We start from the raw sequence: 120,609 nt of genomic DNA, 5'->3' as shown, positions 1-120,609 counted from the left end.
TTCTAATCACTATTAGTAATTAATCACGTTATAGTAACGCCACCCTTAACGCCACCGCCTATATCACGTGATCTAGTATAGACTAGTAGCGTTAACTAGTCACGTGATAAGACGCTAGGCCTAATTAGGCCATACGCCTAAATGGCGATATTCCACAATAAGTATTAAGTAATGCCCTTCGGACTGACTAACGCACTAACTACCTTCTAAGAACTTATTAATAACACCCTAAGAGAGTACTTAGACGAGTTTATCGTCGCCTATTTAGACGATATCCTTATATTTTCTAAAATATATAATAAGTATATCTAATACGTACGGAAAGTCCTATAAGCGCTAAAAGAGAAGGACCTACTGATTAAATTAAGTAAATACGAATTTTATATATATATAATAGTATTTCTAGACTATATCGTATTATTATAAGGACTAACGCTAAACCCTAATAAAGTTTAGGCTATTAATAACTAGCCTATATTAATAAGTATAAAAGAAGTATAATAGTTCTTAGGTCTTATTAACTACTATAGGAGATTTATTAGAAGATTTTTAGGAATTATAGTACCTCTAATGAATTTAATAAAGAAAGACTATACCTTTAACTAGGATGAAAAATGTGAATACGCCTTTAAGGGACTAAAGGAGTAGATAACCTCTATACCTATCCTTATATTATTTAACCTAGAAAAAGAGTTAATACTCGAAACTAATACGTTAGACAAGACTATAGGAGTATATCTTATATAGAAAGATAAGAATGGCTAATCACGACTTATAGTCTACTACTTAAGATAAATAACTTAACTAGAATTAAACTATAATATCTATAATAAAGAATTACTTATTATTATAGAAGTATTATAATAATAGAGAGTATATCTAGAAGGGATAAAATACCTAGTATAGATATTCACTAACTATAAAAACCTTACTTACTAGATAATAATAAAGGACCTAAATAGACGATAAGTAAGATAGGTAGAAACTTTAGTAAGATATAACTTTAGAATCTACTATATTAAAGGAACTAAAAATAATTAAGTAGACGCATTAAGTAGAAGACTAGACTATATAGGGGTAGTAGGACCCGAACCTAATACGCTACTTAAGACTAATGGATAGATACTATAATATAGAGGATACGACTATAATCTAGTAATTATAGATATTAAGCTAACTAAAGAGTAAAAACGGAATATTATAAAAGAGAGATACGATAGCTAACTTATAGAGTACCCTAGAATTATAAAAATAATTAAGTTAATTATAAGAGACTTTATATAGAAAGGACTTAGAAAAGATATCGAAGAATATATCGGAAAATGCGATACCTATAAGAAAATAAAGAAAGAACGATATAGACTATACGGATTACTTATAGTACTATAAATACTGAATAGACTATAGGACTCTATTATAATTAACTTTATTATAAAACTACTAATATCTTAAGAACCCCTTATGAATAAAGAGTATAATAGTATTATAGTAATTATCGAAAGACTAACGAAATACGTATATATACTACTATTTACCGAAAAGGTAATAGTAAAGGATTTAGCCTACTTATTCGTTAGAATAGTTATATTATAATACGGAATACTAAATGAAATAATCTTAGATAGAGATAAACTATTTACATTATAATTTTAGTAATCCTTAATAGACCTCTTAGGAATAGATATAAAGTTATTAACGGTATACTACTTATAGATAGATAGATAAATAGAAAGAATAAACTAAATACTAGAATAATATTTACGATACTACGTTAACTACTAGTAAGATAATTAGGTATAACTACTACTAACGGTATAAATAGTATTTAATAATAGTACCGTAGTAATAGTGTTCGGAGGACATGGAGTAGATTGGCTCATAGGATCGTACCCTTTTAGGTAATGTATGTGACTGTTAGGAAGCTTAGTTAAGTTAACTATCTGAGAGGAGAGAACGCTCTTATATAGCCAAAGGAAACACTACTAGATAGTGATAGAAGTACCTCGAAGGTAGATTTCTAATCACTATTAGTAATCAATCACGTTATAGTAACGCCACCCTTAATGCCACCGCCTATATCACGTGATCTAGTATAGACTAGTAGCGTTAACTAGTCACGTGATAAGACGCTAGGCCTAATTAGGCCATACGCCTAAATGGCGATATTCTACAAATAGGAATATCATTATTTTACATAATATATAGACACTATCTAAATATATTTAAGATACTAAAATTTAAGAAACTAATATTAGAAAAAGTAAGGATTAAGGTCGATAAAATAAAAGAGCTATATAATATAATATAAAAAGAATTATAAAAAATATTAGAAAAAACAGTAGAAAGAGAAAATAAAAAAAGATCTAAGAGACTAGACCTTAAAGAGGGAGGGATAGTCTATATAAGAAGAAAAAATATCAAAATAAAATAACTAAGCGATAAACTAGATTATACTAAAATTAGACTATATTATATTAAAAAGAAACTAGGACTAGTTACGTATGAACTAGATCTCCTAAAGATACTAGAAATATACCTAGTATTCTATAAATCTCTATTAGAACTATATAGGGATCTAAATACGAAACTAGAACTAGTAGAGATTAATAAGGAAATAGGAGAACTAAAGTATAAGATTAAGAGGTTAGTTAACTTTAGCCCTAGATTAGAAGCTATTAAATATATTAATATATATCTAGTTAAGTAGTTAGGATATAACGATTTAGAAAATATCTAGGAGTATAGTAACGACTTACTATCTAGAGTAAAGAGAGAATACTATCGAAGAATAGATATATAATCTATTATTCCTAAAGAACTAGAAGATAAGACTAATACTAGATATTAGCGAAGAATAACTAACGTAGGACTATATAGGATATAAGAAACGAAGCTAGAAAAGATATTAGTCTATCGAGGGTTCCTAATACTAATATAATATCTAGTATACTAGTTAATAACTAAACCTAATACCTAGGAACTAAGAGAGGACGTACCTAAGATACTTATTATTAAATACTACTAGTACTATATTAGATTATCTAGAATTAAGCTTAGGGATCGGAATAAAGAATAATAGTACTAAAGAATTATTAATTAGATAATTTAGAAGACTACCCTATATCCCTAAACTTAGGAAAAGGGAGGGATAGATTAGAAAAAATAACCGCATTAAAAGCTAGATTATCCTAAATAAAGGGATCTATATCTATTATCGCTATATCCGTACTATTACTATTATTAAGTAGGCCTAAGGCCGCTACCTTACGATCCGTTATGTCCTCCTAACGCTTCATTAGGATATCTACTCTTTTATTTATATTAATAATACGCTACTAAGTTTCTAATAATTATTTAGTTAAGACTAATATTAAATTTTAGGCCTCTTAACCTTACTAAATTAATTCCTACTTCTTATTCTCGAGTTAATTAAACTCGGCTTTTAAAAAGTGACTATAATAGGTTATGTTCTTTTTAGTATAGGGACCGTACTTCGAATAGCTATAATGAATAATGTAGATAGAGTACGATTTAGTATACTCTAGGTAGGGATTAGAAGCGCGAGAGCTAAGCTTTATAATAGCGTTACCTAAATTACGGTATCGTTAGGATCGAGGGGGTTTTAGAACCTTTAGTATAATTAGCTATAAGGAGGAAGTAAAAGGTAGAAGGGAAGGGATATACTTACCTTAAGTACGTTAAGGGTAACGCATACGTTAAAGGAGGGGGAGGTATTACGAACTGACTATATAGGAGACTAAGGGAGAAAGATAGGAAGGAAGGTTAACTAAGGAGAATATATTAGATACTAGTATCTTAGTAAATATATTAACGTAACTAGGTGGGGTAATAAAGTAATATACCTAAGTTAGCTTAGAAATATATTAATATGTTTAATATATTTAATAGAGTAATATATTAGATATATATCCTAAGTAGTATATAGCTATACTTAGCTATATAGTTCTCCTTATAGTTAATAATAGTTACGGAGAATTAAGTTCCTTACGATTATCTACTATACGTATAGGTCTATATACTATACACTTAGTTTCTAGTCTTAGCTATAGCGTCCCTCCCTACTATATCACTAAGCGAACTACCGCGGGTTTGCCTATGGACACCTCACGTGTCATATAGTAGCTCGTAACACCCCTCCCGAATTCTAGTAAGACGGGTAATTATCTTATATAACGCGTTTTATAATAGAAGAAGGGGTAGTATATTATACTATATAGGGTATTTCTAGGCGAATTAATATTAATCTAAAAGGGTCGTTATATCTCCTCCATAGGGAATAATTAACTTATTAAAGAAGGCTTTAGAGGTCTATATAGGGAGCTTTAAGAATCCGCCCTTTAGTATAGGGATACCCTTCTCTTTATATTTATAATTAAAGAGGCTTATATTATTTACTCTACTATATTCCGAAAGTAGTTTATTACGTACCTCTATCTAATAATTATGCCTTATATTAAACTCCTTCTTTCCTTTTGATAGACTAACGCACTTCTTAAAGGCTTTATAAGCGTTAGGAAGGTCTTTAGTGAGGTTGAAGATACGTTAGGCTATAAAGTTACGAATATCTTCTATCTATCGATATTTCACTTTAAGAGAGCCGTAAAAGTCCCTAACTTAATTAATATTATCCTAATTTATAGCGACTATTACGTCTTTAAGGGAGACTTCTTAGAGGTTATTAGGATATTTAACGGTAAGAATAGGCTAATTATTAACGGTTTTAGTATTAAGTACTTAATATTAAGCGCTCTTACCGACTATAGATATTAAAGTAGAGTTTGGATGGATTATTAGAGGTTTTAGTAGTAGTACCCTTAGATTCCTAGATATCTTACTAATAAGCTTATAGATATATAGAGAGAGGAGTTTAGAAGGAAGGTTCTAATGGAAATATTAAGTTAAGAGCATATTAAGTTATCTAAACGATAAACTTAAAGATAAACTTACATTAAGATCCCTAATCTATATCTTTTAGGGGTTTACTTAAAAGATAATATTAAGAGTAGATTAAGATAAGAGAACCCTAAATAACTCGTAAGGGCGTAGGAGATAGAAGATTAAGTTATAAGACTATAGTAGGAAGGAAGGAGGGTTAGTTAAAAGGTAAGAGATAGATACTTATACCTAATCGTTTAGGCGTATATACTCCCCGGCATTTCTACGGTAGAACCTTCCTATTTTACATTTTAGATTATTACTCTTTAAACTAATCCTATACTAGACTCTAACTCCTAGTAATAGAGTTATTATTAGTACTATTACTAGTATATAATAACCCTACTATTACCTAACGATAACGCTTAAGATCGTTAAGTTATTATATCTATAACTAGTCTTTCTCCTTTCCTCCGCATATAAATCTTTAGCGTATTCACCTAGTCCGTTAAGGTATTCTTTAGAGTCTCGTATTAGCCTTATCATTAATAGTACTAGGCGCGGATAGCTATTTTTACTATCTTAGGCTTTAACTAATTAACGTACTTTCTTTTTCTCTATATAGTATATAGGTAAATTCTGACTAATTAGAGTCCGCGCTAATTTCCTTAGCGTTAACCTTAAACTTTCTTCTCTAGTATACCTTTTATCTTTATCTTTTAGTTCTTTCTTAGTCTAGTAAACTATACTATTCTCTCTCTTCTTCTTTTTAATAGCGGAGTTCCGTAGTTATTGAGATTATAGAGCTAAGAGTATCGTAGTTTACTCTCTTTTAGGAGTCTATTAGAGAGGAAAAGGCATTTCTAAGAAGTCTAGACTTAGCGACTTTTACGTTAGAGCGTTACCTCCCCTACCGCTTTATAATAGCTAAGCGTAGAGATAGTAAAGAAACCTAAGCGGTTTATATTTTAAGAGATTCTCCGAAGATAGTTAGACCGCTATATTCCCTCCGTATTTATTTAGTTATTAGAGGAATTTCAACTACTATTATTAAGGATAGTAGTATTATTATTCTATTTTAAAGTCTATAACTACGATAGAGGTGAGTCTCGTCTAGGTCTAGGGAGTGAGAGTCCTAGTCTATAGTATCTCCTATCCTTATAAGGTATAGTAGATCTTATATTACGGTTCTTTATAAGTTTTTATTATTAATAACCTCTCCTAGCGCTAAATCTTCCCTAGTTAGGAAGTCTACCGGCCTAGAATAGAATCTCTTTAAGCGATTAGTAGTATAGGTACTTATTAGATAAGTACTATTGAGTTTCACTAATGTATATATACTCTTCTCTTAATTAGCTTCTATAATTCTAAACGGTCTAAACTATCGAAAGGCTAACTTCTTTTCTATAGATATATCTATTAATCCTATAGTATCGTAACTAAGTATAAGTATACTTACCTTAAATAGTTTAGGATATAAGCTATATTATTTATTAAACTATTCCTTCCTAAGTCTTTATATCCTATTTAGGTAAGCTATTGCCTTTTCTAAGTCTTTATTCCACCTTTCGAGAGCTTAGGCTCTTATAGTAATCAAATCCATAGTATTAATAACTTTATCCTAGTTTATAATATTCTAAGTTATAATCTTAAGTTTAATTAGTAAAATTAGTTAGTCTAAGAATTTAATCTTATATAGTATTATTCTAGTTTTAACTTTAATAGTTATCTAGTCTACCTAAAGGACGATATAAAGGTAATTTATCTATATATCTCCTCCGTTAGTTTAATATATTTTTAAAAGGGTATTTATAATACCTTTATATCTTACCTTTACTTACTTATTAGCCTAAGGGTAGTAGGTAGAGGTAATAATGCGTTTAATTCCGTATCTTTCGGTGAGTTCTTTCACCTATCCCTTATTTTCTAGCCTACCGTTATATACTAATTTCCTAAATAGTCTATAGCGATAGATAATCTCTTTATATAGGAACTTCGCTACTATCGCGCTATTAGTAGAGGTAATATCTCTAGACTTAATCTAGCCGCTTATATTACTCTAGGCTTCTATAAGATACCTTTTTCCTTATAATAATAGTATTAGGGTATAGTTAATACTAATTTATTCCTATTATATATTAACTAACGTAGGAAATATCTTATTATATAGCCTCCTACTTTCTTGGAACTAGTATTTAGGATAAGTCTTTATAAATACCTAGATATCTTAATACTAACCTTTCTAGAAATAGTAATTAGATACTCTCTAATATATCGCCTTACGCCTAAAGTATCTAGAGTTATTATATATTAACTTAAGGATTCTCTTCCTTTTAGTATTACTATTAACGACTTATTAACTCGACTTATTTACTATCGGTTTTCTAAATAGATAATCTTCTTAGATAAAAAAGTATATAGAATTCTTCTATAAGCGTTTAAACTCTTTATTACTTATCCTCTATAGATATTACTAATCCTAGAGGTATTTCGTAAGTTACTTTGAACGTTCTAAGTATTCGTCTTTAAAGAGCTAGACTATATATAGTTCTTATAGGTCTATAGTCCGATCTCTTGCGCGAATTACTATCGGCCTTACTATTATAAAGTCTCTTCTAGTAGTAGTCTATTTAATAGGCTAAAGGCTTCTATATATAAAAAGTATTTAGACTTTAATCTAATCGTTAATATCCTCCTCCTCCTTAGCTTCCTTTAGATCTTCTTTAGTTAGAGGACGTTAGGATAGTACGTTAGTAACCGTATTCTTATTGCTAAGTATATATCGTACTTTAAAGTTGAATTTTCGGATCTATACTAACTACTAATTCATCACTACCCCTAGGAGATCTATAGACTACTAGTTAAGCTACGCTACGAGAGTCATTACGTCCGTCTCTATCACAAAGTAGACGGCGTATAACTACCGTTTAAACTTCTTTAAGGTCTTTAGAAGCTCTTAAGCTTCTTATTTTAGGGCATCGTATTCTAGTTTAGCTTTAATCTAGATACCGCTCTCGTACTAAGTAGCTCTCCGTTTTTACGTCGCCGGATTAATCTATATAATCACTATACCCTATCTACGTCTACTAACGTTAACCGCTAGGATAATGAGACTAGCCCATTCCCTATAGTTAAGGCTTACTAAGGCTAGAGGAGAAGATAGTGTAAGTTCAAGGGCTTTTATACTCTAGTCTTAAACCTTAGTCTATTTCTAGAGTATATTTTTCCTAAGTAATATATATAGGGGCTCGACTAATATTATAAAGTATAGAATCTAGATATAGTAATAGATATAAATCCTAAGGAACCTATAGAGTTCCGGCTAATTAGTTAGGATTAGTTAGGTTAGGATTTTATAAGTCTTTAATTCTTAAGGATATTATCTATCTCTATTATAGACGTACCTAACTACCTCTATTCTATTTATATAGAGCTATAATTTCTAGTCTATAACTATAGCTCTAACTTTTTTAAGATTAAGTATTACCTTATTAAGGTTAATTAAGTACTCTAATACGAAGAGATATATTCCTAGCGCTACTTCCTATTATCGATAATCTATCTTCGAGCCCTTTACTATAATATTATCTAGAAATAGATAAGTACGCTTTAGGATTTATTCCTATAGAATATAGTTCGTAATCCTTACGAACTATACTACTAAATTTATAGCTTCTTAAGATAAGATTACGTATCGAACTAACCTAATTAGAGTCTAGATAGCCGTAAGGTCGCGACTCTCCTTTATAAGTTCTATTTAGTCATAATTAGAGAGCTAATCTAGTAAAGAAGTTATATATATCTCCGAGAACTCTTCTACGAAGTTATCTAATAAAGGAGATAGATTCGTATCTCTTATAGTAACTTAGTTAATATTTTAAGTAGTAATAACTAGCTAATACTCCTCTAGTTTCTTCTTCTTAATTAGGAAGAACGAGTTTCTATATAAACTATAGCTAAACTTAAAGAGACGCTACTAGATCTTATCCTTAACTAGTTTAATTATAACTAGTTTAAGTACCTTAGGAACTAGAAAACTCTTTATCTATTACGGAGTATAAGAAACGGTCTAAATAATCTACGGTAGTATAACTTCGTATTAGACTTAACTAATTTTATTAACTTCCTATACTAATACTCCTTCTTAATTATATAGGATTTCTAGAAGAACTTCCCTCTTAGAGAGTATTAAATCGGACTTAATTACTAGCTTTTCTAGACGTTCTAACGTTAAACGTTCTCTACGGGGGAAAGATACGAGTCTTAGCTTTATCTATTATAAAAATAGATATAGTCGTCTATCGGAGGTAACTTATTCCCTTAAGATTACCCGTACTCTCTAGTCTAAAAGACTACTAGGCGTTAAACTATCTTACTAGTCTATATCTATAGGCTTCACTTTATCTACCTTTTTCTTATAGAGAGTATTAATTTAAGTCTTAAAAGGTCTTTCCGCTTAATAACGTTCATAACGTTACTCGTTCTCTAGATCCTATCTTAACGCCTTAGTATTTACTAGCCTTAATAACCTTATAAACTAGTTATTATCTTATATATTAAAAGACTTAGTCTTAAATTATAAGTCCTAGAGATCTTCGTCGTCTAATTCAAAAGGCTCGCCTACGGAGATTAGTTCGTTATTTTAGTCTACTTAGAAGTTAATAGTTAAGGTCCTAGGTTTCCTCTAAGCCCTTATAGATACGAGTATAGACTTCTTTATTATTCTATACTCACTTAGTCTTTTAAAGATATTAAGTATATAAGTTTAAATATTATAAATATATCTCGATCTTTAGTAAGGTTAAGAGTAGTCTAAGTAACTATCTATACTCTCTTACTAACGTAGCTATCTATTAATCTAATAATATAAGTATCTTTATCCTTTTCCTAGACTAACCCTTACGTTACCTTCTAGAATAGTCTCCCTAAGATAAAACGGTAAGTTAGATCTATAGTATTCGTCATATAGACGTTTATTAGGACCTTAACTCTAGCGATACTAATAATAAAGTCTTTAATTATACCTACGAACTTTTCTTAGTCTCTATTAAACCCTATAGCGTTATGAATAAACTTAGCCTTCTATAGATACTAAGATAGACCTATCTCTTCTACTAGAGTAAGGGTTATTAGGTTGATCTTTACTCTAGTATCTAGTAAGGAATCTTTATATCTCCCTCTTATTTTGACCGATAGGTAGGGATATCTACTATGATATAATCGCGGTTAAATCAGATAGTCTACTAATGGATTTATTTATATAGTCCCGATCCTAGTAGTAGGCTCGCCTTCCGCCTATATAGGCCGTACGCCAATACCTCTTAAGGTATAACCTTAATAGATTAACTCCTACTTATTTTCGTTATAATACTAATATTTACGAGAGAACTACTCGTCTCGAACTTCCTTTATTAATAGTAAATCCCCTATTTAAATAGAGACTTCTTAGTTTAGTAAGTAGTTTATAATTCTACTAACGCTATTTAGATCTTATAATAAAGCCTTTTAGAGAGGTCTAAGTCTAAATAATCTATATATAATCTCTTTTATAGCCTAAGGGCGTAATAATACCTAGTGAAGCTAGGAAGGCTCTAATAGATCTTCTATTACGGTATCCTAGGAGAGTAGGTTACGTAATTAGTTATCCTATACATTATATAGGGAAATTCCTAGTCTCTAATTAGTTAAGTTAATTAGTCCTAATAAATTATCTACGATCCCGTTATATATAATCTCCCTAGTTAGTCTCGCTCTCCGTATTATATATTATCTTAGTCCCTCTATAGGTGATTTATAAGCTCTAATCTAAGGGTATTTTACCTACGTATATCCGCCTTATTAAGGAGCTAAGCGCTTTCCTAGGGTATTAATATAAACTTCGCTCTAAGGCTAATCAATATAAATCCCCTTTAAGCTTACCGTATTTAGGGCTTAGGAATTATCCTTAGAGTCGTCTAGGGTAGTATAATTAGGTTTCGATCCGGCTACGCGGACGGCGTTTATCCTTATGCCTAGTAGTACTAGATTAGCGTCTCTCGTACCGTACGGCTATCCAGACGTAATACCGGAATTCAGATTAATTTCCCTTATAATCTATTCTAGCCTTTTAACCTTTATCTCTTTAATAGGGATTAATAAAGTGAGTAAAGGACGGTCTTAGCCTCTAAACTTCCTAAGGGCGATTTTATAGTTAGGATTAAGATATAACGCTCTAGTAGCTTTCTAATATACTTACTAAGGGTCTTCTCGTAATATATATCCTAACTACCTATAAAGGAAGTAGTTAGCTCTAGAGTTACTTAAGTTTAAGCTTCGCCTACTTAACTACCCGTTATAATACTACGGTTTCTCTCTAAACCGAACTAAACGATCTTAAGCTAACTAACTACGTAAGGGCTAGATTACTTCTTAAGGCACCCCTTTTAGTACTTTAATTAGCTAACTTATAAATTCTAGAGTAATAGCGTCTTATACCTAAACTAGTAGTATTAACGCTCTTATTAGATAAGTTAATTCTTCTACTAATTAGTCACTATTTTTTAGGATAGATAGTCGATTTACTAAAGATAACGAAGTATTCCTATCTATCTTTATTATATCCATATAGTTATCCTAGCGACGTTACTCCCTAGAGTCTTCCTTTTAAGCGATTAAAGGTTAAGTCTCCCTCTTATATATTAGCTCTTAAAATTCCTTATTAAGTACCCCTTATATAAATTTCTTCGTCTTATTATTAGTATCCTATAGTTCCTTTACTTATTCCTAGTATTTCTAGAAGTTCGAATTCTCTAGTTTTCGATCTATTAAGTTTTATTTCTTCTAAATCTTATCTATATAGACCTTTAGTAATCCGGATAGAAGGAGCTAATAGTACGTATGATTTATCTTAGCTTTAGTCTAAATTAAGTAAGTTATAGTCTTATAGAATTAATAGAGATATAGTTCTAGACTCTAGGACTTTTCTTACTAATACTTCGCGAGTACCTAAAGGTATTAAATACTTAATATTCGCTATATTTTATTCCGGTCTTTATATTTATCTAAGACCTTCTCTTTAAACTTCTCCTAATCTATTATATTAAACTTAATAAGCTCTTTATAATACTCCTTCTTCACCTTTAATATAAAGCGAATAGATCTACGGATACATTCTCCGCTTACTATTACTTAGTTATATTTATATAGCTCTTTAAACTTCTTAAAGAAAGAAGTTATGTTCTTTCTATTAAAATATAAAAGATTATCACTTCTATCCGAACTCTAGGGTATTTATCTTATCGATATTATAGAAGGAGGGACATATAGTGTAATGGGAAAGGTTTAGAGAGGACCTGAGATGCAAGGTGGGCGAGTAAGGTGATTAGTCAACTTTTGGCTATATATTGTACAGGTAAACGTTACCACTCTCTAATTGGTCAGTTCGAGAGTACCACTTTAGCTTAGTAGTCTTTTCTTTTGTTATTCGCCTAGGTAGATAGAAAAATAACAAGATAATCAATCAACTACTTGACAAGATATGAACGCGCCTATTACCTACCGCCGTACGAGTTAGCGCCTATAGCTAGAAGCCTCGCCCTAGTTCATTAGTGCCTCTAATAAGAACTCAATGCTTAATAGGAAAAATACTTACGCATAGGCGTCTCTTTACGAGCGGTAGGAGAAGATCAAAACTAAAGAAGAAGAAACGATAACATAACTACGATAAACGACTAGACTAACGGAACTGAAGAATTACTTACTTACCTACCTACCTAACTGAATCTGGAGAACGCTGACTATACATGTAGAACCGCTACGTAAGGTATACCTTAGGGATTACTAGCTAAGTAAGTCTATCCCGCTATATAGGATAGGTTACGTTAGCTATTTATGAAGACCGCTACTTAGGGTACCCTTTAGAACTACTAGCTATATATATTTACTACTACTATATAGGGTGGAAAACTAACGACTTTATAACTATTTAGATTACATAGAAGAACTAAGGAAGAGATATATCCCTCGAGGGATAGGGAAAGCGTTTGACCCTAAAAACCCCTAGCTAAGGAGCTTAGGGGAAGCTAATAAAACGTAGAACTATTTAAGGAATAGCGATAATGGATAGGAAGGCTGAGCTTACGGAGGTGGGTAAAGTTAGAGCGCTATTATCGGGAAGTAGAGCTATAGTATCAATAGAAATTACTAGTAGAGATAAGGAACGAGAAGGGTAAGGGACTTAATAAAGGAGAGGAGAGAAGTTACGAAGATATAACTAATAAAACCGATAAAAACACTGAAAAACGTATATAAAAACATAAAAATAACGAAATGTCGTCCGCGGGAGGCTTAAATAGTAAAGGAAAGCTAGGACTACTAATAATGTCAAGCGTTAGCTTATAAGATCTATTAACGCTAGATTCTATAGTGTAGCCGCTATACGTCTCTCCTTCTATAATATCGATAAGATAAATACCCTAGAGTTCGGATAGAAGTGATAATCTTCTATATTTTAATAGAAAGAACGTAACTTCTTTCTTTAAGGAGTTTAAAGAGCTATATAAATATAACTAAGTAATAGTAAGCGGAGAACGTATCTATAGGTCTATTCGCTTTATATTAAAGGTAAAGAAGGAGTATTATAAAGAGCTTACTAAGTTCGATATAATAGATTAGGAGAAGTTTAAAGAGAAGGTCTTAGATAAATATAAAGACTAGGATAAAACGTAGCGGATATTAAGTATTTAATACCTTTAGGTACTTATAAAGTACTAGTAAGAAAAGTCCTAGAGTCTAGAACTATATCTCTATTAATTCCGTAAGGCTATAACTTACTTAATTTAGACCGGGGCTAAGATAAATCATACGTACTATCGGCTCCTTCTATCCGGATTACTAAAGGCCTATATAGATAAGATTCGGAAGAAATAAAACTTAATAGACTAAAAACTAGAGAATTTGAACTTCTAGAAATACTAGGAATAAGTAAAGGAGCTATAGGATATTAATAATAAGACGAAGAAATTTATATAAGGGGTACTTAACGAGGAATTCTAAGAGCTAATATACGAGAGGGAGACTCGACCTTCAACCGCTCGAAAGGAAGACCCTAGGGAGTAACGCTATCGGGATAACTATATAGATATAATAAAGATAGATAGGAATGCTTCGTTATCTTTAGTAAATTAACTACTTACCCCGAAAAATAGTGACTAATTAGTGAAAGAATTAACTCGTCTAATAGGAGCGTTAATACTATTAGTCTAGGTATAAGACGTTATTACTCTAGAATTCATAAGTCGGCTGATTAAAGTACTAAAAGAGGTACCTTAAGAAGTAATCTAGCCCTTACGTAGTTAGTTAGCTTAAGATTATTTAGTTTAGTTCGGAGAGAAACCGTAGTATTATAGCGGGTAGTTAAGTAGGCGAAGCTCGAACTTAAGTAACTCTAGAGCTAACTACTTCCTTTATAGATAGTTAGGATATATATTACGAGAAGACCCTTAGTAAGTACATTAGAAAGCTACTAGAGTGTTATACCTTAATCCTAACTATAAAATCGCCCTTAGGAAGTTTAGAGGCTAAGACCGTCCTTCGCCTACTCTATCGATCCCTATTAAAGAGATAAAGGTCGAAAGGCTAAAATAGATTATAAGGGAAATTAATCTAAATTCCGGTATTATATCTAGATAGCCGTATAGTATAAGAGACGCTAACCTAGCACCGCTAGGCATAAGGATAAACGCTGTCCGCGTAGTTAGATCGAAACCTGATTATGCTACCCTAGACGACTCTAAGGATGATTCCTAAGCCCTAAATGCGGTAGGCTTAAAGGGGATTCGCATTAATTAGCCTTAGAGCGAAGTCTATATTAATACCCTAGGAAAGCGCCTAGTCCCTTAATAAGGCGGATATACGTAGATAAAATACCCTTAGATTAGAGCTTATAAACCGCCTATAGAGGGACCGAGATAATATATAACGTAGAGAGCGAGACTAACTAGGGAGATTATATATAATGAGATCGTAGATAATTCGCTAAGACTAATTAACTTAACTAATTAGAGACTAGGAATTTCCCTATATAATGTATAGGATAACCGATTATATAACCTACTCTCCTAGGATACTGTAATAGAAGATCTATTAGAGCCTTCCTAGCCTCGCTAGGTATTATTACGCCCTTAGGCTATAAAAGAGGTTACGTACGGACCACCTAGACCTAGACCTCTCCGAAAGGCTTTATTATAAGATCTAAACGGCGTTAGTAGAATTATAAACTACCTACTGAACTAAGAAGTCTCTATTTAAATAAGGGATTTACTATTAATAAAGGAAGTTTAAGACAAGTAGTTCTCTCGTAAACATTAGTATTATAACGAAAATAAGTAGGAGTCGATCTATTAAGGTTATACCTTAAGAGGTATTAGCGTACGGCCTACGTAGGCGGAAGGCGAGCCTACTACTAGAATTAGGACCGTATAAATAAATCCATTAGTAGACCATCTAATTTGACCGCGATTATATCATAGTAGATATCCCTACCTATCGGTCAAAATAAGAGGGAGATACGAAGATTCCTTACTAGATACTAGAGTAGAGATCAACCTAATAACCCTTACCCTAATAGAAGAGATAGGTCTATCTCAGTATCTACGGAAGGCTAAGTTTATCTATAACGCCGTAGGGTTCAATAGAGACTAAGAAAAGTTCATAGGTATAATTGAAGACTTCGTTATTAATATTACCGGAGTTAAGGTCCTAATAAACGTCTACATGATAAATACTATAAATCTAACCTACCGTTTTATCTTAGGGAGACTATTCTAGAAGATAGTGTAAGGGTTAGTCTAGGAAAAGGATAAAGATACTTATATTATTAGGTTAATAAATAGCTACATCGGTAAGAGAGTGCAGATAGTTACCTAGACTACTCCTAACCTCGCTAAAGATCGAGATATATCTACGATATTTAAACTCATATACTTAATATCTTTAAAAGGCTAAGTAAGTATAGAACGATAAAGAAGTCTATACTCGTATCCGTAAGGGCTCGGAGGAAACTTAGGACCCTAGCTATTGACTTCTAAGTAGACTAAAATAATGAACTAATCTCTATAGGTAAGCCTTTCGAATTAGACGATAAAGACCTTTAGGACTTATAATTCAAAACTAAGCCTTTTAATATATAAGATAACGGCTAGTTTATGAGGTCGTTAAGGCTAGTAGATACTAAGGTATTAAGATAGGATCTGGAGAATAAGTAACGTTATGAACGTTATTAAGTAGAAAGACCTTTTAAGGCTTAAATCAATACCCTCTATAAGAAAAAGGTAGATAAAGTGAAGTCTATAGATATAGACTAGTAAGATAGTTCAACGCCTAGTAGTCTTTTAGACTAGAGAGTACGGGCGATCTTAAGGGAATAAGCTACCTCTAATAGACGACTATATCTATTTTCGTAATAGATAAAGCCGAGACTCGTATCTTTCCCCTATAGAGAACGTTTAACGTCGAAATATCTAGAAAAGCTAGTGATCGGGCTTAATTTAATACTCTCTAAGAAGGAAGTCCTTCTAGAAATCCTATATAATCGAGAAGGAGTATTAGTATAGGAAGTTAATGAAATTAGTTAAGTCCGATATGAAGTTATACTATCGTAGGTTATTCGGACCGTTCCTTATACCCTATAGTAGGCGAAGAGTTTTCTAGTTCCTAAGGTACTCGAACCGGTTATAATTAAACTAGTTAAGGATAAGATCTAGTAGCGTCTCTTCGAGTTTAGCTATAGTTTATATAGAAACCCGTTCTTCCTAGTTAAGAAGAAGAAGCTAGGGAAGTATCGGCTAGTTATCGCCGCTTAAAATATTAACTAAGTTACTATAAGGGATGCGAATCTACCCCCTTTATTAGACGACTTCGCAGAAGAGTTCTCGGGGATATATATAACTTCTCTACTAGATTAGCTCTCTAGTTATGACTAAATAGAACTCGTAAAGGAGAGTTACGACCTTATAGCTATCTAGACTCTAATTAGGTTAGTTCGATACATAACCTTACCTTAAGAGACTATGAATTTAGTAGCATAGTTTATAAGGATTATAAACTATATTCTATAGGAATAAATCCTAAAGCGTACTTATCCGTTTCTAGATAATATTACGGTAAAGGGCCTAAAGATAGATTATCGATAATAGGAAGTGACGCTAGGAATACGTCTCTTTATATTAGAGTACTTAATCAACCTTAACGAGGTAATACTTAATCTTAAAAGAGCCGGAGCTATAGTTATAGGCTAGAAATTATAGCTCTATATAAATAGAATAGAGGTAGTTAGGTATATCTATAATAGAGATAGATAATATCCTTAAGAATCGAAGACTTATAAAATCCTAACCTAGCCAGTCCTAACTAATCAGTTAGAACTCTATAGGTTCCTTAGGATTTATGTCTATTACTATATCTAGATTCTATACTTTATAATACTAGCTAAGCCCCTATACGTATTACTTAGGAAAAACGTACCCTAGAAATAGACTAAGGTTTAAGACTAGAGTATAAAAGCCCTTAAACTTACGCTATCTTCTCCTCTAGCCTTAGTAAGCCTTAACTATGGGGAATAGGCTAGTCTTATCATCCTAGCGGTTAACGCTAGTAGACGTGGATAGAGTGCGGTGATTATATAGATCGATCCGGCAACGTAAAAACGGAGAGCTACTTAGTACGAGAGTAGTATCTAGGTTAAAGCTAAACTAGAATACGATACCTTAAAACGAGAAGCTCGAGGGCTTCTAAAGGCCTTAAAGAAGTTTAAACGGTAGTTATATACCGTCCACTTCGTAGTAAAGACGGACGTAATAACTCTCGCGGCGTAGCTTAACTAGTAGTCTATAGATCTCCTAGAGATAGTAGTAAATTAGTAGTTAGTATAGATCCGAAAATTCAACTTTAAAGTACGATATATACCTAGTAATAAGAATATAGTCACTAACGCACTATCCTAACGTCCTCCGACTAAAGAAGATCTAAAGGAAGCTAAGGAGGAGGAGGATATTGATAATTAGATTAAAGTCTAAATGCTTTTTATACGTAGGAGCCTTTAGCCTATTAAATAGACTACTACTAGAAGAGACTTCGTAATAGTAAGGCCGGTAGTGATTCGCGCGAGAGATTGGACTATAGACCTACGAGAACCGCGCGTAGTCTAGCTCTTTAAAGACGAATACTTAGAACGTTCGAAGTAGCTTACGAAATACTTCTAGGATTAGTAATATCTATAGAGGATAAGTAATAAAGAGTTTAAACGCTTATAGAAGAATTCTATATACTTTTTCGTCTAAGAAGGTTATCTATTTAGAAAACTAATAGTAAATAAGTCGAGTTAACGAGTCGTCGATAGTAGTACTAAAAGAAAGAGGATCCTTAAGTTAATATATAATAACTCTAGATACTTTAGGCGTAAGGCGATATATTAGAGAGTATCCGATCGCTATTTCTAGAAAGGTTAGTATCGAGATATCTAGGTATTCGTAAAGACTTACCCTAAATACTAGTTCCGGGAAAGTAGGAGGCTATATAATAAGATATTTCCTACGTTAGTCGATATACGATAGGAATAAATTAGCGTTAACTACACCCCGATACCATTATTATAAGAAAAAAGGTACCTTATGGAAGCCCGGAGTAACATAAGCGACTAGGTCGAGTCTAGAGGTATTACCTCCGCTAATAGCGCGATAGTAGCGAAGTTCCTATATAAAGAGATTATCTATCGCTATGGACTATTTAGGAAATTAGTATACGACGGTAAGCTAGAAAATAAGAGATAAGTAAAAGAACTTACTGAAAGATACGGGATTAAATGCGTTATTACCTCTACCTACTACCCTTAGGCTAATGGGTAAGTAGAGGTAGGATATAAAGGTATTATAAATGCCCTTTTAAAAATGTATTAAACTAACGGAGGAGGCATATAGATAAATCACCTTTATACCGTCCTTTAGGCGGACCGGATAACTATTAAAGCTAGAACTAGGATAATACTATACGAGATTAAATTCTTAGACTAACTAATTTTACCGATTAAACTTAAGATTACGACTTAGAATATTATAAACTAGGATAAAGTTATTAATACTATGGATTTAATTACTATAAGGGCCTAAGCCCTCGAAAGGTAGAATAAAGACTTAGAAGAGGCGGTAGCTTACCTAAATAGGATGTAAAGACTTAGGAAGGAATAGTTCGATAAACGATATAGCTTACATCCTAAACTATTTAAGGTGAGTATACTTATACTTAGCTACGATACCGTAGGATTAATGGACATATCTATAGAAAAGAAGTTAGTCTTTTGATAGTTCGGACCGTTTAGAATTATGGAAGCTAATTAAGAGAAGGGTACGTATACGTTAGCGGAACTTAACGGTACTTATCTAATAGATACTTACGCTACTAATCGCTTAAAGAGATTCTATTCTAGGCTAGTAGACTTCCTAATCGGGGAAGATTCAGCGCTAGGAGAGGTTACTAACGACGAAAACTCGTAAAGAACCGCGACATAAGATCTACTATATCTTACGAAGATAGGAGATGCTATAGACTAGGACTCTTACCCCCTAGACCTAGACGAGACTCACCCCCGCCGCAGCTATAGACTCTAAAATAGAATAATAATACCGTCACCCTTAACGATAGTAGTTGAAATTCCTCTAGTAACCGAATAAATACGGAGGGAATATAGCGGTCTAACTGTCTTCGGAGAATCTCTTAAAATATAAACTACTTAGGTTTCTTTACTACCCCTACGCTTAGCTATCGTAAAGCGGTAGGAGAGGTAACGCTCTAACGTAAAAGCCGCTAAGTCTAGACTTCTTAGAAATGCCTTTTCCTCTCTAATAGACTCCTAAAAGAGGGCGAACTATAATACTCTTAGCTCTATAATCTCGATAGCTACGGAACTCCGCTATTAAAAAGAAGGAGGGAGGGAATAGCGTAGTTCGCTAGACTAAGAAAGAACTAAAAGATAAAGATAAAAGGTATACTAGAGAAGAAAGTTTAAGGTTAACGCTAAGGAAATTAGCGCGGACTCTTATTAGTTAGAATTTACCTATATACTATATAAGGAAAAAGGAAGTACGCTGATTAGTTAAAGCCTAAGATAGTAAAAATAGCTATCCGCGCCTAGTACTATTAACGGTAAGGCTAATGCGAGACTCTAAAGAATACCTTAATAGACTAGGTAAATATGCTAAAGATTCATACGTAGAGGAAAGGAGAAAGACTAGTTATAGATGTAATAACTTAATAGTCTTAAGCGTCACCGCTAGACGATAGCGGAGTCGTCATATACTAGTGATAGTACTAATAATAACCCTATTACTAGGAGTTAGAGTCTAGTATGGGATTAGTTCGAAGGGTGATAATCTAAAACGTAAAATAGGAAGGTTCTACTATAGAAACGCCAGGGAGTATATACGCCTAAACGATTAGGTATAAGTATCTATCTCTCACCTTTCAACTAACCTTCCTTCCTACTATAGTCTTACGACCTAATCTCCTATCTCCTACGCCCTCGCGAGTTATTTAGGGTTCTCTCATCTTAATCTACTCTTAATATTATCTTTTAAGTAAAACTCTAGAAGATATAGGTTAGGGATCTTAATATAAGTTTACCTTTAAGTTTACCGTTTAGATAACTTAACGCGCTCTTAACTTAACGTTTCTATTAGAACCTTCCTTCTAAACTCCTCTCTCTATACGTTTATAAGCTCATTAGTAAGATATCCAGGAATCTAAGGGCACTACTATTAAAACCTCTAATAATCTATCTAAACCCTACTTTAATATCTACGGTTAGTAAGAGCGCTCAATACTAAGTACTTAATGCCGGAACCGTTAATAATCAGTCTATTCTTACCGTTAAACATCCCGATAACCTCTAAGAAGTCTCCCTCGAAGACGTAATAGTCGCCGTAAACTAGGACGACATTAATCGAGTTAGGGACTTTTACGACTCTCTCGAAGTGAAATATCGATAGATAGGAGATATTCGCGACTTTATAGCCTAACGTATCTTCGACCTTACTAAAGACCTTCCTAACGCCTATAAAGCCTTTAAGAAGTACGCTAGTCTATCGAAAGGAAAGAAGAAGTTCGACACGAGGCGTAATCGTTAGATAGAGGTGCGTAATAAACTACTTTTAGAATACGGTAGGGTAAATAATATAAGTCTCTTTAATCATAAATGTAAAGAGAAGGGTATCCCTATACTAAAGGGTGGATTCTTAAAGCTCCCTACGTAGACCTCTAAAGTCTTCTTCGATAAGTTAATTATTCCCTACGGGGGAGATATAACGACCCTTTTAGATTAATATTAATTCGCCCGGAAACACCCTATATAGTATAACGTATCACCCCTTCTTCTATTATAAAACGCGTTATACGAGATAATCGCCTATCTTACTAGAATTCGGGAGAGGAGATACTTTAACGCTACGGCCTACTTAATTATAGGTGATATCTAAACTCTCCTTAACGGAAACCTACCTAATCTAGATACTCGGAGCGCAGAACGTGACCTCCTAATATAGAGGGAGATACTTATCTAATATAGTTTTATAGAAAGGAATAACTTATACTAGACGGGAGTTCTTCTAGCGAACTATACTAACCTCCTTACGTTAGAAGGGAAGCTAAGACCTATAGCCTCTCTTAATACGTAAGTATAGAATACTAGAAACACTTTAATACCGGTAATCTACTAACTAGTCACTTATTCTAAAACCGGGAACTTACTATAGCTATAGATTAAAAGTCTCGTAGGACTTATAGGCCCCTCTAGTACTTCCTTAAGACGCTAGAATACACGCATCGCTTAATAAGATTAAACTCCCCCTCCGGTCCTTCTAGCTACTCCTCCGCTAGTCGCCCCCGTTCCTATACGGCCTTAGTAAGGATCTCTTCTAATACGGTCTAGCTCGGTAGATATAATATGAGGAAGTTTAATATAACTTATAAAACCGGGAGAAGAATACTCTATTATTAGGAGCATAGAATAAGTAGACTAAATGAAAGCTAACCTAATTAATATCTCGAGCGTAGCGAAGCGGCTACGGTCGTAGATAACGACTCCTAGACCTAAGTCACTAACTTCGACGATCTCCCTTAACCTAAGTGTAAAGAAGCTAAAGATTTTAGGACTTTTCTATAGGATTAAGGTAGGATAGTAGCTTATGAGTTAGGGAATGCGTATTACTAGCCCTTCTAATACCGTCTCTCTACTAAAATCTCTTAGAAGCGATACGTCTAAGAACTTACTAAATCCGATTCTAAACCCTAGAAGTCCTATTATATTTATATAGGAGCTAATTTAAAAATATATTAAGTAAACGAATTACGGCTAGAATAAGCTATTAGTTAATCGCGAAGACATTCAGAAATACTATAAATACGGCGTCGAAAAGATAGTCGATACGTTAAGTCTTCTCGCTAGGTATATGCCCGGGAGGTACGCGTCCGCCTATCTATATATAGCTAAAAAAGGAGTCGTTATGCACCTAGAGGGACTAGAAAGAATCGCGGCCTAATACGAGGATCTAATGAAGAGCCTAACATAACTAATCAAGCGATAGGAGGAAGAACTTAAGACTTAGAGCTACTAAATCTTACCTAGGCATCCTAACTATAAGACCGCTAACGTCTCGAATAGAGCTCTTCGGAGTACGCTCTAAAGTCCTAACTATAACGGATAGGTTAGTAGTTCCTTTATCGATACCGAGATTACCGCCTCTCGAAAAGAATCTTATATAAAGTGCTCTATTATCTCGAGTTTAGCATTTCTTTTTTAGATCAATTAATACCGATAAGTAAATAATCTAGTAGATTTTAAGGCTTAGGGAGACGTTAATAATCTCTCTAGGCGACTCATTATCGTCAATAATGACTTAGTAGGCGCTAGAAACCACTAGCTTATCTTCATAGCGGATAGGATAATATAGTCGTACTCTGTCATCGACTCTCGATTCGGTTAGTCGAGCGGTAGTAAGCTGGCGTTAGATATTTTCGTTTAGTGATTAAAGGAGCGTATTTTCAGTATCCCGCCGCGAAATATTAAGTTAATATCCAACTACTAATAAGATAAAAGCAGCTATGGGCTTTAGGTGGTTAAGAACGCTCTTACGGTTATTAACGCTAACACCTATGAGAAGGTGCGTTTACAGGCTACGTTATCTACCGTTTAGGTCGACATCAAAGATCGCTTCCTAATCTCTTTGAAGATCTACTAGATGGTTAAGCGCTACCCAAAGTAAAGTGGGTAGGCGTTAGCTCTCGCGAATATAAGCTCGAAGGAATTAGATTCGAGACAGCTAGATAATTTTGCGGAGGCTTTAAAGGGTATAAAGAAGAATTAATAATTCCGGGAGGGCTAGTAAAGCTAGTTAGGAGACTTAAGCGAGGTTATTAAGAAAGCGAGTGACAATAGGAGGGATGTAATGGGAAAGGTTTAGAGAGGACCTAAGATGTAAGGTAGGCGAGTAAGGTGATTAGTCAACTTTTGGCTATATATTGTATAGGTAAACGTTATCACTCTCTGATTAGTTAGTTCGAGGGTACCACTTTAGCTTAGTAGTCTTTTCTTTTGTTATTCGCCTGGGTAGACAGAAAAATAACAAGATAATCAATCAACTGCTTGACAAGATGTGAACGCGCCTATTACCTACTGCCGTACGAGTTGGCGCCTATGGCTAGAAGCCTCGCCCCAGTTCAATAGTGACTATACTATAGAATCCGGCGTTAATAGATCTTATGAGCTAACGCTTAACATTATTAGTAGTCCTAACTTTCCTTTACTATTCGAGCCTCCTACAGACGATATTTCGTTATTTTTATGTTTTTATATACGTTTTTTAGTGTTTTTATTAGTTTTATTAGTTATATCTTCGTAACTTCTCTTCTCTCCTTTATTAAGTCCCTTACTCTTCTCGTTCCTTATCTCTATTAGTAATTTCTATCGATACTATAGCTTTACTTTCTAGCGATAGCGCTCTAACTTTACCCGCCTCTATAAGCTTAGCCTTTCTATCTATCGTCGCTATTCCTTAAATAGTTCTATGTTTTATTAGCTTCCCCTAAGCTCCTTAGCTAGGGGTTTTTAGGGTCAAACGCTTTCCCTATCCCTCGAGGGATATATCTCTTTCTTAGTTCTTCTATGTAATTTAAATAGTCGTAAAGTCGTTAGTTTTCTACCCTATATAGTAGTAGTAAATATATATAGTTAGTAGTTCTAAAGGGCACCCCGAGTAGCTATCTTCATAAATAGCTAACGTAACCCATCCTATATAGCGGGATAGACTTACTTAGCTAGTAATCCCTAAGGTATACCCTACGTAGCGGTTCTATATGTATAGCTAGCGTTCTCCAGATTTAGTTAGGTAGGTAGGTAAGTAAGTAATTCTTCAGTTCCGTTAGTCTAGTCGTTTATTATAGTTATGTTATCGTTTCTTCTTCTTTAGTTTTGATCTTCTCCTACCGCTCGTAAAGAGACGCCTATGCGTAAGTATTTTTCCCATTGAGCATTAGGTTCTTGTCGGAGGCACTAATGAACTAGGGCGAGGCTTCTAGCTATAGGCGCTAACTCGTACGGCGGTAGGTAATAGGCGCGTTCACATCTTGTTAAGCAGTTAATTGATTGTCTTGTTGTTGTCCTCTCTATCTGCCTAGGCGAATAACAAAAGAAAAGACTACTAAGCTAAAGTGGTACCCTTGAACTGACTAACTAGAGAGTGGCAACGTTTGCCTGTACAATGTACAGCCAAAAGCTGACTAATCACCTCGCTCGCCCGCCTTGTATCTCAGGTCCTCTCCAAACCTTTCCCATTACAATAGTAGACTTATCTATTATATATTACTATTTATAGTATATAAATAAAGTCTTAGCGGGTTTTAGGTTAGGTCGGGTCAGGTTAGCCTTAGAGCCGACCCGTTTCTTAGCGGGTCGGGCCGGATAATCCTATAACCCGACCCGACCCAAAAACCCGACCCGACCCATGACCCGCCGGGCCGACCCGACCTATGTCAGAGCCTACTTATAGTAGAGCGTACGATATAAAGAGAGAGAGAGAGAGTATTCTTCCTTCTTTCTTTCCCTCCTTAGATTTATCCTCCTTATTACTAGGTTAGCTAGCTAGTTACAGAACTCTTTCTAAACCCTCACATAGAGTCTTTATAGGTCTATAATGAGCGCTAGAAGGGAGCCTATCACTTAGATTCACCTTCGTAATGAACTGGGGCGAGGCTTCTAGCCATAGGCGCCAACTCGTACGGCGGTAGGTAACAGGCGCGTTCACATCTTGTAAAGCAGTTGATTGATTGTGTTATTGTCTGTCTATTGTTACGAGCTGCTATCTGACACGTGAGGTGTCCACAGGCAAACCCGAGGTGGTTCGCTTGGTGATATAGTAGGGAGGGGCGATGTCACTGAGACAGGAAACCAAGTGTATAGTACGCAGACCTATACGTATAGCAGATGATCGTGAGGAACTCGATTCTGTGTAACTGTTATTGACTACGAGGAGAACTATGTAGCTGAGTGCGGCTATATACCACTCGGGATATATGTTTGACATGTTGCTCTGTTGAACATGTCAAACATGTCAACATGTTTCTGAGCCTATTTGGGCATGTTGCTCTGTTGCCCCGCTTGGTCATGCCAATATGTTTGCCAAGACATTGGCGTCTGACACGTTCTCCTCGGTCGACCTTCCTCCTTGTCTTTCCTCCTTGGCCTCCCATATGGTCGGTTCGTAACATCTATCTGCTCAGGCGAATGACAAAAGAAAAGACCACCAAGCTAGAGTGGTACCCTCGAACTGGCCAATCAGAGAGTGGCAACGTTTGCCTGTACAATGTATAGCCAAAAGTCGACCAATCACCTTGCTCGTCCGCCTTGCACCTCAGGTCCTCTCCAAACCTTTCCCATTACAGTAAGGTGATATACGGAGATTTACCGATACCGAAATCTATATCCTTAGGACCCTAGTTGAGGTGTGGATAACGGGTGGAGTTAGCCTAGCCTATACGACGTACGGCTAGCGACCTTAAATTTACTATCGAGGGATTAGGCGTATAAGAGGCCAAAACAGATCCTCCTCGGAAAGTGTAGAAGGAGCCGCGAAGATCGAGGGTTAAGAGGCTAATCGAGGCGCACTTGAAGAGGCGAGGTAGGTTTTGAAGAAGCCGGAAAGGAGAATCGAGGGGAGCCTAATACGGTAGGGGAAGAATCCGGGTAACGAGGCTAATTTTAGAGAAGCCAGGAGAAGAATTGACGATAGGGGGCCTAATGCGGTAAGGGGGAGAATTCAGGCGGTGTCGAAGTGAAGTACGATAGGGTGCGTTAGGGTCGATGGAAAGTAAGAGAAGGGAAAAAAAATAAGTTAGAAGAGAGTGGGAGAGAGATGGGATAGGAGACAAGGTTCTTATAGCCGTCAAAAGCGGCGGCCCGCCTAGCCTACGACTATACTCGAAACGGCTAGACCGCCTAACCCAAGGGCGGGTTTCCCGGCCACGACTTTACAAGTGGAAAAGTGGAAGCCTGAGGCATTAGCTTAGAACCGAGCCCCACTTCGAAACACATCCAAGAACGTCAAATACTGGTGCGACCAATCATTATAAGGGTACCATACAAAGCAAGAGAGAGATATCCAGAAGTCTCGTCGAGGACCTTGAACCAGGTTGGGACGCAAGCAAGAAGACGAAGAACCTAGATCGAGAGGGTCGGGTTTCTGCTATAAAATCTCGTCCCATCTTCACAACGGGAACCACTCCCTCAACCTTCGCACACTGAATTTCATTCCTTTTTTGCAACAATCGCCCACGCTGCTCCCCTCTGATATTTTCCGGCCCATACTCCTAGGATCATCGCTCCATGACCGAAATTTCACCAGTCTCGGTTTATCAGCTAATATTTTTAATATCCCTGGACAAGAAGCAATGGCTTCAAGATGGGTTAGCTTGCCTCAAGAAGTCCGGACCCAAATTCTACAAACTCTGGTACAAGACGGTTGCACACTGAGTCGCTTGGCCACCGTGTCTCGAGAATGGCAGGCAGAGCTCGAGAGACATAATTTCGCACGAATCAAAGTGACGCCATCACGCCTCGTCGATTTTGGTTCGATGATTCATCGCAATCGAGCTCTCGTCCACCACGTCTGGTTCTGCTTGGAACTCGATGACTATGGGTGCAGCACCTGTGCGCCTGTCCATGGAATGCTCACAGACGAGGAGATGGAAGAGGCATTCGGTATCTACGATGCAGATGGCTGTCCCATCACCACGGCATTCCAGAATCTGTTCTCGATTCTAAGCACATGGGACCCTCACGGCGACTTGGTCCTCGATATTAGTATCCACTCGCCTAGTGACTCCAAACATTGGTTCCCGTATCTGACCTTTATGCCCGATATCGCTTCAAATATGCTGGGTGGTGGTGGTGGTGGTGGTATAGAGCCACCGATCTCAAACAAAGCCTACAATGATCCTCAACACGGCTGGGTCGCTGGTTTTCGACAGTCCGCGCCGCCTCGCTATGCTATCTACAAAGTTTTTAATTCCATCATGGAGGGGGGACCGTTTGATAGCGAGCAGTTGGAGCTCCAATGGTGGGATCAGCTTCCATCGGTCCCGGCCGTGACCAGTTTACTCCTCCGGCAACAGAACCGCCGGAGATGGAAGCCATACTCGCTTGCCCATATGTTCGCCCGTTTCCCCAGACTCCAGGAAGTCCACTACGAGCCTTGGAGGGAATGGGATTCGCTCCAGAGGTTTACAGATAGACGTGAGTATTGTTGCATACCTGCCCAATGTGATGCTCGCTCTCATTTTATATAGGTACTTCATTGCTAATAATCCGCATTCGTTATCTAGATTTCCAATACCTTTTCGAGTCTATCCCCCGATTCAACGAGAATCTCAAGAGACTGGTGGTCTTCGAGAACTTCAATCAACAGTATCCCGCGATCATGCAGCGATTCCAATTCGGGGTTGACTTGACCGAATGTGACATTCATCGCAACCCAACACCGGCTGTTAGTCGGATGGTTGCACTCGCCAGCCTCAAACTTGAGCATCTCGCAGCATCTTTCATCGTAGATGCCAGCCATTTCTTTGAGATCGAACCCTCGTGGGAGTGGTCAAATCTAAGCTCGATCGTGCTTACTTCAAACCTGCTTACGCCCGACGAGGATCCGACTAAGATTGGAGTTATGCTTCAGGCAGCGGCGGCAGCGGCTATCAAGATGCCGCGACTGGAAACAATGGAGATTTGGAACGGAAGACAGGGGTTGGCGGCGCTCTTCAGGTATCGGGTGTTCCACGGCCGACAGGAAGCTACAATCACCTGGAGAGGGACATGGCAATTGACCATGGAATCATCTTTAATCCAGGCTTGGGAAGCCGTTATAGATCAGTGTGACGGTTACAGACTCAATTTGGTTCATGAACGTCTGGATGAAGCTGCCATCAAGTCTCACGGCGATGCAATTCACCATCTAATGCTGTCAAGCCCGGTCATCCGGCCTATCTCGTTACAGCAGATTCAGATGGAACAGAAATTTCTAGAGGGCGCGACGACCTGACCCTCAAAGTAGAAGAAGTCTTGCTGGAGGTGACACTTTTGATTTCATCAATCTAGACTGCGTTGGCTGTATTGACAGACGTCCTCGACCCGCCGGGCGCTGTTTTCGCCCATGAAGCCGAAAAGGGGTCGAAGCAGGCGCGGTCTTTACCGTGGATCCCGATGCGCAGGAGCGGAGCAGCCCTCCCCTGTGATACCTGTTCAACTCGAGAGTCACTGCAACAGATGTCCCCCTACCTTGACTTTTCGCAACTAATGGATGCTGAGGACGCAGCATCGAGGTTAAAGACGGGGCTCCTACTCTGAGCAAGACGAGGCGAGTGGAAACTAGAGCTATAAAACGTAGAGAAAATGATGAAAGAGCGGGTCGCATCTTGGGAAAACCCTTCGAGGCTTGACGTGGCCGTGGTTATCCATGGTGTTTTCATGAAGGCTTTGACAGATGATAGCAGTATTGATTGACCTACCTAGATCTGGTTGGGCTGCGTCCCCTAGTTGAAAAGGTGACCACAGGAATGTTGTCCTTATTGCCGCCGAATTGGGTGAGCGCGCTGCAGACTTACTATTAGATATTGGCAGGAAAAAATCATTCTGGCAACCGCTGCTGAGACGGGGGAAAATGCCGGTAATTTACAACATGCTTTTATGATTGCGACCTCCTAAACAGAATAGGAGCCATCATACCGCCCAGTGCAGAGAACCATGTCAAGGTCACACGTGACATTCAGGTTCGTGAACACAACAGCCTTCTCCGGTCAAATATCCATGTCGGTGACCCCAGAGGACTCTGAACTTGTACAGCGGGCATTGTCAAAAGGGACGGAATCGGATGTACGCAGGGTATCCGTTGGTATCCTTGGTGAGAAAGGAAGCCAGAAGGGCTTTCGAGATTGCCGTATCTGTTGGCACGTCTTCAACTCTTGGGTTCCGAGTTGAGCTCCTTCTCATCTTGCCTAGGGACGCATTAACCCCTTCCCAAGATTTCCGGATATCAGCTCATCCCCGCCTCTGAAAACCTTCATGTCGCTCGTCGAACGGGGGGGTCTAGTCGACCCTATCCAGCAGGTCGTAGGGCATCCTCGTATGGATCCCACCTTTCGCCAGGGCTCGAAACGGACTATCAGAGATGCTTATCTGGCAAAGTTACCACAAGGCTGGTTGTAAGCAAAGGGGGCTTTGTGTGAGACTGGAGTCAAAACCGCAGGCGGATTTCCTGGCAACGACTTTACGTATTCAAGACTCATTGAGATTCGTGTACTCAATTTCCGAACAAACATGACCATCATATGCAAAATTACAACACCTTGATAGAATAGCCTCCGACCGCCGAGAATGACCTTAGCTCCTCCGGTTTGATCCTTCTCCTCGTGCTGATCACGGTGCTCGTCTGTGGCACCACCAAAGGTGAGTTTCGCCGGCCATGGCGACGACGACGATAATGCTCATGAAGATGATGATGCGCATTCACATTGTCGTAGTCAGTGTCGGAATCAGCACCTAGGTCGGAACTAGAATCGGAGTCGGAAGAAGAGGCGGATCCCGACTCGGAGGAAGATTCACCATCACCTTCGATCAAGTGTCGGTAGTGTTGTCGCGTCCTTTGATATGAAATATCGGGCTCAGTATCTAGCCTAGAGGCTAGTTCTTCCGCGTCCCTCATGGCGGATTTGATTTCAGCTTGCTCAGTGTTCTCGTTGGCGATCATTCGGTTCAGTTTCTCTAACGTGCCTTTGAGCTCAGTTAAATGGACTTGCCGTTTGATTCGTCGCAAGTCCTCCTTGGTGGATGCCAACTGCTCGCTGATTTTCTCGTCTTGAAGCTGTTCTCTTGTCTTCTCTCGAGACCCTTGATTTCTCTGGGCCTCTTCGTTCTCCTGATGTCTCTCTGCTTCGATGATTCGCTTTGTCAGGGCGTCAAAAACCACTTCATCTTTCTTGAGCCGCCCATCATTGAGTGGGTTGCGCCACCCTTGGCAGGCATTCGCAATATCCTCCACAAGCCGCAGGGCACCTTCAACATGTTGCCCATGGTTTGCGAGATCGTTCGCCTCGAGTTCTTTAATTGTGCTGTCGGCTTTCTCATGCAACTCCTTCAAGGCAGAGCGGGCTTGAGTGGCAACCGACGTTGTCTTTGCGAGCAGTTGTTTAGCTCTTTCGGTGGTGGCATGGAGGATTTGCGCGAGAAGTTTATCCAAGGGGTTAATTTGCACGATGGCGGTGGACCGCGCTGACAGGATGCGCAGTTTCCAGAAACGTTTTCTCTCCCGGACATGAGCTTCGAGCCGCAGCACTTGGATCTGGAAACCGGCCTTCGCTCTCACCCCTGCGACGAGCCTGAGGCTCTGCGGCACGCCGCTCTTGGAAGCAGAGTCTTCTCGAATGCGCCAGCACGCCGTGTCTTTACCGTTCTTGATTACCCCATGGATGGTAACGACACCGTCAAATTTAGTGAGCTCTCGAGCAGTGTTTTCCGCCCCAATACTCGCTCCTGCAAAAGTGGTGGCATTCGCGGACAGTAACAAGCTCTTCCGCGCCTCGACACTGATTTCTCGCTCGGACACGTTCCAAAGCTGGATTTCGGGTGAAACGACCACAATCTGAGGGTCCTGATCCGGCGTCGTTGGCTTTTGTTCTTGTGGAGTTTGTTCACCGTGCTCGGGGAGCGGTGAGATCTTGATATCGAAATCTGCTGCCTGTATCCTCTTCCGCTGCGCAACAGAACTCATCAAATCCACTTTGAACTGGACTAAGTAAATGTCTTCATGGCCGTATTCTGTGGGTTGGACCTGCTCAAGCTGAGCTATAAGCTTGACACCTTCAGAGTCGAATTGAGCGAGGCCACAGTATCCATCTTCAGGCTTAAGCTCCACGACGGTAGGCCTGGTGATCTGGTCTTCTGTTGGAACCCCACGCATTTTAGTTTTGGCTTGCTGGGCGTGCATACCGCTTGCTGCTTCCGGAGTACTGAATAGTGGCAGGGCTCCCTCATTCATCTGGTCTCTCCTAATTTGTATAAAACCTTCGCTGGTTTGTAGACTTGAGGAGAGATTTAGAAGCTCTAACTAACAGGGAGGACAACATACATTTATAGAATTGTGTTCACAACACTACTGAACTGAAGACTCGTTCTGTTTTGCCCTCTCCTGATCGGCTCCTCGCCATCTCGTACTTCTCGGGCAAAAGTGACTACTTGTACTCTCTCAGGATTAGTAGAATAACTCGAGCGTGCTTTTGTGGCCTCCTGAAGATCACCTTGGACTTGGGAGCTGAGCATGCATAGCCATCACCTGAGGTGTTATGATTCTGGAGGCGGGGACCGACGTCCCTACAGAGTTTCCTTAAGGCGCGGGGTTTTTCTGAATCAAGCTCAGAAGCACGCGCGTGGGAATGATCCGTGAATCATTCTGATTTAATACCGGACTTCTGCGAAGAGTCATACGGTGTTGGCAATACCAGACGAACGGGTGATTCATTGTTGAGGTGGTTCTACGATTGCAGATCCGGGCGAGCGTGATCCACTGATATCCTTGGCTTCGACTTGGAGTAGTGTCCGCGAGGTACGCAGGTTTCGAGATGATCTGTAGTGTGATTCAAGATAGAGGGCTCCTGAGCCCGAACTGGCTCCGACGACGCTCTCCTGGGCCGGGCCTCCTCGATGGCTTCGTCACGTGCCCGATTAAAGCGGCCTCGCTCCCTTTCCTGAACGAAAATGCTAGGGATAAAGCACAGTTCGGGGTATATAGAGTATATACAAGTTTCACTCGCTCGACAAAGGCTATCGAACAATGCTAATTGAGGGGAGTAGTGGCAGAGACGCCTGGAATGAATCAAAACTGCTCGGCAAGCACCTTCTTCAACTTCCCGCTCTGTGCCTCGTACTTCATGATCTTCTCCTGGCTGGCCATCGCCTTGCCCAGACACCATTTGATCCGGGGCTTCAACTCGCTGGGCATGCCAGGCAGCTCGCCCAGCGTCTTCAACTCCGCCTCGTATTTCTCCACGTTCTTGTTCTCCAGGCTGATCAGTTGGGTCATAATTGCCAAATCCAGCCTCGCTCGGAGCACGTCGTCCTCGGTCAGATACTCGAACGCGGATTGGTACACCGGTTTCCCAGGCTTGATGCTGTAGGGCCGTCCATTCTTAGATGCGATCGTAATCAATTCTGCCTGCTCGAGAGCTTGGAGCACGGTTTCGCCATCTTTGAACAGATCGTTCAGAAGCAACTCATTGTATCGGAGTGTTTCATTTGCCGCAAGCTCCTTGATCAATAGCCATGCTTGCTGAGGCGTCCATTTGCGGCTCGAAACATCGACGTCAAGAAGATACATTTTGAGGATCTCCGATGCGGACTGCTCAATGATCTGGCGTACTGCTTCTGTTTTCCACCTGTCAGTAATCATCGAAAATGGAACGGAGGTCAGTCACGTACTTCCGGGGGATTCGCCTGTCTTGATCCTCCGCGCCAGGAACTCGAGGTCGGTCAGTCGACCTCCAAGCACCTGGATCACTCCGTCCAGCTCGTCAAGATCACTTCTCATTTGGGACGGACTAATCTTCCCCTCGGCCGATGCACCGTCTTCTGCGATGTCAGCGTCAAGGTGCTTGATTACAAGCTTCTTTGCCACTTCGGGAGTACAGTCACTCAATGTAATTTGCCGGAAAACTCGGTCGGGCAATGCTTTGCTGAGTGACTTGGAGAAGGACACGTCTGTAGTCAGGAAAATGACATGGGCAATGTTCTGCGTCGTCAGAACAGCAGCCCATTCTCCCAGTTTGTCATAGACCATACTCGCGGAACCCTCATTGTTTTTGTGCAAGAAGTTGTCAATCACCACCACTGGCCGATACTCTGGATGAGCTTCCAGCCACTCGTCATCCGCCATTTGCGCGTCTTTGTCATCCTTTTTGCGCGGCGCTAATGCAATCTGCTTCAATGCAGTCGTTGTGTTGCCCCAAATCTTGGCCAATTGGTTGTCCAATGTCTCGGAGAACCCTGCCTTCGTGCCAATGGTGGCTGTTGCCGCAAGATCGACCATGCTGCTGATGCTGTTCATCCACGAAAACACTGGACGATAGCCTACTTCGGCCGCCGCCGCAGCAATGGTGTTGCTGTCTCCGCGAGCTTCCTGAATCTTCTTGCAATCAATCACGAGTTTGTGGGGTCGATCTTTCAAGGCTTGGTCGACGACCAGTTCCTTCTTTCCAGCGCCGCGCGGTCCTTGCACCACTATGAATGTGTCTGCAGTCTCGATCAACCACGTTTTCAACTGGTTGATGGCATCTTGGCGATCCTCCCAGACAATCCTCAGGCTGTCCTCGTCACGATTCTGTTTCCGGAATCTGATGATGTCGTAGCCTCGCAGAAGCTGGCTTCTGACCCACTTGAAGATTCGATTGTCTTCCAGGTGAAGGCCGTGCGTGATGTGCATCCTGATGAAGAAAGTTCGGATGGGGTCGAACACGGCGACGGAAGCTGCTGTTAATAGAGCTACTATCAAGGGGATAACAATCCTGGGGTGGTTCGTCATCCAGTCCCATATCCAGTAGGTTTTGCGTTTGGACTCATAACTCAATTTGAGGAGCGTCCCAGTCTTTCCTCCGCCATCTGCGGCCGGGACGACGTAACCATGCATACAATTCTTGGCCATGGTTGCGAATCTAACCCGCGTGTAGTCGACATAGGCGTATCTCGGGACGACCTTTGAGTCGGATGGTTGCGATAGGATCTCTGTGAGCTTTCCATACCGGCGGAACAACGAATAAAGCGTCTCTTGGGTCAATTCGGCCGCAGAGTTCTCAGGAGCAGTGGGCAAGAATTCAACCTTGATCCTGGGAGTAGGGACGCGATACAGATCTTCGATCCACGGCTTCCCTTGCACCAAGAAGGCCCGAACCCTCCGAAAAGGATTGAACCATGGTGTAATGGGCTTTTCCTCCAGATATTGTTTCAGCGTGCTTTCCAGCTCTGTGGCAGTGATTCCTTCTTCGTGGGAGAACTTGACAAAAGCTCCGCCTTCGCGCAGTCTCGGTAAAATGGTTTTGACATGGAGGGGTAGGTTTTCAGGAAGTGCTCGCTTGATGATACTGGAGGTGTCGGCCAGCGCAAGATTGGGTTGGTTCACCTTGCTGAGGGATGTCGCCAGCAACTTGTCAGGGTTTAAGTAGGGGATGCGATTGAGCCATTGAAGTTTCAAGGGAAAGACATCTGCCTTGAGGTTAGTAGATTGCGTAGAGAGAGATATCGATAGGTGGCGCTCACTGTCGAAAAACAAGATCCCTTCATTTTTCTGGGTCAGAATGTGGCCTGACTCATTATCGCCAGCTTCAGTAGAAGTCCACCTCTTTCCTGAGGGCACCACGGAGAGTCTAGTCGTCGAAGAAGGAATCTTGAAAGTGGAAGCCTGCTTTTGCCTCCAGTGGTTCGTTAGGAGACCTGTAGGTCTCCCGCAACAGCTTCGTGCAATCCTCAAGGGAATCATGCTGCCGATGGCCCAAGCATCGTTCAGAGAACTTTGTGGTCTATCTCCTCATCTTGCCATGGACATATAGCATAGCTCGAAACATAATCCCCTTTTCCTTATCAATGCGCAAGATCTCCTCGTCAAAGTATCTTTAATCGGCTCCTATTACCATGGGCGCAGCTTGATCAAGCCAGCATCATCGTTGCGGATGGGGCAATGACGTCGGAAAAGTAAATTTGTGGCTGATCTGTGGCTACTGGTCAATTCGTGGCTTGGACTAGCAATTATTTTTGCTCCTCCGACACGACTGATCTACCCGCGTTGTTCATCTTTCCAACGAGAGCCAATCGAGCCAGGATGAGCTGGTGGTGGAAGCAGAAGCCTGCCTCGAGCAGTGATGGTGGCAGAGGAGATGCTGAGTCCACTCCCCGTACCCAGGACGAGCCCACCACTGTCTCTGCTGTTCCCGTTCCTGAACCCGTCAAGCGCACCCTGACCCGGGATGAGCAGAGTGAGCAGGAATTGATGGAGTTCCTGAAGGAGCTTCAGGCACAAGCAGATGTGGAACAAGCTCAGAGAACCAAATCCAAGCCACCTGCAGCACCGTCGCAGCAAGCAATCGGTCAAACAGACATCTCTCCCGACTCACTCTACCCTGCCGAGATATCTTGCAGATCTGCCTTCGATTATGCCATGTTCTGCCAGAGCTTTGGAGGCCAATTTGTCAACGTCTATCGCTATGGTTCCTTTCGGTCGTGCTCAAACCACTGGGATGACTTTTGGCTTTGCATGAAGACACGGAACTGGAAAAAGGAGGATCGTGAGAGAGCCATACAGGAGCATTATCGGAAGAAAGCTGTAAAATGGAAGACTGGACCCAGCAGTGAAGATGTCTGGGAGGTCCGACGAGAGCCGGTCAAGGATCCTTTCTCTGGGAATTTGGCAGAGCTTGAAGCTCAAATGGCCGAGTACAAGAAGAACAATCTAGCAGTACCAGAACTTTGGACGCCGACAAAATGATCCGGATAGGCATTTACACATAGGCTCTGCAGCCTACAGTGTCGAGCAAGGCCAGTCCGCCGGAAAGGTGAGACAGGTAGCAGGTGCGGCAGTTTGTTGACACTGTGTCAACAAACACACATCAATCACCCGGCCGTCGCGCTGTTCAATTCATCCGACTCGACTCTCTCCAAATGAAATCTCAAAGCACATTCGTCTTCATACAACGGCCATGGATCCGGCACTCCCACGGTTTATGACGCGTATGATTCTATCTACCACTCCGCAGCAAGCCTTCGAACAAGTAGACGAACTTATCCTGCAGGCTTCAGGTCTGCGGGAACAGGCCAAAGAGCTCCAAGAACAGATCGACTTTCTCAACGATCGAGCCGACTGCCTGACCGCAACCGCCGAAGGGCTTCAGGAAATCGCAGAGCAAGACCGCGACGCAATACAGACCATGTTTGAGAGGTCACTCTGCGTTTACAAGCACATGTACGCGGTTTACGTTTCCGCTCCCCGAAAAGAAGCACGTTTCAATGACATCAGAACACGCTCGGAGGACGGTATGGTGACTATGGAAGAGATGGAGGCGTTCCTTGAAGATGTATACCAGCACTTTCTCATTGCGTCGGAACGAGTACAGAGATCAGCCGCGCCCGAGCCCGAAAGTCCACCAAGTACTTTGGATACACAGTCTTCCGTAGGACAAGCTCAAAACCAGTCGGAACCGGAGTTGGCAACCAACCGAGGTCAGAAACGAAAGTTGTCCGCCTTTCAAGAGGAAGATGAGAGTGTCGCAGATGCGGACTCGGAAGGATCCAACAATGTCGTTGACAATATGGTGTCGGATGACGAGGCTTCCTCCTCGGACGAAGACGACGAAGACGAATCGGACAACAATGCTGAAACAAATGGAAAAACCAGAGCTGGGGCCACAATACACGTGGAAGAGAGCTCAGATGAAGGAACGGAGTCGGCAAGTGACGACGATTCCGACGACGAAAATGCCGATTCCGAGGCGACCGGATCATCTGTTGAAGAGACAGAATCAGTCGCATCTACGGGCTCTCACACGGCCGTCAACGAAACCGAACCAACTACTAAGAACTATTCTGGTCGATGCTCAACCAACAGCATCCAATCTCTTTCGTCCTCCACCTCGAGCAGCCTCACGCTGCCTCATTCGGCTTCGGCAGACATGAAGACGGGTCGTTCGTTCCAAGGAGAACATCATCAAAAGAATATGACCATGGATGGAGGCAAGAACAAAGTCGCAAAGAAAGTCCTCCCCAGATAGAGAACGAACAAGAAACATGTCGATAATGAGCAGCTGGAAGCGGGGTTCTTCTGGAACGAATCTCTATCTTAATGGAAAGGCTCAGGGAATACTGCCTGATTGGTGATGCCATCGGCTTTAGATTTTGAGCTCAAGTTTGTCTCAAAACGCCGCTGTAATCGAACTTCCGAGAACTATTCAACCAGGGCAGAAGGGGCTGCTCAGAAGATGAGAGATGTGTCGCCGCTGTCTTCACTCGGACTGAACGGAAGTGAATATTTGGAGAGAATGTCACTTATGTGTTGGCTTGCGAGAAAGACCGAATCCAAACTTCTCTCACTCTTGAATCATTTCCTTCTTCATGCAAGTTCTCTTTTCTGTTATTTGACGTCTTTGAGATCGCCTTTGCCCTTTTCCGTTTCCCTTGTTCATCTCCTCATTCTCCCTTTTGATTTTCTCGTCGCTTTGCATGCACATCTCACCATGGCACCAGCTATGTCTCGCCCAGACCTCCTTCTCCTCGAGGCGGACTTCTTACAAGCTCAATCCGAAATCGTCCAGCGTCTCAGCAGCGACATTCACTTTGCCGCCAAGATCCTCGACTTCAAGGTCTACGACATCGAGAGTCGAATTGCCGGTCTGAGAAAGGCGGCGTGGGAGAAGAGGTCGAAGCACAGTTGTGAGGGAGATGCGCTTGTCGATGGCCAGAAGAATCAAGTCGGATATAGACACAAGGGCATCTTGGAGAACGCGACCACGTTGATCGAGACTGCGCAGCAAGTCAAGACCGAGTTGAAGGCCTTGACGGAGGTGGTTTGCGGGATCCAAGAGGTGGTTCAAGCCGGCACCGCGAGCCAGGAATGGACGGAGGAAGGAAATGCTGGCATCGAGGCGGCGAACGTCAAGGGCCCGAACGTGCATCTGCCTCCCCTCGAAGCGACGCTGACGGAGGAACTGCACGGCGCCAGACAGGTCTTTGTGGAATCGAGCACATTCATCCCAGTCAATTTTCGCGCCGTGGCATCCAAATTCTCAAGCACGGAAACTGCCGAGTCCCTCAAGATCTATCGACCGAAACATGTCAAAGGGGCACCGTTTGCGGGCGAGGACACGATGGTAGCCGGAGGGTTCGTCTCCGCTGCAAATCATGCCCATCGCCGCCCTCATGATCGCGCCGAACCACGAGGACGCAGGGCCATGCGCTTCTCTCACGTGGAATTGCCGGGAAGATCTGACCGCGACCACCGTTCCAGATCCCCAGCGGGGTGTCGCAAGGCAGGAAAGCAAGAGGAAGGGGGAGATTTGCTTGGTTGGATTCCGAAGAAGGTTGGGATCGCCCGTCTACCTATGGACGACGGGTTGCGAGCATTGATGATGCAAGATATGAAGAAAGGGCGGCGTGATCGGGCTTGCTAGCAAACGACAGACAGACTATGCCACCACGGAGACAGGACAACCAGCAGCCTTCTTGAGGGTGGGAATGGTCATGCATGCATGGTCCGACTCAAAGGGGAAAGATTTTGATCGAGTTTATCTATCCGTTGCATTTGGAAAAGGGGGTTGCCAACCAGACTTGGGACAGTCGAGATATGAGAGCCGTGGTCGTTTTGGCATGGACATGATATGATGATGTGTCCTCCTCTGAAGAGATCTCCATGCATGACACGAAGAAGATAGGACTGGATATGAGCACGATTACCAAATGCCATGAGGATATCTATTGCTTCTCTCTCTCTCCCTCGTCCGATGTTTCGTCCAGCCCCTTTCCCGGCACAGCCTTCTCGCGGGACCACTTTGGGCGAGATTGCCAGCCCGTGCTCCTGTTTTCCACCTATATGTACCCTGTACATCTCTACACAAGAGTCCCAGCTTGGTCAGCGGCTTGCAGGGATCCCAGTCCTCGAAAGTTCGTCCTTGACACGAAGGAGTTCAAGCGATAATCCGCTCTAGTCGACAATCAATGCATGCCCGGTCAATGCTGACATAAACCGGGGTTGAATATGCAGCTGCACAAACCCGATTCGGCATCAAGCAAGAGAAGTCGCTGAGTTCTGTCTTCGCTCCCTCGCCTTCTGCGCACGTACATCTCACCTCTATTTCTAACCGGGCCTCGCATATCTCAACACTAAGACCATTACTGTTCGACCGCGATCTAGCGCCTTCCTCATGGACAAAATGCGCGGCGCTGTCGCCATCATGTCATGAAACGCTAACATCGAATCCGCGATAGCGATGACCGGTAAGTCTCCATTTTCCGCCCTAGGGCTGCTGCCAATGAGGAGGAGCTGGACACGTCAACAAACGCTACTTCTTCTCGTGCAGAAAGGATGGAGACTGCCCCAAGGAGAGGCCTATATATTGCGGCGTTGATAAAAGGACCCGTTCCTCGATCGACATGTGTCAAAGGGTGGTGCCAGTGCCAGCTCTAGAGCCAGGAAGTAACAATCTCTGCACGCGATTCTATACCATCAGCTTGAGGGTGGACATCCTCCATCGGTGATACTGGTCTGAGAGAACATGTCCGATCCTATCAAGAAGGTCGTTGTCCTCGGGGTACGAAACCACCCTGCTTCGAGAGAGAAAAAGACACGAGAGAATCTCCATCGTGACTAACACGGTCCACACCCATCTAGGCGACAGGCAACGTCGGGAAGCCCATCAGCACCGCACTCGCTGAAGCCGGGTTCACCGTGACGGCGGCCTCGCGCACCCCGGGGAAGAAGTTCCCCGACGAGACGAACATCATCTCCGCCGTCATCGAAGACTACAGCTCCCTCTCAGCCCTCACGGCACTCTTCACGGGCCAGGATGCCGTGGTGGAAGCCATTCCCCCCAACGCCCTGCACCTGCAGTCCACCATCGTGGAAGCCTGCGTCGCCGCGGGCACGGTCAAGCACATCATCACGCCGGATTTTGCGGGCGACACGTTCAATGAGCACATCAGCGAGCTGCCGCTGTATGTGCCCAAGGTGGAGGCGCAGAAGGTGCTGGAGGAGAAACTGAAGGGCACAAAGGTGAACTGGAGCGCCATTATCACGGGAGGTTGGTATGACTGGGGTGAGTATTGCCACGCCCCTTTTTTCCCCTTCAGCTGTGATCTCTCTCTGTCCAAGGAGGAGAAGAGAAAGGGTTGGGGATGAAATCCGTTTCTGTTGCGTGCTGAGAGAACTGACACTGTTTTTCCCGCCTCGTCTGGCTTTCCACAGCCATCCCGCTGGGTTACTACTGGATCAACCCGCGCACAAACACCCTCGTGGTCTACGGCAGCGGCGACCAGCGCAACAGTATGTGCCGCGTCTCCACCGCCGCACAGGCCGTCTGCGACGTGTTCCGCCAGCCCGACAAGTACGCCAACCGGCCCGTCTACGTCGCCGACCACACCGTGAGCATGAACCAGCTGATCCCGATCCTCGAGGAGGTCAAGCCGGGCTGGGAGATCCAAAGGGTCGACCTGGACGAGTTCCTGGCCACCGCGAAGAGGATGTGGGATGAGGATTCGAAGGAAGGGGTCGAAGTGCGCCTGTTGACTCCTGGTGAGTGTGACCCTCCACGCAACCTGCCCGAGCAAGCGGCGACGAAAATGGATCGTCCAACGTTTCGAACACCTTCATTCCTAGCTGAACTTTTCTTTTCCCTTGCTTTTCTCCTTGATTCAACCCCCCCATTTTCTCTCTCCTCTGGCTTCTCGCAAAACATTTAGGGCACTTGTAACTTACGCCGCCGGTAAAGCGTACAATATGCTAGGAACCTACGGCATCTTCGAAGAGCACAACCGCTACAACGCCGACTTCGAACGCTTGATCGAACCCGGGTCCGGCTATCAGAAGACCCTGGAGGACCTGAAAGAGGAGCTCAGGACGCTGGTCGCGTGAGCAGATGGACCAAAACCCAGAGACGTGGTTACGGGGCCAGCTGGGTGTCTTCTAGCTAGACTAGAGGGATGAACGGGAAAGAGGATGGAAGGGCGAGAAGTGGAGAAGTGGAAGATCAGGCTCACTCGTCCTCCCACCTTGTCATGATAGATTTCGTCCTCATCTCCCTTGATTGATCCAACCAGGTTTGGAAGAGGACGCTAAAGAATCAGACAAACAAGATAGCTCGCCACTCACGCAGCTCCACCGCAATAAATGCCATCACTTCGAGTTTCAGGTCACTTTCGGTCCCAATGACTAAACTTAACGTTCAATCATCATTGACGTACTTGTCAAACACATCCGTGTACCACCTCGCGCCTACATCCCTGTGACTCCGTATCTTGGTCCTGAGCTGCGCCTCGCCCCAGGTATCATACCGGCCTCTGAGGAAGGGGCTGTCGATGCCCCGGCCCTCCGCTGACTCTCGACCGGTCGTCCACCTCTCGGCGGCGGCGAAGTGGTCCCAGAGAGACCGGAGGTCCGGCTTGGTCAGGTCGGGCCGCACGCCCTGGAAGAAGGGCACGCTGTAGCGGTCGTAGTCGCCCGGCGGGAGCAGCACGCGGTGCGTGGTGGCCTTGCAGATGCCGTTGGTGGCCGCCTCGAAGGCCTGGCCCATGTTCACCACCAGCGTGCCGGGCACGGGCGGTGCGTCCAGCCACAGCCCGTCCTTGGACAGCACCTGCAGGCCCGGGATCGACGGGTCCGACGCCTGCAGCAGGAACGTCATCCATCCGGAACTGTCCTTGTGGGGGCCCACGCCCTGTGTAGAAGAGGGAGGGTCTGCCGGGGAAGAGGACGACGGCGTAGTAGGACTTGGTCGGTAGTGCACGAGTTTGATCCGGTCTTGCGGCCCCGTGAACCGCTCGAGGCTGTGCGCAGGCAGGTCGAGAGCCTCGGTGACCAGCTCGAGGAACCGCATCGCGAGATCCTGCAGCGCCGCCACGTACGCCTCGACGATCTCGCGGAACCGGGGCACCGCGGCCTCCTCCGATTGACCGAACCACTGATTCGGGCCCTGGAGTCGAGTATACAGCGGCAAGGCCGGGGGTGGTGGTGATGATGATGATGACACACTCGCCCCCAGCTGGGAAACAGCCAGACCATACCTGTCGGGCAACTCGTTGGCGAACTCGAACTGCTCGCGCTGGTCCCGGACGCGCGCCGTGATCTCGGACCCGAATTTGCTGTAGCCCAGGAAATGCGGCGAGTTGACGAGGGCGACGGACTCCTTGACGTGGTCCGGGAGGGCGAAGAGACGGGGCAGCGCCTCCACCAGGTCCTGGACAGTGGACTCCCGGATGCCGTGGTTGGAGAGGTACAGGAAGCCGACTTCGAACAGCGCGTGGCGGAGGTCGTGGAGGAGCTGAGCCCGTGTCGTCGGGTCGCCGTCGTCGGCCATGCGGAGATCAATAGTTGGGATGGACATCGCTGGCGAAACTGCCGTCAAGATTGTGTTCACGATATGTCAATATCGGATATGGGAAGACTGAAGAGGGTATGTCTTTTCCCACCGCGGATCCTACCGTTGATCAAGAGAGAAGGGGAGCGATTCTCGACTTTGAAGGTGACTTTATCAGTGTCATAGCCACGACATGCAAGGAGGGGAGGGTGATGGATGCATGCAAAATCATACGCCGGGTGGAATGATTGAAGCACGCAATCGACGGGATGTGAGCAGAGCGAAAAGGAGTTGGCGTTATGTAAGCGGATCAGCCTCGCGCGACAGCCACGGTCCCTATTACCCCCCAAGATTGACATGAAGAGGAGTCTACGGGCACATGATGGTAGAGATTGAAAATCACCAGGCACAGTCACTAGATCAAGGCTGAGGTCGAAATGAGAGCCTGTCAACCGGTTGGATTCGGCTTCACGTAGCAGCTATGCCTTATATCAATCCCTTTCCCAAGACTCTTCCTCTTTTTAAGCCATTGAGCCATCTCAAGCACCGAATCTGACGACTCGTATCTCAGTTTACATCGCGATCCATCACCTTGTACCTGTCCAACCACAAATTCCCATTTGACCCCCGTGCTGTAAACAGTAGAGTACCGTCGATTCTATCGAGCACGCCTCAGCCCATCGCCCACGAAACGATTCGCCTCCGCAAGTTCCGTGGTCTGTTGCGCCCTTTGTCTCTCCAATTCCGCCATCTCCTCTTCTCCTCCGCTTGCCTCCGCCTCGTCGTCTTCATCGCTGCTGCGACCTCCATCTCCCTCATCGTCAGGTCCAACGTTCTCATCTTCCGGCGGCTTTCTGCGTCTCTCGAAGTCTTGCGCGTGGGCAGTTCCAATGATGGTTCCCACACGTTGCAGGGCCCGCATGGCGGGGGTCCGCGGCGTGGCAGGAGGGCGTCGTTGACGAAGCGACGCATCTAGCGAGGGTAGGCTCTCTAGGTCCACGCCAGTGGCAACATGTTCTTCGGGTTCTGTGGGAGGTGGAGTGGTTGGCGTCTGGCGCTTCTGAACAGGAGACACCATACGTGAGTCCGGTATGTCGTAGGGTAAAGGAATATCTCGGGAAGCACGGAATTTCCCGACATTGTTGCAATGTTCGTTTTCGACCCGGAAAAGGGACCACATACCCCTTCGGATGACCTCGGCCAGACTGACGAAGAAGGACATAAACGCGGAATGCTGTACGTCGGATGTAAAGATCGCATAAAACACCCACTGCTGTCGAAGCAATACATCTGCCACTATCGCACAGTAATAGATCCAGACTTGCTTGTAGGCGAGCCGCTCCCGGAGAAAAGGGTACTTCTGAACGAAAAAATCGCCCAAGCTCCAGTCCATGAACACATCCCAGAAGGAGCAATATACTCCATTCACGAGCGCGAATGTGACAAAGATGGCCCAATTTGTGTGAGTCATGTCGATCCGGTAGATGGACAGCGTAGCGTAATAAGCGATGTTGCCGCAGTATTTGAGACAATTGGCGAGATGAGGGAACCAGTTCCGGGAGTCATAGTAACGACGCAGACATTGCAGTGCTCGCCAAACCGCAGGAAGAGCGGCGAAGAAACCCAGTAAGCGTGAGTGATTGGAGTTGCATTGTGGAGGGTTGTTCCAATCGTTGACGTAGAGACAGAAAAAGAGTTCTATCTGCCCCATGGCGTAGGTTTGTGAACAGTACATATCGCCCAGGTAGAAGTCTCGGAACTCGACTGGGTAGAATGGTGCGCAGGCAAGCCTCAGGTTTGTGACGGCCCACCATTTCCTTGCGTGTGGATATAAAATGGGAAAGGGTAAGAAGATGATGACCACGGTCAGGATGACTAGGATCAGCGGCCAATAGATGTAGAACCAGTCATAAGAGTTCTGCCGGAAGTTGAGGTAGATGAATAGACCATTCAGGAAGAGGAAAAAGCAGGGCAATTCCGCCAGTTGTCGCCAGTCCAGCACGTGTCTGGTGTCGTACTCGAAAATGAAGACGTAGTTGATGTGGTTTTTGTTCCACATCCTGCAGTCCAGAACAAACATCAAGAATAGAATAACAATGAGAAAGTATCCAGCATACAACTGCAGGAGGTAACTCGTCTGCACCTTCATCCTCGGAACATTCAGTCGAAACGCGGCGTCGACAAGACCGGCCACTCCAAAACAGCAGCCGGCTGCCACATAAAGGCCATTGCGGAAAGCCACTGCCGATTGATCTCCCGTGCCGACCTTGGATCGCAGTTTCTTAACGGCGACCTTGTGGTTCCCGCGCTCAAAGTACCGAGCGTATAGATCTTCGATAGCGATCAGGTGATTGTCAACGACGTCGCTCGTGACGAAATAGGCGTTGTTGACCTTTTCGGTCATATATCGCAGAGGAGGCCTTGCTTGGACCGCCTTGTCGTACTTTTTGTTGATCTTACGGAAGCCCGTTTTGTTCAAGAGGGCATAAGATTTGAGCAATTCCAGTCCACGGTAGAATTCCTGCAACGCGAGCTTCAGCCTTTTCTTCGCGACCGGATACTTGATTTCGCTACCGTGGTCGCGGCGCACGTAATCTTTCTTTGCCTCGTTGATCCTCTTTTGTGCTTGGGGCCCGGGAGGGGAACTCATTTGTGCCATGGCTTGACTGGTTTTACCAATTGTAGAGCGGCGTCCCATGACATCTCCTATTGGTTTCGGAAGTAGGTGGCTGCCACTTCCATTGGGCTTGACATTCTCCTTGAGAGCACCGGCAGATTTCTGTCGTATATCGTCTAGATGCGGCTGTTGGGCGCCACCCGGTAAACGCTTCGCGGTCAAGATTTCCGCTATCCTTCTATCTCTCATCTCGTGGAGTTGCGCCCGAAGCACCTGTAGACGTTCGGTGGCCTCGTCTTCCTTTGTCTTGTAGAACTCCTCGATCTTCATCAGTTCCTTGTCCAAGAATGTGAAGAAGTCGGCCTGCTTCTCATCGAGCTCTTGATACGCCGAGAGCTGCATGTCGTTCACGGTGGCCTCGGTTAGATCGCGAGGAGCGAACATCTTGCGGAATCTTTGCGACGCCGACAGGGAGTTCATCCTAGACGGTGGTCCGGGGATGGACTGACTTTTAACGGCCTGTCGGCCTTTGAACATGGCCTTTGCCAGGCTTCCCGCAAAGCTGTGTCTAGCGAGGGGCGGGTGATGTGTCTGACCAACATGATACGGGTCCGGCGCAGGTGGCACTTGGGCTGGCGGAGGAAGTCGCAGGGTCGTGTTCTGGGATTTCGGTTCCATCTCTGCAGCCGGACGCGACCGCGCAGGCGTCAATGCGGGGTCTGGGAGTTCAAGAGCAGCCATCATGCCTGGTGTCTCATCTGGAGGTGTGCCTACAATGGAGCCATAGTTCATCACCCGCGTCGACTGACCAGGATAGAGCGGCGTACTCTCTGGCGGTGTCTCTGCATTCTCCTCGTGGGCCCCGGGAATGTATATGGGCGGAGACGCTGCGAACAGGGTATGGCTTTCGCGCTGAGGTATCGGGGGTCTGTATCCCGGCTCTTCATCTTCGTCTGGGGCGACCTCTTCTATCTCCGGCAATGATTGGGTCGACCTTGCAGTGGGAGGCCGGTGAAGGTTGAAGTCATAGTGCGTGAACGGGGTGCGTTGGTCGGAGAAAGCGTCAAGAGTGGCAGAACGAGGTTCAGTGCCGGGAGTTTTCTGCAGGTTCTTGAGTGCCTTCGAGATGGCTTTGATCTTCTTCTTTCCCAGCTGCAAGCAGTCAGCATTGAGCGAACGTACGTGTCCGCGCCGAGAGCAACCTGCCTTGTAATTCAAGTATTTGGCTTTCCATTCCGGCACAGCTTCTTCCTCCAATTCCCTGCCCACGGTTAGTTTTCCGGGTTAAGGAAAGAGTGCTTGCGGTACAGGCCAGGGACGTACTTTGCGAACTTCATGGCGCGATTTCAGGCCTTGCAACAGCGCATCCTGCCACCTAGCCGTAGTCATCTACTACAACGTTCGAGCGACTCGACAATTGACTTGGGAATGAGCATCGATGGTGTGGGGAGGGAGCCATGGGAAAATCGCCAGGGCGGAGAAGTCGAGAGAAAGTACGTGAGAAAGTTGCATGCGCGAGCGTCATAGGCGACACTTTTTGCTTGATAGGTCGAGATCCGCATCTTCGCTTCCCACGTGCGTCGTCCATACGACCACCTTCCTTTCTGTTGCTTCCGGCTGGCGAAGCCGCTCAAACTCTATCAAAGCGAAGCCAGGGATTCAACATTGCCTCGATAGACACGTACGAGCATCTCAGAGCCACTCAAGAGGCAAGTTGATGCGAGGGAAAGTGTTTGGAGTGAAGCCACACAGATCCTTGCCCGCCTATCCCATCCACCCTGCCCTGACTTCATGCACTCTCAATCAGGCAATCAGTCAGGCGCGGGGTTGGTTGAAATGAGGAAAGTATTGACGACGTCGAGGTATGAAAAAGCTCCCTCCATAGAGATTCTCCTCTGTCTTTGAGTATCTGCGCTGCTACTACCTCAAAGACCTTGTACACAATATCTAGGCTTCCTCCTTGAGCTTCGCTGGCAAAAAATGGTCTACACGATCACCGTCCACCTTCGTGCTAAATCCTCCGACCCAGCCATAATCCAAAAGCTCAAGAACAAGCTCATCGAAGCTTCCCGGGTATACTCCAAAGACAAGGAAACTCTGTCATGGTTCGTCATGCAGTCTGTCCACGACGAGCGAGATTTCACCATTGTCGAGAGGTACGAAAAGGAAAGCAGCCAGAAGTATCACTTGGAAAACCCCTACTGGAAGACCTTTGACCCGTATGTCAAGCCGCTCCTAGAAGGGGAAATGGATTTGAGAAGGTTTGAGGAATTGGACACGAGCAAGGATGTGGTCGTGGAATGATCCCTTTTGGTCCTGCGGCACATGAATTCGCTCGGTAAAGAAGGTCTCCGCGAACAACCCTAAGCACATTGTTGCGCGGCTCAGATTATGAAATGACTTCTGCGAGGAGACTGTTCGCTCTTCCACGCTCAAAGGCGGTTGCTCGAGAAATCTTAGTATTGATTTAATCTCCTTCTGATATGTACATATCGAATGATTCTTGGTCAGAATCAACAACGCCATTTTCAATGCCTATACAGTCCTTGAACAGAAGCCATATCGTGAAGTCAGGTTGTTAGTAGAATCAACCTCTGGCTTCATGTCTGCTCGCGAAGGATTTTCAAGCTCCTTTTGAAGCCAGCTTTCTGTGCGAAATCTGTCTTCGTCGTCGGAGCCACTCACAGACTGTCTTTCTCTCCTCTGCCATGTAGTTCGCCCACATTCGTCTTCCTGGCATCGCTCGTCGATCTTGTCGCCAAACCACTTCTCAAAATGCCCAGGTAGTCACCATGGACTTTCCCTCCAAAGGTAATATCAGGGGCCGTGTATCAAGTTTATGTTTAACCGTACGAAATCTGCGCGTGTGGCTCACCTGGGGCCATGAAATTGGTCTCAGGGTTACCAGTCTCCTTTGCCGCACTGCAGCGAGCCATTGTCGGCGAGCTAGAACATCGTTAGTATCTTCAGACGTAAATAAGATAGAGATAGGGGTGTGGATGAGCGTGATGTGACATACCTTCTCGATATCACATCAGTCTGGTAGAAATCTTTGATGGGCAACTCCAGCTTTTGTCCCGTGGCTTTTGAACCCTTGTTCGCATCCACAAGTTGCACCTTACTTAAGCCTGTCAAAGTCTGTGGCTCGAGAGTATCGTATCTTCTGAGCGCCGGCGAAATCTCTTCAAGACGATCTCTCAGCACCTCCAAATCGTCATAGGGTAACGGGGCGCCCAGGAATTCGGAAGCTGCTCGAATGATCTTCCAGTCCGTCCGTGCCGCTCCAGGAATAGTAACTGCAGAGCGGGTGATTTGTACACGGCCCTCAGTGTTGACATAAGTGCCGGATTTCTCGGTGTATGCACAACCAGGAAGAATGACGTCCGCCAGCTGTGCACCAGTCTCGCCGTGGTGACCCTGGTAAACCACAAAGGCGTCCTTAGGAATGTCATCCTCGGAGATCTCGTCTGCGCCCAACAACCAGACCATCTTGGGCTTTGTCTCTGCAACTTTCTGAGATGGAACGGTAAAGCCGACCTCATAAGCTCCTGCTCTTGAAGCCGCTCGCTGGAGGACATTGTAGCCTTGCCATGAGGGGGTGTTAAAGTTGGCTTGGTGCTTGTCTACGAAGGAACCCACTGCCTCGAAAATCGCTGCTGCATCCGGGTGCTCGGCGACGGCGCTGCCTACTATGATCATAGGTCTCTTAGCTTCGGCCAATTTCTTTCCAAAGTCACCGGAAAGAACCTTCTTGACCGCTGCAGCGTCGGTGCCCAAATGCTCGAATTCGAATGTGCTCTCGAAGGGTTCACCAATGTATCCGATATCTAGTGGTGAACGCAGCCATTGTTTGCGAATGCGGGCGTTAAGCACAGCCGCCTCCCAACGAGGATTGCTTCCGATGATCAGCATGCTGGTGGCTTCTTCAATACCCCAGATCTTGGAATTGAAGAGGTAGTTTCCTCGGATGTCGACACCGTGGGCAATTGGTGAGCCGCCTCCTGGCTGGTCAAGAGCAAGGTTCTCCGAGTTCAGTTTATTTGCCAGATCTTTCATCGCGACCAAAGATTCTGTCTCAATCAAGTGGCCAGCGATGGCTTTGAATTCGTTTTCGCCAGGCTTAATCCGCATATATGCGTTGCCGATCTCCGTTAGAGCTTGCTCCCATGTGGCTGGAAGGAATTTATCATCCCTTCGAATCAGCGGGGTCGTCAATCTCTGCGTCTTCAGGCCATCAAGAGCAAAGCGTGTCTTGTCATCGATCCACTCTTCGTTGACATCGTCGTTCAGTCTGGGCAGGATTCTCTTGACTTCCAAACCTCTGGCGTCCACTCGGATGTTTGAGCCCAGGGCATTCAGAACGTCAATCGACTCAAATTTGGTAAGTTCCCAAGGTCGATAGCTGAAAGCCCCCGGCTTGGGGAGGAGAGCACCAACGGGACACAGGTCAGCCACGTTGGCCGAGAGTTCCGAGTCAAGATTCCTTTCCAGATACGTGCCGATTTCCAGGCTATTTCCTCTCCCGGTAGATCCCAGCTCCGGTGCACCGGCAATCTCATTGGCAAACCGAATACACCTCGTGCAGTGGATGCATCTGTTCATCGAAGTCTTGATCAAAGGTCCAATGTTCTTGTCCTCGACTGCACGCTTGCCGGTAACCTCGTGGAAACGGCCCCGATCGGCACCGTATCTCATCGACTGATCTTGTAAATCGCATTGGCCACCCTGGTCGCAGATAGGGCAATCTAGAGGGTGGTTGGCCAGCAGGAACTCCATGATACCTTCTCTTGCTTTGTGGGTCATTGGTGAATCGGTCTTGACAACCATGCCCGGTTGGACAGGCCATGCGCAGGATGCAACAGGTTTAGGGACTCGTTCGACTTCGACCAGGCACATACGACAGTTTCCGGCAATGAGCAGTTTTCTAGTCATCAAGAGTTAACACAAAACAGCCGTAGTGTGCTGTACCGAGCCAACGAGGACGTACTCATGGTAGCAATATCGCGGAATTGTCACGCCCGCCTTTTCACAAGCTTGGATCAAGGCCGAGCCAGCCTCTATCGACACTTTCTTGCCGTCGATGGTGAGTTCGACTTCGGCGTTTCGTCTGGCCGAGGAGGTGAACGTCCTGGTCGTCGCTTGTCTCGTGGTTGAGGTCAGCGAAGGTCTTGAGCGCCCCGCGGCGCGGAGAAGCTGAGACCGCATTCTGTCACGACCCGTCGAGCAGGTCCCAGCTCTAAAACTCGAAAGGCAATGTGGTTGAGATGAATGTGGTGGCGTTGGCAAGAAGCTCTTGAAGTTTCGCGGGTTGCAGCTTTCATTGACGACAGCATGGTGCCCACCAATCACATCACGAGTATTACTGGCTCTCTGGTACGGCGGGGCAGACGACCGGAATACGCAATCCGGATGCTATCACGGCTATCAAGTAGTGAGCACATACACCATACTCCACATGACCATCATCTAAGTATAGTCTAAGGTCTTTCGAAAGCTATATACATCCTGAAATTAACCGAGCTGGGTATCTGTAGTGGCGAAAAGACGCTGTCCTTGACCTGCGAGGCGGACCATATATGTTGTGTCGTTCCATCCTCATTCCCTCCGAAACCAATCTCCCGCCCTCCTTTTCCAAGCTCCAAAAGTCTGTACAGATACCACATAGGTGTACATTATCGTCTTGAACGGGACCCAAGCTAACCATCCCTTGGTGAGATCCTTGCCCATTTCCTCAGCAGCCCCATCAATCATGCCGACCAGAAACTTCACAGGTCCTTCCGTGCTGAACATGCCCTGCTTGTTCGTCATCGTCTTTCTTTGAATTCTCTTTGCCCGCGGGAACATGTTCTCTTCGTACTGGCGTACTGCTTCATCCACGTTGCTCTGCTCCTTCAAGGCTTTCTCGAGGGCTTCAGCCAGCTCCAGCGAATCTTTCATCGCCTTGTTCACCCCTTCGCCAGCAAACGGCGTCATCAGGCTTGCAGCGTCTCCAATCAGGGTATACCCCTTCTTGTGTTCCCAGGTATGTCCAACGGGCAACTCGTAGAGCGGCGAAGCACGGAATGTGGTGCTAACACGGAGCAGTTCCTTCTGTTGGCGTGTCCAGTCTTGGTAGTTTTCCAGAATCTTGTCCTTCAATTTCTCCTCGTTGTCACCATAAGCAGCCAGCATATCCGTTGCCCAGTTCTCGTCGTCTTCCTTTTTTACCCAGGTGCCGATCTTGATTGACTTATCGCCCATCCTCTGCGCTGTTAGAGACTTTCCGTCGGAGTATGAAAAGTAACTGCCGTTGCCAACCATCTTCGACAGCTTCGGGTGTTGCTCATTTGGCTGCGAGATGCGGCTTTCAAAGCCACAGATACCCGCATAGTGCGGCCTCACGTCTGTCAAGACGTGTCGTACCTTCGACCACGCTCCATCTGCGCCGACAACCAAATCAAATGGCCCGGCGCTCGTCCCGTCGCGAAAGGTCAGGATACCGGCCTCAGGTTCAATCGACTGCAGTGTCTTTCCCCACTTCACGCACTCCCCGCCAACACTCTCTAGTAGCATATCCTTCAGGACCTCTCGATCTATCTCCGGTCTCTCATAGTCCAAATGCGACTCTCTGCTTTTGAGTTTGGGCTGATCCTTGAGGTGGATGATGACCGTGTCGTTCTTGTCGGCGATGAAGAGTTCCTCACCTTCATAACGGAGGTGTTTGAGCGCTTCTTCCCATAGCCCGGCTTTTTTGAGAGCAGCGAGCCCCGTGTCTGTGTGTAAGTCGAGTGAGCCGCCCTGGAAGAATCGAGACGTGGGACTGGCGTCCTTTTCGAATATGGTGATGGAGATGTCGACAGAGGCAACCTGGAGGAGGCGGGCAAGCGTGAGGCCCGCGGGGCCTGCACCAATGATGGCGAGACTGAATGGCATCGGTGTGCAGATTCCTTGACCGGGCTTGATATGACAGATGGTGTTGTTCTGCGTCGGTATGGGCGCTTAACCAAAATGCTAATGGAATGATATCGATGTAAAGAAGCTTGATGTGTTCCGTCTGAACGAGCCCAGGTATTCTTCCTGCTCTTACCAGTCGCGTAGACGGTGTTGTGCCGGAAAGGTTTGTCACTGCTGCCTGGCCTCTCCTACATCTTATAGTTGAGACTTACTGTTGTTTCACTGCTCAATGCATGACACCAGAGATGAAAAGCAACGTGGTGCATACTACAGGCCATTGGGCCCGACAGCCTCATGACGAAGCGAAAATTGTTAGTTCCTAGCCCTGGGAATACAAAGTTCGGGCCCATGCATGTTGTGTATGTCACCCTTCCCAGCTGCGGCAGCTCACAAGGTACCGCCCGAGACCAAGTGGTGTGTGCAGTGGCCAAATCGTCGCCCTCGGGCCCGCGCCACCACTTTAACGGCCGAAACCAGGTCGCAAGCGTCCCACATCTCGGCGACGCGCGAGGATCGCATCCAATCCGACAGGGCCTGGTCACCAGTCTGTTTCTACCAGCCCTTGGGCTCGTATCGCTCAAGATACTGAAATGGGTCTATTGTGCGAATTTGCGTCAAAAGGGAAAAGCCCGTATCGCGCCTCATCATGTGGCATTTTGTTTGCGTGATAGTTTTCATCCAAGTTGGTTGGATACAGATACTTTGATCTAGGAGCTCTACCGAGTAGCGATCGGTTCTATGAATACTCGATACGGAAGAAGGTCTACACCATCAATGCCCCGAAGCCAAACATGGCGGCAAAGCCCAGCTTGCCATCCACACCACTTCGTTTTTGTGTCGAGGCACCCGCGCTGGAACTGGTCGGCGAAGAGCCCGACGGGCTTGAGCTGCGCGATCCATTACTATAAGTGCTAGCCGTTGGGCATCCTGAGCCATTGCACTTTGCTGCGAGTTGTGCGCTGGGGACGAATGTCTTGATCGGCCTCGTGCTGTTCCTTAATGGGTTGCCGTTCACATCAAGGCTTTCGACCAAACTCCAAGGATGGTATTTGGGCGCAGTGAACATGGTTTCAAATCCACTTTTATGGACAGTGCCGACAACATTCCAAGGCCCGTTGCGCGAGGTACTCGAGTAAATGCGCCACTGCGCGACCTTCGTGGCGCCATTCCAGCTCATCCAGTACGATGTCGGCGCACTGGTATTGTGTGCATATGTGTACAGAGCTGGCGCATCGGTGGGATTGGAGGTAAAGTTGTACTTGAAAGCGCGATAGTGCATTGACCCTTCTGTCGCGAAGTGTCCTTGCTGGACCATGCGCCCGTCAGGCGCGTACTCGGAGATATAAGCATTCTTACCCCATCCCATGAAAACGTTGGAAGTCGACCAATCTTGATCACTGCCAAGGACCTGCACATTACCTTGCGATTGGGAGAGGAATTGATATGGCGCAATGAACCTTTTGAGAAGCGTGACCGAGTTCGTGGTATGATCGAGCTTCAAAACCAGACCGGAAGAGTAGCGGGAGGTCTGGTTGTAACCGTTCGACGCATTGTCGAACAACGAGATTATGGTGGTGGTCTCGTTCTCTTCGCGGAATCTCGCATCATGCTGAAAACTGAAATTGAGGCCCGCGGGGAAGCTGAAGTCGGAGGCTATACCGCCTAGTCGCCAAATGATGTGGCCATCTTGTCCGGACACCTTGTAGACGGTACAAGTGTGGCGTGAAGAGACCAAGTAGTCCCCGTCTGCATTCTGATCGACGCTGTTGATATGGAAATAGTCCCAGGGGCTCGTCGGTCCAAACCCATCTCCCGAAACCTCGGTCGTGTCTGGCAGCACGAATGTTTCGTTGGGCAGGACGTGGTCCAAGGCAGACCATTCAAAGAGCAATCGACTGGTCCCAATCTCGATACGTTGGAAGAAGTTGTTCATGATCCAGCCCTGCCCTGACGTGATGTTGTAAGCTGACAGGTCATAGTGCTCGGGGTTGTAGAGTGTGAAAAGAGAGGAGCCGTCGGGGAGGACGTTGAATTCATGCTCGTCAAAATTGGCCACCCCTGCTTGCGAATGGATCGAGGTTTTGGCCGTGAAAGTGTCGTCCAGGACTACCGCGTAGCCTCGAACGTAACCGACATTCTGACCACCGGTGATGTAGCAGAGGTTGTCTGTCCCATTGATTGAGCAAAGGTGGAAATTGTGGCTAGGGCCACCGCCTGTCGCGCCATATCCCGAATACACCAAGTTCTGGCACAAATCAGTTTTTCTCCCTCTTGGATTTGTGGAATGCAGCACTGACCCCTCTGTTGTCGTAGATGTAGATAGCCTCTTGAAATGTCTGGTATGGGCCCAGGAAAATATATCCAGGGGTTACCGCATCTTCGTCGAATAGAGAGATGTTCAGGAACGGTGCGTAAATGTCGGGTCTCTGCCTCTGTCGTTAGTTGAAGCTGAGTGAGACACCAGGAGGTCTTACAGATTTGTATTGGGACAATGGCCCCGTTCCGTTCGTCGCTATTGATACTTGACCTTGGGCTTGTGCGCCAGGCAAGGTACATAATGCCGCAAGCGCAGTCAGAGCAAGCCGGAGTGCAGATGTCATGGCGGAGAAGCGAGGCGTCAAAGTCCGTCGAGGCGCCCACTCACATCAATGCGACCAAATCGAGCTCACTCTGGACACGAGAAGTCCTGGCTGGTAGGAGGCAAGTCAACTTTCTCATGGCCTGGCGAGAGACGAACAAAAGCGAAGACATCTTTGCTGCCTCCCCCCGTCCATCGTTTTCGGTCAAGCACACGGGGGAGTTCCTCTGAAGGATTCTCCACCAATGACGCAGAGTTGCATTTGAGTCTGTTTTAGCAGGGCACCGGGGGAGAGCTGCCAGCTGCAAAGGACGAGAAGTTCAGGTAGACCAAATATGAATTAAGCATTGACCAGTGAGGTGCCAGATGAAGACAATGCTTGCCGCCAGTCACCAATGTCACCGCAGCCACCACCGTACAGAAGATGAGTCTACCATGCTTGAATGCTCTCGTTGGGTTACACAGCCGGCCTCACACAACGCCATTCGGTCTCCAGAAGCAGAACATCCATTCCAGCTCGATTTTGAAACCACACTGTTGCCACCTATTTTCCAGCCAGCCACCTCTGAGCGATTCCAATATCGACCAGACCCTACTAGCCACAACCGGCCTGAATGCGATACAATGACGAACTTTTGGGTGGCCTCGCAGTTGCCCCGCCTTTGCCCTCTGCACATCCTGATGTCCACTGTTGCAGCACCGAACAGTTGAGCGTCCAGAACGTGGGCCTACGCGGGAGCTTCTGCCTCGACAGGTTTCTGCCCAAGTATAACAAATCTAGGATATTGTCAGTGGACAGGAGAAACAGCCAAAGGACAAAGTTCCAGGTCACTTACAACGGCCAGTAGCTGTGGACAGCGCGGTCTCTCGCCTCTCGACGGCAGTCTGCCAATAGGTTCTCGAGTTCGTCGAGCGAGTACCCCAAAAGCTCCGTAAATATCTTCAGACTCAGTCCCTGAATGCCGTCGAGGATATTGACGAGGCCGAACATCCCAGCTTGTCGGAGTTGAGGATCCCTGGGCCAAGGACCTATGGGGATTTTGAACTTACGGCAGGTGACATTGACAAAGCCTGCGTTCCGCATCTGCTCCATGACGAGCTCGGGTTTGCAGAATCCGCCCATACCGATCATCTCCATCCCTCTCGTCCATTCGCGTTCCCAGAAGCTGAGCCGGCTGTTTGCGGGGATAGTGTTGTCGTCGCTTCGACGATTGTAGTCAAATTCCTGGCATTCCACCCAGCCTCCGGGATTGAGGTATTGAAACGCCTGCTCGAAGAAATGAGGCCAACTCCTCAAGGTGAAGTCATTCATGATTCTGCTGTGAACCAGATCGAATCTGTGGGGGAATGCCCACTCTTCGTCGGCGTCTGCAATCTCGAAGGTCAAATTGGTTGTCACGTAGTTCGGCTGGATCGGACTCAGATCAGTGCCAACGACGTTTGCCTCGGGATGTGTTTCAGCGGCCTCCAGCGCCCATGTGCCCGTTCCAGTTCCTATGTCGAGAATCCCCCGTGGGTTGAGAACGGGGGCAAAGAACAAATTGTCCCTCATCGACAGACGGGCGGCATGGTAGGTGATGTCGATTCTGTCCTGCTCCCGCTCGTCATTCGGCATCAAGTATTTGCCTCTGTGGAAAGAGTGGTAGGTTCGATTATAGAGCCTCTCATACTCGTAGATGCTTGCTGTCACCGACTGCGTCGTAGATTCTTGGTCCCAGTAGCCGGAGTCTGTCTCGTCCAGCGCCGGATGGGTGCCGTCATCCTGGCCCGGTCAATCGCGAACGAACCTTGGCAAGGAATTCTCCAAGGTCATTGCCTACCATGTGATCACTGATTGCCTCCAAGGCACTGTCACTGCCAGAGACTGACATTTTGGGAGCAAGGAGAGCTTTGTGCACCACCGAGCTTGGGAGGGGGTGCCGGTGAAATGGAGCAGATCCTCACATTCTGAACCAGCAGAGCGCCTCAACAGCCATTCAAGGGAAGCGGAGAAGGGATGGCCAGAACACAAGGCGATCGAAGGGCGAGAGAACGACACAAGGGAAATTCCCCCTCCATGGCTCGTTTTCTCTGCCTCCAACAACACACCACCTGTCAAGGAATATGCAGGAGTGCGAACAAACGGTCGGATCGCCAATTGGACGAGCGATCCAGCTCTTTTACCCATTCTCTAGTTCCTCACAGCCCGCGTCGGAACCCAGCTGCCGCGACCGCCCGCGTGTCCTTGGCTGTTCGCCCGGTTCGCATACAGGCCCAAACAGAGTGACGCACGGCCGCTTGCACAGGAATCGCAGGGCCAAAAGAGGCAAAGAAGGGCGCCGCTAGAAAAACATGGCTTCGCAGCACGAGCAGGACTGCCGTCGGGGAGTCGATGGCCCTAGTCAACGTGGACAGCTTTAAGCCCTAGACAAACATCCATTTGACATGTGTCGACGGTTGTTCGAGATGCATCGGCCTAATGCGTGAATAATGCAGCTGCGCCCTTGTCTCTTGTGTGCTCGCACAGATAGGCGGGGGATTTCCTTCGAAATTGGCCCTGCGCAGGGGTGTCGTGTTGTTCTCGTATGTACCTCCGTTTCTCGACAAGGGTTTGGATAGGCGAACACCACGGTCGATGCCAATGGCTCATCACCCATGGCTATCGAGGGGGCCACTGAGGTCTCTCGATCCCTCCGTCCTGCTTCGGCTTGTTCTCCATCCCCACGCTGTCCTTCTGTCCTTCTGTCATGCACGATCTCTCACTCTTCAGGCGAGTTACAAAGACAGGCGTTTCAGCCGAAGGAAAATGGCACGCTGCTCAATGGGAGCTTCGTGATTCTGACTGTTGCTTGAAGCAACGCGCCCGTGTCACTCAAGCTTTCTCTTTCATCCATCATGTTGTCCGTTCTTGAAGCTCGACAGACCCAACTGGGCCTGGCATTACTTGGGGTAGTTGCTGTCGCCTGGTTCGTTTGCAGCACAGTCGTCTCCTATCGCAAGCTTCGCCACATTCCTGGGCCCTGGCTTGCTTGCTTCTCTCAGCTATGGATCTTCAACGTCACCTCGAAAGGAGACCTATATCTCACCATGGAAGAGGTTTTACAGAAGTACGGTACGGCGTGAAACAAGGGACACTTCGTCTTCCCCTCAGGTGCTGAACTCAAGACCAGGATCTCCCGCGAGGATAGGCCCCAACATGATAATGACCGAGTACGCCACGCCTTTCTTCGGCACCAGCATCGTATGGATCATTCTTTCTGACTGCTCCTAGCGATCCCGAGTTCGTTCGGGTCATAACAGCTCCCCGCTCCCCGTTCAGGAGAGGTCATTGGTATAAAGGCATGAAGATTGACCCGCGGATCAACAACCTCCTGTCCGAGCAGGACGAGAGACGCCACGCAGAGCTGAGGGCGAAGATGATGCCGGGAGTACATCTTTGGGCACTGCCGGCAGAAAGTCATGAGCTGACCGTTCTTCACCCAGTATACGGGAAAGGAAGTGCCCAACCTCGAAGACAAGATCGACGACCGGGTCCTCGACCTGGTCAATCTGATCCAGCGAGAAGGGGTCGAGAAACGCGCCCCGATCGACTTTGCCGTGTTTGCGCAGTACTTCACCCTCGACAGCCTCACACATATCGGTGAGATCCCTCAGTATCGATATCTCCCCGAAGTTTTGGGATCGAGGAACTGACTGGAGACGGAACAAAACCAGCATTCGGCCATCCGTTTGGCTTCCTGATCGAGAACAAAGATCTCTACGACTACAACAAGTCCAGCACGGCGTTTTTCCCGGTCATGGAACTGGGCACGAACCTGCCGCTCATCCACTCGATCCTATCGAGCTCGCTGATGCAAGCCCTCGCGGGGCCCAAGCCGGAGGACAAGGCAGGGCTCGGGGCCATCATCGGCATCGCGCAGAAGATCGTCGCGGATCGGTTCAACCCGAACTCGGAGGCCAAGAATGAGAGGGACATGCTCAACTCGTTCATCAGACACGGCCTGACCCAGCTGGAGGCAGAGTCCGAGTCTCTCCTGCAGATCCTCGCAGGCTCGGTACGGCTTCTCCGGCTTACCCTTTCGAGCGAGCTTTAACTCCATTCTTGCCCCCCCCCCCCCCCCCCTCTATGAAATTTAAAAATGCACAGATATCCTAACAACAAACCCCATCCCCTCGAGCGGGAGGCGGAGGGGGAGGGCGAAATAGGATTCAACCGCCACCACCATCCGCATGACGTTCATGTACATCCTGACCAACCCGGCCGTGTACGCGAAACTGCGCGGCGAGATCGACGGCGCCATCGGCGGCGGCCAAATCTCGTTCCCCGTGGTCACCCACGCCGAGGCGACCCAGAGCCTGCCGTACCTGCAGGCGTGCATCAAGGAAGGGCTGCGGCTGTGGCAGCCGCTGAACGGGATGCAGACCAAGCTGTCGCCGCGCGACGAGGAGGTGGTGGTCGGCGGCGTGCGCATCCCGCCCGGCACGCAGGTCGGGCTGAGCCAGCACGCCATGATGCGCAGGAGGGACCTGTTTGGCGCCGACGCCGCCGTCTTCCGGCCCGAGCGCTGGCTCGAGGCCGACCCGGACACGGCCAGGGCGTACGAGCGCGTCTGGGAGCTGTCGTTCGCGGCGGGCAGGTTCACCTGTCTCGGCAAGGGGATCGCCCTGATGGAGTTGAACAAGGTGTTTGTCGAGGTAAGTATTCCCGCGGGCGATTGGCTCTGCCTGGTCTCTTCAATCCGCGAGTTTTCACTGGGAATCTTGAGGCTGATGGGTTTGTCGTTCCTCTTATCACAGCTCTTCCGCCGCTTTGATTTTGGTATTGTCAACCCGGTCAACACCATGGAGACCAAATGCCACCAGATTCACGTTCAACGGAAGATGTATCTCCACGTCACAGCTCGTGCAACTTGAAAGGGACCAAGAGAATCGGATTATGCTCATTCCTATCATTTAAAGCACTAGTGCCCAATGTTTGCATGCAAAGTACAAAACACCCAGCATACAACTAAAAACTGCATTGACGTGAGACTCTTAACACGTAGAAGTTGTAGCTGATGTGTAGGCTAGACCTCCGACAGAGAATGATCAAAGAGTGGCCTTCATTATCATTATAGCTTCATGGTCCTCGTCTCATGTATCATAGCCCACTGGTTTGGAACCCTAGGATCGTCCCTCCTCTGTCTACACTCTTTGCGATGATCGTCCAACCTCGTTACCCTGCCGCGCAAAACCACAGAAACTCATCGAGCCTCTGCTGATACCCTCCCTGAGTCAGAGATCCTGCAATCAGAATTTCCCAATCCTCCTCATAGAGCAGCATCGGTTTACCGTTGACCGTTGTGTCTCAAGCTGAAGGAGTGGCCTCGTTGAGACCTGCTCTTAAGGCAAAGGCTCGTAAGCGCCACCAGTCTTGTGGGCTTCGCGGTTGGAGAAGAGGAAGTAGATGAGCATTCCCAGAATCGGGAAGAGGAAGACAATCAGACACCAGAGGAGCTTGTGAGTAGGTGGTCGGTTGGATTTCAAGACCTCGACTGTTGTTGGGTTTCGCGGTTAGCCAATCCACTTGTAGCAATATTGAGTCGAGGCGACCTACTGAAGACCAAGACATCAAGAACCAAAACAATTAGCCCGACAATGCCACCGCCTGTGCCATAGCCGATCATGTCCTTGTTCATGGCGTGTAAGCTACCATCGCCGTTGTCGGGCAGGGGAGCTGCCAAGGTGAGGCAAGCTAGGAAGAGCTGTAAGAGGAGGGTTTGGATCATTTTGGAGATCTCAATTGCGCCGGGACGAGGACGGATGTGAAGTCGCTAGGGTCTCAGGAGGGACAAACAAATATGGAAGTGGAAGAGCAGGGAGGAAGTGAGAAGAGCGTGCAAGACCAGGCACCGATATTTATTTCATATGTTCTGCTACACCCAGCAGCTGATTGCTCGATGCTGCTTGCATTGTGTCACTGCGGGGTCACTGCCTTGGTTTGGGCTCTGACGACCTTCGAGCAGGCGCCACCAGCGCCAACCGGGGAAAGTAAACACGCGATGCCACAAGGTCCTTTTCCCATTTCTCTTGATTTCTTCCGACGTCATTGGGAGGGGCTTGCAGGCGCCCCAAGGCACCTCCACAGGCACCTGGGTGTCCCAATGAAGGGCGCCCTCTCCCCCCCCCCCCCGGCCACCGACATAGGCTAAGCCTATTGCATGCCCGATGCTGGCCCATCCCGATTTCTTTCAAAGTCGACAGTAGAGATGATACCATGAGAAGGCTGCATGTTTATCGCTCGATTGAAGCTATTATTCCCTTCTGTTGCGTTGGGTGTACTCGCGCCGAAATTCTAAGGGAACAGAGAAAAGCACAAGCATGTAATTCCGAGCGATCTTCGCCGATAATACCGTATATCTCCCCCTGTGGTCGAAAAGCGATGGTCATTGCCGTTAATCCTCTCGAGTCGCTAGGTTCCAGGTTACTAGTATGGTAATGGACAATTTCGTCGTCATCGTCGTCGTCGTCGTCGCGGTGGTCTTCGTTTTCATCGTCTTGCTATAATCGCACGAGAAAATGGTGCAATGGGAATGATCGCCTGACTCTCCTCGTAAAGTCGTCCTCTCTGATGAGGTTGACGCACTCCTGAACGGAGATATGTAGCCTTCACGCGCTCTTTATTTGCAATCCCGTGGTCTTTCCCATCGTAAAGGCCACCAGTAGGTCTAGGGGGGGCGGGCCAGCGCAGGCTCTGCTGCCACATACTCTCATCTTCATCGTCGATCTCGTAGTTCGCCATTGCGATCGTCTTTTTAGAAACGCCTTTATCGTTAGCTTCGTGGTCGCCGTTGTCATCGACATTGTCGCTGCTGCTGTCGTTTTCATCGTTATCGAAGTCGTTACCGTTATTTCGGGAGGTTACGTGGTACAAGTCACCGTCGTGACGGAAGAGAGGCACCCGCCTCTCTGATACATCCTCTTCCAAGACTGTGTCTTTTCTAGTATCGTTGGGGATGTCCAGAGCAGCTTGTCGCCTGTTACGGATGCGATACAATTTGTGATCGGTTTGTCGTCGAGTGAGGTTGGTGGGCCTCTTTCTTGCTGATGGGCACCCAGCCATAGGATGGGCGTGGCGTTTTCGTCTCGTGTCAGGGGCACCAAGAATCGCGAGAGCTGACCTGCTGCTGCTGCCTCCATATACTCTGAACCCCTCCTTGGGATATTGATCCTTGTTTACACTATTTACGCCGCGGCGATGCAATTGTTTGACCTCGTCAACATAGATGTTGATGGTATAGGGAGGCTCCGGGTCCGTGATGCCCAAATGGGCAAGATTATACTTGGGAGTGCCGCACAGATAACACATTTCCAATGAGTTGTAGATAGAATCAGACGAAGAATCAACAAAGATGGCACAATATCGGTATGGTGGCACCAAGGGTTGGTAGGATCTCGAAGAACAACCTCTGTACAATAAAGGCAGAGCGAAAGAGCTCTCCACAGCGAATCGAAGCAGGAACGGTGTGTAGTCCCAAGACAAGTCGTGAGAAATGGCGTCAAATAGCCACGACAGGGGAAGCAGCTTGTGCAAAACTGGAGAACAGGTATATGTACGTTGAAACGAAGACGTTTCTGAGAATTGAGGATTCGGGTGGTGGATTGGAAAGCAATCGAGCTGGAGATGACATCGCAGCCTTTCACGAAATCCACGTCGACAATATAATTAACGTTTTCTTCCCTCCTGGCTGCCTTGAGACAATCATGGACTAGGACAGTCGTCAATGCCCTTTTCGGTGTCTTGTTTTCGTCCAGAGAACGACGATCGTCTGCGGCGGTCCCAGTCTGAGGAAGGGTACATAGGTCATAGCAGTGATGAGAGCAAGTAAACTAGCTTCGCCTCGCTCTTGGGTGATTAGTAGAGTCCTCGAGGGTGATATCTTTGGGGGTGTGTTCAGTGGTGGAGCGGGTGGCTGCCACTGTAGCGCGCGTTTGGTCCATTGCCCAGAGCATTCCCCTCTGGAAATTGTGAAACCGCCTTCGCAGATGTGATGGTTCTCGGTTGAACCAGCGAAAAGGGACGGATAAACTCACCATGGCTGTCATGTCCTTGCTGGGCCCGCCCGATAGAGGATAGTGTCAGCCTTGGTCCATGAGGAGATAACAGGTCTTCAGATTTGTTTGCAATCGTTTCGGTCTGGTAAAATTACCTCTTGTCTGTCGAGTGGAAAGTAAACAGCCGTGCAAAAGCCCCTTTGACGCTGAATGGCGTCTCTGATTTTGCTGAATGGCCAACCCCTCAGAATCCCATAAGTGGCGGTCCATTCACTTGTTCAAGATAACCAGTCGCTGACAAGCTGTTGTTGCCACATCCAGGCGGTTGATTGAAGAATCAGTTTCAAACCGCGTAATATTTCTCATACAACGGATCTATCGCGCCCTCTGCGATCTCGCGCCAGTCATACTCCAAAGCCTTGGCCAGGCCTCTTGCCACATCTTGGCCACCATAGTATTGCATGACGAATGCCAAAGTCAGATCCATCCCTGCACTTATCCCGGCCGAAGTCCAAATCTCGATGGGGGCACTCTTGTCGCCTTGCGCTTCAGATGGGAGGCTCCGGACCCACCGAGCATAATTTACCCACGATACGGTGGGACTCCGTGCTGTTACCTCTGCCCACCGAGACATGTTGGTAGTCGCACGGCGTGCGTTGAGCAGACCAGTCTGCGCAAGTGCGTCGGATCCGGTACAAACTGTCAATATGGCGGTGGTTACATAGGGGACCACTTTTGGCACAAAGTCGAGTAGGCTCTGGATGTTAGATGTCTTGCTGCCATCTGGCTGAACGCGCTTCAGTCTCGTACCAACGCCGCCAGGAATAAAGAGGATGTCGACATGGGCTCCTGATTTGCCAGAGCTGAGGGCTTCCAGATAGTCTGCATATGTGGTGTCGGGTTGTAGGTACTCATTGAAGCTGAGGTTGACTCTGCCGTTCGTTTTCGGGAACGCGTTTGGAAGGTCGAATGTCCAGTCGGCGGATTGCGTGGGGATGGGCTTGACCGGTACCGGGTCCAGTGTCTCAGCGATGAAAGTCAAAGAAAGTGGACATGTGTCCGGATCAAGTTGGGTCGACAGCAAGTTCAAGATATCCAGTGGACCAGCAAGGTCGAGAAGTTGGAATCCAGGAAAGATTGGTAAGAGGTAATGAATGGGCGGGGAAGCCATGGTAGAAGGATGTTGGTAGTGGCAGAAACGGGGGAACGGGGAACTTGAAGTTAGTGCACTCAATGGGGTGAACGAAACTTACACAACTTCCTGGAACGGCTTCCAGGGCTCTTGTCAGTTTATATAGAGATGCATAATCCAGGACAAATGCGGAGGAGGGGAAACGATGCGGTCGGAGGGGGTGCCAGGTTGGTCCAAATTACCAATTCAGTCAAGGAATGCCGTATCTGTCATGGTCCCGAGGAGAAATATTACACCGTGTGAGTGCGAGGTTCACAAAAGGTTATGGGGAGGGAAGCAAGGTGCCAAGTAGCCACGTGAATGGAACGCCCTTTGGACGGCAGGGTGTTTGGTGGAGAGGGCGCTGTGAGCGTGTTTTGGTTCCATAGGTACGTAGGTAGGTTGTCGGAATTTGCCTAGGCTCAACCATAATATCCGTGTACTCTGTGGCCAGTGTGCCAGCGTCATGCAAAACAAATAAACAATGACGTCCGTACAAGTAACAAACAAATAATCCCCAAATGCCACAAGAAATATCCAAGCCACCCTCCTCTCCTCCTCTCCTCCTCCATGCTGGAAACTGGAGGGGGGGATGTGACCAGTTTATAGGAGCCTGGCCGGGTCATCGGATATAGTGTTGTTCCGGAACTTGCCGTGCCCACCGAGTCCCAGTCACGAGCTGCAATCGCCGTACTGGGACTAGTGCGTTGGGCCTGTGCGATCCAGCAGTTTCGATCGAGATCCCGCCAATCACGGCCCGCTGTCTGGTCGTCGTCTGACTCAACTGGCACCGCTAACGCCGTCGCCGCCGTGCCAAGGAGGAAACTTCTGCCTCTGTCCGCCACACACGTATTCTCTGCGTTTATTCTCTCTTCCTCTCTTCCTCCTCTTTCCACTGCCACACCTTGGTGACCTCTGCCACTCTGCCACTCTGCCACCTGACTGCTGGATCTTCCTTCTTGTTGCTTCCAATGCGAACCATGGTCTTCCTTCTCTGCCTGGAACCTTGTCTGGACTCGGGCGCGGCTCCTGATGCTTTTTTATGCGTCGCCCCCCTCTTCATCCGCCAACTTCTGACTGCCTGACTCCCGCTTCTGCTTGACTAAGAAGTAAACCACCGCCTGATCCCGCATTCCCGCCACCACTCGCCAGGCCATGCTCACCAAATCACAAGGTCTCGGTGGTGAACCAAACACTTGATTGTTCAATCTGTTTGCCTGACCTTCACTGCTTTTTGCCTCCCGTAGTACCACCTGAGAATGACGCATATCCTGATTCATCCTATCAATGGCCCGGTGCTCGGATTACTCTACACTGCCATGTTTTCTGCCTGCCGCGCCGCCGCCGCCTTCACTCGCTGCCGCACCTGCTATTCATACCATTTTACCATCACCCATTGTTCTTTCCCAATTGTCCTTCCCCATTGAATCTCTCCATTGACCCATTCAATAGTCACAAACATCCATTGTACTCACATACTGACCCTATATCATTCATCGCTCTATTGAGTTGGTTGCTGCCGCCGGGAACCATCTGTTTGACTACAAGTATCTTACTGTTCGCCATTTATCAGCACACGTTTTTACCAACCTTGAGCCACCCCTCTGAGTCCAGGACATTGTTGCGCCTCTACCCTTTGACTCACCTCCAGAGCGCAGCGATCGAACCGACGGAACTACAAACTCAAAACATTCCCAACTTTGGGATCCGCGAACGAACCCTTGCAACGACGAGGACCTTTACCACGAGGACCTCCGATCTCGCGACGGCGCAGCATAAAATATCAATCCCCTCTCCCCCGCTCAGTCCCATCGTTCCCCGGCCGCAATCTGTTAATCAGAAAGAGGTGGATCAGACATCACACATGCGTGGGGACCCAGAGCCCGAAATTCTCCTCGACTCATCCCCGTCCGACCAGACGAACATGGCTTCTGAAGTCGTCGTCCCGTCCAAGGAGAGAGCCAGCCTACCTTCTACATTCAGGACCAACATGGCCGCACTCAACCAGAACCCGTTGATCACACCTCCCGACCCACCAGAGCACGACTTCAACGCCATTGCTTCTCCAGGACACAAGAGCGACGACCCTGTGCTTGTGGTTGACAAGTCGGAAGTTCTCCCACCAACTCCCACGTTGTCGCGAAGCTCTTCTCAATCCTCGTCGCTTCCCGTCCAAGGCCTCTTTGATTCCGAACCTGTTTTGGTCCCACAGCCGATCCTTCCACCCACCGACCTCTCGGACAGCGATTATGCTGAGGCGATTCACTTGTCATGTCGAGATTACGACCTCATTCTTAAGCGATTCGCACTGTTCCGTAACAAGTGTTCCGATTTCCTCTATCATCTTGATGACCGGCCTATCCCCGAAGAGCAACGCTGGGTTCGTGGAGATGAGCTTGCCAGGAGAGTGGACCGCCTCCTCGAGTACCGCATTAGCTGGTATGAGCCTGGACTTGGAGCTGACACGGTATTGGACCCCACGTCCTGCTCACCAGGGCCATGGAATGGCATTAAGCGGTTGGCGTTTGCGGGACTTCTGAAAAAATACCCGATTGACGACATGGACTCGGTTCTGATGGACATCAGGAAGTATCTTTACGGCGGCAACGCATCTTGTATGGAGTGGATCCCCGAAGACTCGTCTCTTCAACGTGTCTCCAGGTCTAGTGTTCTAGCTAAACTTGGCGTCAAACCAAGGCCCGCTAAAGCCAGCGAGCGACCACCTCCTCGTCCCACTGCAGTTGCCTCTCCTCAAGAAAAGAAGGTGGATATCGCAGTTGCTACGTTGAAGCTTGCCGAAGAACCGCTCAGTCGAACCAGAGGAGTGAAGCGCAGATATGCGGACGAAGAAGACGAAGAACCCCGTACTGTCGAGGTAAAGACTGTCGCAGCCAAGGAGGCAGAGGAGGTTGAGTCCATCAAGAGCGTCAAGAAGCAAAAGGTGGTCTCGGACAGCAAACTCAAGCCGACACGGCGAAGTTCGGATACCAAGTCGAAGAACACCAGAAACCGCAATTCGGACAAGCCGAGGGGTCCAAGCGAGACACTCTGCCGAAACATCAAAGACACTCTCAACAGACGCTCCGAAGACAAAATCAACTACGAGGCCTTCAAAGACGCAATTCTGCCGGAGAATGGACCGGAAATCCATCTGTCTCCGTGCGAGTTCACGGCAGAAGAACTGAAGGACATCCGAGAGCTTCAAGACATTGGCGACTGTGCAGGTTTGCATCCCGAAGAGGTCAAGCTCTGCAAACTTTTGGCCATGAGCTCCGACTTGTACAAGTGCCAGAAGGCGCGGTGCTTCATCGGCCTTGCATTGTTTGTGGAATACAACCTTGAGAAGCTCGGCGAGAACAATCCCAAGTTCAAGGTTTTGAATGTCGGCAAGGCCCAGTTTCAATTGTTTGGCAATGTGGATGTCAACAAGCTCAGCAAAATGTACACGACCTTCAAGAAATGGGGCTGGGTTGAGGACATGACGCAACAGAGCATCCCGCAGTCTTACGTTGACCGGTTTCCGCAAGCTCATCGTTTGGCACTCCGGAGAGAAGTTGCTGAATACGAGGCAACCCTCCCTGTCGAGAAGCGCATTTTCGGAGTCTGAGAGCCATCATTGTTGCGATTGAGGATTCGAGGAGAAATGAGACCTGGTAGCGGCAACATGTGGAAGAGTTAATCGGATCAAAGGGACAGGAAACATTACAGAGGACATATTGACGGCGCAATTTCACGGCATATTTTCAGAGGGTTGCATGCAGGGCTGATCCAGTCATGGGCAACGGTAACCCATGGCAGGGTGTTGAAGGGATTTTGCATCCAACGGCTGGGAAGGAACCTTTTCATCTGCTTTCACTCATTTGCATTGATACCCCACGGTGGACTACGAGGGTCACCGGCATCTTTTATCTTGTTGACATCTTCGCGACTCTTGCATACGGACAACAGTGTATTGTTGTATGTACAACGTCGCCGGCAGGGCTTGCGGAACAGGCTCTGCGGCTATCTTTCAGACAGAATGATATAGCAATCTATTTGGACATTGAATGGTTTGCGGTGCTCATCTTGGTAACAGTCTCACGGTGAACACGAAGCTGGGGATGCATTTCATCCCACCATCTCACCATCTCACCATCTCACCATCCTACCATCGCGCCATGTCCCCATCTTCCCACGTGCGGGTGATGATGGAATGATGTCACTCTACATTAGGTTTTTGCAGTGACACTCACATGGTCCTTACGAGGACTCTGTACGATGGACGGTGGTCCGTGCACTGCGTCCCACGTTCCACACCGTGGTCCACAGCTCACCAGGGTTTCCACAGCCTCTCCTTGCCCACGCTTTGCCCCGGCCACTCCAGGGAATCCTCACATGTCCGTTTCCAATCCGGAGAACGTTCCCAGCCCTTCCAGCCCCACCCGGCGCTTTCGACGCTTTGTTTGCTTTGGTACGAAGTCCTTGACCTGATGGCGAATGGCGAGGGATTCGGGGACCCCGGGGTATGGCGGAATGGTATACCAAGTAGGGTCTGGATATGAACCTAGATCCTTGATGCGTGGTGAACCGTGAACCTGGCATATGTGGACGGGGAAGAGGAAGAGGAAGAGGAAGAGAGAAGGCGAAGAAGAAACAGAAGAGAATAAGGTGGAAGTGGAAGTGGAAGTGGAAATAGAAGGAGATGGAATCATACTTGTCCAAGTAGAGCGGAATGGAAACGGGGGCGGGGGCGGGGACGGGGACAGAGCAGGATAGATAGCACTACTGATACGGAGGGAGATCGATAGGCCATTGGGCTGGGTTTCCGCGAGAAAGGATGCGTGGGTATTCAGGAGTAGGTACTGTAGATATGTAGACTCAACCATGTTTGATATCCTTAACTCTTGCTTCCCTGGGGCTTTGATTTGGATGGAGGAATCCTCGCCAGCAACATGCGTAAAGGCGTCATGAAATGGGGGACGAAGAAGGGCTTACATGCAAGCACATAGCATACCAAGTATACCAAGTATACCAAGCATACCGGATTGAAATCGTTGGGAGTGCCCGTGGTACAAGTGCGGGAAAAGTACAGTACTTCGTAGACAAACCACCATCGCCCAACGCCGTTGTTCGTTCCAGGCCCTTTTCCACGCTGATTGATCGATGTCCCTGGCTAGAATCCCATCGAGCTCGCATTCCCATTCTCCCGTAATTAATCCTGACTGGCTGGCTGGCCGGCCAGGCGGGCTGCCATGCTCGCAGTTGCACACGCACGAGCAGGCGGGTTGTTCGGAATTGCTTCCTGAGAAGTTCATGCATGCCGGCGCTCTCACTCCTCTGCGCCGCTGTCAAGCGTCTCTCTCTCTCTCTCTCTCTCTCTCTCTCTCTCTCTCTCTCTCTCTCTCTCTCTCTCTCTCTCTCTCTCTCTCTCTCTCTGCTCCTTGCTCTCCGGCATTCTCCTCTTTCTTCGCCTCGTCACCCCATCCTCAGCTCCCGCAACAACTCATTCACCCCCTTCCTCTCCCGCCCACTCATCCTCCTGCCGCTCTTTTCCCCACCACCTCGAACCCCCTCGTCATCGTCATCTTCCAGCCTCTCGACCTTCACCGGCCCCAGACTCTGCATCGCCTCCTCGTCCCTCTCAAACTTGACCACCGCCCACCGCATCTTCAGGGACTCCTGCCACGCACTCGCGTCTCTCTGTCTCTGCCTGACCTGGCCCGTGCGCGGGTTCTTCGAGCTCCACTTCTGCTCCAGCATGCGCACCAGTTCGGCGGAGTGGGGTGGGAGGAAACTCAGGTGGACGATGCGGTAGTAGCCCGCGAAGTTGAAGTGGCGGGACGAATCGGTGGAAGAGCGGCGGAGTTGGCTGAAGACTGCGACGGGGCGTTGGCGTTGTCCTTCCCCTAGATGCTGTGAGTCGTCGGCCTGGGTGGGGGGAGCAGACGCCAACTTGTCGTCCTGTTTGACTCCTCCATGCTCTTGTCCAACTGCCTCGTCGCCACCGTTCTTCATGTGACCGCTGCCATTGGAGGTTGAACCAGTGTTGCGATGTTCAGCCGCAGTTCCATCCGTAGCACCCTGCTGCTTGGCCGTATCTGCAAGCTCAGCCGGCAACAGCTCCAGACTCGACTTCGTAAAGATGATCCCATCGTCCTGCCACCGCGGGTTCGCGTCCTTGAACAGCAGCACGTAACTTAGCTCTCCGGGCGTCGCAGCCGAATCGTGCAACGTCTTCTGTTTAGCCTCCGAGGTTTCTTGTCCCGGGTCTGGCCAGAAATGGCGTTCAATTTCCTTCAAAGAACAGAGATCTCCGTCCGGAAGAGCGTCCGATCTGGTAGCCAGGGGTCGACTGTTCCCTCCGCGCGGGCCCGAGGGCGTGGAGCCAGAGCCTTGCTCGCTGTCTTGGGCCTTGTCAAGTTCCTGACCACCTCTCGCGCGGAGAGCGGGGGGAATATATCGTCCAGTCATGACACCGGTGGCGTGCGTAATGGTAGAGATCAATCTCTGTATCAGGTAGGGGGATTGAGACGTCGGAGAATGAGTTCAAGAGCTGGTCCGGCATTCACCGACCCAGGGCATTGGTATTGAGGTGGGAGCGATTGAATTTGGACCACCATTGATCTGGTGTGCAGAAATGGTGTTTCACGCGACTCCTTTGGCTATGTGACATCAATTGGTTGAGGCAACGCTCTCACTCCTGACGGTTCATCTTTCACATTTTGTACAAGCTACGAGGTAAAGGGTGTTTGTGAGCGTGGACCGGAAATCTTGAGGGGACCCCAGCCTTGCCTCGCCAAGCGATGACGCAGATCGTCCACCAGCGGAGCACAAGGCTGTGGCCCGAAATGCGTCGCTTTTAGTCCGGCGACCAATTGTTCAATTGAGAGATAGAAATCGAATGAATGTCATTCTTGCCGTAGGCAGTCCATCTGTATCCTAGAACGCCTAGCTGGCGAGACCTACATGGACTCCAATCTGCCTCGCTTGCCAGCCGTTCCCATTAATTGCTCTTTGTCTCATCTGTTCCTACCGACACCCGCCACCGTCGGTGCCGTCACTGATGTCGGTTTCGTAGAGGGTTCCGCGTCAAGTCGCATTCTAATCTAAACTTCGGTGCCAAATCCAAATCGCTCCAGGAAAGGGGTCCGGTGAGATTGTGGTATCATAACTGCTGAAGCGGATTGCTGTAAAACACGGGTCAAAGGACCGGGTTGTCCGGCTGCCACCCGTCCTGCCGTTGCGTCTGCGTGGTATGCCATTAGGGCAGTCTCTCCTCCAGCATTCTACGCGGCTCTGTATGCGGCCTCATTTCCAATCACACATCAGAGAGACAATCTTCGGTTTGCTCTTCTGTCGGAGACAGGAATGCTGCGTGAGATGCCTGCTATCACTGGCCATTCTACTGCACTTGGCTGACAATCTCGCTGGCTTTGCTCAGACTTTCCACCATTTGGAGACACTCCTTGCGTCGTCTGATAGTGTAGTCGCTCTCCTTAAGAAGGTCGTCGAGTTCCTGCGCTCGGTAGAGTTGCTCAAGCAATTCTCGTTGCATTTCGTCTTTGGTGAACCTATTCATTGGTCAGCGCTTGAAATCGATGCCTGAATCCAGTGACACTTACTGCACGAGGGTGAGCATAATCGCTTTCGGTACCATGTCGATCATTGTCCTTCGAACAATGTTGAAGTAACTATTGATCAACAGCTTGATGACCTCCACTTCCTGGTTCTCACGCTCGGATAGTGTTCCGCTAGCTTTGAGTGTCGCCGGGGGCGGTTCCATGGCAGCCATCTTCTTCTTATTCTTACTGGCGAAGAAAGACCCAAAGAAACCGGAGTTTTGGTCCGAGCCGTCCGTAGGCAAGCTGGGTGATGCTGCCCGCGGCGGCACCTGTGGCGGCAAAGGCTTACCCGTTTTGGGGTCGACTTGAGTCGGCTTGTTGGCGTTATGCCGGTCGTTCACAATGGCCATCGCACGGTGGCCATTGAGAAAATCGGGGTGGCCCGTGTTGATGTAGCAAGCTTCCATTGCAACCAGGTCTTTGACCAGCTTGTTCGTCGGCTCCATTGATTTCCGGAAGAAGGATATGACGACGCCGTGGAATTTCTCTTTGAGTTGAGGATATCTTCGGAACAATTGTTTCTGCAGCAGTTGACTCAAAATGCGGACCAGTTCGTCATAAACCAGCGAAACGCATTTCAATGACGGTTCCTCTAACCGTCGAATTTGTTGCTTCACAATGAGTTCAAAAGCCGTGGTGCCGACGAAGAGAGCCGGGGAGGAACCAGACGAATTGTATAGTATCGTTCGAATATCGATATCTTTGACCTGGTCGAACGGGTCGATAGCCTTGATACCATTCGAGTACAGCTCGTGGTAAACAAAAGAAATTCTAGCACCACCCGAGAGTTCGTTGCTCGACAGTTCGGCACTATTTCCGTCTAGCACAGTCCGGTATTCGTTGGCAAATTCGGTAATGATGTTGAGGATGATATTTGAGCTGTTGTTCCCAAGTAGGTCGCCGGCACCCAGCTGCTCCAATTCTTGGCTGTACTTCTGCAGGGAGCTCGCAATGCGGGTCTTGATGTCTGGCAGCGTCTGTTTGATGTGCATCATGAGAATCAGGTTGAGTTTCCGGGCCAAATACGGAGTGCCGCAGTATGAAGCTTTGTTTCGGTAAGAAGGATGGTTTTCGAAGAATTCCTTTTCCGCTTTCAAGGCCAAATCTATCCGCTTCTTGTTCTCAATATCACGTTGGCCTCGATTGACGACAGGGACGTAGCCCAGCCTGAGTGGGATGATTCGGCCAGCAAGGATATCGACCACGTCCGTGCCCGCGTCCATGAGATCGATCTTTGTCAGGACACCGATCGTTCTCTGACCTTCGGGGTCGACTTCCCGAGCGAGTTTGAGACCGTCTGAATTGGCCAAATCAACGTTCGCAGCCGTGACTGCCAGGATGATGGCATTGGGCTTTTGGATTTGCTTGAGAACCATCTCCTTGATCTGTTTCTCGATATCTCGTGGCTGATCACCCACGGGCACCTTTGTCAAGCCAGGCAAGTCGACCAATGTGAGAGTGAGAACGTTAGGCGAGTATATCCGCAAGTTGATGGGCTGTGGTGAGATGCCGACATTTCGGCCTGCCTTCGCCTCTGTTTCCTTGACAATTTCATCCCGGATTTTATTGAAGTCATGGAATTTCTGACCCGGTAGATGAAGAAACTCTCCCCATTCATCCACATTGGCTTGACTGTCGGTAGTCTTCTTCATCTCTTCCTCGGTGACGCCATTTGTCTGTAGTTTGGCCGGGGCCGGTCTGTTGATCAATTGTAGGACGAGAGGTCGGCGGGTCACGATTCCGGACCCTCGAGGCAGACTGGAACAGGCGTCAGTGGGTGATTGGAAGGGCGCGGCACAAGAAGTCGGGAGAATGTGCTTACAAGTCTCTTCCCACTATGTTCTCAAGAACAGAGCTTTTGCCGCTGGATTGCGAACCCACAACGACAATCTGAGGTAAATCGATGGGATTTTGGACCTGGGAAAGAGACGGTCAGATTGGGCGAACAGCACAGCTGGCGACTGTAGTATCATGGCATTGGTGGACGACATACCCCGACGGTTGTGAAGACATCTTGTAGTTTGTTGACGAGGGAAATGAGGGTCGGGTCGTTTACGTTAATTCTGTAGAAATGGTCAGAGGGGCCACGGCTTCATGAAGTTGTTGACCTCTGCGGCGTGGAACTTACGAATAGCCCCCCGGTGTTGCCGCCATGGTTGGGGCAAAGGTCAGCGGAAGAGGATCTTGAAGTAAATCGGAGCGGGTGGATTCGATGCTGGTTCTGGCAGAGGTCTGTAGAGCGAGGTCGAGGGACTTGCGCGGAGGGCGAGGGTGAGTAGGATGGGGAGTGATATCGATGTTGTGGATGTTGGCCAAATCTTGGGACGAAAGCGTCAGTGGTGATGCACCTGCGTCTGCGCCTGCGCCTGCGACTTTGGGGGCTGCGGTCACGGTGGCCGCGAGCGCTGCCTTCGCTGTGGGCGCGACTCCTGCCTCACTACTGCTAGCTGGGCTCGCACCTGCCCGACGACTCGGTTCTTGGCGGCCAAATAGAAACGGAAGGTTGCGCGTTGCAGGCGACATTCAGCAGGCACCCTTCAATCCAACACCTTTGGAAGCCCCCGGCAGGCGGAGAGGCGGAGAGGCGGTTGGTCCCCTCGCTGTTATTGTGCTGTGTACTTGTATGTATGACGCGACAACTTCCCAGAGGCCTGCAATTAACAGCACCAATCGTTGTCAGCGTGGCGGCAATCTGGCCAGGCACCATTCAAACTCTTCCACACTATGATGGCGAATGCGAGACGAAATGCCCTTCCCAAGAACTTTCTCGAAGAGCGATTCTTGGGAGGTATCCGTGTTGCTATCCCCGTGGACTTGCTATATCCTCAGGGGGGGCTGAAATCACGAGCTGAGGGATCTGAGATGAGATCAGAAGAGCCTGAAGGCCCGCTGCCTCGTGACTGACATACACATATTCACTACACCACCACCTCCCGAGCCACTCATCTCTTAGCACTCTCTTCTACTGGTAAGCACCTAATGCTCCCTCAAGCAGACAACAAATGGGCCTGTATTTTTCATCCATAGTATTGAGCAAAGTAGTGGGCTTTAGGTCCTTGTAAAGATAGGGCGAGGTAGCTAGATCTAAGCAGACTTCGATCAGACATGCCAGCGATCGCTGAATCTCAACGTGCCAGTTGACTCCCGCCCAAGCATCCGGCCTGTTCTCTGTTGGAAACCTCGATGCTCCCGGCAATGAGAATCCCTACCAGAAAGTCCCGATGCCTGAGCCTGTGCCTGTCAGCCGCAGACGTGCTCTTGTTTCGGGTCAAACTCAAACCACACTGTCAGACACCTCCAAATGCAATAATGCTGTATCCAGACTCTCTATATCTGTGCAATTCGTCCCTCGTTACCGTAAACATAGATCCGTGTGGTCCTCTGTCAAATGCCGCCAACTCCGTTCAAAGACTTGATATGCCGGGCGTTATAGGGTCGATCTCAGGGCGCTGGTCCGCTCTGAGTCGTGGCGAGCAAGGGACCTGTTCAGGCTGCTAGGGAGGCCCTCGACCGGCGAACGCAAGTTTGTCCATCTGTATGGCATTAGCACCGGCAGACCATTCCAAGGAGCGCCGACAGAACTCACATTCGCACTTTACGGTCGTCGCCCCCAGACGCAAACATGCCCGCATCTCTCGGGTGCCAGTCCACCGTGGTCACGCATTCCTTACCACCCTGACCCCGGCCATGGCCCGACAGTTTCTCGATCAGCGATTCGTTCTCCTTGTGCCACACATAGATCAAGCCATCTGTTCCCCAAATTAGCATATCTGTGACACGGTTGGCAGAAAAATTCACCTTCTGAGCCGCTAACCACAAAATTCTCTGCGGCTCCTCCAAAGCAGCTTCGGATCACAAACTCGCCTTGTTTCTGCCCGCGGAACTTGCGAACGGTCTCTCTCGTGACTAAGTCGATCATATGAACTTCCCCAACGGCGAAATTGACCAGTACTGTCCTGCCATCCCGACTTAGAGTAAGGCTTGTCATCTTGCCCGTTACTTTAATGGGTGGCTCTTCCCGATACGTGTGCATGTCGAAAATGCGGATGATGTCTTGATTGTCGAGAGCAACCAGCCAATTCCCGTCCTCGGTGATGGCCACATCTTGTACACGGAACCCCCTGGGCCATACGTGCTCGGGTTTCTCGCGCTTCGGACTTCGGAGATTCCAATAACATAACTGCGAGTTGCGGTCGTGACTCGAAGTGACAAAGCCCTGAGAGTCGGGAGTCCATGCCGCAGCGGTGATGCCGTAGTTTTGATCCACGCTTTGGTGCTCGAGCGTCACCTCCAGTCTTCCCGTTTCGACATCGTAGACGCGGGCCTTGCAATCCTTGGAACAAGTGATGATTTTGGTGTCATCTGGGCTCCAAGACACATACGTCACCTCAGCCGAATGATGAGAGAGGGTGTGAAGCCTTTTGAAAGTCACAGTTTCGTAGATGTTGACGGTTTGGTCCTGACTTGCAGTAGCCAATTTCGTGCCATCATGAGAGAATTGCACGTGCCAGACCTCGCCAGTGTGATCCTCAAGTTGAAGAAACGTCCGCGACGGGAAATCCTCACGGTCACAGATATGGTCCGAGTACAACGATGGAGGTTCTGCGGTGTTGTGATAGAGACACTGGTTGATCTGGCTCTGCTTTATATGGTCAAATAATTCCGCTAACCTGTGGTCTCGAATCATGACAGACGGTGCGATTGACCGAGATAGGTCTTGTAGCAGCATCTTTCTGGACTCCTCTACTGTGCCCGGCCAGTGTGTCTTGGTTCTTAGATCCTCGGGCGGACACATGAGTAGGGTTGAGAGAGCATGTAGTTGGTGGATGTCGTGTCCCAGGGGCGTCAGTTCTTGTCTGAGGACCATGAGAGCCATACCAAGGTCGCGTCGATCGAGTAACTCGAGAAACTTCTGCTGCCGGATCCAGAACAGCATCTGGCCTCTATCAGCGCCTTCCGCAAGTACGAGCCCGTCCCCATATTGGTCGTCATCCAGTAGCGGTCCACCACGCTCGTGCTGATGTGATCCTAGCAGTATTGCTTCTGCCTCGGACCATATACCTTCCAAAATGGCGTTTCGAAAGGCAGCAACCGAAGGGCTTTCCAGCTCGTACCCACTCTCACTTGACAAGACATTGGCAGCGTCTGAATATCCCATATCGAGCAGCCCCTGGATGAGAATTCTGACGACCTCTTCCCTGTTATGCCCTCGATACGTGGGCGACCGAACGGGAGCCAGCTTCTTGGAGGTGCCATTTGTGTATGAGGGGCTGGATCCATTTACATGTCCGTTCAAGGCCCCGTGCAGAGGCTTCCTTGGGGTAGAACCATTGGAACTTGCAGAATGACCGTTGGAAAATACTTGCTCCGAGTCTTCATCGACTCTCATATTGGACTTGTCGGTTCGCCTGCGCTTCGGCCTATGTTCGCCTTCGGATCGAGGCTCTTGAACCGCTTCTCCCAATGTGTGACTAGGTCCACCTAGGTTGTTATCGGCTTCGGCGGATCTTTCAAACGATGACCGCCTTCTCCTTCGTCTCCCCAGCTCCTGAGAAGCCTGTACCTGCTCTATAGGTAGTTGGCTTGCCGTGAGGTTTTCTGAGTCGGTCGAAAGCGGGTTTGCAGTTGAGTTGGGCGAGTTGACAATTGTACTTGTATTTGGGGATGGGGAAGTAGAATCTGTGTAGGAAGAGTGGCCAGGGGGAGTCGAGGTGGATGGGTCGTCGGTAGTGATTAGGTTATGGTTCGAAGAAGGGTGGTGTGCCAGCTCGTGGTGGCGGCAAAGCCGCCAATATCACTGCGAAGACCCCTTCGGTGAGGGAACGGAGTCAAGCAGTTGTATCCAAATCCCCGTCCGTGCAAGTATGGATGGTGAGCGGCGCTGTCAAAGTCTGGAGGAGACTAGAAGCTAAATCATTCAACGGCACAGCCAAAACCCTCGCGGCGGAATAGAAAGGTCACGACTGCGGTGGTTGATGCTGGGGGAGTTGGCCCAAGACGTCAAGTCAGAGGGGGAAACTGGAGGTCAATAGATTTGCTTGACCAAGATGGATCTCGGGTATCGGGCGACAAATCTGCAGACGGATGAAGAGGGATGGCGTCGTGGAGAGATATAAGGATCAGGAATTATCGAGGCGGATGTTAGAGGAGTCGTGGTGAGTGGGAATACTCGTGGTCTCAACTCAAGAGGGAGTAGATGACGAGATGGGGACGGGTTGATGTCGGAGCCAGTAGTGTGCCCGCAGCAAGCGTATCTCCAACTAAACTGTAACCGGCACCTCCAGGCCCAGCGGGACTAATATAAGTAATCGACCCTCTTGTGCAGGGAGGACATGCCCAGCGTTTCTAGGCTCTCTTCACAGGCACCAAATAGCCCACCGGACCTAGACAACCTCGAACCACCTGATCTACTCTCCCTTGGTCACTTGGTTGTTAAAACCGGCCATGGTGGCCAACCACTCCGGCACCAACTACTCGTATTATTATGTGCACTTGCCAGGCCGGTTTCAGACCATCCCACGTCCCCCGTCCTTGCTGTAAAGTTGGAGCCTGACAACATTATGGACCAAGATAAGGCGCCTCTTCGCAGGCTAGCTTGTCGCTCACTTCTGGGAAGCTTCGTACCCCGTCCTGAGTGTACAATTGGGCCCTCTTGCCTCTTGACGTTACCCAATGGTCATCATTGATGCCTTATATCTTGCCATGTGGCAACTCCGCGAGGTTGATGTTGCAGGCGTTTGCAGCCAGCGCTCAAGGCTGGCAGATGCTTCTATGGGTGGGGTTGGACCATTGGTTGGCGCTGGGAGCTGGCAGCTGGCAGCTGCAGGGGAAGCCTCGGCCAAATTAACAGGGCATTGGGTCAGATTCCAAAGCAAGGGATCAGGTATCAGGGCCCTGTGCGAGAGTCAATCACAGACATCTTCGGCTGTGTAGGCAGGCTATTGAAGTGTAGTAGACATATACAAGTTCCAAGTAGACAGGTTATCTTCCTTCGCACTTAGGAATGCTTTCGAGAGCGCATCTTCACTGTGCTCCCAGCGTCGGCGAAACTTTGAAGCGTAACTCACCAGGTGTGCCAGCGACTTATCCGCAGCAGCCTACCCACCTCCCCGAAATCCAAAAGCGCACCTAGACAGCTTCCCGCAAAAGATGATTTCATATGCTTGGATTTGGTCGCCCTCGCCTCAAACATAAAAAGTCGGTGATTGAATTTATAACTGGCAAGAGTATCGACGACCTTGCTTCCCTCTCGGACCTTAAGTACCTTCACCTCCAGCTTGGCCTCCCCGATCTTATCGAAGACGATCTAGACGAGGGAGAGCTTGCCGGTCCCAGCTCCGACAACAGCTCCTCCGTCTTTGCCTTTCCACAACCACTCCAGACTCTGCACACAACTGCTCGCACATACAGAAGGATGCCTGCTTCGAAAGAGAGTGGTATCGGCGACGACCACCAGAATGGAAGCGTCTTTTCCGTCTCTGGTCCGGTCATCGTCGCCGAGAACATGATCGGTGTTGCCATGTACGAGCTCTGCAAGGTCGGCCACGATGAACTGGTGGGCGAAGTCATTCGCATAGAGGCTGACAGGGCTACAATTCAAGTCTACGAGGAGACTGGTATGTTAGATTCGTCCTGACAACTTTGGTGCCTTCCACTGATTGTGTTCTAGCTGGCGTCACCGTTGGAGACCCTGTCCTGCGGACTGGCAAACCTTTATCCGTCGAGCTCGGCCCTGGACTCATGGAAACAATCTACGACGGAATCCAGAGACCACTGAAGACCATTGCTGGCAATACAAACAGCATCTACATCCCTCGTGGCATTGCCGTTCCTTCCTTGGACAGAAAGAAAAAATGGCCTTTCACGCCCACCATGAAGGTGGGAGATCACATCAGCGGTGGTGACGTCTGGGGGAAGGTGGTTGAGAACAGTCTGGTCAACGAACATAGAATCCTCCTACCCCCACGAGCCAGAGGCACAATCAAGAAGATTGCCCCCAAGGGTGATTACACCGTTGACGAGCCTCTGCTTACGGTCGAGTTCAATGGCGAGACCAAGGAGTACCCGATGATGCAAACATGGCCCGTCCGTGTTCCCCGACCTGTCAACGAACGTCTACAAGCCGATTCGCCCTTCATCGTCGGCCAACGAGTCCTGGACGCCCTATTTCCCTCGGTCCAGGGTGGTACTGTGTGCATTCCTGGTGCTTTCGGCTGCGGCAAAACTGTCATTTCCCAGTCCGTCTCCAAATTCTCCAACAGCGATATCATCGTCTATGTCGGGTAAGTCACCTTTGTCCACTCGATAGAGACATCTACTGAGACAGATCCAGTTGTGGAGAGCGTGGGAACGAAATGGCAGAGGTGTTGATGGACTTCCCAGAGCTCTCCATCACCATCGAGGGCCGAAAGGAGCCCATTATGAAGAGAACGTGCCTGATCGCCAACACTTCCAACATGCCCGTTGCTGCGAGAGAAGCCTCCATCTACACTGGAATTACAGTGGCTGAATATTTCCGCGATCAGGGCAAGGCGGTGGCGATGATGGCGGACTCATCGTCTCGATGGGCTGAAGCTCTACGTGAGATTTCTGGCCGACTTGGAGAAATGCCTGCGGACCAGGGTTTCCCAGCCTATCTGTCTGCCAAGCTAGCCTCGTTCTATGAACGAGCAGGTGCAGCCATCGCTCTGGGCTCTCCTGAACGCAACGGTAGCATCTCCATCGTCGGTGCCGTCTCACCTCCTGGTGGCGATTTCTCTGATCCGGTCACGTCTGCGACCTTGGGTATCGTCCAAGTCTTTTGGGGACTTGACAAGAAACTCGCACAGAGAAAGCACTTCCCCAGCGTCAACACCTCCCTGTCATACAGCAAATACACCAATATCCTGGACAAGTTCTACGCCAAAGATCACCCTGAGTTCCCTCGTCTACGGGACCGTATCAAAGAACTCCTCACAAATTCCGAAGACCTCGATCAAGTGGTGCAACTTGTGGGTAAATCGGCCTTGGGCGACTCGGACAAGATTATTCTCGACGTCGCGGCCATGCTCAAAGACGACTTCCTTCAACAAAACGGATACAGTGACTACGATCAATTCTGTCCACTCTGGAAGACGGAATACATGATGAAGGCGTTTATGCAATTCCATGATGAGGCACAGAAGGCCGTGAGTAGTGGGTTGAGCTGGGCGAAGGTGAGGGAGGCAACGTCAGAGATCCAACATGGGTTGAGGAGCATGAAGTTCGAGTTGCCGGATGATCAGGAGGAAGTAAGTGGGAAGTATGACCGATTGTTGCAGCAGATGAGCGAAAAATTTGCGAGTGTGAGCGATGAATGAGGAGACAGTAGTGGATTTGGAAGAGGCATGTCCTTGCAGGGGATGGGTTTGGCGGTGATAAGGCTAGAGGTCAACGCACTGGACGCTCGTATCAGGTTAGAGAATGGCACTGGAGGGCTCAGGCGGGCTCACAACGGGTGTAACGGCTAAGACGCGGCGGCCACTCTCGATTTTGAGTCAAGCGGCTTCTTCGGCAAGGAATACCAATTGTGTTCCACATTAATCAAGAATCAATTAGTTCTTGGTACGGTATCCAAGACGCAAGGCGCCTTGACTCAGAGATAGAGGCGTCAAAATCACCATTGTCACTCCCTAACCTTGAAGCCTTGTGAGGCTGCGCCTTTCCACTTCGGGCATCTGGCGACACGGCCCAGGACAGTCTATTACAACATGATCCGTGTTCTCGCAAATCGACCTTCGCCGGCTCTCTTGCTGCTTTCTCGCTCTCCTATGTCTCTGTGCGAAATACTATCTTTGCTGGCTAGTGCGTCCCCAAATCACCGTCAGGGATATTCTCAGCATCTGGATCGTGGTGACTGAATCCCGCCTTCCACCATCGCCGTTCCAAATGATCGTGAAAACCGGCATTTGAGGCTGAAAATTTCAGCATCTCCACACTGCCTCACGATGCCTGCTGAACTTCCCGGCTATTATTTCGATGCCGAAAAGAACCGCTATTTCAAAATCCAGCCAAACCACATTGCACCGTCAGGATCGAAGTACAGCCGTCAAGCGGTCAAGGCCGAGAAGGTGATCAAGAAAGCCCAGCGGCGGGATGAATTGCTACACCAGTTGAAGATGGCCGAAACGGTGACGCGGTCGAAGCTCTTGCAACATCCTCTGCTGGTCTTTGACAGACGACTGGGCCATTTACGAAAGAGTGCTGGGGCGCTCGTTTCGGAATACTACGCGGGGGCTCTCACGGGGAAAAGCGTCTTCAGCGACCTCTTGCCCCTGGGACGCTCGACGTCGAGGCCGGGCCGTCAGTATGAAGGCTGTTTGGTGTCTGGATCGTTTTCCATCGAGCGAACTTCGGGCACCTTATTTGCAGATTGCATCTTGAGGTCGTGGGACCGTGTGAATTTTCAAACGCACATGCGCGCTTTCCACCTGGGATCGTCCGTTGATGTGGCGGAGCAAAATCTTCGAGAACCCCCAGACTGGCCTCTGCCTCGAGACTATGAAAAAGGCGCACTGTACAGGTCCAGCAATGCTGAGGACATTGGCGGGGCGCATAGAACCCAGGATATCCTCTCGGTCGGGGCCGGTCTGGTCGTGTGGTCCGAGTACTGCGTTTCTTATCAGTCGCCTACGGAGTCGGTGGTCAAGGTGGGAGTCTGCCGTTCCGGACCCTTTGAGGACAGACACGACTTGATCCACCAGGCGTCGTTTGTGCGCACGGTACGGGACCTCGCAGCCCAGCCGGGCGAATACACGGCGGCGCTGGCGACGGAGCGCGGCCTGTACCTCATGGACCTGTCGCACGCAAGCTACCCGCTCCGAGAGTTCCCGCTGGGCACCAACGAGCTGATGAAGGCGACCTTCAAAGACCACAACGTCGTCATGGGCGGCACGCGCTCGGGCAAGTTGCTGCTGAGCGACATCCGGGCGCCGCCGCCCCCGACCAAGGGCGGGCGCACGACCGCGACACGGCTCCAGCACTCGGACGCCATCACCGGCCTCGCGGCGCTGCCGGACGGCAACCGCATCCTCCTCAGCGGCCTGCGCAGCATGAAGATCTACGACCTGCGCTTCGCGCCCGCCCCGACCCTGCTGTGCCACCTGCCGCGGTCCAACTCCTTCCAGGCCAGTCCCGCCGTGCTCAGCTTCCACGTCCCCGCCACCCACCAGCACCGCTGGTACGGCATGAGCTTCGCGTACGACCCAGAGCTGAACGTTGTCCTCCGCACCTCGACTGACGACCACAAGAACCACCGCGCCGCCCTGTGGTCCGCCGCAACGGGCCGCCTGCTCCAGAGCCCGCTCAACAACCACCGCTTCGACTCCCCCGTCGAGTGTGCCGCCATCGTCCGCGTCAGAGACGGGCCAAAGAGCATCTTTATCTCGAGTGGCAAGGAGATCACTGAGTGGACTCCGCAGGGCAGGGCCGCGGGAGACGACCAGGAATGAACCTCGTTTGGATTTCCGTTGAGGACCGACTTGACTCGACAAGCAGGGTGAAGACGATGCGTAGCAAAGAAATGCCTTGTGCAAAGCGCAAGATGGTGGGATGGAAAAGGAATTCCTTGCTGCTACTCATACAGAGTTGCGTAGAGGGACGAACATGAAGGTGTTGGCTTGTCAGCTTCGAGATTCCCTGCGCATTTTGGCATTGGGGGCACTACGAGTCTGGGTCTATCTCGTACTCGCTGACGCCCATTCCCCACATGTGTCCCATATTCACCACCCATTCTCTACCTACATTGACCCGCCATTTCTCATCTCCCGCGTCGTCACCCGTTCCTCCAGCCCCAGTCGCAGCGCCGGATCCAGACGATCGTACAACAAGGCGGAGTCTCTCCAGCTCTCCAAGCTCACGGTATATCCGATCACTCACGCCGCGACCCGGCCGATTGGGGACGCCCTGCGGGTGGACTGCCCGAAGAATCGCAACAAGCCGCTCGAGTGTGAACGGTCGTGGAATGCCCGAATTAGCCCCCGCGGCAAATATGGACTTGGTGCGCGATTTCGTAGGCGTTGCGGCGTCCTTCGTTGGCGTGCCACTGGGGGTGGACGCCGTTTTCCTCTTCGTCGGCGTCTGTCTCAGTCTGCGGATTTTCCTGCTGATCGAGCTCGACGTGGCGCTTAGGCGGGAGAAGAGCAGGATGTCATGTTTTGGGAGCGTGTGGCTTGCAAGGTAGGCCGAGAGGAGGACGAGCGTTGGAAAATGCTTGAGGAGTGACGGACGGTTTATTGATGATTCTGACTGCGCTGGTTTTGAGGTTGTTTGCCTCGACAGTGCAGGTTGGCTGGACTCTGAAGCGGCATGTTTTGACGGCGTGGTAGATGCACCTGCTATTATATTGTCCGCCCCTGAAGGGCCAACTCTGTACAAATCTTGACGTAGAGACGATCCAGCTTCAAGGTCATCTGGGAGTGGTTTTCTTGGGAACGTGTTCTGTAAAGCTTCCTCCCCCTCTGATCGAAACAGACCACGATTTTGCACCAGCAGTCTTGCAAAGTCCCACGATTTCGCTCGTCCCGGCGGCTCTTGACCTGACGCCATCGGCTCGATGAATCGCGGCCACAGCCTCTCACAGGCCAGACGGAAGGTTTCTACGGATGTTGATGATGTCGAGGATATCAAGCTGTCGTAGACTGTAACCACAAACTGAGCATACAGCTTCGACAGCGCGGTCTGGTCGAACCCTCCAGAGACTCCAGCCAACGAGTCCGAAAGTGAAGGTGTCGTTTGAGACACGATGATCGAGATCGCTTCAGAGCGCGTGTAGGGCGGGAAGTGTACACACGGCACACCGGCTTTGTGCAGGTTGAGAGGTCTAGGAGAGCTCGAGGTCAATATGATGGACAGACCTGGGATCTTGTCGCACGCATTAGCAGGTGGCCTCGCTCATCCCAGCATTCTTGCACATAATTACCAGATCTCCTAGCCGAGCGAGCGCGGGGAGCAGCGTTGGTCCGGGTTGCTTCAACGCATCCGCATCGTCAATGACGGCCACGAACTCCTTCCGGCCCACCCGCTCAAACAGCCTGCGCAGATTCCCCAGGAGCGCGTTGATGCTGTCCGTCCGGTCAAAGTGTTCGGTGTCGCTCTCCTGTCCAAAGGCACCGACGCAGGCCGCAAAAATCTTGGACAGCAGGTGCCTTTGGGACAGACACTCCCTGCTCTTGATGACTCCATGTTGGATTTCTCTCGATCTCAGCACTTCGACGATGACCGTTGTCTTGCTCGTGCTCTCGAGACCGTAGGCAACGAGGACCGGAGGACTAGGGAAGATATCCTGCGTGGGTGTTCCAGTTAGCAGGTGACCCTCACGAATGATGTCCTCCTTTCCGAATGAATATATATATAGGGGGGCTTCGTCTCACATTGTAGTATGTTGCAAGTTCCTCGATTTGCACCCTCCGGCAGGGACATTTCTGCAGAATCAGATACAGTAGTTCAGGTGGTAATGAAGCCACCATCTTCGTCGCTAACTATGGTACGGTGGTGTGCCGAGTCTCAGAGCGTTGGATTCTGGTTTGAATTCACGCGTCGTGATCCTGGACGCGTTTCCCCGCACGTCGGGAGAGTCAAGGAGTGACAACCACTGTAGCCGCCGCCAAAGCGTTATCGAGACAGCTCATAACCTTCAACGCCCCTATACTTATGTTTGTCCGCCTTCACGAAGCTGCTGCTAGCCACGCGTACCTTTCACTGCTACAGTGTGTTGAAAAAGACCTAGCATGGTGACGGTGGACTGCTATGCAACGCCCTGTTAGAGCGCTCCTCATTCTGACCACGATCAGGATTTTGTCTAAGATACAATTTCTTCTAGCTATTGAGTCTAGTCTCTGCTTGATGGTACAGGCCCTGAGTGTCCCCTTGAGGGAGACATAGCCAAAATGAGACCTTTGGTTTGTTGAGTACATGACCATTCCTCCACGGCACTACAGTCAGGCATCCATTGCTTTTCAAAGGTAGCAATACCGTTTCTGTCCAGTGAAGAACATTTCGCCAGCTTCCAGTCAATGCTCGTGAGTACAAGGCGAACGTGTCGGTACCATGATTGAATGAAACATGCAATTTTTTTGGTGGTTTTTCCCATAAAGTTGTTTCCAAAAACACAGATAAAAAGAAATGTCTCCTAGCCCACTCGATTTCAACACCTGTGGGATAGAGGAGAAAAGGTTAACCAAGCCATCATTCATGCAAGAGCTCTAGGTTCTTTCCAAAACTCGGCATGAGTCTTTGATCTCCTGCCAGACTGATGCTGGACCGATGAATAGCCTTTTTGAGCATAATACAGTGTAAGGGCCGTGGAATGTTTGTCGTTAAGAATTCGAACGCTTTTTTTGGTTGTGTGGATTGGTACAGTCGTAAGAAAGCACGCATGAAGACGAGGCGACGCAGGTCGCAGATCTATGAATGCGGATGCAGAAAGGAATCTTCAAATTTTCATCATTTCGTGACTCGTAAGCGTGTCGAGAGCCTCGGTGCCGGAGCCAAATCATCAAATGACATTGTTGGAGCCGCCAACTGAGCCGTTGATGAAGCCAGCATAACCATTCGGCCCGAGATCATTGCCGTAATTGTGCGCGTTGTACATGTTGACAGTTGAATCCATCAAGCCGTAAGTGTTTCCATTGGGAGTGACATTGTTCGGAATATCGGCAGAGCCATAGGCGTCGGAAGTGCGAATCCCGTTGAAGCCGCCTCCGACAATCTGGACATTGCGGCGGCTGTTTGCGCGGCCACTGTTGAAACTTGCGAGGATGTTGTCGTTGGCGGGCGCATTCCCACGGCCTGCAACATCGTTACCGAGAATCTTGCTGGCAATTCGTCGTCCATGAGGAGTTTGCTTGATGAGGGGAAGAATGGGACGAATGGAGTCAACGAGGCGCATCTTGGTGGCAGGATCCGCGTACTCCATGGCAGTCTGGACCACGTAGTTGGCAAAGGAGTCCCGGAGCATCTTCTCGAGCTCATTTCCCATCAGCATCTCCTCGATCATGGCTCTCTTGGTGTCGGTGTCGGCAGTGCGCAAGCACTTCTCAATGACGTTGGAGCTAAACTTCTGCTTTGACAAGGCTGGAACCCGACCATAGAAATTTTCACACAGTGGCTTGGTAAACGCAGCTTCATCCAGGTCGAGAATATACTGAACAACATAGTTGCCAAATGGATCCTGGACCAGGTCGAAGGCACAGTGAGTGATCCTGGCAATGAGCTGAGCCCGCTGAAAGCCCTGGGCATGGTCGATACAGCGCTGGAGCACACAGCATCCGTGACGATGAGTGCCCACAATCACACAGAAGTTGCCAACTGCATCGTAGATAAATTGAGAACGTTCCGCTCCTAGACGAGTGAGGCATTTCTGGACAACGTGGTTGCCGTTCAAATCCTGAACCAGCTCGACGACACGGGGAGACAATGCTTGAATGATAGTGTCGACTTGGGATGGGGTATGAACGAACTCGATCATCTTCTGAAGGGCACGGGTCCCGTGTTGATTAAGAGCAATGGTCGCGAGGGCCGGAGCGGCAGTATTGATTAGGGTAGTTCGCTGCTCCTCGTTGCAATGCTCGAATAACTTCTGGCAGAGGTAGTTGCCGAAGGGGTCGGTCATCAGCTCGATGATATGAGGACAGGTTTCCACGAAAATGGCCTGGATATGCTCCTCGTTGCCGTCTTCAAGCTTGCGTTGGAGGTAGCGACAGCCATGTTGGTCTTTGCAGAGCTCGTACAGATTTCCTCGATATGACTCAAGTGGGACATTGTTGAATCGAGCTTCATCACCATGGTTGCGGCGACCAGTGCCTGAACGCTGTGGGCCAGAATACGTATTGTTGATGCCATAGATCCCTTGATTCTGGCCAAAGGGCTGAATGGGTCCGGCAGCGGGGGTCTGGGGATTCATCTGGTTGACGTTGAAAGTTTGCATATTGTACATGTAAGGTTGTGGGGGTGGATATGTCGAGGTTGGACTGGCCAAAGCCATCGCGTTGGAATCTGAGGTGCTGGTGAAAGACGTGCTGAACGGCGCTGCACTGGCGTGCAAGCTGGACAGCGGGCCCGCAGACGGCATGGCTTTGTCTTCTAGCTTGACAGATCCGTTGGTGACTTCTCGACTCTGACGATTGTTTACTGCGTTCGCAGGAATTCGTCCCAAACTGACGTTGTGGTTGTGGAACTGCTGCTCAGCTTGCGTCTTGGGAGGCGTAGGAGCTGTGTCCAAAGTCAAAGATTTCTTAACTGTTGGGACGTCGTTGGTTGAATAAGAGGTCTGGAGGGACGTGGGCCGAGAGACGGTCAGATTTGCAGGCAGAGGCGCAGTATCTTCAAAAGTGACTCCCATAGAATGGCGCTGAGACTTGCGACGCGTCAAATCTGCAGGACGATCCGCAGGTGGGCTGCTGATGTTGAGGTTGGTAAGAACAGGTCTGTACATGGAAGAGTCTGTGTGAGGCATGCTCTGATGGGCTGGTCTGTAGCGCGATCCGAGAGTCCAGTCAAGATCTGGCGTCTTGGAGTTTGCGAGATCCAAAGCAGCAGAGTTGGCAGAAAGCTTTGACGAAGAGTGAGCTGAGGTTTGAAGGACGACAAGGTGAATAACATACCTTGAGACCGTCACTGGTCAAAGTCGGAAAGGTGTCGTCGCCCTCAAGCTGCGCGAAGGCTTTTGCAATGGGGGATGTCAAGTCAAGCGGGTTGAGTTTATCATCATCCTCGTCAAAGAGAAAGCTGGTGGTGTTTGCAAGACCAAATGAACCGCCACCAGCACCACTCACACTGAGACGTTGCGGATGACGACTGCTGTTGACTGGCATAGAAAAGCGATTCAACCTAGAGGTCAAAGAAGTTAGATGTTTGCTGTCTTTGCCTAGTGACGAAGGGAAGTGAGGTGCACAGGGGCGATGGGCGACGCGTTGAGAACTCCAAGTAACGTGACTATCGCCAAGAGCTAACATGAAGCGATTTGAATAGTGAAGCCTCATTCATATGCTTTTGGAAGGCTATTGTGGGAGAACAATGGCAAAGTTGAGGTAAGGGTGACTTGAAGCACGCAGTCAACTTACGAAGCAGCAGCTCGAGTGGTGGGCAAATCCTCTGGGTAGTATTCGTCTTCATCAGACCCTCTTCGAGAGCCTGGCACTGATTTTGCAGATGGTTTCTGAGATTGGCTGTACATGCCGTTGCCTGAAAGACGATTTGGGGGAGGCGAGGTAACTTGAGAGCTAGATTGGGAGATTCGCTTGCTGAGACTCGGAGGTGAAATGATACTGTTCATAGACAGTCTGCTAGAGCGCGAGAACCGATTGCTGAAACCACTTTCGGCGTACTCTGGGGGAGTGGTGGGTTCGCTAACAGGGCCGTTGAGACTGATCCGATTCAGTCGAGTGGAGATCCGCTCAAGGTCCTGAGTAGAGGCTCCCATCTGAAGGCTCCGTTCCTGGAGCTCCAAAAGCCGCAACTGCTCCTCCGCCTTGCGCTTCGCGTTCTGGATGTCTTCGTACATTTGTTTGTTCTTCGCCTGTTGTGGATCCGGGTCAGCCATGGTGATAACCAGAGGTTTGCGTGAAAGACAAAGAGATGGGGATAAGCTGTTGGTAATGTACGCGGTAGGGAGAGAAATCATAAACCAGCTAGGGTTGTGGTTGCCCGCGGTGTTTAGTAGATCTGAGACCAGTATTCACTTCACAACCAGCTAGCTCCACAATACCCTATTGTTTCCTCCCCAAGGACCACAGCTTGACACCACAATAAGCGTTGTACAGAAATATGTGACATACCGCAGCCGTGTTCATGGACGCATATTGCTGACCAAATGGTCTGGCCACAGGCATCTTACTTGAGTCTGTTGTGAAGCGACGTTGGAGGCTCGCGCGGGCGTCGTTGGACGAAGAGTGCATGTTTGAGAAGAATGGATTTTGCTCTCGTGTAGAGGAGCCATTCGAACTGTATGGACTCTCGGCGTCTGGGGACCGCAGGCTGGGGAAGCGCAGTTCCTCCATCCGCCCACTAAGTGTGTTGGAAAAAGCCATGTTCGAGGACTACACCATGAAAACAGCTGTTAGCAAACCTGTCACATCAACCGTCCAGACTCAGATGATTCGGTAGGCTAGACCGTCGAGGGGTAGGGCTCGAATCGGGGGTTGACTCGCTGAACCGACTTGAATGACAGGTCGGTACGCGTTTGCTCGAGGCTTGTGAAATGCGTACATACCTTGGATGGAACAAGGCCGATACTCAACACTTTAATCCTGTCTGCACCGCCCACAAGACGCTGTATTCAGTATAATAGGGAAACGAGAACTGTGAGCAATCCCCGCAGGGCGTGCGCGTGGTCCCCAGGATGACAAAAAGGGAGTGAGAAAATGGATGCAGCCAACGCTGCGTGCGCGCCGAGGGGCAACACGACAGTCGAGATATGCTATAAAGACAGTGATAGGAAACGCAGAGGGCAAGGAAAGGAAAGAATATTGTTACAGGCGTGCAAAGAGGTGAAGTAGGAGGAAAGGCACCTCAGAAACGGGATCGAATCTGGAGAGTGCTAGAGTAGCAGTGGAGGTTGGATTCGACTCTTGGGGGGCTTTTTGGTGGTGCGCATTTAGGCAAGCGCCAGAGCCCAGCGTGGGTACTGGCGCTCGATGGGTAGCGGCCTAGACGAGGTTGTTAGCTTAACCTGGCTGCAGCGTGGGTATTCTGGCTAGGGACTTGCCTCTGCCACTACTGGTGCTTTTCCTCTGGTTAGCCCTGGGACTAATCCCTCGTCGACCAGGGTAAAGAGTCGATGGCCAAAGACCAGCACGGCCAGGTCGACGGTCGAGGTTCGAGGTCGGTCGCTGTTCCTGTTGTTGAGGGCCTCTGGGTGGTACCAACTCCGGTGTCCTAGTTGTCGTTTTCTTGTCTGGGCTCCTCCCCAAGTCTTCAGCCCGAATCTCCCTATGGTCCCCCCTTGGAAATCACCGGTAAGGGATATTGAATTATTAGATAGAGTTGCCAGTCTGCAGGTTGCTGCAGCTTGGATGGTCAGTCTGTTCGTTTACAGGCAGGTCCCCTGAAGCATATCCCAAAAATCCCGATGCCTAAAGGTGGGCATTTTGCACAACTCTCGGGGTGGGCTCTTGGTGAGCAGTCGCCCCTCGGCAGCCACGAGCAAGGGACCAGAAGCGAGAGAGTGACGAACTGTGACCAGGTCAAAGCCTGCAAGGAGAAACGTCTTTCCCCATCAGACTTCGCGGGCAGTCTGAAAGAGCCAGAGCCACCCACTCAGGATGGAACTGGCTGCTGCAGGATAGGCAATGGTGGCCACAGAGCGAGTGAGAATTCTTCCTCTTTCCCTCGTCAGAATGGCGACGCAACTCCCGGCTGCGCCAATAGGGTCAATTCTTGGTTGCGCATCACAGCGTGGGCACGGTGGCTCAAGCCTTCGCTCACGTTGATGCGTCCACGCTTTGCTCGTCAGACAAGATATTTGTGTGGGGAAAGGCACTTGGACCCGGGAGGCGCTGTTTGGTTCCCCAATCCCATCAGCCATGGTCTATCCAGGCAAAATGGCGGTCAAGCGGGAGAAATCAGGGTCCCCCACCGAGCAGCAAAAGCCCGATGAGCCCTCCTCGTGGGCCTCTGCTTCAGAGACAGTGACACCAGAAATGAAATCCACTGGTCGAGGATTGTGAAGGCCTCTGGAGCGCTGTGTGGGATGCTCTTGGGGAGGTTCTTGGATCTGCTCGAAGATCCAGCATTCGAGCATTTCTTTGTTCTCGTATATCGGTTAAGTTTCGACTGTCCTCCTGATCGGCATGGCGCAATAATCCAAGTCTGCCTCTTGTTTGACCTCTGGAGAGTCACTTCGCACCCCACAGCCTGGCCCCTGCCATGAGACATTCAGAGAGTAGCGCCATGTCATCTTCCACCATTGTAGTGTCCTGACAGTGAAGGCCATTTCCAGACACATGACTTGTGTGCAGACAGCTCGTGAGAACCCAACATTTAGACGTTTTGATTTAGGAGTCGGCCCGACGCCAAACGCACCAGTGCTTTAACATCTGTACCTCTAGTTTGGTACAGGCATGCTGTGATCTTTTAGAAGCATCACCAAGTCCAGGAATCCTGGTCCCGTCCATACAAGGAGAGAATGGAATAGTGAGCCTGCTTCCGAGAAGCATACACCAGCAACGTCCCAGGGCGGCGAGACGGAATGATGTTTCCTGCCCGAGCTAATGCTTGCACTTATTGTGGTTGTGCTCTATAGGACCACAAGCGACAAGCATGAAAACAGCTGAGAGGCCACCGATTCTGTAAGCGACTACCAGGTGGGCTCATGAGGCGCCTGCTTGACATTGCAAAGCACTCCTTAACGCAATATTGTTGAATGCACTCCGGCGGCATGCCCAATTAGCCGTAGTGCAAGTGGCCCAAGTGTCGTGCACGCTCGAGGAAAATGCGAGCTAGAGCTTCGTTAGGCTTGACGCAAGTGCTGAACCGGGATCGAATCTGATTGAGGGATAAGACCATGAACGGGAAGCACGCCACGGACCCGCTGGCCAGGTGTACAAATGATCCCCTGCATGAAAAAGTATGAAAAAGAGGCCATTGAGCAGAAAGAACCCCACACTTGCTGCTGCGACGCCCGAGAGCGAGGCCGTCCCCCAGGGCAAATCATTCTCCTTGTTGGGCATTCGCATCCGTCCTCTGGCCAACGTCGGAATCTCGGGCGATTGCGTGTTTCAGACTGACAGGGTCATCCCATGGATGCAAAGCAGAGGACGGGAAGCTTACCTGAGGCTTTGTGCGGTGTTGGAGCTGTGGTATAACATGGCCGTTGATCCAATGGAAGAGCCGCTGGTGCTGATTGTGTGGGAAATTGACTCTGAAGGCGGGCACTCGGCGCACTTTCCACACTGAGCCTTGGAGCCTGGTGCCTGACCCCTCCCTTCACCGCCCTGGCCTCGCTTAGTCATCTGACTTGCGGCAGAATTTGGCTGCGAAAAAAGTTGCCCACCTCGACGCATGATTCGTTTGAGCCTTGCAATATTGCCTCTGCCAAAACGTCTGCATTCTACTGTAGGACCTCTCGCCGCAGCACCAAGTCATGCAAGGTTTGCTTTTCGACCCGTCCCCCTCCTCTTTTGCGTCCCTTTGACGAGAGATGCCGGCCAAGAGAAAGACCGATGGCGCCGGCGGTGCGCCTTCACAGGCCGCTAGAAAGACTGTCCCGAAGGTAAATTGTGCCTGCTTCTACCCGGGAAGGAGACAATCTAACAGGAATAGACTTCAGCAGTGCGCAAAGCACCTGCCAAAGAGGGGCCTCCTACGGACGAGTCTGCCGTGAAAGAAAATCCTAAGACTGGAAGGCAATCCCGCAAACCTCATCAGCATGCAGACAGCTTCGATGCGGCGCTAGAGCCCTTCTACTACGACAAGTCCCTGACAGATCCTATCGATACTGCTCGAGACAAATGGAACCTGCTCCCTGCGTTCTTGAAGGTGAAGGGGCTGGTCAAGCAACATGTGGACTCCTTCAATCACTTCGTCGATGTCGAGTTGAGAAAGATCATCAATGCTGAGCCGATCATTACAAGTGACATTGATCCGAAATTCTACATCAAATATGAAGACATCTACATTGGAAAACCCTGCAGAGCTGACGAGATGGAGAAGTTCCACAGAAAAGAGTTTAAGGAATCGAGCGTCACCCCCAATGAATGTCGCTTGCGAGATCTTACATACGCAGCTCCAATTCTGGTCGATGTTCGATTCACGAAGACAAAGGATGCATATCGTACCAGAGGTGTGCCCATCGGACGCTTGCCAGTGATGTTGCGAAGTAACAAATGCGTTCTTGCCAACAAGTCGGAGGCCGAGATGTGCGCAATGGATGAATGTCCCCTGGACCCTGGTGGCTATTTCATTGTCAACGGTACTGAGAAGGTCATCCTGGTCCAGGAGCAGCTCAGCAAAAACCGAATCATTGTCGAGGCCGATCCAAAGAAAGACCTGATCACTGCCTCGGTTACTAGCTCCACCCACGCGAGAAAGTCGAAGAGCTATATTGTGCTCAGGAAAGACCTTTTGTACATGAAGCACAATATTCTCAAGGAGGACATACCCATTTGCATCTTGTTGAAAGCAATGGGTGTTTCCTCAGATCTGGACATGATGAATATCGTTGCCGGCCTCAACTCTACTCTTCGAGAAGACTTCTCAATCAACTTTGAAGAAACGATCAAGAATCACATCCATACGCAACAACAGGCCCTCGAATACATCGGAGCACGTCTCAAGATTACTGCAAAGTCGACCCCTTTTGGGCAAGCTCGCAGAAATTTTGTCCAGGAAGCTGTCGAAGCCATCAGTGCCGTGTTCATTGCTCATGTTCCAATAGAAGATCTCAACTTCAGACCCAAGGCCCTCTATGTAGCCCATATGGCACGCCGTGCCCTGATGGCGAAGCGAAATCCGGCCCTAGTCGATGACCGAGATTACGTTGGTAACAAGCGGCTGGAGTTGGCGGGGCAATTACTTTCTCTACTCTTTGAGGACTTGTTCAAAAAATTCAATTACGACGTCAAGCTGAAGATCGACAAAGAATTGAGGAAGCAAAATAAGACCGCCTTGGTAGACCCTGTCAGGATCATGATGGGAGCATCAAACCATATCACTCAAGGCATGAACAGAGCAATCGCCACGGGCAACTGGAACTTGAAGCGGTTTCGCATGGACAGAGCTGGTGTCACCCACCTGCTCAGTCGATTGAGCTTCATCGCCTCCCTCGGCATGATGACCCGAATATCGAGTCAATTTGAGAAGACCCGCAAAGTCAGCGGCCCTAGGGCGCTCCAACCATCATCATTTGGCATGCTCTGTCCCGCCGATACGCCTGAAGGTGAAGCCTGTGGTCTGGTCAAGAACTTAGCTTTAATGACACACATCACGACAGACGACGAAGAGGCACCGATCAAACGGCTAATCTTTATGCTGGGCGCTGAAGATATAGTCACCGTGGGCGGATCAGAGCTCTACGCCCCGGGGTCTTACCTCGTACTGTTGAACGGCACTCCTGTGGCCGCTACCCGACAGCCTTCACATTTCCTATCTTCGTTTCGCCGTCTGCGAAGATCGGGACGAATCTCCGAGTTCGTATCAATCTTCATCAACCATCACCACAACACAATTCAAGTAGCAACGGATGAAGGTCGGATATGCCGGCCTTTGATTATTGTTGAGGATAAAAAATCTAAGGTCACCAAACGGTACCTGAAATCACTCCGTCAGGGCTCAATGGACTTTGACGACTTTCTGGCACGCGGCCTCGTTGAGTACCTGGACGTTAACGAAGAAAATGATAGCAATATCGCTATGTATGAATCCGACATAAACGCAACGACCACTCACTTGGAAATTGAACCTTTCACAATTCTCGGGGCGGTTGCAGGGCTGATTCCATATCCTCATCACAACCAATCGCCCCGCAACACTTATCAATGCGCCATGGGCAAACAAGCTATTGGTTTCATTGCCAACAATCAGTTCTTAAGGATTGATACCTTGCTTTATCTCATGGTCTACCCTCAGAAACCCCTGGTGAAGACAAGGACCATCGAATTGGTTAAGTACGACAAACTCCCTGCGGGTCAGAACGCGACGGTGGCTGTCATGTCGTATAGCGGTTACGATATCGAGGATGCCCTCGTCCTCAACAAAGCATCGGTTGACCGGGGATTTGGCCGCTGCCAGGTTCTTCGCAAGTATCCTGTCACGATCAAGAATTACCCGAATGAGACGACTGATATGGTTTACCCTCCTTCTAAGAATGCCGACGGTACAATCGCCAAAGGTCATGCTCTACTTGATTCAGATGGGGTCGCGTCTGTCGGTGAGAAAGTCAGTAGCGGAGAGATCTACGTCAACAAGTTCATACCTAGGAACGCCAACTCTTCGGGCCTGTCAGAGAATGGATCTGATAGTCCTCGCACGTTTGGGATGGATCCACAACCACAGAAATATCGTCTTCCGGACCCCAGTTACATTGACAAAGTTATGGTGACCGAAGCCGAAGGTGGTCATCAAATTATCAAGATTCAGACACGGCAGACGAGGGTCCCAGAAGTCGGCGACAAGTTCTCTTCCAGACACGGGCAGAAAGGTGTCGTTGGAATTATCGCCGAGCAAGTCGACATGCCATTCTCAGATCTTGGCATCACGCCAGACATTATCATGAACCCTCACGGTTTCCCCTCGCGAATGACGGTTGGCAAAATGTTGGAGCTCGTTTCTGGCAAAGCTGGTATCCTCAAGGGCAAATTCGAGTACGGTACCGCGTTTGGTGGGAGCAAGCTCGAAGACATGTCCCGGGCTCTGATTGAGGCGGGTTACAGTTATGATGGCAAGGATTATCTCACCTCTGGAATCACTGGTGAACCTCTTCCTGCCTACGTCTTCACTGGGCCAATCTACTATCAGAAACTCAAACATATGGTGCAAGACAAGATGCACAGTCGTTCTCGCGGCCCTCGGGCCATTCTGACGCGTCAACCTACCGAAGGGCGTTCACGAGATGGAGGTCTGCGACTGGGAGAAATGGAGCGCGACTGTCTCATCGCATACGGCGCGTCACAGTTGCTCCGCGAGCGGCTGATGTTGTCGAGCGATCAGCATCAGGTGGACGTCTGCGAAAACTGTGGCTTCATGGCCTTTGCACGATGGTGTCAGCGGTGCAGCAAAGCAGGCGAACCGGGCTCGAACGTGGTCAGAATGACTCTGCCGTATGCGTTCAAGCTCTTGCTCAACGAACTTGGCAGCATGAACGTCAATACAAGGTTGATCGTGTCCGATGAGTTTCCTTCCGACGGCTCGAGGCGGGCTTGAACAGGAAAATGAACAACAAAATGGAGAAGAAAGTGTATGATTTGGCATGAAACAGGATCCGACTTCACAAAAGAGTTGTTTGCGCACATGCATAGCGATGGTGTCCCTCATCATGACCCAGGGCGGATTTGAGGCCTGAACAATGCAAAGGATACTTTGCTGGATGTCTCTTATTCATATCCACACGCAGGGCATCAGCGATGGAGCGTATTGTTTGGTTTGGATTTTTCAAGACTTTTGCTTCTTAGAATTAATTCCCTGGTTGGCATCCATATATCTCCCCAGGGTGTGGAATGAAAGGATACGATGTTCGAGTACAGAAGCCAGAAGCGACAGCTCAGATAGAAACGAATACCAACCACACAATCAACTATCTACGTATCGCTTTCGCCGATAGGAACACCACCGACCAAATCTACTCAATTTTTCATAACGGCTGGTTCGAATCAAAACAGCTGAAGCTTGAAGTAAATCAAACCACCATCACCGCTCTCCGGGTCATGTTTTGCACAACGCCCTCGACGCAGTGCATCTCTTTTTCCCATCTCACAAGCAATGCATACGCCCTGCCCAAGCAGGCTCGGCCTAAGAACGGCCTTTCCCGTTCCCTTTCCCACAGCCCTGACCCCTTCAACGCCACTAGGCAAGGGCCAAGTTTCCGTTCTGAACGGCGAAACGGACTCTTTTCCCACCTGGCCGAGCCTGCGCTGATTTCGGCTTGACATTGTCGGCGGCCTTGACGGGAGGGCCCTTGTTGTTATTGTCGTCGTCGTCACCTCCGTCCGAAGACGACGAAGACGAGGACGAAGACGAAGGCGGCGGCGGGGGCGGCGGGGGAACCCGGCCGCCTTGAAGCCCGTTGAACCAGCGATCGTGCGGGTTGCGCTGGTTGTACATCCTCTTCCAGCTCGGGTTGGACCAGCCGTGCGGGAACCCGCCGTACTTGGCGGCGGGCAGTCTGAGCCGGGGCGCGTCCGGGTCGACGAACTCGCTCTCGATCAGGTTGCGGAACTCCTTGCGCGAGGGCTTGAAGCCGGCGTCCCCGAGGGGCATGTCGTTGATCTCGTGGTCGCGGCAGTACACCTTGACCGGGAAGGCGCCGGCCCTTTTCGCACGCTTGACCGCCAGCCGGAACCCCCGGCGCGTCTGGTCCATCAGCTCCAGCTGCGAGGGCCGGTTGGCCGGGTCCGGGTCCAGGCAGCGGTGGATCAGGTGGCGGAGCCGGCTGCTGTAGACGCCCGGTTTCTTGGTGGAGACGTGCGAGATCTGGTGGTTGCCGTTCTGCTGGAACCGCTTGAGCGACTTGGCCCGGATCTTGACCAGGTGTTTCGTGCTGCTTCGGAGTGTCACGAGGTCGAACACTGTGTGGCCCACGCCGTAGATCTATACCACGGGGTAAACCAGGTGGGTATGTCAGCAGGCTTCTCTTCTATGATTCTTCCTCCCACACAGCTGGGGTAGTGACAGGGGTCCGTGCAAGGGCAGTATCGCCGGGATTGGGGCCGGTTGGGGCAGGAAGGGACCAACTTACATTCATTGTGTGATCGAAGATCACGTCACCGGGAGGTTTATCGTTACCATTCTCGTCTGGTTTACCATCGTTGTCTTCTTCACGTTTATCTGCGGCCCCGTGCCAGTCGACATTCCGTTTTATGGTATCCTGGTTCCTGATCCACCCGCCCTCCGGTGGGATCTCCCAGTTCACACCAAAATGGCATTGTTCCTGCGTCGTTTCCTTGTCAGCCGCTTCCAGGCTTCAAATTGGCCACCCGCAACGCCTTGGGAGAGTGAGAGTGGGATCGGGCGAACGCTTGCTTACCGTGGGCCTGTGGGAATGGGTGCCGCGCCACCACATCTCACCAGGGTTTATGCCTGGAAACTTGTCCGAACAAATCGTATACATGGATATACCGTAGTCGTTTAGTAGAGCAGACGGGTACTCCTGACCCTCGTGCGGATAACCGAGGAGCACATTTTCCGGTTTCAAATCCAGGTGGAGGCAGAATACATTTTCCAGCCCGAGCTCGAAGTACTCCTCTTTGATAGCTCTGCTGTCGGCCGGGGGAGAATCCCGGAGGGCTTCGCACGCCTTTGCCAGGGAATAGAAGACATGCCAGACGAAAACCTCGGGGAGATAGGTATCCCAGCACCGGTAAAGGCGCCCAAGTTGATAAAGGCTTCCGTGTGGACAATACTCCAAATAGAATCGATAACGGCCCTGCTGGTGGATGCGGTCTTCATAAATAAACTTGTATTGGCGCAAATGTGGTGAGACACCGGGATGCTGAGTATTGATGTCTTTGTGGATGGCGGCTTCTATCAGGTGCCTGGGATAAGCCCGGGGATCGAGCTCAATCGCGCTCACCCTGGTTTCGTTGCTGTTGTAAGCGGTCTGCTTCAAGACGACTTCGTCGATGGTCTGGTTCTTGTTGTCTCGTTTCTGCCATAGGCCGACGATGCCGTATCCCCCTCTTCCAAGCAGTCTTACAGGGCCCCATTCTACATCATCCTTCACATTTTCCTCGAAGTAGAGCCGCCGTCGCAGGAAGGCCTCGTCTTCTGCCTCTCGCCCAAAGGCTCCTCTCCCGTGCCGGTCAGCGTACCATATCGGATCAAAATCCCCAGGAACTTGTCGCTCCTCCCATACTCTCGGCTTGTATCCGATTACGAAATCGTCAAGTTCACCGAAGTCGAGCGTCTCAAATGGACCGCCATCCAAGCGCTTACCCTGTACAGGCATGTTGTGAGAATCGGATCAGAACAGTGAGCAAGCGTGGTGACCTTTCAGGCTGAAAGTGGAAAATAAGTGCTTTAACCCTAAAACGATAGGGAAAAATGTCGGGCTTCCAGGCGACATTGCAGTTAAGTTGGGATCTGAACGCATCAAACCCTCAGTTGCAGTGAACAAAGGAAATAAGTTGGTCCAGGCCATCAATGAAAGACGTATTTAGCTCATGGGCTCCATAAAGGGCTTCGTGATAATGCTGAACGAGGACTCTACGGCTCGTTCTCTAATTTCATTCCGGACACAGAGGATCGTTAGCAATGTTTTGGCCATCCCATGAGAGGTATGGCAGATAGCCACCGTCAGAGTTCCGTGGAACCATCCTTTTCAGCGATGCAGATATCCATCCAAGGAGAAGGAAGAAGAAGTAGCTATTATTTCGAGACAAAGGTTTGTTATTGAATTGTTTGTAAAAGATCGAGGTTAGATCTGCCGCATTCAGCCTAGTGGATTCTACCTCCGGGGGCTTATGTAATGCGCCCATTCGGGGAAAACGTGGCGGCCCGCCGTGCCCGCCATCGACGGTGAGGGGAGCCAATCACCGATACCGCAACTGCCCCTCGGTTATGCGCAGGACTCTGTAACTCGACCACTGGCATTGAATCCATTAAATTGACCCTCAGGCAGATTTGTCCCCCCTGGATACACGGCAGCTCTCTTGATATCCCTTCATAGCTCCTTGTTTTCTTTTTTACCGGACGGCGACCTGAAGAAAAGCGAGGATTGATCTCACAAGATGGCGATTGAGGGAGTCCCCAAAGAAATGCTCGCAGTGCAAGTGGTAGAGGTAAGTTCGAAACGCGGCTATATCGACATCAATCCATCAGCCTCTAGAGCAAAAAGCTGATCCGCAACGACGGTGGGTGACAATAGTTCAACAAACCTTACACGATCCATAAAGTGCCCACTCCCACAAGCCTCAAACCGCACGAAATCCTGCTCAAGACAGTGGTTGCATCATTATGCCACACCGACAGTATGGTAGTCGCTGGCAAATTTCCGACAAAGCTGCCCTGTACGGCGTCGCACGAAGGGACAGGCATCGTCGTTGCCGTCGGCGATGAAGTCACCAATTTCAAAAAGGGCGATCGTGTCATGTCTGGTCTCCCCCGTAACCCCTGCGAGAAGTGCTTCAACTGTCAGGGTCCGAATGACTGGCATCAATATTGTCAGCATATCGAGGGACACATCGGTGTTTTCGTCGACGGGGCTTTCAGTGAGTATCACGTTGTGGACAACCGGACGAGTTGTCACATTCCGGACAATGTGAGCTTTGCCAGTGCAGCACCGCTCGCTTGTGCCGGGTGTACGATATATCGCGCCATTATCGTGGCCGAGGTCCCAGAAGGAGGGTGGTTAGGCATTGTGGGTGCCGGTGGCGGGTTGGGCCACCTGGGCATACAATTTGCCATGGCCAAGGGGATCAATGTCGTCGCGGTTGATGCGAGAGATGAAGGGCTCGAGTTGTGTAAGAAGGCCGGTGCAAAGCACATTTTCGACGCGCGAGAAGGAAAAGAGAAGGTTGTGGAGCAGGTGCAGAAGCTCACAGATGGCTTGGGTGTCCATGCTTCGATCAACGTGTCAGAGCACGAGACCTCGGCCGACATGGCCTGTGCCATTACAAGGATGCACGGGACCATGGTGCAGACTGCGCAGCCCGACCGGTGAGCATGGTTTTTTTTGGAACCGGACACAAAAGCTGACTTCTCGGCAGGGTCTGCGTAGCCTTCCAAGAATTGATCTTCCGAGACATTCGCATCAAGGGGACATTGATTGCCGGCCAAGAGTATAGCCAGCAAATGCTAAACGATGCAGGGAAACATGGAATTAAGGTCGAAACCAACATCTTTTACGGACTTGAGGAAGTACCGAAGATGGTCGAACTGGCTCATTCTGGAAAGATGAAAGGAAAGGCCGTCTGTGTGGTCGATAAGGTCGAGTTTGACAAAGAGAACGTTTAGAAGCGACTCAAGCTGCATGAAGCATAATGAGAGTTGTTGTGGTTCGTGCCAGATTGGTCCCGGGGAAATGAACATCCTTGATGGTTCGCACCGTCCATTAGCTGGACACGCATTTGAAGCACAGCAGACTTCCTTGAGCGATGATTATCAATTAAATCTGGAACCTTGAGCATGACATTCGCTGACCGCCATGTCTCGAATATCCGTCTGCTGGGCCACCATGTGCTCTGAAGGATTTTGATAAAGATTGGCAGAAGAACTCCGAGTCTACATCCACGTAGTATCTGCGTGCCTGAATCAACCGTCTCCATTTGTCGAAATGCAAAATGATGGCAGATGATGTAAGATACAGGTACCGAGTATACTGGAAGGTAAGTGGGCTTCGAGAAACACCAATGCCCCGCAGTAGTTAAAGAACGGCCGGACTACGGCGGGTCTTTGTGGCCATTGATGGATATATTCTGTCAACTGGATGGGCGAAGCGTTGATCAAGCGTGATGGAAGATGGGGAGAATTCACCTCTTCAGCGAGAATCGCTTCAGTTCCACGAAAGCTTGAACACATAACTATATATTCCATCAAACTTACCTTTTGTCCCTTTACTGGACTGCTCTATTGGAATCTGCAAAGGAAGTCCATCATGCTGATCGCCTCAGTGACCTGAATATTTATATGCATATGCAACACGTCGAGACGACTGTTAATATTCTGATAACTTATACAAAGCGGAGAGAAATCTATCGTACCGCCGCCAGTCTTCGTCCCCATCAGTAGCCGGGGACAATACATCAGTTCCAGTAGCGCCATATTGCTGCTCCAAACGTCTATCCCAGCCAGCCGCAAATATACGGACATTTCCTGGCAGTTGCAATCCTCTGTCAAGATGGAAGACGCGTCCTTCGTTGACTTTCCTCTTGTTGTAACAAATCCCGCTTGACGCCTTGCAAATGCTTCGCTGAACGCTCTCCCCTGTGACCCTCTATACAGATCCCAGCGTCATATCGCAACGGGAAGCCGCGGTGTACATGCTGTACATTTCATGACCGATTCCAACGCCTGTGAATGCATGCATTGCAAGAAACCCAACTCTTCCTCGATTCTGATACATCCTTCTCTTTCAAATCAGCAGAAACATTGTCTATCCTCACCCTCGATCAGTCGCTCTCCGGCATCCGCATATATGCATCGATCGCCGCGCTGAACGCCGCGAAGCCGGCACACCCAAGCGCTGCAGCCTGCGGACCTGCCTTGTGCGCCAATATGCCGCCCGTGATACATCCAGCCGAGACGCTGTTCATTAGATCGCTCTTCGCTCGGAAACCCTCTATGCAGCACTCCGTGCCGCTGTAGAGTGCACCAATTAGCGCAAAGTTCTTGGCAGACGAATATGATTTCGAGCCCATGTCTTTGAGGCCTCTCCGGAGTTGTTCGCGGACAGGAAGTGAGGTGATTTGTTGGCCTTGCGGGGATAGAGGAGTGTCGTATGCCATCTAATGCGGGTCCAGTCAGTTCAATGTGATTTCTCGATGCAACCTTGTCGATGAAAGTCGGAATGTCCACAGGCTGAATGCGGGGGAAGGGCAGTTGTGAAGAAGAGGAGAATGCGGGCTTACACTCGACATGAATAGGCCAAAAGCGCCGCCGAGAACGAAGCCCATTCCACCAGCTAGAGCTGATTTTGCGACGCAGGACTCCATGCCTTTTTGCATCTGTCCATATACCGTTCAATTAGCGATCACATCTTCTTGCGCCAATTCATGGCGATAGTCCCAGGATGCTCCACGTCCTGTGCCATCCGAAATTCTTGTCGAGGGTTCGTGCTTCTTACCATCTTCACCATCTGCTGTTCCTGCTCGCTCATGCCTGCGTTTCCTCCTGCTGCTCCGCCGCTCATGCCTGGGCCGCCGAATGCGCCTGGGAACGCCATCGTGAAGGAGGTGGTGGACTGTGGAAGGAGTGGATGCGGTCAGGGAGGAACAGTCGTTGCCTGAGCGGGAGGTCTGGATGCAAATGCAGAGGAAATGGAGGCGCATACGGGCAAATGGCTTGCGGCGAAAAGAAATTCGCGACGTTGATCGGAGCGGGATTTTTGCGGCGAAAATGATCCGGGCTTCCGATTGGCGGAGGGGCGGACTCCATCCGGTGCATGGCGAGGCTGCGACTGGGGAAGGGGAGGACAGGCCTCGGCAGGGTAAAATGCGTCAATAGGTATGGGACAGAAGTGCTATCAAGGATACCTTCCCTAGGAAGTTGAAAGCCTATAGTCAACTCCTTGGGAGCAATGAACGCCAAGTCAATCTCTTCAGACTGACCATATCATCCGTGACACGCCAATTCAACGCGACACTCTGATAGCTTCATTTCATCCCAGAGGTCAATGGAGGGAAGCTGGCACTAGAGACTGCTGTATTATATGCCAACTCCCTTTCTGCAAAGTGCAGAAGTGACCTCACAATTGGCGCAGCCCTCGCCGCTGTCCACTGTGCTCGCTGGCTCGTTGCTTTGGCGGGCTGCTGCGACATTCAGTCATTAATATCTCTTCGCCACTCGTCGAAAAGAAGACGTGGATAGCCACGCTGGGTCTTTCATTGCCAAGAGTGCCCCAGGTTTGCGCGCTTCTGTAGATGTCCAGGACCGACAGTTCCTTCGTCGGGTGGTGAGACTACATGTCTCATTCGCCGCGCCGCCGTTAGTGACAGCCCACAAAGATATCAGTCCTCTTCGCGCTTGATTCCAGTCATCGACCGACCGAAGCTTGTTCAAGACCCTTGTCAGGAGAATTTGAGGCATAAAACGCCTTTTCGAGATCCTCCCACCTTGGCCTTCTCACCGGAGGGCCGTCGGCTCCGTACCATGCATCCTCGGTCGGATCATCTGAGACCAGAAATTGAATATGCTTCACGTAGCGTAGTTGGGAGAAGTCTCGAGGCATCCAAAGCCCGTTCATCTCCCTCGGCCCCGGCCACCGCCAAACATTCCCCCCATCTGCTGCATGAGAGCATCCATTCCTCCGCCTCCTCCACCACCACCAGCTCCCATGCCCATGTTTTGCATCATCTGCATCATCTTGCCGAGGTCACCACCTGGCATGCCGCCCCGGCCACCACCCATACTTTGCATCCGTTTCTGCATTGCTGCGAGCTGCTGTTGTCGGTTGCCACCTTGCAACATACTGTTGGCTTTGGCCATGTTCTTCTTCTGTTGACCCATGTTCTTGGCAACGCTAGCCATCACTTTATGCTGCGTAAGAAGTTCTTCGACATCCCTGACACTGGTGCCTGAGCCACAAGCGATTCTGACCATTCGAGAGGGCTGTGATATCAGAATTTTCCCGTCAGAGTCCAGTTCTTTGGCCGTCATGCTGTCAAAAATGTACACCATCCGTTTCAGCTTTTCGGTTCCGTCCTCGTCGGACATGCCTTGCATGAGGCCGCTCATACCAGGTATCATGCTGCCGATCTTGGAGAGGGGGCCCATCTTCATGATATTCGTGATTTGTTCTTTCATATCACGGATCGTGAAGATACCTTCTGCCAAATGTTTTTGGGTCTCCTTCATCCCCGCCGACTCCCTTGTGAGTGTTTGAATTTGCTCGATCAGACCACTCATGTCTCCATATCCAAGTAGCTTGGAAATGAATGATCTTGCATCGAATCTTTCCAGATCTGCCAGATGTTCACCTGTGCCGAGGAAGATAATAGGGGTGCGCGTTGCAGCTGCAGCAGCAATGGCGCCTCCTCCTGCTGCGCCACCGTCTGTTTTGGTGATGATAAGAGCACCAAAGTCAGCTGTAGCTTTAAAGGCGGCCGACTGTGCCTCGGCGGCTTGGCCAATCGTGCCATCTAGTACCATGATTGTCTGATCCGGTTTGATGGCATTTTGTACAAAAATCATTTCCTGGAACAAGTCTGCTTCCTGCTTGTGTCTCCCCGATGTGTCAACGATGATAACCTCGAATTTCTCCTTTTTAAATCTCCCGACACCCTCAGCAGCTACCACTGCGGGATCTGTTTGTGTAAGTGACCCATAATATGGTATCTTTGCTTTTGTAGCATTCTGCTTCAGCTGGTCATAGGCTCCTGCTCGGAAGGTATCTGCGCAAACCAGACAGGCCTTGAAACCCCGGGCTGCATAGTATCTTGCCAGCTTCGTGCAGGTTGTCGTCTTTCCGGCGCCTTGAAGACCGACCATCATGATCACATTCGACCTGCCTTTCTTGGGTTTATATGGTTCGGCATGAGGATCGACGAGTTGAACAAGGTGCTCGAAGACCGCTTGTTGGATCATTCGCTTCTTGCCATTGGAGGTCGTGTTGGGCGGAAGGTCCTTGAAATTGACGGCGCTCTGTATCGACTTTCGCAGATTCTTTACAAGCCGCACATTGACATCAGCCGATAGGAGGGCCGAACATATCTCCTTGATCATGGCATCGAAGGCTTTCTCATCGAGGTTGGGTTCGCGGTTGAGGTTCGACACGGCCGCATTGATGCGCCGTCCCAGATCTGAGAGAACCATCTTGCAGATCTAGAAGGGTGTTTGCGAGTGGTTCTATGATATTCAAGGCGGTCCGACTTGGAAGGGCGGCGAGATCGAAGGGAGTAACGGTGGCACGAAGTTGGTGGTCTCGACGCCAGTGTGGGGAAGAATGGACATCAAAGTGGGAGTCAAGTTACTTCCGCAGTTTTGCCGGCGATTTTGAAGAATTTCCAGAATAAATCTTGGCCAACCCTCGAATAGTAGCAGCGGACGCTGTTCTCCTTAGCCATACTGACCTACCCAGCGAACCGTGTCCAAGATGGCCCCTCTATCGCAAAAGAAACGTAAAGTCGAAGATGGAATGCGTGGAAAGACCGAGCGACCGAAGAAGCGTTTCCGCAAACAGTTGGAGTACCACAGCTCGAGCGACGAGGACGAGCAGGAAGAGCAAGGGTTCGCTCCCGTTAATTTGGACGAGAGCGACGAAGAACAGCGCCCCCCGAATACGCCCAAGCCTCAAAGGAAGAAGCCTCCCCCGGCTGTAGCGGAGGACGAACCCGACGTACAAATGGAAGACAAAGACGAAGAAGAAGACGAAGATACGAACTCTGAGGAAGCCGCGACATCGGATGAGGACAGTACAGAAGAAGACCTCAATGAGGCAGACAGAAGAAAACACATAAGCAAGCGAAACGACCCGGAAGCATTTTCTACCTCAATCTCAAAAATCCTATCGACGAAGCTATCCCAATCAGCTCGCAAAGATCCTGTCCTGTCGAGAAGTAAAGAAGCCGCGGAAACCAGCGTCTCCCTCGCAAATGACCGCTTGGAGAAAAAAGCCAAAGCCAAATTGAGGTCAGACCGCAAGGAAGAGTTAGAAAGAGGAAGAGTAAAGGACGTTCTGGGTCTGAGCTCGGGACAAGCGGGCGAAGTGGCTGAGGAGGAAAAGAAATTGCGGAAAATCGCCCAGCGGGGCGTGGTCAAGCTCTTCAACGCAGTTCGGGCGGCTCAGGTTAAAGCCGAACAGGTGGCCAAGGAGGAACGGAAGAAGGGAACCATAGGGATGGCCAACCGCGAGGAGAAGGTCAACGAGATGAGCAAGCAGGGATTCTTGGACCTGATCGCTGGGAAAAAGAATGCGCAGAGCACGACAGCACAATGACCGGAGGGCATCGTGATTGTAAAGGACTTTCTGGGTATAACGCCCACCCAAGCGAGGAGCAATGGAGAGCGGTTTGTGATAGTACATGTCTAATGCCCGACCCTCAGTTTATCATCAACTGCGCTTCTCGAAATCCGAAGCTTGCATGTTCCGTGTCATCTGTGGCAGTTTCACCACTAACCCGTCTAACTCCTTAGACATCTTTACCTGGCAGCCTAGCCTCGATGTTTCCGTCAAGCCGAATGCGAGGTCTAACATGTCGTTCTCGTCGTCGGTGGCCTCTGGGATCTTATCGTACATTTCCTCGGATTCGACTATAACGTGGCAGGTAGAACATGCGCATGAGCCGCCACAGGCGCCTTGATAGAAATCGTCAGCGAGAAAAGGTTTATGAATGGTTTGGGAGAATGTTGTCAAAACACACCTTCCATCTCCAGGTCATTGGCCTGCGCAATATCCAGCAGGTTGTCACCCTCCGCAACCTCAAACGTGTGCTCATCTCCTTCCTTGTCGACGAACGTGACTTTGAGCCTGTAGTTATCCATCAGCATCCTCCATGCCTTCTCAGAGCACAGGTTGAGCCTTACTCTTCTCCCGGCTTAGGCGGATCCAGATGTCCATGCCTCGTCACTTGGGTCGTGGAAAACCTCCTCCTGCCCAGTTCAAGAGAGCGTATATGGGCCCTGATTAGGTCTTTCTTGATCCTGAGTTCATGTTGATGTTGCCGGCACAACGATACCGTTGCAGTGTGCAGACTGAGGTTCCGATTGAGAATTCGAGTTGCGCCGGATTGAAATTGTCGCGCCTGGTCAGTTCGACCGCATCGACGGGTATTTCGTCCTATGAGACTCCGCACACCGTTCCATCCAGACATTCTTCTCCCCAAGGACTCGTGGATGATGGCTCGAAGAGTTCGCCGCTGCTCAACAAGAACGCAAAAGAGAAACACAAACGCAGACTTCAAGTCAAAAGTTGATTGGGCGTGACGCAAATCGTTTAAGCTCTCGGCCGAAGTAAACCCGCCCCGAGCCTTGTGCTGTACAGCCTCGCAACAACTTCAGTGCAACAAGGACAATTTATGGCGTCTACCTCGTTGGTATCTTTGGCTAGCATGCTCTGAATGCAGATTCTACATTACGGAAAACAGAGTCAACAGATGGCATGGTATCCAGCACAAGGCCATTGAGAATCTTGGGCAAGCCCACAAAAATACATACAAGAAGCTAATACCGCGCCCGCACGACTCATTCCAATTCGCCTACGAACCTCCAACCCATGCATTCCAGTTGATGTTTCCGCCAACACAGTCTGCTGTGATGGATGCACCATTGACGGGACCAAGCTCGGTGCCATCGCTAGCGGTAACAGCCACTGTGACATCTCCGGTCATACCGTTAAACGGCACGCTGGAGTGGAAGATACCAGGCGTGGTCGCCGAAACTGTCTGCGTCAAGCCACCAATTGTCACGTTGACTGTTGCTATGGCGGCATTTGGCACAAACGCAGTGAAGAAAACTGCGTCTGTGTCACACTCCTGCGGATTTAGGGCTACCTGGCCTTGTGTAGGAGTGTTACAAGATGTTCCGGCGCTACACGCTGTCCCCGACGCGGGATTGAGGCGGTACCAGAAGGTAACATGGTTCTCGTCCGGCCGACTCGTATTTTTGTACGCTGCGATATAGTGAGGCAAATCTTTCAACCAGGCGTCGTGCGGGTTGTTCTCGACGTATGGCCCGGCTCCGTCTGGAATGGCGGAATCGGTGGGTGGCATTGGGCCGATATAGTGAGATTCTCCCCAGTCATTCCCTTGTCCAACCATCAGGAATGGTCCTCAAAGTTGAAGTTGTTTGCTTCACTTACATGTCAGGATCTCGACCAAAGCTGGCTGAACGTTGAGAACTTGGTCCCAGCGATCGTGCCATAGGTCATCTCCCCGCCAGAGCCAATTCTTTGACCACAACGGGAGATTTGTGTAGAACCAGGGAGAGACTGGCATCATGTAGGGCCGACCATTCAGTGCTGTAACATACGCCATGTCATCATTGTCTGTCATGTCGTTTGCACCGTTTGGCCATGCGTCCCACCTGCATTGGAGTTAGCAGGCACTTTAGAGCTATGCCAGAGTGCTGATCGAGGAATTTATAGACTTACGAAAGAAGGCCATCGACATTGGGTTTCCTGGCGGCGCCAGCTGCACCTTGGCTTGAGAAGTCCGGGACGAAGAAACAATTGGTTTGGGATTTGATATAGGCCCAGTCGCCTGCGTTATCCGCACCCTCAAAAGTTGAGACCAGAGGCTTGCCCTGCCACTGAAACTGACTCGAATGCGAGCTGTAACCATTGACTGTTGTTATCACCGCATTTTGGTCCCAGGCTCCCTGAGCTAGGTAGTCAAATGACAAGAACATTTGAAAGCCAGCAGCGTCGGCGGCCTGATATGCACTGTCGAGCTGAGTCTGGACCAATCCATTTGGATTAATCGTATCGACATACCCGATATTGAGCGCGAATCCGTCAATACCAGCGGCGGCAGCAGCTGCAATATCGCTTGCCCAGTTAGCTTGGGTGTAGCTATATGTGTTCCCCACCTAGACATTATCAGAAAACGTGCAATAGGCGTCCGAAGACATCAACTTACTATGACATGAGCGAAGACTGATTGAGCTAGAATGGGAGATGCGAAGCCAACGATCGCCAGACACGCCAAGGGCAGGAACAACATCGGAAACACGAGCCTCGAAAGAAAGAGCGACTAGGTTAGGAAAATTTGGCTCGAGTCCGGCTCTGATTGAATCGAAATAATGAAACAAGGAAGAGAACTGTCGAATCTCGATGCGAGGCTGGCATTGTGACTTCCATATAGCTTTGTTCTTTGACGTGGCTTTCCTCTGGCAAAGCGTCTAGATGAGAAGGAGGACCCCGTTGTGAACTCCATCCTAACTCCTACAGTACCTTCGAAATTGAAAAGTGCTCCGGTATGAAGCCACGGTGGAGCATGCCCTTTCCATGTTGCCTCTAAGCTGTAAATTGAGCAGTGGTTCAGAGGGTTGGAACAGGTAGTGAGATCCTGGCGCCGTAGTCTTCCACTATCGGTCCTTTTCAATTAAATGCCTTCTCCGGCTTAGCAAAGAGTCTTGTGGCGGCGGCAGCAAGGTCAAGATATCACGATCTCGGATCTCGTTATACTAGGGTACCATGCAGTGGACCGCGGAAGGCTCTGCAATGAAACACCGGACCGAAGCCCTGTACAAGGAATGCGTGGGTTTGCCGAATAGCTCAATAAACGCAAGATAGACGCCGTAGAGGGATCAAGATTTTGCTCGTAGAGAGCATGTGGGATAGGCCATCCAGATAAAGTCGGACAAATCTGCGAAGCGACAACATCATGCGGGCCCAAAAAAATAGACTCAGAAGTTCGCAAGAGGCGAGTAAATAGCAAAGCCCATGTTGTTTCAAATACGACGCCGGCGTTTGGAGGGGAAATACCTGGGGGCCGTCCGCCGCTGGGGAAAAGGGGTGACATCCATCCACCTCCGTCGGTAAGGCTGAGTCCCTGGAGTGGACAAAGCCTTGTACAAACCCACACTGCCAAAAACTCGCTCATACTATACGAGGTCCTCGGTGCAGAGCATAGACTGTCGATGTATTAGCTTGTTAATCTCATCAATCATCATAGCTAACTACGTGTTTGCTGTCATTCGGCGGAGCTTTTCAAGACGGTGAACTCTCTCTCCGCCTATATCGTCAGAACAATCACATCTTCGCCGCCGTCATGGCCGAAGCCTGGCAACTAAGTTCTCCGAGAGAACTCCTTGATGAGATTTACAGGAACGCTGACGCTTAATGCGTCCTTGTACCCTATTATAGGAGAGTATACCTAACCTCGTCGATGATTAATACATCTCGCGCGTGTTGCTTACTCGCCGCCCGCCCGGGGGTGCCGTCGCCTTGTGTATTACGCACTATGATTCACATACAGAGGCAGATTATTCTTCCTTACTTCAGATCAAACGCTTGCTGAAGACTATTGCCGTCACCTATCACCTCGGCTCTGTTTAAGCAAGTTGCCCCCGAGCCTTCACCTTTCGATAGATCTACATGGCCTTATGCGGATTTTATCAGTCAAGGTGCAAGGTCATGATCTTGACTGCCGAGATACGGAAAGACGGGTGAAGATAGGTGATTAATCCGACAACATTCGGCTCTGCTACTTTTTCTATCTCTTTGTAGGTAAGGCAGGCTGTGAAATTGCCCTTTTCTCCCGAAGAGCCTGCTTTCCTGACACTTCATCGATACTGCGTCGTGGTCATTCTCAAGAGAGCATCTCATCTCATATGTTTTCCATGAATCGAACAGCCATCCAGGATCAGAATGATGCCCGGAATGCGTTCTCCGAAAGACCCCCTCGAACGCCAGGAATCACGACGCGGCAAGCCAACGCTGGAAAGACATTCCTTGTGGACTTCGATGGCGTCGACGACCCAGATTTACCGTATAACTGGCCAACGCACAAAAAGTATGGGATATCTGACCCTTGATCCGCCCTGACAAGAGCCTGTTAACTGAAGTTAGGATCGTCACTGCTTTCTTCTATGGCTTTGCTTGCTTCACTTCCTCCCTAGCATCGGGTATTCTCTCTCCAGCTGTGTCTGAGCTATCTCTTCATTTTCACGTCTCCGATGAGGTCGCAACACTTTGCACTTCAACGCTGTTTCTATTAGGATATACTACAGGTGAGTCCAGGGTTGCTGCCTGTCTCCCGTCGCGACACACCAAATGAGCTTGCTTCCCGTAGCAGCGGGTGCTGCATTAGAAGTTCGAAATACATACAGCGTTCCGCCCACCAAGGCAGTTGAACAAAAATCCACCTCCTTGCCTGCGACTAAGCTGACTCTACCATGATCATGAAGGTCCCTTTGTCTGGGCCCCGCTGTCAGACATTTATGGGCGAAAGATTCCCATGATCATCTCGTCGTTCGGTTTCATTTGCTTCGGGGCCGGCTCCGCGACTGCAAAAGACTTCCAGACACTAGCGTTGTGTCGCTTCTTCCAAGGCGTCATGGGAGCATGCGCCCTCATGCTGCCGCTCTCATCTTATGCAGACTTCTGGAAAGGCGCTCGTCGGGGCTATGCATCTATCGCGTTCCTGACTTCTGTGTTCGGCGCACCAATGCTCGCCTCGCCATTAGCTGGATTTACTGTAGACAATCAATCACTAGGCTGGCGCTGGTGCGCATGGTGGACTGTGTTCGTGGGTTCGGCAGTCTTCTTTGGTTTGATGCTCTTCGCCTCCGAATCCTACGCTCCGTACCTTCTGAAGCAGAAAGCGGTACAGCTGCGTGTCGACACCGGGGATTGGGCGATTCATGCCAAAATCGAAGAACGGCATGAAACATTGGGCCAAACACTCAAATATCTACTCCAGAGGCCCTTTATCATGGTGTGCAAGGAGCCGATCCTGCTCTTCATCTGCATATACGTGGCGTTTGTTTATGCTCTGATCTACACGTTCTTGGTGTCCTACGAGATTGTTTTCGTCGAAGGATACCATATGAATCGTGGTACTGGGGGGCTGCCGTTCTTTGGTGTCATTGGAGGTCTGGCACTGTCTGCAGTCGTGCATATGGCTCAAGAGAGATATTACACCCACTGGGCAAGGGCAAATGATGGTATTATGGTTCCTGAGTGGCGTATGCCTATCTGCATCACAGGCGCCGTGGCCTTCACTGCGGGCTTATTCTGGTTTGCCTGGACCGCTGCGTACCCTAGACAGGTGCATTGGAGCATACCAGCTGCCAGTGGAGTTGCGACTGGCTATGGGCTTCATACCATATTTATCGGGTGTAAGTTGAACTCCATCTTCACAGATCGTTTTACCCGTTGGGGAGGAGTTGGCCTCGGGAGCGGTCAACATTGATCGATGGTAACGAACACTTTTAGGCTTCAATTTTATCCTCGACATATATAGGACCAAGCAAGTACTTGTAATGTTGTTTCGCGCAAGCCTTACTGACGCTCCGCAGTTCTGCGTCCGCCTTTGCAATAGCGACCATTTCACGTTCAGCTCTCGCCGCGGGCTTTCCGATGTTCGCAAAACAGATGTTCCACAATCTCGGTGTGGGGTGGGCGAACACACTGCTGGCATGTTTTGCTACGCTCCTCATCCCAGTGCCAATATGCTTCTGGCTATGGGGAGCGCAGATACGTGCCCGGAGTACTTTCGCTGTTGACATTGCCTTGGTCCCAGATCCAGGCAGAGGTGAAGCGAGCCGCGACGACGACACATCTCAAGAGAAAGACGTGGAGAGCGCCGGTATGGAGATGGATCAGGCTACAGATCACAGTCTGGAAACACCAGGGAGGGATGTGGGTTGTCCGGAGATGAATCTCTTACGCTCCGACTCAACAATCGTGAGCAGTATCTGAATATACGTTAGGATGGTGCTAGAACCACAAACCGCAGCATCAAATTAGTCTGTAATCTTTGACGCGGCTGAAGACAGATGGAGCCGATGTTTGCTCTTAGTACTTCAGACCTGAACGCCTCTTGTGATTCTTTGGCCTGTGGTGCATGGGTTGTCGCCTCAGCCTTCCAATGGGAGAAATGATAGTTTCAAATGACGCTCAGCTGCACTTGGCCCATGTCTTGCTGCACCGTACATTTTTCGGGGTAAATTACGTCGGCGACATTTGCATTAATTGAACTTGCATTTCGATCACCTTATGTGCACTGTGACAACATTGAAACAGCTGCACGCCAGTAAGCAGTGTCACTTTCAGAGTATCTCGCCATGCAGGACTCGAGATACGTCCCAAATCCTCTCCGGCCATATTACGTCCCTCCATCTATTGGTACTGATACACTGCCCAACACTTCCTCGGGTACCTCGAAAACCAACTCTCCAGGAACTAGTTTCGCGTTTCCCGACATCGACTATTCCGAGTACATCTCTGATACCTCGCCGTCTCTACCGGGATCACTCAAATCAGTAATTGATAGCGCGTTATGGAAATATGCAAATGTCGTGCTTGCGCAGCCATTCGAGGTTGCAAAGCTGATTCTGCAGGCACGCGTTGCACAAGATGAGGAGGAGGAAGACAAAAAGCCGCAAAGGAGATATACATATGGTGAAGCAGAAGAGGAAGACGCGAACGAGCATGACGACTATGGCTACGAACATTCATCAGATGACGAACCCAATTATTTCACGTCGACCGCGCCATTTGAGCAAACGACATCCCGTCGGTCGCCAGCTCGTGGTCGGCGCGGAAGGCCACCTCGGGAGACGGCATCCTCACGAGTTCCTGATCGCCATCAACAAGCCGATGTGCAATTACACCTCAAGAATCCTCATTCTCTTATTGATGCACTGTCATCTCTGTCGTCGAGTGGCGGAGCTTTGGCTATGTGGCGGGCGACTAATTCTACATTTGTGTACAACATCCTGACACGGACTCTTGAGACATTCTTCAGAAGCTTTCTGGCAGCTGTCCTTGGAGTGGCAGAGAGTGACATACTCAATACGCCGGCATCGGGAGCAATTCCCGACATCTCTATTCTCACCTCTACCGCCCCGGTAGCCACCATCATGATCAGCACGGCGGCGGCGGCGATGTCTGCCCTTGTCCTTGCACCAATTGATGCCGCCCGTACTAGACTCATCCTCACGCCTTCCAGTCAAGAGCCGCGGACACTACTCGGGACTCTACGGACACTGCCAACTCCATACCTCATACCCGGCCACCTCATCCCTGTCACTTTCTTCAGCTCAACTCTGCCAACATTGATCTCTACAAGCACCCCGGTATTCCTAAAGTCTTATCTCGGGCTGGATCCCGTCATGAACCCCGCCACCTGGAGTGTCGCAACATTTGTGGGATCGGCATTGGATCTATCGATCAAGTTCCCATTGGAGACTGTCCTCCGTCGAGCACAGATAGCTACCTGGACATCCCCAGCGTATGCACCGCCTTCTTCATCCTCCAAACGCAAAGCCATCACGACCATTGTTCCAGTACCGCAATCTTACCGAGGGATCCTACCGACCTTCTGGAGTATCGCACGGGAAGAGGGTTACTCGGAGACACGAAAGGACAAAACTGCCGCGTTAATGGGGAAAGCCCCAAGGCGGAAGAGGAAAGGACAGGGGATTGAAGGCCTGTACCGCGGCTGGCGGGTTGGCTTGTGGGGATTGGTTGGTGTCTGGGGAACCGCATTTGTGGGAGGACTGCAAGGCGGCAGCGAGTTTGCAGCAGCAGAAGCTGGTTTGCACGGTGGTAAGTTTTGATGAGGGGTCAAGCTGATGCTCAAACATTGTCACGGAGGGGACGCGAATGTAAATCTAATGGTGGATGAAGGTTGGGGACCGGGGCATGTAGCACGGCGTTTCAGGCGTTGTATGAGATACCCATACTCTTCTCCGTCACGATATCTGGGGGTACTTTTCCATACCTACTTGAATGTACAAAGACTGGCTGCTGTACTATACCTACCTATCTCGCTATCTAGGTGACGACTCTTTCCCATCGGTGTGGCCTGATCATTCCCGATCTGATAGCTGAGCCCCGCACGTGCCAAGGCCGATTATCGGTCGCATCTAATCTGATAAAATTTGATCCCAATCCCAACCTCGACTCTTCCCGACTTGTTTTCTTGCATGCGCCTTGTCGAACCATCTGTCCGCCGTACCGCGGTTTCGAGGAGGCAACCACACTTATATCGCCATTCAAGCAGATGCTGGCGGCAAACAGGGGCCACTGCGTCCTCCACGGTGTCAGCAGTTAATTGGATTGCAGACGACGTCCCACAATCAGCTCCGACCATTACCCTCGGTACAAGGCGGATTGTCCTCTATCCATGAAACATGGCTTCCAGCGCCGCGTCCCCGAAGGCAGCGGCAACAGCTGCAACAGCAGCGAACACAACTTCTGTCGACGTCAAAGTTGCAATAGCACGACCACCATCGCTATGCATGAAACCAGCCCAAACCCCACCAGCCGCTTCCCCGCCATCTTCATCCACCTCAGCACCAATGTCTCTCACCAGCAGGGAATGGGTCGTCCCTCCTCGTCCCAAGCCAGGACGGAAACCAGCGACAGACACACCTCCCACTAAACGCAAGGCGCAGAATCGTGCCGCGCAGAGAGCCTTCCGAGAGAGACGCGCCGCACGGGTAGGTGAACTCGAAGAACAATTGAAGCAGATCGAGGAAGAGCATGAACATGAACAAGATATCCTCCGGGCGACTGTGGACAAACTTGAAAAAGAGATTGAACACTATCAAACCGACCTGGCACACTGGGTGGATCGATGTAGGAGACTAGAAAACGAGCTGGCTGCTGCCAGATCTACAACTTCGGAATCACCTCCAAGCACATCTACTCGGGACAAGGCTCCCAGTTCAAACGACAATGCAGCAAATGACACCTCAGTCGGATGTGGAAATTGCACACTAGAGACCCGCTGTCAATGTATAGACGACGCCTTCGCAGCAATGGGCGGCGACGCAGCAGAGGCCCGCGACACAAATCATCACGAGAAACGTCCACTCTCCCCATCACAGAGAGATGGCGGTGAAAAGAGAATCAAAATCGAGAGCAGGGAGACTTTAGAAATTGATTTTACGGCAGTGTACGCCTCAAACGCCATCCCAGAACGCCCTCGCTTGGACAATCACTCTCCTACTTCCGCGGTGGCCGATCCGTGCGGCTTCTGCTCAGATGGCACACCGTGTATCTGCGCAGAGGTCGCAGCTGAACAGGAACGAGCGCAGACCGCGGCCAGCAGCAGGTCAGCGGCAGCAATCATTCCGACGCACACATCATCAAGGCAACTCGACCAATTTACACCACCCCCGTCCGAAGGCGATGTGTCCATGTCTGTCCCGTCAGTGCTTCCTCCACCTTCGGGGTGTGGGGCATCGGGGCCAGGAACATGTGCCCAATGTCGCGCCGATCCGAATAGTACTCTTTTCTGCAAATCTCTTGCGGCCTCTCGTGCTCAGTCACAGCTCGCGACCACACCCTCCTCAGGATGCTGCGGCGCCCAAATTCCCGGCGGGTCTTGCTGCCGGTCGAGTACCGAGAATAATGTGGTGCCTCTTCCCAGAAGAAACCGCACGACCCGGTCCCAAGCCGCAGTTATTCCCTCCTACGAGACCCTGGCACAGCAAAGCTCCACAAATGTGCCAAAGGCAGGTGTAACACTAACCTGCGCAGACGCCTACACCACCCTGTCGCGACACCCCGCCTACGAGCGCGCTGCGGGCGACATTGGCGAGTGGATGCCTAAGCTACATGCCAGCGAACCTAGCAACCCGGGCATGGCGGGAAGGCCGGCGTTGGAGATTGACGCTGCGAACGTTATGGCTGTCCTGAGGGATTTTGATCGGAGATTCGGCAAGAGTCCCTGAACCAAACCACGTCGACAGAAACGAGCTGTGGATGAAGAAATGAGTTTTGGGGGCCGGTGGGCGGTCAATGGGCTGCCTCCATCTCTTTTTGTCTTTGACGAAGTCATGGTTCGGGACGGTGTTATAGTGAGGGGCGAATATGTGAATGAAAGAGAAAGGACCAGGTCCTATGCCGCGCAAAGTCTTCGGAAAAGTTGTTGTATATATCTATGTCGCCGGGTTTCCGTATATGAGGTCCATTTTATCCCCGGCGCGAGGAAAAAGGAACAAGAGGACTTGGACCGCAAGGGCCGCACGGACTGTGCATACGTCGGGAGGGAGGGAGGAAGGCAGGTAGGTAGGCTATATCACGAGTATCCGATTTTTAGGGACTTCCCCTCTTCTACCACACTCTCCCTTCCTTTCATGAAGACACGTCTCTGTACCATGTACCTGTTGTGGATGTAGATGCGGAGGACTCCAACTCCGCTTGCGTACCGTGGACATCACATACACCACCTACCCGTCAATGTACGTACCTAGGTAGTCTCATACGAAAAACCTATACTTAGTTATGAGGGACTCTTTAGGGCCACCGATAGATATAGTGACGTAGGTAGCGGGCCAGCTACTAGATGATAGCTTTTAGGGAGTGTCTGTAAGGGGAGCGGTGGATAGGCAGGTTAATAGAAGCAATAACACCTAGTATAGATAGCTCTAGCCCTATATATAGAGACTTAAATGTGATGGGTTGAACCCAGGAGAAGGTTCGGTTCTGGCGAACCCGCCCCAAGACCAACGCCAGGAAACCATACTTTCTGATTGGGTGTGTTCGCCTGTACAATGTACAGGCGAAATGATGCCTCCTGATTGGTCAAGACGTACACGGTGTAAGGGCTACAGAATCCTGACAGCTGAGACACCGTACGCAAAGGAAGGTAAGGAGTTGGAACAAGTACGCAAGGGAAGGCAAGGAGCTAGAACAAGTACGTAAGGAAGGAGGAGTAAGGAGGTGAGGACACTAGTTACCTCCTTACGGTGCGTTGGAGGATATAAGGAGAAAGGAAGGACAGCCATTCCTTCCTCCTCTCTCCTCAGATTTATCCTCCTTGTTACTAGGTTAGCTAGCTAGTTGTAGAACTCTTTCCAAACCCTCACAATTACTATCTTAAGGAGTTTCCCTATAGTGTTAAGTAGGGTATTGTTAGCTCCATCGTCGTGTTGAATCCTTGAATTGCTTCAACTCTAGAGATGATGCGAAATGGATTCGTGATTCTTCAGGATGGAACATCCTCAGCACTCGAATAGAAGCAAATAAAGCGAAACAGTGGAGACCAGCTCAAATCACTTCACAAGTCGCCATCATGGCTGTGGCCTCGTCATGATCTCTTTGATGTACTATTTACAGTCTCGGTCCAGTTTCCTGGTAAAACCCTCGTCGGAGATAAGGCCACACCTTGAACTTTGACAAGGTCACCGATGTAAGCCCTGGCATCCTAACATTTCCGTAGTTTTAATTGAGGACCGAGTTTGATTACTTGGTCTGCACCTTCGGTTGTTGAATTAGCAACCCAAACTTTGATCATTGCACAGCCAACGATGCACTTACCCCAGATCCCATGTATTTCAAAAAGTTTGGTCCGCCAGTGGAGGCAGTCCAACCACCGTCAGCTGCAATAGCTGTGTGGGAACATCCTAAGTCAGCTTCTTTCTTGGTCAACGGATAAAACGAATGGAAAAATTACCTTGTCCGGTGATATAAGAGGAATCCTCCGACGCCAGGAACAGCACTGCCCGGGCTACCTCCTTCGGATCAGAGCCTCGGTGCATGGGAATACTTTCAAGAAGCGCTTCGTGCATGACTTCGTTTTCGCGGAATGGAACTGTCATTGGTGTGACCATATATCCTGGGCACACGCAATTGACGCGGATGTTTTCCTGTGCATGATCCAGAGCCATAGTTCGCGTCAAGTTTACCAGTCCTGCCTTCGCCGCACTGTAGGAGCAGAGACCGTAATCTCCCGCGAGCCCGGCAGTGCTGGCTGTACTCACAATGGTTCCTTTGCCTTGTTTGCGCATCTGAGGTATGACGACCCGGGCTAGATAGAACAGTCAACATAGGTTGGTGTTGACAACCTGCTGAAACAGCGTAATATCATGGTCGACAACGGTTGCGCAAGCACCAAGTCGTGCCCCATTGTGGAATAAAACATCGAGCCGTCCAAAGCGCTCTATGCACGCCTTGACCGCGTTTTCGCAGTCCTCAGGGTTTGAAACGTCGCATTTTTGAAATGTTGCTTTCTCTGTTCCCACTCGCTTGAGGATATCACGCTCCGCAAGATCTGTGATGAATAGTGTCGCCCCAGCTTGTATGAACAGCTCACATGTCTCTGCCCCCAGGCCAGAGCTACCTCCCGTCACGAACACCACTTTGTTTGCAAAGCTTGAAGAGCCCATTGTCGATCTGTCTCCAGAAACCACAGACTTAGATTGAAGGGTAGTGTAATTGCCAGCGAAACACAACAAGCTTCGAAAGACAAACTTTCAGAAGAGACTCCCGTAAGCAGGTAAGTAGCTAAACGTACGTAGTTCGGAACCGACCTGTCAGCGATATATCCAAGCTGAAGTTCGTATTTGGAACAATTCCCGCGATGATCTTCTTGAAGCTTTCTTAGTCAACAATTGCTGACGAACATCTATACCTACGGGGCAGAATAAGGGGTGGAGGTGTACAAGCGGAGATTGCGGACCATTGTCATGCGGGGACCCCACAAGACCAGGTACTTAGTTTATCTCTGGAGATCGCAGAAGAGCGTGTTAGGATCCATGGGTGAGAGTCAGCTCTAGCTGACGAAGAAAATGATGAAGGCAACTTAGCTTTAGCCTCCAATACCAATCTATAGGTATCTCGTGACACATGTGAATCCATGTCACTTGTCATCTATTCTCCGTGGGGTTCCAAGTAGATAACTCAAAACACAAGCTGGATGTACAAGCCTAAGGAAAACCTTCTTGACTCATACTCATCTTTTTGCCTAGTCACGGGCTGCAGCAGAAGCCATGGATCCAAATACTATCCCTCTCTACGATCATCCAATTGATGCCAACCGGAAGATCAAAGTTGTCTGCATTGGAGCTGGGTACTCGGGCATTCTCAGTGCCATTCGGTTTCCACAGTACATTGACAACCTTGACTTTGTTGTTTACGAAAAGAATGACGATATTGGAGGAACATGGTACGAGAACAGGCGAGTAAACTCGCGCACGAAGGAAGTAGACTCGTGAAGACTGACATTTGCTGTAGATATCCTGGAATAGCATGTGGTAGGACTCACTGATATGGATTTGGGGGAGAAACTAGGCAGTAGCTTGCTAACAGCCTACCGTTCCAGACATCCCTTCACATGTCTACCAATTCACATTTGCAAGCAACCCAGAGTGGTCCCGATTTTATGCCACAGGAGGGGAGATCCAGAATTACTTGAAAGACATT

At 48.9% G+C, this 120,609-nt stretch overlaps 33 protein-coding genes across 34 annotated transcripts; 14 read left to right on the top strand and 19 right to left on the bottom strand.

Moving 5' to 3' along the window:
• Positions 1-29,742: 29,742 nt before the first annotated feature.
• PV07_05194 (uncharacterized protein) lies at positions 29,743-31,860 on the bottom strand. The gene is made up of 2 exons (XM_016392073.1): positions 31,756-31,860; positions 29,743-31,689 (listed from the first exon to the last, which is right to left on the bottom strand). Exon 2 carries the CDS (start codon positions 31,494-31,496, stop codon positions 29,799-29,801), a length of 1,698 nt encoding a protein of 565 aa, XP_016249592.1. The 5' UTR covers positions 31,497-31,689; positions 31,756-31,860; the 3' UTR covers positions 29,743-29,798.
• Positions 31,861-32,075: 215 nt separating this feature from the next.
• PV07_05193 (uncharacterized protein) lies at positions 32,076-35,170 on the bottom strand. Its single transcript, XM_016392072.1, has 3 exons — positions 34,763-35,170; positions 32,933-34,708; positions 32,076-32,878 (listed from the first exon to the last, which is right to left on the bottom strand). The coding sequence occupies exons 1-3, from the start codon at positions 34,980-34,982 to the stop codon at positions 32,331-32,333; spliced, it is 2,544 nt and encodes an 847-aa protein (XP_016249591.1). The 5' UTR covers positions 34,983-35,170; the 3' UTR covers positions 32,076-32,330.
• Positions 35,171-35,321: 151 nt separating this feature from the next.
• Positions 35,322-35,984, top strand: PV07_05192 (uncharacterized protein; the record flags this gene model as incomplete). Its single annotated transcript, XM_016392071.1, has 1 exon — positions 35,322-35,984. One exon carries the CDS (start codon positions 35,322-35,324, stop codon positions 35,982-35,984), a length of 663 nt encoding a protein of 220 aa, XP_016249590.1.
• Positions 35,985-36,195: 211 nt separating this feature from the next.
• On the top strand, positions 36,196-37,263 carry PV07_05191 (uncharacterized protein; the record flags this gene model as incomplete). Its single annotated transcript, XM_016392070.1, has 1 exon — positions 36,196-37,263. One exon carries the CDS (start codon positions 36,196-36,198, stop codon positions 37,261-37,263), a length of 1,068 nt encoding a protein of 355 aa, XP_016249589.1.
• Positions 37,264-37,725: 462 nt separating this feature from the next.
• Positions 37,726-38,815, top strand: PV07_05190 (uncharacterized protein; the record flags this gene model as incomplete). Its single annotated transcript, XM_016392069.1, has 1 exon — positions 37,726-38,815. One exon carries the CDS (start codon positions 37,726-37,728, stop codon positions 38,656-38,658), a length of 933 nt encoding a protein of 310 aa, XP_016249588.1. The 3' UTR covers positions 38,659-38,815.
• Positions 38,816-39,574: 759 nt separating this feature from the next.
• Positions 39,575-41,391, top strand: PV07_05189 (uncharacterized protein). The gene is made up of 4 exons (XM_016392068.1): positions 39,575-39,795; positions 39,876-40,299; positions 40,449-40,775; positions 40,972-41,391. The coding sequence occupies exons 1-4, from the start codon at positions 39,760-39,762 to the stop codon at positions 41,112-41,114; spliced, it is 930 nt and encodes a 309-aa protein (XP_016249587.1). The 5' UTR covers positions 39,575-39,759; the 3' UTR covers positions 41,115-41,391.
• On the bottom strand, positions 40,419-42,770 carry PV07_05188 (uncharacterized protein). The gene has a single exon (XM_016392067.1). It carries the CDS (start codon positions 42,580-42,582, stop codon positions 41,425-41,427), a length of 1,158 nt encoding a protein of 385 aa, XP_016249586.1. The 5' UTR covers positions 42,583-42,770; the 3' UTR covers positions 40,419-41,424.
• Positions 42,771-42,986: 216 nt separating this feature from the next.
• On the bottom strand, positions 42,987-46,657 carry PV07_05187 (uncharacterized protein). The gene is made up of 3 exons (XM_016392066.1): positions 46,496-46,657; positions 46,379-46,433; positions 42,987-46,324 (listed from the first exon to the last, which is right to left on the bottom strand). Exons 1-3 carry the CDS (start codon positions 46,507-46,509, stop codon positions 43,214-43,216), a joined length of 3,180 nt encoding a protein of 1,059 aa, XP_016249585.1. The 5' UTR covers positions 46,510-46,657; the 3' UTR covers positions 42,987-43,213.
• A 120-nt stretch (positions 46,658-46,777) lies between these two features.
• Positions 46,778-47,645, top strand: PV07_05186 (uncharacterized protein). Its single transcript, XM_016392065.1, has one exon. The coding sequence runs from the start codon at positions 47,153-47,155 to the stop codon at positions 47,474-47,476; it is 324 nt and encodes a 107-aa protein (XP_016249584.1). The 5' UTR covers positions 46,778-47,152; the 3' UTR covers positions 47,477-47,645.
• PV07_05185 (NADH-ubiquinone oxidoreductase 78 kDa subunit, mitochondrial) lies at positions 47,576-50,477 on the bottom strand. Its single transcript, XM_016392064.1, has 3 exons — positions 50,160-50,477; positions 48,192-50,096; positions 47,576-48,118 (listed from the first exon to the last, which is right to left on the bottom strand). The coding sequence occupies exons 1-3, from the start codon at positions 50,375-50,377 to the stop codon at positions 48,016-48,018; spliced, it is 2,226 nt and encodes a 741-aa protein (XP_016249583.1). The 5' UTR covers positions 50,378-50,477; the 3' UTR covers positions 47,576-48,015.
• A 139-nt stretch (positions 50,478-50,616) lies between these two features.
• On the bottom strand, positions 50,617-52,425 carry PV07_05184 (uncharacterized protein). The gene has a single exon (XM_016392063.1). It carries the CDS (start codon positions 52,082-52,084, stop codon positions 50,768-50,770), a length of 1,317 nt encoding a protein of 438 aa, XP_016249582.1. The 5' UTR covers positions 52,085-52,425; the 3' UTR covers positions 50,617-50,767.
• A 307-nt stretch (positions 52,426-52,732) lies between these two features.
• Positions 52,733-54,977, bottom strand: PV07_05183 (uncharacterized protein). The gene is made up of 3 exons (XM_016392062.1): positions 54,580-54,977; positions 54,403-54,531; positions 52,733-54,350 (listed from the first exon to the last, which is right to left on the bottom strand). The coding sequence occupies exons 1-3, from the start codon at positions 54,703-54,705 to the stop codon at positions 52,869-52,871; spliced, it is 1,737 nt and encodes a 578-aa protein (XP_016249581.1). The 5' UTR covers positions 54,706-54,977; the 3' UTR covers positions 52,733-52,868.
• A 36-nt stretch (positions 54,978-55,013) lies between these two features.
• PV07_05182 lies at positions 55,014-56,795 on the bottom strand. 2 transcript variants are annotated; one of them, XM_016392060.1, is made up of 3 exons: positions 56,504-56,795; positions 55,520-56,445; positions 55,014-55,460 (listed from the first exon to the last, which is right to left on the bottom strand). In XM_016392060.1, exons 1-3 carry the CDS (start codon positions 56,552-56,554, stop codon positions 55,412-55,414), a joined length of 1,026 nt encoding a protein of 341 aa, XP_016249579.1. In that variant the 5' UTR covers positions 56,555-56,795; the 3' UTR covers positions 55,014-55,411. The 2 variants fall into 2 exon arrangements, with proteins under 2 accessions (XP_016249579.1, XP_016249580.1); XM_016392061.1 differs by having other exon boundaries at positions 55,520-56,795.
• Positions 56,796-57,520: 725 nt separating this feature from the next.
• Positions 57,521-59,660, top strand: PV07_05181 (uncharacterized protein). The gene is made up of 7 exons (XM_016392059.1): positions 57,521-57,774; positions 57,833-57,872; positions 57,934-58,090; positions 58,146-58,302; positions 58,377-58,717; positions 58,869-59,357; positions 59,460-59,660. The coding sequence occupies exons 1-7, from the start codon at positions 57,558-57,560 to the stop codon at positions 59,574-59,576; spliced, it is 1,518 nt and encodes a 505-aa protein (XP_016249578.1). The 5' UTR covers positions 57,521-57,557; the 3' UTR covers positions 59,577-59,660.
• On the bottom strand, positions 59,592-60,834 carry PV07_05180 (uncharacterized protein). Its single transcript, XM_016392058.1, has 2 exons — positions 60,259-60,834; positions 59,592-60,196 (listed from the first exon to the last, which is right to left on the bottom strand). Exons 1-2 carry the CDS (start codon positions 60,428-60,430, stop codon positions 60,045-60,047), a joined length of 324 nt encoding a protein of 107 aa, XP_016249577.1. The 5' UTR covers positions 60,431-60,834; the 3' UTR covers positions 59,592-60,044.
• Positions 60,835-60,935: 101 nt separating this feature from the next.
• Positions 60,936-62,010, bottom strand: PV07_05179 (uncharacterized protein; the record flags this gene model as incomplete). The annotated part of the gene is made up of 2 exons (XM_016392057.1): positions 60,936-61,202; positions 61,288-62,010. The coding sequence occupies 2 exons, from the start codon at positions 62,008-62,010 to the stop codon at positions 60,936-60,938; spliced, it is 990 nt and encodes a 329-aa protein (XP_016249576.1).
• Positions 62,011-63,039: 1,029 nt separating this feature from the next.
• On the bottom strand, positions 63,040-63,867 carry PV07_05178 (uncharacterized protein; the record flags this gene model as incomplete). Its single annotated transcript, XM_016392056.1, has 1 exon — positions 63,040-63,867. One exon carries the CDS (start codon positions 63,865-63,867, stop codon positions 63,040-63,042), a length of 828 nt encoding a protein of 275 aa, XP_016249575.1.
• An 833-nt stretch (positions 63,868-64,700) lies between these two features.
• On the top strand, positions 64,701-67,917 carry PV07_05177 (uncharacterized protein). The gene has a single exon (XM_016392055.1). It carries the CDS (start codon positions 65,732-65,734, stop codon positions 67,472-67,474), a length of 1,743 nt encoding a protein of 580 aa, XP_016249574.1. The 5' UTR covers positions 64,701-65,731; the 3' UTR covers positions 67,475-67,917.
• Positions 67,918-69,321: 1,404 nt separating this feature from the next.
• Positions 69,322-70,563, bottom strand: PV07_05176 (uncharacterized protein; the record flags this gene model as incomplete). Its single annotated transcript, XM_016392054.1, has 1 exon — positions 69,322-70,563. The coding sequence occupies exon 1, from the start codon at positions 70,315-70,317 to the stop codon at positions 69,322-69,324; it is 996 nt and encodes a 331-aa protein (XP_016249573.1). The 5' UTR covers positions 70,318-70,563.
• Positions 70,564-70,687: 124 nt separating this feature from the next.
• Positions 70,688-74,095, bottom strand: PV07_05175 (vacuolar protein sorting-associated protein 1). The gene is made up of 5 exons (XM_016392053.1): positions 73,597-74,095; positions 73,462-73,531; positions 73,291-73,385; positions 71,469-73,226; positions 70,688-71,417 (listed from the first exon to the last, which is right to left on the bottom strand). The coding sequence occupies exons 1-5, from the start codon at positions 73,989-73,991 to the stop codon at positions 71,249-71,251; spliced, it is 2,487 nt and encodes an 828-aa protein (XP_016249572.1). The 5' UTR covers positions 73,992-74,095; the 3' UTR covers positions 70,688-71,248.
• A 156-nt stretch (positions 74,096-74,251) lies between these two features.
• Positions 74,252-77,729, bottom strand: PV07_05174 (uncharacterized protein). The gene is made up of 3 exons (XM_016392052.1): positions 75,267-77,729; positions 75,055-75,217; positions 74,252-75,001 (listed from the first exon to the last, which is right to left on the bottom strand). Exons 1-3 carry the CDS (start codon positions 76,855-76,857, stop codon positions 74,896-74,898), a joined length of 1,860 nt encoding a protein of 619 aa, XP_016249571.1. The 5' UTR covers positions 76,858-77,729; the 3' UTR covers positions 74,252-74,895.
• Positions 77,730-78,471: 742 nt separating this feature from the next.
• On the top strand, positions 78,472-81,125 carry PV07_05173 (V-type proton ATPase catalytic subunit A). The gene is made up of 3 exons (XM_016392051.1): positions 78,472-79,084; positions 79,138-79,750; positions 79,801-81,125. Exons 1-3 carry the CDS (start codon positions 78,628-78,630, stop codon positions 80,804-80,806), a joined length of 2,076 nt encoding a protein of 691 aa, XP_016249570.1. The 5' UTR covers positions 78,472-78,627; the 3' UTR covers positions 80,807-81,125.
• A 68-nt stretch (positions 81,126-81,193) lies between these two features.
• On the top strand, positions 81,194-83,858 carry PV07_05172 (uncharacterized protein). The gene has a single exon (XM_016392050.1). It carries the CDS (start codon positions 81,434-81,436, stop codon positions 82,934-82,936), a length of 1,503 nt encoding a protein of 500 aa, XP_016249569.1. The 5' UTR covers positions 81,194-81,433; the 3' UTR covers positions 82,937-83,858.
• On the bottom strand, positions 83,021-85,036 carry PV07_05171 (uncharacterized protein). Its single transcript, XM_016392049.1, has 3 exons — positions 84,857-85,036; positions 84,406-84,768; positions 83,021-84,347 (listed from the first exon to the last, which is right to left on the bottom strand). Exons 1-3 carry the CDS (start codon positions 84,950-84,952, stop codon positions 83,148-83,150), a joined length of 1,659 nt encoding a protein of 552 aa, XP_016249568.1. The 5' UTR covers positions 84,953-85,036; the 3' UTR covers positions 83,021-83,147.
• Positions 85,037-85,224: 188 nt separating this feature from the next.
• Positions 85,225-90,294, bottom strand: PV07_05170 (uncharacterized protein). Its single transcript, XM_016392048.1, has 6 exons — positions 90,190-90,294; positions 89,695-90,130; positions 89,261-89,521; positions 88,547-89,001; positions 88,088-88,313; positions 85,225-88,035 (listed from the first exon to the last, which is right to left on the bottom strand). The coding sequence occupies exons 3-6, from the start codon at positions 89,510-89,512 to the stop codon at positions 85,981-85,983; spliced, it is 2,988 nt and encodes a 995-aa protein (XP_016249567.1). The 5' UTR covers positions 89,513-89,521; positions 89,695-90,130; positions 90,190-90,294; the 3' UTR covers positions 85,225-85,980.
• A 2,165-nt stretch (positions 90,295-92,459) lies between these two features.
• Positions 92,460-96,784, top strand: PV07_05169 (uncharacterized protein). Its single transcript, XM_016392047.1, has 2 exons — positions 92,460-92,694; positions 92,745-96,784. The coding sequence occupies exons 1-2, from the start codon at positions 92,623-92,625 to the stop codon at positions 96,339-96,341; spliced, it is 3,669 nt and encodes a 1,222-aa protein (XP_016249566.1). The 5' UTR covers positions 92,460-92,622; the 3' UTR covers positions 96,342-96,784.
• A 4,961-nt stretch (positions 96,785-101,745) lies between these two features.
• Positions 101,746-103,137, bottom strand: PV07_05168 (mitochondrial import inner membrane translocase subunit tim22). Its single transcript, XM_016392046.1, has 2 exons — positions 102,701-103,137; positions 101,746-102,577 (listed from the first exon to the last, which is right to left on the bottom strand). Exons 1-2 carry the CDS (start codon positions 102,794-102,796, stop codon positions 102,242-102,244), a joined length of 432 nt encoding a protein of 143 aa, XP_016249565.1. The 5' UTR covers positions 102,797-103,137; the 3' UTR covers positions 101,746-102,241.
• Positions 103,138-103,267: 130 nt separating this feature from the next.
• Positions 103,268-105,712, bottom strand: PV07_05167 (signal recognition particle protein SRP54). The gene has a single exon (XM_016392045.1). It carries the CDS (start codon positions 105,600-105,602, stop codon positions 104,031-104,033), a length of 1,572 nt encoding a protein of 523 aa, XP_016249564.1. The 5' UTR covers positions 105,603-105,712; the 3' UTR covers positions 103,268-104,030.
• Positions 105,713-105,803: 91 nt separating this feature from the next.
• PV07_05166 (uncharacterized protein) lies at positions 105,804-106,877 on the top strand. The gene has a single exon (XM_016392044.1). It carries the CDS (start codon positions 105,883-105,885, stop codon positions 106,723-106,725), a length of 843 nt encoding a protein of 280 aa, XP_016249563.1. The 5' UTR covers positions 105,804-105,882; the 3' UTR covers positions 106,726-106,877.
• PV07_05165 (uncharacterized protein) lies at positions 106,840-109,447 on the bottom strand (the record flags this gene model as incomplete). The annotated part of the gene is made up of 7 exons (XM_016392043.1): positions 106,840-107,084; positions 107,150-107,256; positions 107,313-107,565; positions 107,992-108,531; positions 108,586-108,809; positions 108,877-109,313; positions 109,364-109,447. 7 exons carry the CDS (start codon positions 109,445-109,447, stop codon positions 106,840-106,842), a joined length of 1,890 nt encoding a protein of 629 aa, XP_016249562.1.
• A 1,621-nt stretch (positions 109,448-111,068) lies between these two features.
• On the top strand, positions 111,069-113,151 carry PV07_05164 (uncharacterized protein; the record flags this gene model as incomplete). The annotated part of the gene is made up of 4 exons (XM_016392042.1): positions 111,069-111,241; positions 111,298-111,458; positions 111,636-112,568; positions 112,772-113,151. The coding sequence occupies 4 exons, from the start codon at positions 111,069-111,071 to the stop codon at positions 113,149-113,151; spliced, it is 1,647 nt and encodes a 548-aa protein (XP_016249561.1).
• A 293-nt stretch (positions 113,152-113,444) lies between these two features.
• PV07_05163 (uncharacterized protein) lies at positions 113,445-115,239 on the top strand. Its single transcript, XM_016392041.1, has one exon. The coding sequence runs from the start codon at positions 113,517-113,519 to the stop codon at positions 115,011-115,013; it is 1,497 nt and encodes a 498-aa protein (XP_016249560.1). The 5' UTR covers positions 113,445-113,516; the 3' UTR covers positions 115,014-115,239.
• Positions 115,240-115,369: 130 nt separating this feature from the next.
• Positions 115,370-117,697, top strand: PV07_05162 (uncharacterized protein). The gene has a single exon (XM_016392040.1). The coding sequence runs from the start codon at positions 115,590-115,592 to the stop codon at positions 117,135-117,137; it is 1,548 nt and encodes a 515-aa protein (XP_016249559.1). The 5' UTR covers positions 115,370-115,589; the 3' UTR covers positions 117,138-117,697.
• Positions 117,698-120,609: the final 2,912 nt, after the last annotated feature.

The sequence above is a fragment of the Cladophialophora immunda genome (genome assembly GCF_000835495.1).
Source record: "Cladophialophora immunda strain CBS 83496 unplaced genomic scaffold supercont1.3, whole genome shotgun sequence".
Classification (NCBI taxonomy): Eukaryota; Fungi; Ascomycota; class Eurotiomycetes; order Chaetothyriales; family Herpotrichiellaceae; genus Cladophialophora; species Cladophialophora immunda.
The sequence above is the reverse complement of the archived record's forward strand: the minus strand, read 5'-3'. Positions and strand labels throughout refer to the sequence as shown.

Excerpts from the sequence above, each read along its gene's own strand:
- PV07_05194 (XM_016392073.1), bottom strand. The coding sequence starts at position 31,496 with ATGAATGAGGGAGCCCTGCCACTATTCAGTACTCCGGAAGCAGCAAGC.
- PV07_05193 (XM_016392072.1), bottom strand. The coding sequence starts at position 34,982 with ATGATTCCCTTGAGGATTGCACGAAGCTGTTGCGGGAGACCTACAGGT. Across the intron at positions 34,709-34,762 it reads AGGGATCTTGTTTTTCGACA|ATGTCTTTCCCTTGAAACTT; the intron begins GTGAGCGCCACC and ends ACCTCAAGGCAG. Across the intron at positions 32,879-32,932 it reads GACAGGCGAATCCCCCGGAA|AAGCAGTACGCCAGATCATT; the intron begins GTACGTGACTGA and ends GGTGGAAAACAG.
- PV07_05189 (XM_016392068.1), top strand. The coding sequence starts at position 39,760 with ATGTCCGATCCTATCAAGAAGGTCGTTGTCCTCGGG. Across the intron at positions 40,300-40,448 it reads GGGAGGTTGGTATGACTGGG|CCATCCCGCTGGGTTACTAC; the intron begins GTGAGTATTGCC and ends GGCTTTCCACAG. Across the intron at positions 40,776-40,971 it reads AGTGCGCCTGTTGACTCCTG|CGTACAATATGCTAGGAACC; the intron begins GTGAGTGTGACC and ends CCGCCGGTAAAG.
- PV07_05188 (XM_016392067.1), bottom strand. The coding sequence starts at position 42,582 with ATGTCCATCCCAACTATTGATCTCCGCATGGCCGACGACGGCGACCCG.
- PV07_05187 (XM_016392066.1), bottom strand. Across the intron at positions 46,325-46,378 it reads CCAAATACTTGAATTACAAG|CTGGGAAAGAAGAAGATCAA; the intron begins GCAGGTTGCTCT and ends GACTGCTTGCAG.
- PV07_05186 (XM_016392065.1), top strand. The coding sequence starts at position 47,153 with ATGGTCTACACGATCACCGTCCACCTTCGTGCTAAATCCTCCGACCCA.
- PV07_05185 (XM_016392064.1), bottom strand. The coding sequence starts at position 50,377 with ATGCGGTCTCAGCTTCTCCGCGCCGCGGGGCGCTCAAGACCTTCGCTG. Across the intron at positions 50,097-50,159 it reads CCGCGATATTGCTACCATGA|AAAACTGCTCATTGCCGGAA; the intron begins GTACGTCCTCGT and ends CTTGATGACTAG. Across the intron at positions 48,119-48,191 it reads ACTGATGTGATATCGAGAAG|CTCGCCGACAATGGCTCGCT; the intron begins GTATGTCACATC and ends ACGATGTTCTAG.
- PV07_05184 (XM_016392063.1), bottom strand. The coding sequence starts at position 52,084 with ATGCCATTCAGTCTCGCCATCATTGGTGCAGGCCCCGCGGGCCTCACG.
- PV07_05183 (XM_016392062.1), bottom strand. The coding sequence starts at position 54,705 with ATGACATCTGCACTCCGGCTTGCTCTGACTGCGCTTGCGGCATTATGT. Across the intron at positions 54,532-54,579 it reads CATTGTCCCAATACAAATCT|AGACCCGACATTTACGCACC; the intron begins GTAAGACCTCCT and ends CGACAGAGGCAG. Across the intron at positions 54,351-54,402 it reads ACATCTACGACAACAGAGGG|AACTTGGTGTATTCGGGATA; the intron begins GTCAGTGCTGCA and ends GATTTGTGCCAG.
- PV07_05182 (XM_016392060.1), bottom strand. The coding sequence starts at position 56,554 with ATGTCAGTCTCTGGCAGTGACAGTGCCTTGGAGGCAATCAGTGATCAC. Across the intron at positions 56,446-56,503 it reads AGGCAATCAGTGATCACATG|GATGACGGCACCCATCCGGC; the intron begins GTAGGCAATGAC and ends TGACCGGGCCAG. Across the intron at positions 55,461-55,519 it reads GTCCACAGCTACTGGCCGTT|ATTTGTTATACTTGGGCAGA; the intron begins GTAAGTGACCTG and ends ACAATATCCTAG.
- PV07_05181 (XM_016392059.1), top strand. The coding sequence starts at position 57,558 with ATGTTGTCCGTTCTTGAAGCTCGACAGACCCAACTGGGCCTGGCATTA. Across the intron at positions 58,303-58,376 it reads CGACAGCCTCACACATATCG|CATTCGGCCATCCGTTTGGC; the intron begins GTGAGATCCCTC and ends GAACAAAACCAG. Across the intron at positions 58,718-58,868 it reads TGCAGATCCTCGCAGGCTCG|GATTCAACCGCCACCACCAT; the intron begins GTACGGCTTCTC and ends AGGGCGAAATAG.
- PV07_05180 (XM_016392058.1), bottom strand. The coding sequence starts at position 60,430 with ATGATCCAAACCCTCCTCTTACAGCTCTTCCTAGCTTGCCTCACCTTG. Across the intron at positions 60,197-60,258 it reads TCTTGATGTCTTGGTCTTCA|TCGAGGTCTTGAAATCCAAC; the intron begins GTAGGTCGCCTC and ends ACCCAACAACAG.
- PV07_05177 (XM_016392055.1), top strand. The coding sequence starts at position 65,732 with ATGCGTGGGGACCCAGAGCCCGAAATTCTCCTCGACTCATCCCCGTCC.
- PV07_05175 (XM_016392053.1), bottom strand. The coding sequence starts at position 73,991 with ATGTCGCCTGCAACGCGCAACCTTCCGTTTCTATTTGGCCGCCAAGAA. Across the intron at positions 73,532-73,596 it reads GCAACACCGGGGGGCTATTC|AATTAACGTAAACGACCCGA; the intron begins GTAAGTTCCACG and ends CCATTTCTACAG. Across the intron at positions 73,227-73,290 it reads AACATAGTGGGAAGAGACTT|TCTGCCTCGAGGGTCCGGAA; the intron begins GTAAGCACATTC and ends CGCCTGTTCCAG.
- PV07_05174 (XM_016392052.1), bottom strand. The coding sequence starts at position 76,857 with ATGAGAGTCGATGAAGACTCGGAGCAAGTATTTTCCAACGGTCATTCT. Across the intron at positions 75,218-75,266 it reads TGTGGTTAGCGGCTCAGAAG|ATGGCTTGATCTATGTGTGG; the intron begins GTGAATTTTTCT and ends TTTGGGGAACAG. Across the intron at positions 75,002-75,054 it reads GACGACCGTAAAGTGCGAAT|ATGGACAAACTTGCGTTCGC; the intron begins GTGAGTTCTGTC and ends AATGCCATACAG.
- PV07_05173 (XM_016392051.1), top strand. The coding sequence starts at position 78,628 with ATGCTTGGATTTGGTCGCCCTCGCCTCAAACATAAAAAGTCGGTGATT. Across the intron at positions 79,085-79,137 it reads TCAAGTCTACGAGGAGACTG|CTGGCGTCACCGTTGGAGAC; the intron begins GTATGTTAGATT and ends ATTGTGTTCTAG. Across the intron at positions 79,751-79,800 it reads GATATCATCGTCTATGTCGG|TTGTGGAGAGCGTGGGAACG; the intron begins GTAAGTCACCTT and ends AGACAGATCCAG.
- PV07_05172 (XM_016392050.1), top strand. The coding sequence starts at position 81,434 with ATGCCTGCTGAACTTCCCGGCTATTATTTCGATGCCGAAAAGAACCGC.
- PV07_05171 (XM_016392049.1), bottom strand. The coding sequence starts at position 84,952 with ATGGTGGCTTCATTACCACCTGAACTACTGTATCTGATTCTGCAGAAA. Across the intron at positions 84,769-84,856 it reads AACTTGCAACATACTACAAT|GATATCTTCCCTAGTCCTCC; the intron begins GTGAGACGAAGC and ends ACACCCACGCAG. Across the intron at positions 84,348-84,405 it reads TCGCTCGGCTAGGAGATCTG|ATCCCAGGTCTGTCCATCAT; the intron begins GTAATTATGTGC and ends GCGTGCGACAAG.
- PV07_05170 (XM_016392048.1), bottom strand. The coding sequence starts at position 89,512 with ATGGCTTTTTCCAACACACTTAGTGGGCGGATGGAGGAACTGCGCTTC. Across the intron at positions 88,314-88,546 it reads ACCACTCGAGCTGCTGCTTC|GTTGAATCGCTTTTCTATGC; the intron begins GTAAGTTGACTG and ends TTTGACCTCTAG. Across the intron at positions 88,036-88,087 it reads TGACCAGTGACGGTCTCAAG|CTTTCTGCCAACTCTGCTGC; the intron begins GTATGTTATTCA and ends TCTTCGTCAAAG.
- PV07_05169 (XM_016392047.1), top strand. The coding sequence starts at position 92,623 with ATGCCGGCCAAGAGAAAGACCGATGGCGCCGGCGGTGCGCCTTCACAG. Across the intron at positions 92,695-92,744 it reads CTAGAAAGACTGTCCCGAAG|ACTTCAGCAGTGCGCAAAGC; the intron begins GTAAATTGTGCC and ends TAACAGGAATAG.
- PV07_05168 (XM_016392046.1), bottom strand. The coding sequence starts at position 102,796 with ATGCAAAAAGGCATGGAGTCCTGCGTCGCAAAATCAGCTCTAGCTGGT. Across the intron at positions 102,578-102,700 it reads TTGGCCTATTCATGTCGAGT|ATGGCATACGACACTCCTCT; the intron begins GTAAGCCCGCAT and ends GACCCGCATTAG.
- PV07_05167 (XM_016392045.1), bottom strand. The coding sequence starts at position 105,602 with ATGGTTCTCTCAGATCTGGGACGGCGCATCAATGCGGCCGTGTCGAAC.
- PV07_05166 (XM_016392044.1), top strand. The coding sequence starts at position 105,883 with ATGGCCCCTCTATCGCAAAAGAAACGTAAAGTCGAAGATGGAATGCGT.
- PV07_05163 (XM_016392041.1), top strand. The coding sequence starts at position 113,517 with ATGCAGGACTCGAGATACGTCCCAAATCCTCTCCGGCCATATTACGTC.
- PV07_05162 (XM_016392040.1), top strand. The coding sequence starts at position 115,590 with ATGGCTTCCAGCGCCGCGTCCCCGAAGGCAGCGGCAACAGCTGCAACA.